Raw genomic sequence first — 132682 nt, forward strand, 5'->3', positions numbered from 1 at the left:
TGACCTCCAGCAGTCATGCCACTGGTGCCGATGCCTCATGCAATCCCTCCTACGGGGCTGAACAGACATGTTTCTGGAAATGACGTCTTGGGTTTCACTCTGGTTGAACTTCAAATTAACTAAGTCACCAGGGATAGTAGCCCTGAGTTTCTCCCACCCGTCTCCTCCACACCTACACCATCAGCTGGCACTTTAGGAGGAGCCAGGCTCCCCATTAAAACCAAAATGGTATTGGTAGGTGCAGGTATGTGTGTGTGGGGCTATCTCACATAATTCCTGCCTACACTAGGCGGTCTTATCAGGCTTGCCACTTTCCTAAGCAGTTGGGCTTGCCCAGTTGTAATAACAAAAGTAAATAAATACATTTTAATGATCCGCTGCTGGTAATTAACAACGCTGAAAAACAGATGTCTCCCTGAAGAGCTCAGCTAAGGCAGCTTGATTGCATAAGCTGGCCCATTATGTGGATATGAGTTGATTATTAAAAGAAAACATTTAGCAAATGCAGAACAGGATATTCATCTGCTCTTACATAATGGTAATGAGAGGGCGATTGAACTGAAGCAGTGATACAGCCTCCCAGCCCGCACCGAGCACCGAGTGAAGTGGATTTATGGCCTCCGATGTGAAATGGGCCTCCTTGTGTTTTTTTCCAAGAGGAGGAGAGATCTTTCAAGAGATAATAAATAAAATAGACTCTGGTTGCTTTAACATGAAGCAAGAGGAGTCCTCCGGATTAGTTTGGATTAGTCTGTTGCTAGTGGCAGGGAGGTTTGGCGCTCGGCCATTTATTCACCTAGAGTACGTACAGCTAATTGGAAAAGCACCTGTGATGAGATGTAGCTCACCACCTGCACTTTGCTGAAATAAAATAAGCCTACATAATTGACTACATTACCTATTAATGTTATGAAATCACCCCCAGGCATTTTTTTTATTATTATTATCATCATCATCATCATCATCTCCTCCCGCCCCCTCCCCCTCTCCTTCCCCAAGCTTTTATGAATCAAACTTTTGTCTCCTGCTTTTTCCATGGAAGCCCCAGGATTGAGCCACTGGGGCTGCTCTGACTGACTGGCTTCAGGAAAGCAAGAAAATTGATCCTTCTTGTTAGGGAGAAGAAACAGCTTGATGTTTACCTGCTTGTTCTGATGGGACACAGTCCTTCCTGGTCATTTTTTTCCCCAAAAAAGTCCAATGGGACTCTTCTGACTACCATATGTGGCTGTTGGGATAACCCAGAGCAGGCTAATAATGATTTTTAAAAAAAATCCCCAACTCTTCTTGTTGACTTTGTTGTTGGCCATGGCAAACTACACAAAGTGAACTTTGTCCAGGAGATGTTTGGAGCTTGGTGTGGTTGGTTTGGAAATGGGTGGGCTCCCTGCCTTGTAGCAACCTCATTTGAAAATACACTGGTCACATCATCCCTTGCTGGAAGACTTTGTGCTATGAACTGTAAAGACTAGGTGCAACAGATGGTGACAGGTAGGTGGCATCAGGGACTTGCATGCTCAGGACATTGCTCATCCAAGCCAGACAATAACCTCTTGCTACATAACTGCTAGGGGAACAGAGACTGGTGGAGAAGAGCCATAGGAAATTAGGTTGGACTCAATGATCTCAAAGGTCTTTAGCAGCCTAGTGATTCTGTGAAATTCCTCCTGTTTTAGCTTCTCCAACCCTCCTGGCAACTTTGCTGCAGATTTGAACCACGTTCAAATCAAACCATCCCTGTGTGGCTCAAAAAAGAAACAACCCAACAGTTGAAGAGTTTCAGGGCATTTCCTTGGCTTTTGTACTTCCTGATCAGAAAGAAACCCTAAGCTCCTGCTGGCAGAGACACCATGCCAAAAGGTAGGCCTTGACTTCTGAAATGAGCAGCAGAACTGGGAATAAAACCCAGGAGCCAAGCTTGTTCCCAAGTTAACCAAAGTCTAACTAATCCAATTCCTAAACCTTCATCCTCAGCATCAACAGCTGGGGATGCTGTGGGTTTCAGCATGAACAAGCAAACCCAGTTTTTCTTTGCCATTTCAAATCATGGGGGGAAAGTGCACAATGATTGTGCCCAGCTTATAATTACTGCTGCTCTGTACTGATAATTACTGATGTGACTGCACCGACGATCGCGTTCCTTCTGGATTCAACCACCTTGTTTTAAACTACCTGTGTGCCAAAAAATAATCAGGGTCAGTGGGAGGGCAGGTTAAGCCCTCTTAGATAGTGAAAGAGCAGGAGACAAAGAAGCCTCTTGCCCATGGCAGGAGGGCTAAGGGCAGCAAGGCTGGTGAGTGAGGGAGGATGCAGAGGTTTCAGAAGAGACTTGAGCTCTTCCGAGCGCTGAGCTTGCTGAAGTGGCCTCATTGGGTGTCCATGCAAGGAAATCTGCCAAAAATTTTCTTCTCTTGCATTAGAAAAACCCCCAGTTTTCTGCACCTGAACTATTTATAAACAGGTCTTCCATGAACACTGAACTTGGGTCACTATTCTCCCATGGGATGTGATCATACAGAGCCCCACCAGTTGACTCCTTGTTTGGGCCAAAGAAGTAACCTTAGTCTGGCTGTTCAAGGCTGTGTATGCAATGTGCTGGGTCTCAGCAAACCTTCAAGATCAGGCTACGCTCCAAAACCCTCCTAATTCGAGGAAGAATTTGCAGAGAGAAATACTAAAGCCTGGCCTGAGGGCTGGGGGTGAAAGCCAGAGCTGCGCTGGCCGTGCAAAGCAAGAGGGTGTTGGGACTTGAGAATCCTGTTGAGTGGTGGAGGGAGCCAGCTACAAAGTGCCAGTCAATCCCCAGGCTGCACGTGTTGTAAGCCATCCCTTTTCACTTCTCTCAGAAGTTTGGGAGCTGTTTAGACCTACTGGTTAAGTTCAAACCCCTCTTCAAGGGACCCAGCTGTGATTTCTCATCAGGGCATCCTTTCCATCCCATTCCTGCATGGGGATTATCTCCAGTGGGGATGAGGCTCCCAATCCACCAGGCACCTGGATAAAAGAAATCTTGCCACATACCCTGAGAGGCCCTAATGGGTGAGGGCCCCTCCAGAGATGACACGTGCTTGGGTGCGCTTGCTGGAGGCCTGTATGGGCTTGCTGTTCGCTTCTGTCTCGTTACCAGGCTCTGCTGTGATGGCCCAGGCTTGGCTCTGCTGCTGGGAGGAACATTCCACCAGCCATGGAACTTGGAGGACCCCTTGTCCCTGTGAGCACACACCAGCCTGGAGCTGCATGAAAACATGTGCTGCTTCTCCTCGTGTCCCTCTGAGTTTGCATTTTGAGGACTCTACCTAGATACACCACGCAGGGACATCAAAGGGATCCATCAAAGCATCTGCCTTGCCCAGCTAATCCCATCCCAGGTGCTCATCCAGCTCCCCTGGACCTTGTCTCCAGGAGGCTGAGAGGCTGTAAGCTCAGGTTTTGCAAAACATCACGTAGGTGACAGGGAAATCCCAGTGCTCCCAGAGCAAGAGCTTTGGTGTCCTCTGCAAACCCAGCTAAAAAACTCACTTGGCTACAGCAGCCACTTCCCTTCCCAGCCTCTCTGCTTGTTCTAAACTGTTTACTGTGGTTTTTGCACTGATTTCCAGTCAAAGCAGGAAACAATTGTTCTGTCTGAGTGTCCTTGCTCTGAATGCCAGGGAAGTGTGTGTGTGGAGATGAGGGAAATGAGGTGCATCTCCCAAGAACACTGACCTGTCATGTGCCATGAACTCAGCACAAGGTCCTCAGCACAGCTCTGTAGAAGACACCAGTGCTACCTCAAGGTCCATCCATGCACCCAGGGCTGAATATTCACTAACTCCAGCCCTTGATATTATTACAATAGAGTGTTTTATCTTTTTTCTTCCTGAGGCTCCTAAGTATTTTCACTCTTATTATTTTAATTGACCCCTGAGAAAAGAGCAGTATGAAAACAAGAGCTCAGCTCACCAAAGTTATTACCCTGCTGTGCGCAATGAGTGATTAATGCTATAGATAGAGATATGTATAAACTCCTCTTTTTTCTGCAAAGGCAGCAGTTCAATAAATAATTAATGTTTCTCAATCCTGTAGCTATTTCTCCTGCTATAAAAAAAAAAAATTAATTGGTTTTCCATCATCTGTTTCCCTCTGACCTGGAGGTATCTGGCACGGCGTTCGTGCCCCTGCTTAAACACGCTCCTTGTAGTCTTTCTCATGGCCATGGTACAGAATCTGGGGGATAAACAAACTAATCAGAGAAATTAGAGGCACCTCCAGGAAGACTTCGTCATCTCACCACTTTGCGCTTATGCAGCATCCATCCGTCTGGGAATAATTAAGCCTCTCAACCCCTGGTGAGGTAAATGCTGTGCTGGTTGGTGTGTAGACTGGTAAATAGAGTCACAGAGAGGTTACACAGTTTGCTCCAGACCACACAGTAAGGTGGTAGAGGCCACATTGCCTCTGAGATGGGCTAAAAATTCAGCGAGGGATGCAAAAGGGGCTGTAGCTCACCCACCTCCTCCAAGGAAGGACTGGGTGGGCATTCAAGTGAAAAGCCTTGGAAACACCATGTGCAGACTCAGGTAAAAGGCTGATCTTAGTCCCTGGCTTAGAAAAGAACCCCCCTTTCAACCTGAAGCCTATTTGTGCTTCACATTTGCAGCCCATAGCTGCTTAATTCTTCCACCCTTAACCCTGGTATTAGAGCAACCATACCCCTGCCCTGGTGATACCACATCCATTGCTAGTGAGAAGCACTTTCAGGAAGGTAAAATTTGCTTAAGAATAAGCACATTTAAGATAAATGTTTAGAGAAAAAGGTGTTTTGTAGGAAGAAAAGGCTCTCACTCTCTGCCAACTTCTTGCAATGTCCCAGGGCTACCCTGGCCCCAGCTTGCTCCCCAAAGCATTTCTGGTCCCTGCTCTTTTGGAAATGCTACCATCCTTTTGATTCTCTCTATCCTCCAACTTTCACCCTTTTTGCCCCTTGCTTTGCAGGTTGATGAGGGAAATGGGAAGCCCTTAAAGCTTCTCAGCAGCATCTCTGACAACCCTCAAGTGCTTGCTGCAGGGTGACTTTGAGACATCCTGTTTTCTACCAGCTTATTTTTTACCTCTTGGCCATGTGCAGATGCTGAGCATCCCGTTCACCAGGAGAGGATGTGGCATTCCTAAACCATCCCCCAGCGCTCCTGCCTCTCTCACAACAGCAATGCTTTGCCTGAAGCTTCTGTCTTCCCTTTGGGCGTGTGGTTGAGGAGAGCAGCTCGCTGCAGCAAGGAGCTACTGCCCCCTTTTTCGTCTTTAAAAACATGGAACTGCAGAGACGATGGAATAGCTGGTAAGCTTGGAAACATGAGTTTTTTGCACCTCATAGTATCCTGGCTGGTTTCTGTGGACTACAAGGAGTTAAGCTTTTAGGGTCTGATATCTCCTGTGGTGGTAGCCATGGGTGGTGCCATTGCTTTGGGAGTGTTGGAGAGCTGAAAAGCAGCATGAAAGCTGCTGTTTCAGGCCCCTGTGGTCTTGCATCAACTGATGCTGCTGTTTTGTGGGGGAGACCAGAGGAGCAAGATTGCTCCCCTGCCTGGGCTGAGGACAGCAGCTTGCTTCACTATGATGGAGGGGGGTTCAGTGGTTGGTTGTGCACAGGTTGTGCTGGAAAGAGTTAAGTGAGGGGGAAACAAGAGCCAGTTCAGCCTAGGGGAGCTAGCAAGTGCAAGCATTTTCCTAATATGAGGCTTTGTTTAATTACATCTGATGAAGGCTGCAGTGGGAGCCATCACTGCCATTGCGTTTTCTGGAGCAAATTCTTTCCCTTTGATTCGTAATCTGCTGACATCCCCACCAGCCAATCTTGTACAAAGAGCCCCCCAGGCTGTAAAATGAAATGGAAAATGTGGGCTCACATGGCACTGATACAGTCTGAGCCCAAAGGGCATGATGGGGAAGGCCAGGAGGTTACAAGGTAAAGATTCCTGCTCCAAACTCTCTCTGCACATGTCCAGACGGAGCCCAACCCTTCCAGATGTCTAGAGATGAGGTTGCAAAGTCCGAGAGGCTTGATGCAGTCCCAGCATCCCCCACCCAGCAGTGAGGCCAGCAGCCAGTAAAGATGCACCATGCACTGATCCTGCACCAAACCTGTGCCAGCCTCTGTACTCCCCTGACCCTAAAGTGGAGTTTCCTCTTGAATCACAGAGTCACAGAACCGTAAGGGTTGGGAGGGACCTCCAGAGCTCATGGGGTCCAACCCCCTGCCAAAGCAGGGTCCCTAGGACAGGGCACACAGGTCGGTGTCCAGACGGGGCTGGAATCTCTCCAGAGAAGGAGACTCCACACCCCCTGGGCAGCCTGTCCCAGGGCTCCCTCACCCTCACTGGGAAGAAGTTCTTCCCCATGTTGGTGTGGAACTCCCTGTGCTCCAACTTGAGCCCATCGCCCCTTGTCCTGTCCCCACAGACACTGAGCAGAGGCTGCCCATGGCCCCCTGTGTCCCACCCTTCAGATCTTTATACCCATTGATCAGATCCCCTCTCAGGCTGCTTCTCTCCAGGCTGAACAGCCCCAGCTCACTCAGCCTTTCCTTGTAAGAGAGATACTCCAGTACTTTAATCACTTTCGTTGTCCTTCACTGGACTCTCTCCAGGAAAGAGCTCTGTAAAGCTGCACCGGGGAGGCTGAGGCTGGTTCAGAGCACAGAAGTGGTAATAGAAGCATCCATCACATAGGATGCAGTCAAGCACAGTCCTCATCCTGTAAAAGTAATGTCTTAGGGGGGTGCATGGTCTTTTTCAGGGCAAAGAGGGTGAGAGCAGTCACAGCCACTGGGGACCCGAGATGGCAACCTGGTCTCGATCATGCCTGGAGGTTGGTGTCCCTGCCTGTGGCAGGGTGGTTGGAGCTCTGTGACCCTTGGGGTCCCTTCCAACCCAGACCAGTCTGGGATTCTATGGGTCACTCTTCAGACAGTGCAGAAGCAGGCATTTGAACCAGTAGGTTACAAACAACATAGTTACTTGTGCCACCAGTTTATAGCTATTTCTTGGCCAAAAGAAGTGAGCCAAGCTTAATGCTTTGAAAGCAGAAGTGCATGGATTATTATTATTATTTCCTGTGTGCATCAACCTCACCAAACTGCAAGTGGCTTTGCAACCCACCGTGCAGTAAGTGGTTAATATATTGGTTTTATAGCCAGTAGCAAATGAAATCACAGAATCATAGGATCACAGACTGGTCTGGGTTGGAAGGGACTCCAAGGATCAGAGAGTTCCAACCCCCCCTGCCACAGGCAGGGCCACCAACCTCCAGGCCTGGATAAATCATCACCTAGACCAGATTCTGCTATTAATTCCTACCTAAGCCAATAACTTGGGGTTCATTTATAATACCACCTTTGAAGAGGAGAAAGTCTTGTCTGGGAAAGTGGCAAAAAATACCTCGTGCTACATGAACTCTTGATCCAGTGGTTAATTATTTTATCTCCTACCACTCACTCACATCTTACTGCTAATCCTCCTTCATTTTGTGTCCTCAAGAGATTCAAGAGTGTGATCCTGCAGCACATGCTGCAGAGGCAGCAGCATTTCCCAGTAGGAGATGAGAGATCACAACATCATTCCCCATGGGAAACCAGGTCTAGGAGTCTTCACCGAGACTCAGACTTCACAGACTCATCCCAGACATATTTATATATTAATACCCAGCAGATGTGACATACACTAGGATAAATAACTGCATTTATACATTACTCATCCTTTGCCTTTGGAATTTTTCTTCTTTTATTGCTGTTCTACAATAGCAGTTCTAGCACTTAGAGTAGTAACAGTAAAACTAGAGCATTTGCCTAATTACATCTCAATGTAATTATTCTTCATGGCTCCATTCTAATGAGCCCTTCAGGTTGTTACAGATGATGATGAACTGGCTGTAGAGGTGTTATCTGCTCTTCACCTGAATAAGAGGTATTCAAAGCAGAGACCAGGAGGGCCCTTGAAAGGGCGCAGCCTCCTTCTTTCTGCCTTGCACACCAAACAATCCAGATTGTGAAATGCCTGTTGGAGAGGCAGATAAAAAAATTAAACAGCCACAGGGCACCCAGGTTGGTGGATGGCTTCCAGAAACATTAGGTCATAGATTAATTTTTATTTCTTTTTTCCCCCCCTCTCTCCCAAAATACACTCTGGCACTTTGCCAGCAATTATCAAAAGTCACTTTTTATAGCAGCACAGTTCTCCAGATTCTCTCCCATTGGCTTTGCTCTCATCTGATTTCAAAGCCTTTATTTATTTATTTTGCATTAAGGTGGAATGAGGCAGGAACTCAAATTTCCCTCCAAATCATAGGATCACAGAATGGTCTGAGTTGGAAGGGACCCCAAGGATCGTGGAGTTCCAATGCCCCTGCCACAGCATAAACCAAAACCAACCACCCCTGAGGTCAGTATGTTTCTCCCAGAACAAATTGGTCCCGTTGGAAGTAGGGCAGAGTCCTTGCTATGTGTGCTTGGCCTGTGCTGTCACCTCTACCACTTAGGACTTGGTTTTTGTTGATGTCCCACAGGCTAAAGAGCAAGTGGGGAGAAACCTGCCCCTTCTCATTTAAATAATCACTCCCATGGAAAAGCAGAGACCTGATTCATGGTCGTAGCACAAGCTGGTGTAACTCACCCATAGCACATCACCACACTGAGCAAAATTCTACCACAGATGCAGAGCAATGACAGTACTTTCAGATAGTGGGGATAAAGTGCTGCCTGGGCCAGGAGCTGGTCTTGCTGTGCTTTCTGATGCATCTTCAGTCTGGAAAGTGGGAGAAGTGCAGTGGTTTAACAAGGGCCATAGCAGTAAGAGTGAGAATTCGGGGGTAAACCATCAATAACTGATTCGCTGATTATGTCAGGGAGTGCAGTCTGCCTTGGGTAGCACTGCAGGCTCAACAATCTGGTCTCGGTGTGTGGGAGCAGCAATCTCATCTTCTGGCTGCTCATAAAGCATCCCATCCCTAATGGGTGCAATGCAAATGGCAGGGTGACCTCATTCATCTCGAATATGGAATGAAGTTTACAGACCAAACACATGGCTCCATGTCAGTTATTTAGGTCATTTGGTTTGAGAACTCCTTCTAAAGTCAAGTGAAGATCTAGTGGCAGAGTGAATGTAACCAATCTTAATCCTGGCTCTTACTTCTAGGCAGCACTCCTGCTGCATTACCCTACATTTGTGCCCTGGGGGCTGAGAGACAATGGGATCCTGGGGGGCATCAAGAGGAGTGTGGCCAGCAGGTCACAGGAGGGGATCCTCCCCCTCTGCTCTGCCCTGGTCAGGCCCCACCTGGAGCATTGTGTCCAGTTCTGGGCTCCCTGGGATAAACCAGCCAGGGATCTCCTGGAGAGAGTCCAGAGGAGGCTACGAAGGGGATGAAGGGCCTGGAGCATCTCCCCTGTGAGGAAAGGCTGAGGGAGCTGGGGCTGTTCAGCCTGGAGAGAAGCAGCCTGAGAGGGGATCTGATCAATGGGTATAAAGATCTGAAGGGTGGGACACAGGGGGACATGGGCAGCCTCTGCTCAGTGTCTGTGGGGACAGGACAAGGGGCAATGGGCTCAAGTTGGAGCACAGGGAGTTCCTCACCAATCTGGGGAAGAACTTTTACCCAGTGAGGGTGAGGGAGCCCTGGGACAGGCTGCCCAGGGGGTGTGGAGTCTCCTTCTCTGGAGAGATTCCAGCGCAGTCTGGACACCGCCCTGTGTGCCCTGTCCTAGGGACCCTGCTTTGGCAGGGGGTTGGACCCCAGGAGCTCTGGAGGTCCCTTCCAACCCCTACGGTTCTGTGATTCTGTTTCCTAAATACAGCCTGACCCCCTTCATTCCTTACTCATCCTCCTGAGAGTGAAGAGAGGCTATTTCCCTACGTCAATTAGACATTTTTACAGGGCTTTAATCATTCCTTCCTCTCTGCCCTCCCTTTTCTCAACTGAGCAGCCCTGTCTTACTCTTCCCTTGGATGTGATGTTTTCTAGACTGCTCATCAAGCCTGCTGCTTACTCTGTTGCATAAAACAGATGGGTGATTGTCCTCAATCCCCAAACTGAAATTCCTTTAAATTAAAGTAGATAATTGAAGCTTGTTGGATCAATATCAGGCGATGATCTAATACATCGACTGGAGAGCTCTGTCTGAGCAGTAGTAATGGGTTAGTCATCGATACGTGCCCAAATGACTGGGCACCTGTGGCCAGATTCAACCTGGGCTTACAACATCCACACCCAGGTCCTCTCCATCCATAATTGGAGCTCTGAGTCTGCACGAGGTTGCCCAGTGATGGGGAATGAACAAAACCCCATCAAATCCCCATGGCTTGGACTGGAGACCCAGTCATGGAGAAATTATGCCCTTGTGTCATCCAGCATGGAGACTGGCACAGGGGGATAAGCCATAAAAGCTGTGGGTTCTCCCATGTCTTCTATAGGGCTTAGCCTTTAAAAGCTTTTGTTACCCCTCCAGGCAGCTGCTGAAGAACCACTGCTGTTGTCAAAGATGATCAAGGTGGTTTGAATTACCTCCTCTCTGTCTGGTATCTACAAAGAGAGACTAAGTGGGATGAATCCAGGTATCAGTAAGTGCCATGGGATTTGGGTGTGCTTTCCTACCCAGTGAAAATCTACCCCCAAAGTCCCTGCTGCTTCCATCCTTAGCCCAGGCTGGGTTAAGTTCATTAAGCACCTTTCCAGAAAAGCACTGCATGTTTAAAACATCAAATCCAGGAGCTCACAAGCCACAGGGTATCTTCTGCCACCTTAAGTAGATGGTGAGACATGGGAATCTGAACATCACCCAAATAGCCTGAGATATATCTTATAGAGTGACGTGGATTTAAAAGGAGGAGAAGAGGGGGAAAAAAAAATATATTAGCACACAAAATATTAAGTCATTCATATTTTCTGCAATTAATTTATCTGTCATCAATAGCCTCATAAACTATTTGACTCTCTGACAGCTTGGAAAGAGAAGATGCCAACTTTTCCTGCAGGTGTGCATCTGGCTGGGGAGACATCAGCAATTGTACGTGCAGGGAGGGAGGATGATAGGAGGGAGACAGAGGGGTTGTGAAATAGGATGGGAGGGAAAGGGTTGGCAAAAATGCTGGCTAGCTGCATTTGTCCTCCTTAGAGATGGGAAGAAAGGTTTGCAAAGCCTTCAAGCAACGCTCCCAAGAGTAGGTTGAGAGCCCCTTTTACTGCACAACTTTATTGATCTGGCTTCAGGCAACGAACACATAGAAGAGCCCAGGGCTCACAGAAATGGTTCAGCACATTTCCTATATTCAGCCTGATATTTAAATGAGGTACCCAGGGCCAGATATCAGGTGCTTACACGCTGGTGTGATCGTAAATCCTACTGATTTCATTAGGATGTAGTTACCTTTATGGGTTTTGCATATTTGCTCCTCAGAGCTTCTCCCTTGGCACTCCTACTCCATGCTGAGCCTGTGTAACCACCAGGGACTACAAGGAGACAGAACTGATGGGTCCTGGTAAAGTTCAAGGAGGGGTGGGCAGCAGGGGTGTTCTAAAAGCCAGGCAAGGTCACGAATTAACCCCCCTATCTCCTACCAGGATGGAAACATGAAATAATCCCAGGATACTGGCTGGTTTAGCAGATCTCAAGGGTTTTCTCTGAGCCAGGGCAACATGGCTTGGAGGGGACAGGAGATGCATGACTAGGGAGTAGATCTGAGCATGGCTGGTGGGTCTTGATGGTCTCAAGTACCTTCAGGTGAAACTCCTCTGTGGCAGCACCTATTAAAATGTGAGTCAGCCTCAGCCTGCCTTTCCTACTAATGGGGTCAGCTTGCCAGGGCAAGGTGAATTGAGAGAAACAGATAGAGAGGCAGTTGTACCTGACTTGGATGAAAACTACCCAACAAGGTGATGGAGAAGTCCCCTGGGGAGCCAGGGGCTGGAAAGGGGGGGGACCCAAGATTGCAGGGATTCAGCTCCTTTCCCCACCTCTGTGTCTGCATTTGCTGCTTGGAATTTGGATTTAGTTTGGGGGGGGGGGGGGGGGGGGCATTTCCAGGTCTCAGTAAGTTTGAAAGTACTTGGAAAAGTAGTTCAGTGGGATGTCTTGGGGCAAACATTTCTTGACATCCTTTTTTCCTTAGGTTGAAGTTCATTAATTACCTTTAATAATCAGAAAGGTTCTGATTCCCACACTGGGTTCATACAGCTCCCTCATCCCTACTAGGCAAACTGTGGGGTTGGGGCAATTTTGTTTGTCTGGTAATTTTGGCAGCATAAAGTTCCAGCTAAGCACCTGCTGATTTCTAATGTGTTTGTTTTTAAATTAAACTGGTGCCTGGATGAAGCTGATGCCCAAAAGGTTGAGGTGGTTTTGTGTTCAAACAGTAAAAAAAAAAACCTGTTCTCTGCTCACTTTGAGCTAAAAGGGAAAAAGCAAAGCCAGAGAAACAAATACCCTATGTGGAAAACTCCTGTTTTGAAAGCTCTGACAAGGGGAAAAGCAGGTCAGAAGGCTCAAAGGGCTAAGGAAAAAGTAGTACTGAGCAGAGTCCTCCCTACTGTTTTGGCTGTCTTAGGGGGAAGGTAAAAGCAAGGGATGCTACTGGGGTTTGGGTGCTGGGATGAGAAGGTGGGAAAAACCTGCAGTGAGAAAGCAAGAAATTAGGATTTGTGCTTGTTAAATAGTGAGGAGGCTTCATTTCCATGGAGCCTTGAGCAAAGCTGAGGAGGCTTTAAACTGAAAGATTTCACAGCATCACCAGGTTGACCTTTAAGATCATCAAGTCCAACCATCTCCATCCTGTGCTAAACCAGCTCCCTGAGCACCTCATCTCCCCTCTGTTAAACACACCCAGGGGTAGGGACTCAGCCCCCTCCCTGGGCAGCCTGGGCCAGGTCCTGATAACTCATATTTAAAGGGTATCAGCCAGCCCCAAAAGCTGGCTCTGCTCTGCAGGGATGTATTTGATGTTTTACCTATTGCAGACCTGGCTCCCCTGTGGAGCCTCATGTGTTCAGGGTGTTTACACCCTTCTGGGTCAGAGAAGAGTTGGGGAGGCAGTTGGTGGGTCAGACTCCTGAGCTCTTGAGTCCCAAAGTTGGGAGTCCCATCTGTGTCTCTCTTTGTCCCCAGGTGTGATGCCATCCCAGCTGCCACCGCAGCACATGGGGACATCTAACGGCCCTGTGCCACACTGCAGATGATGATACCAGCAGCCCACGACGTGCCTGAGCGGTGACCTGGAGCAGCCAGCCTTGCAGAGGAGCTCCAGCAGTGACTGCACCCTACAGCTGGCGTGTCCTGGGAGCTGCAGCCTGGCAGTGCAAACAAGGTGTGTGTCCCTGTGCCCTGTGCCAGCCGCAGTGACAGGCTCCCGGGCTGATGATGGGCTTGGCACCCATACACCCGCCTCGAAACTCCAGAGACAAACAGCTGCTGGGTTGCAGAGGGCTCCAGATAACAACCCCTGGTAGAGGTTGCCTCTTTGTTGGGATTTTTAATGGGTGTCTCGCTCCAGCTCGTGCAATAGGTGGTAGGTTAAAAGGGAGATTTAGCGATGCCCATGGTGGGACTGGAGGTGAATCCCTGGATGCTGTGGGCAAAACCCAGGTGAGATTGGGTCTGGGTGAACCTGGTGAGGTTCAGCACTGCCAAGTGTCAGGTGTTGCACTTGGGCTGGAGGAATCCCAGCCATAGATACAGCCTGGGAGAAGAGCTCCTGGAGAGCAGCCCTGCTGAGAAGGACCTGGGTGTCAGGGTGGGTGAGGAACTTACCCTGAGCCAGCAGTGGCTCTGGCAGCTGGGAAGGGCGATGGGATCCTGGGCTCCATCAGCAGAGGGGTGGCAGCAGGGACAGGGAGGGGATTGTCCCTCTCTGCTCTGCCCTGGGGAGGCCCCAGCTGGAGTCCTGTGTCCAGAGCTGGGGCCCCAGGACAAGAAAGATGTGGGACTGGTGGAGAGGGGTCAGAGGAGCCACAGAGGGGATCAGAGGGCTGGAGCAGCTCCCCTACGGAGAGAGGCTGAGGGAGCTGGGCTGGCTCAGCCTGGAGAAGAGAAGGCTGTGGGGGGACCTCATTGCAGCCTCCCAGTCCCTGAAGGGAGCTTATAAGCAGGAGGGGAATCAACTTTTTAATAGGATAGACAATGGTAGGACAAGGGGGGATGAATTAAAACTAAAGGAAGGAAGGTTTAGATTAGATATTAGGGGGAAGTTCTTTGCAGAGAGAGTGATGAGGGGCTGGAAGGGGCTGCCCAGAGAGGGGGTGGGTGCCCCATCCCTGGGGGTGTTCAAGGCCAGGTTGGCTGGGGCCCTGGGCAACCTTGTGTAGCTCCAGGCCTGGAGGTTGCTGTCCCTGCCTGTGGCAGGGGGTTGAAACTCTGTCATCCTTGGGGTCCCTTCCAACCCAGACTATTCTATGATTCTATGAATTGTAGAGGTTGGAAGGGACCTCAAGATACATGAGCATTTCCCATTGACCGCGGAAATCTGCAGCCAACCCCTTCCTCATTCAGTTCACTCAGTTCCAGTATAGCATCCCACCCCCTGAAAAGGAATTAAATAAATTAAATTAAATTAAAATGGGGAAGACAGAGGAAAAGTGAAGAGCCAGTGCCTGGAATGTCACTCCTTGGATAGGGAAACGTCTCGGACGTGCCGCTGGCGTGTTGCTGCAGACAGCTTAAGCCGAGAGAAAATTCTTTGGCAGTGACATCAATTCAGCAGTAAGTAATGCGTTTTCTAGGGCTGAGATTCAATTGAAGGTCTCTCCAGTGAGTGGAATGATTGAATGGTACTTAAAAAGAAAAAAGAAAAAAAAGAAGGAGGAAAAATAAAGAAGCCAACAGATGAGACTCCTTTTGTTAAGCCCTCAGCAGCCCGTAAGTTAAAAGGGTTCTCTCCCCTCTCTCCCCCTTTTTTTTCCCCACTTGAACTCTGGTTTATGTACTGAAGTCTGCTAGAACTGCCTTGAGCTTGGCTTCCCTTAGAAATCTCCCCACACCATCCACCAAGCCTAGAGGTTGACAATAATCCTTGTAGATATGGGGTGACTCACCCAAGGCTTTGAGGATCTGTGGTTTCTCCATGCTCACCCCTTTTTGCCTACAGGCAAAGGACCCAGCAGAAACCACAGATTCACTGAATGCCAGGAAAGAAGAGCAAGAAAAGGGCAATTTTGTGCTGTACATCCATGAGAAATACAGCAAACTGTGCTCCTTTTAGCAGTCAGGGGTTTATAACCTCCCTAAAGCAGAACCTGCCCCCAGACCAGTGGGTTTAATAACCCCCAGCAAATCATCATGGGTTTTTTTTCCCCCCTTCAAAATAAAGCAGAAATAACTAGAAGTTGCCATGATTTTACTCACTGCCTATGGATTGAAAGCCAGCCTGGGTAATGCTCTGGTGAAAAAGGCAGTAAGGAATAGTTTTGTACCAGCTTAAAAGTTGATTTTCTCTCTGAGTGACTGGAGTTAGGCAAAACCCATCCCTAAAGGTTTCATTGCTGGTGATGCAGCTGCAGGGATTGCCAAAGACATGCTCAATAGAGGACTAGTTTTCTAAAAATAGCCATTAGATCATTAACTCTGTCTCTCTCTTGATCCAAATGAAGTCTGAGGACAGATCTGTGAAGGGAAGCAGGGTGCCAATGGGCTTAACTTTTTCCACCAGCTCTGTCCTCTCATCTCCTGTAGACCAGGGCTGGGAGGACACCAGCTTGTTGACATCCCCAGATCTCCATCTTCAAACATGGTGTGGTTTAGGCTAAGGCACCATTTAACACATGGGTGGGGATGGGGAGAACCTAAACTTGGGCTGTTTGGAGTTCAGTACATGTATATGAGTTTGGCGTTGGGTTTGCAGGGTCTGCTGTGCATGGGCAACCAGAGTTTGCCTTGAAACTGAGATGTTTAATCAAAGTTGGTTGTCTTGACCCTGCAGAGAAGGGAGAGAGTGTTCAAGCCAGCAGCTCATCCTAGCTCTGACCCAGACATCCAGTCTCTCTGGCCAGGCTGAGCTCATCCCTGGTGTTGCCTACTGGGTTTGACTCCTCTGTGGGTGTCTGTAGATGGATTGAGATGGTTCTAAGGTGCTCTGCAGGTGGATCGAGATGGTTCTGAGGGGCTCTCCAGGTATTTTGATAGGGGGTACAGTGGGTGCTGGAGGCTTTCCCTGAGCATGGCCAAATCCCCACTGTCACCTCAGTGTCACTTGACTTTTGAATGCTGTGCACCCTGGGTACCAAAGGCTCCTGACCTTGCAAATAATGCCAGAAAATGCTGTAATCTGTGTCTAAGTGAGAGATGATGGACTTGCAGGGACTGATTTGGAGGCTGGGTGGCCTTTGGAGAGGGGAGGTACAAGGCACTGGGCGTGATCCTTCAGTTTGAGGAGCACTCTGTGGGACAAGACATAGAAGCAGTTTCTACAGCTGAGCTGCAACCCACTCCTGAGGCATCTTATCTTCATCTCTAATTGTATCTGCTCACATGCAACCAAAAGGCAGGGGGTTGAGATCAGATCTGCTTTGACCTGGGCAAAGCAGCAGTTGGGTGTAGAGGGCTTGTTTCGGGTGTTTGTGCCATAGCAGAGGGAAAAGGGTCTGCCATGTGAAGTGCCTGCAAGATAAAGCACATCCCAGCTCCATACTGTGGCTCAGCTTTGTTTCACACATCATTTTTGCCTTGCTGGTGACTGCTGTGGAGTTAAAACCCCCAAATTGGAAATGCTGGAGGGGAAAAAAGTTACACTACTACTACTACTGCCAGGATTAGGTCAAAATTAAATAGGAAAAGCCTATTTAGACATCAACTGCCACTAAATAATTCCCCTCTCTACCATGGACCCCATTTTTCTGTCCTGTGCTTCAGCAACTAAATCTTTTGGGTTTGTGGAACAGTTTGGAGGAGAAAAAGAAGTGGGTGAAGGGAGAAAAAGTTGCTCAAAAAGTAAGCCAAAGGCTCCAACATGTGTTGTTGGCTGGTTGAATTCAAGATGAGGGGGTTTAGCCTTCCCGTGGGAGCTCCCTTTCACAGCTCTCCCCTAATCCTCTGGAAATCGCCTGTTCCCTCCAGCTGTTGGTTCCCCCCCCCCCCAGATAAACTATTTGTTCAATTATTCTTGGCCGGGACGGCGCGGGCTGCCTCAAAGGCTGCCAGCTCCATCCCTCGGCCCACTTCAATCGGCCTTTGGAGGAACACCCCCTCTCCCCCCTTCCCCAGCCTATTTGAAGCCTCCCAGCCTATTTGAAGCCTCCCATCCTCCTCACAAGACCATCTTACGTTCCTACCCCCGCGTCCCCCCTTTCATCTTACCACCGCAGCCCCGCGCGCGCGGCCCGGCGATGCCGCGGTGCGGCTGCAGGGGCGGGGTTGGGAAGGCGGCTCCGATGTCGGGGCGGCCTGGGTGAGAAAATAATTACAAATGAAAGAGAGATTAGCAGAAGCTGCTGCAACAAATGCTGCTGAAATGGTTTCTGGAGCGCCGGCGGTCCCTTCTAACGGGAGAAGTCAGCTGCAGCTGCCATCCCTATGGCGATGAGGAGAAACATGGGGCCCGCTGGGACCAGGCCGTGAAAGCCTGAGACCAGACAAGCCACGGCTCAGGGGGGATGAGATGATGGACCGGGGCAGCTTTGTGTCATACAAATGGACTGGTAATTAACACAATCTTCTTTTTTTTCCACATTTGTCTGCCCCCACCGCCCCCCCAGTCTGTTTTTTTTTTGCAGAAGCATTCAAACCCATCTAATAAATGGCTCACAGCTGCTGAAAGATGGGTCTTGCCTGGCGCTGGGAATCGCTCTTGGGGTCACCTCCTGAGGGGTCTGGGCCTTTGGCCTCTCTGAGACAAACCAAAAGGGTTTGTCCTCAAAGCCCTGCTGCAGTTTGCCAAACCTCCTCCCGTTTAACTAAGAGGTCAGAACAGCATGTTGTGGTTATCCAGGTATCTGTGTTGTACAGGACGTGTGGGAAAACCCTTGATGGAGGTGACAAGGGACCTTAATTGGTTGATTTTTCATAGAAGGAGGAGGCATGGCTTTTGGGAAGTTGCTCCAACTGGGTGCAAGGCTGAAAGCATCCCAAACATCTGAGGAAAGGCTGAGTGAGCTGGGGCTGTTCAGCCTGGAGAGAAGAAGACTGAGGGGGGATCTTATTAATGTTTATAAAGATCTTAAGTATGGGATGCAGGGGAAATGGGCAGCCTCTTCTCAGTGTCTGTGGGGACAGGACAAGGGGTGATGGCCTCAAGTTGGAGCACAGGGAGTTCCACACCAATCTGGGGAAGAACATTTCCCCAGTGAGGGTGAGGGAGCCCTGGGACAGGCTGCCCAGGGGGTGTGGAGTCTCCTTCTCTGGAGAGATTCCAGCCCCATCTGGACACCGCCCTGTGAGCCCTGTCCTAGGGACCCTGCTTTGGCAGGGGGTTGGACCCCATGAGCTCTGGAGGTCCCTTCCAACCCCTGTGATTCTGTCTGTGCATGGCTTGGCCTGGCTGGGTGGGTTTATCTGATGGAGCTGAGGTGTGAGATGGGTGGGCAAGAGAGGGGGTGATGAAATACCACTCTTGTTAGTCACACTTTCCTTAATTCACGTGGTGGTGGTGGTGGAGCAGTCTCAGTCCTCATGTGTAACCCCTGCATCATGCAGGCATGAGGTGGGTGGTGAATGAGAGCTGTGAAAAGTGGCCCAATTGGTCAGCATTCTTCTTGTTTATTTTTTTTCTCAAAACAAAGCAAAATCAAAGTTCAGGACTAACTGGGGTGCAGTATTTCTGGGAATGACAGGAAAGTGGCCCTGCCTGTGGCAGAGGGGTTGGAACTTTATAATCCTTGGGGTCCCTTCCAACCCAGACCATTCTATGATTCTATGAAAGTGCTATTTGGAAGAACAAGAAGCATGTGGATGAGAGGGTCTATGAGATATTAGTCTTTTCATCTCCTGGGGTGGTTGACTCAGGTGGTAAATTCATCCCAGTGGCCAAGGACCACATAGGAGACCAAGAAGGCCACTGGGATGGTTACACAATCCTTGGAAATGTAGCTGTGGGAAGCATGCAGGCAGCATTCTTCAGTATCTTGTGGAGAAATGAGGCAAAATAAAGCAGAGATTCTGGAAGAGTTGCCCCAGCTGAGCATCCCCTTGTCACCAGGCTCAGCAGTAGGTGACCATCAGGAGGAAGGGCAGTCCTGCTCTCTTGTAGGCAGAGCAAGAGTACAAGCAAGAGGCCAAGATGAAGACAGCATTCTTGTCTTCTCCTGGCCATCCAGCCTCACACCAACCAAAGGGAATGAGTGGTTGGGTTTTGCTTTGGGCTGGCAAGCACTGTTAATGCTTTAATCACCAGCTCTTACACTACAGACAGCATGAACCGTATTGTCTTTGGGCCTGGAGCTATGGGGAAGCCCTGCCTTGATGACCAAGGGATGGTTGAAGCTTGGTAGTCCCATGGGATGAGGAGATGTGCTGCTTTTTCCCTCCAGACTCTGAGTTTTACGCCGGTGAGAGGAGATACTGATGTGTTGCTGTCACAACTGGTGTGGGATGAGGAGGAGAGCTGTGGTGAGATGTGCCTCCCCTTGGGTCATGTCTCTGCCTGCAGCCATCCAGGGCTTGCAGCTCCTGAGCAGAGGCACTGCAGAATCCCTCTGCTTTGGGATTTTCCCCCCAATTTCACAAGTCAAATGGGATGTGCAACCTCCCCACGCCTGCATCCCTCTCCCAACCTCCCTCTTATCTTCCCCGCCTCTCACCCACCCTCCCTCCATCACCCTCAAGGTCCCTTCCAGCTGCTCCCTGCATCTCCCAAACCCCAGCAATTGCTTTTGAAACACCATGTCAAAACACCATTAGCTTGGCCCTGGCCAGCCTGGCTCCCTTCCCCAGCTGAAAGGATGAGGACAGGCTGGCGCTGAGGCATCCCGCCTGGTACTTTGAAGCACCCGCCCGCGCTCGGTGGGGACAGCTGGGCCATGCCACAATCCCCTCAGCCCTTTGGGCTAAGCCATGTGTTTTAAAATAGTCCATTCTCCCTCCCTTCCTCCCCTCCTCCCCCTCCCTTTCCTGCCTTCCCCTACTCAATGGTGACAACTGCACAATTATTTTAGATGCTGTTTACGGACCAGCGGCGTAACCGGAGCCTGTGGATGGTGAGGAGGAATGGGAGGTGGATGGGTGAAGGGGGCTTGGTGGGGGGAGCCCCTACATGGGGTTTTGTCTTAATTAGCAGACCCCTTGTTTCTCACAGGGGTGGCTAAGGGTGCTGGAAAAAGTCATCTCTACAGGCCAAAGCTGCAGCACCAGAGATTGGTGTCTGAAACCCAGGACTTTGCCTTGATCCTCTTTTTAGGGCTGGTTTGAAGCCCTTGGTAGATGTTTTAGGGCTCAGGCAAAGGCAATGTTTCCTCCTCACTGGAAAAGCGATGCTGCTTGGTGGGTGGGGATGGAAACAGCTCTGGGTAATACTTTGCCTTGTGCCTCAGTTTCCCCACTGGGAAACCAGGTGGGTGATGTCCAGTACAATGCCAGAAGAGGAGGGGAAGGGACCAGGATGGAGGGTGTTCTTAAAACCAGTGCTGCAGCCCAGCTGCTGCAAAGCCCCTTTAGCAGAGAGAGGGCTCTGACAAAGTGACACAAAGAAGCACTTTGCTGGCAGTGTGGGGTTGGCTGGGAGCTGGGCTCTGCTTGTGGAAAGCTGCTCCCAAAAGCAGGTCCCCCAGGCCTGCGCCATTGCACCCCTATCAAAGGAGGTGTAGGGCTGATGGGCTGGGACCAAGAGGATGGGGTTTGACAACACCCAGTGCAGAGTCCTGCATCTGGGACAGAACAACCCCCAGCAGCTACAGGCTGAGGGCAGAGTGGCTGGAGAGCTGTCAGGCAGAGAAGGACCTGGGGGTGTTGGGTGGCTGCGACTGAACATGAGCCAGCAGTGTGCCCGGGGGGCCAGGAAGGCCAAGGGCATCCTGGCTTGTGTCAGCCCCAGCGTGGCCAGCAGGCCCAGGGAGGGGATTGTGCCCCTGTGCTGGACACTGGGGAGGCTGCAGCTGGAGTGCTGGGTCCAGTTGTGGGCTCCTCAGCATCAGAAGGACATGGAGGTCCTGGAGCGTGTCCAGAGAAGGGCAACCAGGCTGGGGAAGGGGCTGGAGGGCAAATCCTCTGAGGAGCGGCTGAGGGAGCTGGGGGTGTTGAGCCTGGAGAAGAGGAGGCTGAGGGGAGCCCTTCTCCCCACCTCCCCTGCCCTGCCAGGGGGGTGCAGAGAGGTGGGCGCTGGTCTCTCCAGCCAGGGGCCAGGAGCTGGGACAAGGGGCAATGGGCTCAAGCTGCGCCAGGGCAGGGTCAGAGCAGCTGTGAGGAGAGAATTCTTCCCTGGCAGAGTTGTCAGGGCCTGGCCCAGGCTGCCCAGGGAGGGGGCTGAGTCCCTGCCCCTGGGTGTGTTTAACAGAGGGGAGATGAGGTGCTCAGGGAGCTGCTTTAGCACAGAACAGGAATGGTTGGACTTGATGAGCTTGAAGGTCTTTTCCAAACCTGTGATGCTGGGATTCTGTGTGACCTTTCTGTGAGCCCTCAGCACCCCCTAGTGTTCCCTCATATATCCCGGGGTTCATTTCTGCCCACCCCAGGTGCATCTGGCCACATCACATTGCTACCAGTCCCCAAGACAGGGACAGCAGCAACATCCTACAACCCTTCTCCACATAGACCCTCCCTAATTGCTGCTTCTCTTCACCCATTTAACAACACGAATCCCTTGTTTAAACACCCAAACAGTGACAGCTGCTCCCCAAAATCAACCCAGCACCCACTTTGTGGCATCCTCAAACCCAGCATCCTCCTTCCAAACCTCAGCATCCTCCTTCCAAACCTCAGCATCCTCCTTCCAAACCCAGCATCCTCCTTCATGGGGATGGATTTTGTCACCCGATGTTGCTTCTGCAAAGCTTGGGGAGATGCTGGTTTGTAGCCCATCATATTTCTACTGGATAAGGTAAATAAATATTGGATTTGGGGGTTATTCTTGTCCCTGGGTATGCTTTTTGATGAAAGGCAACTTCTAGGATTGATTGGGATGGTGAATAGTAGGAGAAATGAGAAGTGTTTGCTCAGGTAAGAGAGATGGAGCTGAAGTGCTGGGGAGGAGGGCAAAACTATAGCTGATGATAAATACAGGGGAGAAGAAAATGCAAATGTCAGTGTGAATGATGCTTCCCAAACCTAATTTAATAAGTGATGAGTTCAGTGTTAACGTGTCCAGGTGATGAACTAATCTTCCCCCTCTCTCTCTCTCCAGATGAAACTCCCCACCTCGCCTGCTCCTGCCCATCCCTGGCAGCTTCTTGTCCCCACTGTGGGACCAAGACATTGCTTCCAGCTCCGGATATTGAAGATCATCGAATCCCCCCCCCAAAAAATACCATGGTTTTATAATAAGTGAGATGGGTACGAACAGCAAGTGCTGGGGAGGTGACATTCCTCCCTCTGCCACCGAGATGTGCCCTTGCTCCACTCACAGCTTGAAGGCGGGCGGGGGGGATGCTTTAGGGAGGGGGAAAGTTGGTTTTGGAGAGGTTTCTTTGGCTGTGAAGTGGGGGAAGTTGTTTTTTTGGAGGGTTTTTGTATGGTTTTGGGGGGTTTTTAGGCTGCGCCCTTCCTCTGCCTGCACCAAATCCCTAGGGGGAAAAAAAAGACCATTTATTCAGTGAAGTGCCACAGTTGTGCAAAGGAGGAGCAGCTTGGCCATAAAAAAGGGGCTTTTCAGGATTTAATTGTGCTTGTCTCACGGGATGTGGTAGTAAGGGCAGCCTGTACCTCTCCTGGCCAGGCTGTGCGGGTGTCACCCCCTCTCCTGGCCAGGCTGTGCGGGTGTCACCCCCTCTCCTGGCCAGGCTGTGCGGGTGTCACCCCCTCTCCTGGCCAGGCTGTGCAGGTGTCACCCCCTCTCTGATGCAGGGACAGAGGTGCTTTCACAGAGCACTTTCTCTGCCCCCTGCTCTTTTCATTTCTTGGCTCTGCATCCCCAGGTATTTCTATTTTCCACCCCCCATTAACATTTCCCACCGAGGTTTGCCCACTTTGCAATAGGATCTCTTTAACCTTTAGCCTTCCCCAGCTTTCCTTGTGCCTCCTTCCCTGTCGCTTTTCCCTGTTTCCTTGCTCTCTGCCTCTTCTTCCTCTTACATTTCCCTTATCCAGCTCCACAGTTTTCTTCTTAACGATCTCCTGTCCCTTAGTGATGCATCTGCCCTGTCCACACGCTCTGCAGTGCTGGCATCCCGCTGGGACTGGTGCAGTTTGAATCACCCTGTGGCTGAGCTTTCCCTGCTTTTCTTTAATTCCAGTCCCCTCTCACCTCTTTTTACCCAGCTGGGGTCTCAGATCTGTTCATGGGGGGGAAGGGGGAGCTGTGATAGATATCATTTGGGGCCCTAGACAACCTTGTGTAGCTCCAGGCCTGGAGGCTGGTGGTTCTGCCTGTGGCAGGGGGGTTGGAGCTCTGTGATCCTTGGGGTCCCTTCCAACCCAGACCATCCTATGATTCCATGATCATAGAAACTTTGAGGTTTGGGAGTATATTTTTCTTTGCTTGTGTCTGCTTCCTTTTCCAAGAGATGCCTTTTCAGTCTGGCTGTGCACCTCCTGGCAAACCCCTTCCTAGACATCTTTGTGAGGGAACTGGGTGTTTGCAGTAATTAGGTGACATTTTGAGCAGAGTTTAAGCAGAGTCCTTCACCATCACCTTTGCAAATTCCCAGTTTGCACCTCCCCAGGGGCTCTTTTCACTCCCCATCACACCCTGTGTGGGGATGAAATCTGCCCATGGTGAGGAGTAAATGGTGCTGATGGTACTTTGGAGGCAACTGCAGGTCTCTGCCCCTTCCCCTGTTTCAAAGTACTTCAGCATCACTGTAAGTCTGGGTTACAGGCAAAGGGTGAGCACTCAGCTGATAGGAGGATGCTTTGAAGGGATCCTTCCCTGGGTCCCAGGAAGGCTGATGGGACAGAGCTGCTCGTTGTTGTATCTGTAGGAGGTGGCTTGTTTCAAAAAAGGGAGGATGTAGGCATGCAAGCACTGCCACAGAATCCCAGCATCACCAGGTTGGAAAAGCCCTTTAAGATCATCAAGTCCCCTCCTGTTCCTCTGCTCCCTTCAGGGACTGGGAGGCTGCAATGAGGTCCCCCCACAGCCTTCTCTTCTCCAGGCTGAGCCAGCCCAGCTCCCTCAGCCTCTCTCCGTAGGGGAGCTGCTCCAGCCCTCTGATCCCCTCCGGGGCTCCTCTGACCCCTCTCCACCAGTCCCACATCTTTCTTGTCCTGGGGCCCCAGCTCTGGACACAGGACTCCAGCTGGGGCCTCCCCAGGGCAGAGCAGAGAGGGACAATCCCCTCCCTGTCCCTGCTGCCACCCCTCTGCTGATGGAGCCCAGTCCTGTCGCTGCCATCACTGAGCAGAGCCTGGCTCTGGCCTCCTGACTCTCCCTTTACATATTGATGGACATTCATGAGGTCACCCCTCAGTCTGCTCTTCTCCAGGCTGAAGAGGCCCAGCTCCCTCAGCCTCTCCTCACAAGGAAGGGGTTCCACTCCCTCCATCACCTTGGTGTCCCTGTGCTGGGCTCTTCCAAGGAGTTCTGTGTCCTTCCTGACCTGAGGGGCCCAGAACTGGCCACGATATTCCAGGTGGGGTCTCACCAGGGCAGAGCAGAAGGACCTCTCTTGAGCTACTAACCATCCCCCTTCTAACACACCCCAGGATGCCATCAGCCTTCTTAAACACAGGAGCACAGAGCTGGTCATGGTCACCCTGCTGTCCCCCAGGACCCCCAGGTCCCTCTCCCCTACGCTGCTCTGCAACAGGCCAGTCCCCAACCTATACCAGTACCCAGGGTTGTTCTTCCCCAGATGCCAGACCCTCCCCTTGCCCTTGTCCAATCTCATAACACTTCTCCCCACCCAACTCTCCAGCCTGTCTAAGTCTTGCTGAATGGCAGCAAAAAGCTGCTCTTCGGGACTCAAGCCCCCCCCCTTTTTTTTTTGGCAGGGTGAGCAGTGCAGCATGGTGACCAGGACTCCCATCCCCAGCAGCAGCCAAGTGTCCAAGGCTGGTGAAGAGCCAAAAATCTGAGCACAGGTTAGATGAGTTACAGTCTCTAGGTGTGCTTCCAAGGCCACTTAAGGAACTGTGAGTGTTTTAAGGGGTGGCTGAGCTAAGGAGACAGAGCTGTAAATTAGAGGTGACTTTGGGGTTTGGGGTGGGTGTTTTTGGAAGTGGTTGCACCTAGAAATGAGAAGTTTTGCTGAGGTTGGATTCTATTCAACCCCCAGCTCAGGAACTGGGCTTTACTACAACAAATACACAGACAGAGGTTATTTGTTTCCTTCATAGTAAGATCCACCCCCCCACATCCACCCTGTGGTTTCCTTCTGCAAATGTTTGATGGTGCAAATTTCCTGGTAGCCAAGAAACACCTACGTGACACAGCAGAGCAGGGGCAAATTCCTATTCCAATTTCCATTCCAGAGTCAGGTTGAGCTGAAGGTTTTTAGTTAAACTCAGCCCTCTGAGGTGAGAGGAGCTGTGGGATTTGTGTTCCAGGGCTCAAAACTCCACCACCAATGCCCATTCTTTTTTGCACGGTGTTTTTGGGGCTTCAGTTGTGTTTTTTGACAACCCCCTTGGATAGTCATGAAATAATTTAACTAGAGACAAGAAATACCCACAGCTTGGCTTTTTGGGAAATTGGCATCACCCCACCTGGAAAAAGAAATCCCCAACCCCATAGTTTGAGCATCCAACCCAACCAGTGATAAAATTGGTGGTGAGAGGGTGCCTTGCAGGGTGCTCCCTCCCTCACCTTCACCTCCCCATCTGAGCAGTGAGGAAGGATGAATTAATGGGTAATTAGTTTTACAAGAAGTCGCTTGTTTAAGCAACAATGTGGGACAATTATGATTGTCATGATAATAATAATAGTAGTAGTAATAATAATCATGATAATAATAAAGAAGACGACAAAGAAGATGAAGGAGAAGACGAAGACAAAGAAGATGAGGAGAAGGAGGAGAAAAAGGAGGAGGAGAAGGAGAAGAAGGAGCAGAAGAAGAAGAGGGAAAAGAGGAAGAGGAGGAAGAGGAAGAGGAAGAAGAGGAGGAAGAGGAGAAAGAAGAGGGGGAAGAAGAGAAAGAAGAGGGGGAAGAAGAGAAAGAAGAGGGGGAAGAAGAGAAGAAAGAAGAGGGGGAAGAAGAGAAAGAAGAGGGGGAAGAAGAGAAAGAAGAGGGGGAAGAAGAGAAGAAAGAAGAGGGGGAAGAAGAGAAAGAAGAGGGGGAAGAAGAGAAAGAAGAGGGGGAAGAAGAGAAAGAAGAGGGGGAAGAAGAGAAAGAAGAGGGGGAAGAAGAGAAAGAAGAGGGGGAAGAAGAGAAAGAAGAGGGGGAAGAAGAGAAAGAAGAGGGGGAAGAAGAGAAAGAAGAGGGGGAAGAAGAGAAAGAAGAGGGGGAAGAAGAGAAAGAAGAGGGGGAAGAAGAGAAAGAAGAGGGGGAAGAAGAGAAAGAAGAGGGGGAAGAAGAGAAAGAAGAGGGGGAAGAAGAGAAAGAAGAGGGGGAAGAAGAGAAAGAAGAGGGGGAAGAAGAGAAAGAAGAGGGGGAAGAAGAGAAGAAAGAAGAGGGGGAAGAAGAGAAAGAAGAGGGGGAAGAAGAGAAAGAAGAGGGGGAAGAAGAGAAAGAAGAGGGGGAAGAAGAGAAGAAAGAAGAGGGGGAAGAAGAGAAAGAAGAGGGGGAAGAAGAGAAAGAAGAGGGGGAAGAAGAGAAGAAAGAAGAGGGGGAAGAAGAGAAGAAAGAAGAGGGGGAAGAAGAGAAGAAAGAAGAGGGGGAAGAAGAGAAAGAAGAGGGGGAAGAAGAGAAGAAAGAAGAGGGGGAAGAAGAGAAAGAAGAGGGGGAAGAAGAGAAAGAAGAGGGGGAAGAAGAGAAAGAAGAGGGGGAAGAAGAGAAAGAAGAGGGGGAAGAAGAGAAAGAAGAGGGGGAAGAAGAGAAGAAAGAAGAGGGGGAAGAAGAGAAAGAAGAGGGGGAAGAAGAGAAGAAAGAAGAGGGGGAAGAAGAGAAAGAAGAGGGGGAAGAAGAGAAAGAAGAGGGGGAAGAAGAGAAAGAAGAGGGGGAAGAAGAGAAAGAAGAGGGGGAAGAAGAGAAAGAAGAGGGGGAAGAAGAGAAGAAAGAAGAGGGGGAAGAAGAGAAAGAAGAGGGGGAAGAAGAGAAGAAAGAAGAGGGGGAAGAAGAGAAAGAAGAGGGGGAAGAAGAGAAAGAAGAGGGGGAAGAAGAGAAGAAAGAAGAGGGGGAAGAAGAGAAGAAAGAAGAGGGGGAAGAAGAGAAAGAAGAGGGGGAAGAAGAGAAAGAAGAGGGGGAAGAAGAGAAGAAAGAAGAGGGGGAAGAAGAGAAGAAAGAAGAGGGGGAAGAAGAGAAAGAAGAGGGGGAAGAAGAGAAAGAAGAGGGGGAAGAAGAGGAGGAGATAGAGGAAGAGGTAGATGGGGGACAGCCAGACAGTGCTTCTACCTGTAAACTCATTTATAAAAGGGGGTGGATATATTTAAACCATTAACCTTTGGGTTTCCTACTGCAGATGCCCCGTGGCAGGTGTAGCTGCTCTCTGAGGTGTAAGTACCTGTGCAGCTCTGTGCAATGAGTCAAACCCAGGGCTAGTGCACCAAAGGCTCTGCCAGTGCTCCTCTTACAAACAGCAGTAATAACACTTACCTCCCTCCCAGGGGTGTCGTAGGGGTTAATTATTTAACATTTGTAAAGCACTTGCAGGGCTGGAGATGAAAGTGGAAGGTATTATTAAGAATAAACTACATTTTATAGGAGGCCTGATCAGAAAATTGAGTTTGGAGTTGAAATATGGGTTGTGAGCCAGGATCCCTGGAGGAGCATCCATCACAACCTGGGAAGCAATGGAAAATGAAGCACTTCAAAGAAATTAAGCCATTCTACAGTGTTTTGTGGTTGGGGTTGTGCTGAGGGGTGCAGGGAACTGGGGTGGGGAGGGGGGGGTGATGCCCCAAGCAGCTCATCCCCATCCCCACACGGGGTGGGTGATGGGGGAGTCTGAGAGAGGTAAATTGAAGCATTGCAAAGAAATGTGAGAGAATAAAAGGGGGGGAAAAGAGGGGGGGGAGCCTTGAATCAGCCAGTTTTTCAAGTCAGGATGTCTTGGATGAGTTTGGGAGGGGGGAGAAAACCCCAAGTTTCCTTGCAGACACCAGATGTGCCCAGAGGTGGGAAGTTTAGGTGTCATTGTTCCCTTCCAGCTGGGGTTTTGGGGGCACTGGGGGTCTGGCAGGGAGGAGGCAGGTGAGCAGGCAGGGAGCAGGCAGGGAGCAGGCAGGTGCCGCAGGCAGGAAGGAGCCCGGGGCCGCAGGCAGGGGAGGAGCACGACTCACCTGGGCGCAGGTGCGGCAGCGGGATCAGCGGGGCAGGGATCAGGTAAGGCTCTGCTGCCCGGGGCTGGTGTGAGGAGGGGGGGTTTGTGTTGGGAACCAAGGGTCTCAGTCACCCTTGAGCTGTGGGATTTGACCCCCCCCTTCCCTCCCCCCCACCCTGTAACTGGGAGGGAATGGGAGCCCACCTGCCTGCTCTTGGGGTGGGTAGCAATGGGGGGGGACAGGACACCACCCCTAAATTTGGCACCCAAAGCACTGTAAGGAGAGAGCAGAGGGGTTGGGGGAGGTGAGCCCAAATCTGCTCCTCTTGGGAAAGAAAACTGGAAGGGGGGGGAATGGGAAAGAGGGGGGAGGAAAGAGGTGGGGGGGGATGGAGCAGAGGGGAGGGCTCTGCTCTCCTCCACTCCTGGGGTGTCCCAGCACCTCGGGGTCCTGGTGGGATGGAGCAGAGAAGGGTTTGCTGCTGCTGCTGCTGCCCGTGCCAGGCTGGGCTGTGGCCGTGGGACGTGATGGGGCAGCCCAGCAGGCAGGGAACAACCTTCTCCAAGGAGGAAGTTGAAAAAGAAACACAGTATATGGGGCCTGAATGCTGGCAGAGGCAGGATGGGGGCAGCCCCCAGGGCAAGGGGTCCCCGTGTCCCCCCTTCCCCAACACCCTGACCCCCCCCACCTCCCCACTGGGCTGCCTGCCAGAAGCCCTCACCAGCTCCCAGCCAAAATGCAATGCAAAAGCTCTGCCCAGCAGCACCACCCCATCCTGCTGCGTGCACCCAACCAGAAACTCCTTCCCCACCCTCTTCTCCGAGCAGAATTGCCCAAAAAAACCCTCTTTTAGTACCTAAAACCCTGCAGATTAGGAGGAAAACTGGGGTCTGGGGGACTGCTATGCCTGAAGGAGGCTGCCTCCCTTAGCTGGGCGCTGCTGGGGAAGGATTCCTTCCTTCTTTCCCTCCTCCTCCTCCTCCCAGCTTGGTTAATTAAACTGAATATTGGCAGTGCAGGGTGTGATTGCCAAGGCACAGGGCGCTCACAGAGGTGTGTGTCAGGCAGCCCAGCTATCTAACACACCTTGTGGTGCTCAGCAGGCTTAGTTTTGTGTGTTCAAGGTGAATAACTGGGCGTCTCTGGGATTTATTGTGATGGGAATGGTTTCTTTAGCTGCTTGGCTTGCAGAGTTTTCCTTGAAGTGACGTTGAAGGCAGCTGGGAGGAGTATTTCACACCGTGTGGCTTAATTTTTAGGACAATGGGAAAACACCAGTTCTTTTGCAGCCTTGCTGGTGGGTTTGAGGCACTGTTTGGGGTGAGGTAATAGGGGTTGGGGGAGTCAGGGCTATTCCATCATCACACATCTCTGGAGAAGCAGTTTGGTGTGAGTCCCATGGCAGCCATCACCTTTAGAAAGCACTTGTAATCTCTCAGGCATCACGTGGAGAAGAAGAAAAATGCCTTTTAGGATGGTAAGGAGCGTTTCCCAAACTAGATCATTTTTGAAAGTCAGACCTCCTTGCCTTAAACCCACAAATAAACAAATGCAGGTTGTGAAGAGAAGCAAAAGGGTGAGAAAGTGCCTGCTCTGACCTCCTGTAATTAAGATGGCTTTGACTAATTTGGTTTATTTCTCCAGAGACTCAGAGCTGTGTCTTGTTGCTTTCCCTGGCAGTGGGGCTCAGGGCAGGGGGTAAGGATGGACACTCCAAAGCAGGGACTGAGAAAACAGGAGAGGAGAGGTGGTAGCAGCTAGAGAGCAATTCGACCTCTCCATCACTGGCTTTTCAGGCTCTTTTCTGATTGCATCTATTAAATAGACCTGGGGTCCAGCACCTCAAATTTGAAGGTTTCATCCCAGTTTGAACTTCCACGTTGAATTTTCCCATTGCAGGGGGGGGAGAGGGGGGCAGGAGGGGGGGAGCTTTGATTCTGAATTAGCTTGGTCTGTCTCACCCATCTCTCAGCAGCCGCTGTACAGGCTCCTGCTGCACCTGATGGTCCCTCAGATATTCCCCAGCAATTGAGCCTAATAGGTTCCAATGATGATGGTACTTTTTAACCTAAGATTAAAACCCCTTAAGGGCCCTTTAGAGGCAGAAAAGTTGCTTTCCCTGGTCTGGCAGCCACAGCCCAGCTCAGGAGTGTTAGTAACAAATAACATGCTTGCTCGGTGTCGCCGTTAGCGCTCCCCGGTGCGGATGGGGGAAGAGAGGGAAGGGAAACCAATGGTAATGGGATGAAATGGTTCAGAGTGGGGTTTTAGTCTGACATAAATGCGTTGGGGATCCAGCTCCTAGGGGAGCTAATGGAAGTGCTGCTATGATCTGCAGACAAATAAGGTGGTGTGGGTAGTGGAGTGAGGCTGTGCGGGCAGGCAGCGGGCAGCAGGCGAGCTTGTGTCTCGAGGGGATGGAGCTTGTGTCTGGGGGTGATGGAGCTTGTGTCTGGAGGGGATGGAGCTTGTGTCTGGAGGTGATGGAGCTTGTGTCTGGAGGGGATGGAGCTTGTGTCTGGAGGGGATGGAGCTTGTGTCTGCAGGTGATGGAGCTTGTGTCTGGAGGGGATGGAGCTTGTGTCTGGAGGGGATGGAGCTTGTGTCTGGAGGGGATGGAGCTTGTGTCTGCGGGTGATGGAGCTTGTGACTGGAGGGGATGGAGCTTGTGTCTGGAGGGGATGGAGCTTGTGTCTGGAGGGGATGGAGCTTGTGTTTGGAGGTGATGCCCCTCCTGACATCTCTTGGGTGGCTCCTCTGCCGTCTTTCTGTCCACAGAGGCAGTTACCTCACCTCCAGGTCTTCTCCTCTGAACACCCTGTTGATGGAGCACAAGGGCTGTGGAGTTCTGTGGTATTCAGAGGGAGGTGGATGCAGCTTTGGCCGAAGCACCTCAGCTGCTGTCGGTCTGTAGGTCTGGGTTTAACGCTCACCTGCAGCCTCAGATTCAGCACAAGGAGACCCAAACCACCTCGAGAGGGCTGGAATCAGATACCCACCTCCATGTCATTCCCCAGCTCAGCCTGAGCTCAGCCTTTTCCTTTTTTGCCCTTTATTTTCAGTGAGCCAAGACATTTCTCTTCCTCCCTGAGTCAACCTTTCCCCAGGGACCATCTCTGCCACCCGCAGACACTCTGGGAGCCGGGCAGCAGGTCCCACACTGAGCAAACCAGGGCTGGTGTGTCTCTGTGATTTGCAGAGGTCAGAGGGCAAAATTAATTGCAGAGGTGCTGCCTGTGAGCTGTTTCCATCCACGAACTTCAGACTGTCATTTCCAAGCTGGGGGATAGGGAAGGGATGTCCTGACTGAGCCATTATCGATGCACTCATGAAACCTTTACAAAAACAATCTCAGTAAGGCAGATGAGACCTTTGGAAAACTCAAAGGGCCTGGGGTTTTGGAGAAAAGAGATTATCTCTGGTAGGGCCAGAGGAGGAGGAGAAAGCCTATCAGGATCCTCACCATCCTCCCTACTGCTCCCGACGCCTCTCTGGGTGGATGAGTGGCTGGGTGCATTAGCTACAAACCAAGAAGCAGCCAGCTCCTTTGGGAGGTGATAAGAGCAGATGAAACAGTAAATCATTAAGCCAGCACAGCACATGGTGTTGTAATAAACAGGGGGCAAAGTGCATTAATTACCAGCCAGCAGGGACGTGGGTGCGTTATCAACGTGCAGGGTAGATGCTGAGAGAACGGGGCAGGGTCATGCTTTGCAGGGATGCCCTGTAGTGGTGATGGTTGCTGCCAAGCCCATCATCAGCTGGACGTTCAGCTTTTTCTTACCCCTAATGTGGGAAAAAGTCTTGCTGCCTTTGGAGCCATAGGGATAAAGAACAGAGAACTCTTTGCTCCAGGGCATTCGCAGTTGAAAGCTTAATTGTTTTGGGTTTGGGTTTGTTTTCCCCTGTGCTTGCCTTCTGCCTGTTTGCAGAGGAGGAAGAGAAGCAGGAGAAATAGTTTTGCTGGTCATGCGTCTCAGATAAGCCACCCTGCTTCCTGCTAGTGAGCAATTGGGCAGGTACAGGCAGCAGCAACCCCAAAACAGTCCCCATCACCCTGCCAAGCTCAGGGAAGCGCTACGAGGTGGATGTGCTGGCCAGCCAGGGTGTGTGGACTCCACTGAAGTGACCTTTAACTTCCCCCCACTGTGCTTGATCAGTGTCTCCTCCAGGCCATCCTGTTCCAACTGCATCCATCCGTGTGGGAAACCCTCAGCTCCCATTGAATGTCTGCTTGGGAAACCTGGCTGCTGGAGCTGGGTCATGGAGATCCCTCTTGGGCTGTATATTGCTGGGGTAGCATATCGTTGTGGCATTGGTGGGGCTGCAGTACTCTTGTGGTGGTGTCACACAATGTGTAAGGTTGGAAGGGACCTTTAAAGGTCATTTAGTCCCACCCCCTGCAGTGAGCAGGGACATCTTCACTAGAGCAGGTCGCTCAGAGCCCCATCCAGCCTGACCTTGAATGTCTCCAGGGATGGGGCCTCCACCACCTCTCTGGGCACCCTGTGCCAGTGACCCAACACCCTCAGAGGGAAGAGCTTTTTCCTAATACCCAACCTGAAACTCCCCTTTTCCAGTTTAAAACCAACCCCTCATTCTACTGCTACATGCCCTCAGGAGGAGTTCTTCCAGCATCAGGTTAGCTCTGCCTTCAGTTATAACCCTGAATGTTACACCATCCCACACATGCAATGGCATTTTCTGCTCACCCAGAAAAAACTGATTTTCAGCCATCTCCCAGCTCAGGTAGCTGCTCCCTTGCTCCCAGGGATACATGTGGATGCTCTGATTCCTGGGTTGCCTGTTTCAAAGTATTAAAGGGACTATTGTGTTAACCCACTGGGCTGTGCTAGCGTGGCTGGTGAACGGCATCTGGCTTTGATTTCGTGCTTTGATTTTGTGTTTAATTACCCAGTGCACCCACTGTCGATAAACCTCTCCTTTTAAGTTGTGAAATAAGGCAGAGCCTTGCTGTGCTGCCTACAGCCACCAGCAAAGGCAAGTAAGGTTTCTGTGCACAGCTGGTCCATCCTCAGGTGAAACCTCCTCCTAAATCACAGAATCCCAGCATCACCAGGCTGGAAAAGCCCTTTAAGATCATTGAGTCCAACTGTTCCTGTCCTGTGCTAAAGCAGCTCCCTGAGCACCTCATCTCCCCTCTGTTAAACACACCCAGGGGCAGGGACTCAGCCCCCTCCCTGGGCAGCCTGGGCCAGGCCCTGACAACTCTGCCAGGGAAGAATTCTCTCCTCACAGCTGCTCTGACCCTGCCCTGGCGCAGCTTGAGCCCATTGCCCCTTGTCCCATCTCCTGGCCCCTGGCTGAAGAGACCAGCGCCCACCTCTCTGCACCCTCCTGGCAGGGCAGGGGAGGTGGGGAGAAGGGCTCCCCTCAGCCTCCTCTTCTCCAGGCTCAACACCCCCAGCTCCCTCAGCCACTCCTCAGAGGATTTGCCCTCCAGCCCCTTCCCCAGCCTGGTTGCCCTTCTCTGGACTCACTCCAGGACCTCCATGTCCTTCTGATGCTGGGGAGCCCAGAACTGGACCCAGCACTCGAGGTGTTTGCAGGAAATCTGTTTGCAGGAGATCCTGGGTTTTTGGAGGAGGCAGAACCAGCAGGGTGGCGTTGGCAATGTTTGCTTCCCTTGGGGGGCTGGGTTAGCTGGTTTGGTTAAACCAGTCCAGATCAGGCAGGTTGGTTAGAAGTAGGTCTGATCTAATCATCTGTTGGATTTTCCTGCTCCGGGATAGCTGCCTCCAGGAGATGGGATGTGAACACAGCTCCAGGGGCATGGACTTAGCAGGGCAAAACAAGGTGTCCCCAGGACAAACTGACCTGCAATCAGCTCTTAACAAAGCCAAACCATCCGCTCTCCTCTCTCCAAGGCTGGCAGCAGCGAGCCATGTTCAACCTCATGCCCAAATGATCCCCTCTGCAAAAGGCAGGCAACAGCAAAGCAAGAGCTTTTTAAAAAACAAATAATAAAAGAATAGATCCATAGAAGCTGGGGAAGGCTGTTCAAGCATAACCAGGTCATGGGGGTTTGGGATGGGGTGGTCAGGTCCACTGCCAAACTAGCGCCTTGCTAAGTGGATGCAGAGCTGGTTTATGCCCAGCGTTAAGCTCAGCTCAGTGGGGAGAGGAGTGTTACTAAACAGAGGGGGAAGGCCCAGGTGCCAGCAGCAGAGGGTTTTGCTATCAATTAAAACCATTCCTAATTGACCAACCCACCACAACAGCCCTGCAGTCACGCCAAGGCAGGCCCCTGAACATATGCTGGAGCCCACATCAAAGAGCTGATCGTTTCTCCAGCTAATTAAGCAAAGCCAGCAAATGGCAAACAGGAGCAGGCTGGGTTTTAATTGCTGTAATTCTCCTAGGAAATGGGTCCTGCAGCTCTCCTATGAATGGGGTGTGTGTGTGTGTGTGTGTGTGTGTGTGTGTGTGTGTGTGCTCCTGTGAAGGGGCACAGGGACTCAAGCAGCTCAGCTGGGACCCCCGGGCTCTGCGTGGTGCAAATCCCAGTTTAGTGATGCTCTGCAGTGAGCAGAAGGGGTGGGAGGATGCAGTGATGCAGGGAGCAGCTTGTTTTCTTTGCCCAGAACCAAAAATGGTTTGTTTTCAGTAGGTTTTGGGGATATTTTTGAAGCCATTTTTTTTTTTACAGAATGCTTTGGCTTTGCAAAATAGGTGTGGGGTAGATTCCCCCCTTCCCACCCCACCCCCCCCCCCCCCCCCCCCCTCTGTGGGCTGAAAAATTTCCAGGCATATAAAAAATTTTGGACTTAGTGAACAACACTTCTGGGGCTGTTCAAGGAGCTAAGGAAACCCACTGGTGTTTACCCCCAGGTATCTTCTCTCCTGTCTGGTCCCAAATAGTTCACCTTGCCCTAGTCCACAGTGGATGTTCTTGCTTGAACCTGGGATAGATCCTGGGGGATGCAAAGTTCAGGCTGGAATGTGTCAGAGATTGCAGCAGAGATTGGGGCCTCTGCTAAACTGGTCTGAGCTCCAACTTTTTTTGACATTTCCTAATCTTGAAGCAAAGACCTCAGAGAGATCTCACATGTTCCCACCTTTCACCCCTGGAGGGTTTCCCAGCACTCCATCCTATTCCCATTTACCTTTTCCAGTCCTTGAAATGCTGAGGGAATAAAACCCCCATTTTTTCCAGTGTTACATCAAATAACTGCTGAAAGTTGTGTAATGACATTGTTTTCTTTTGCCTTGTAGTCAAGAGGAGGTGGTCAGGATGGCAAACTTCAAGGGTCACGCCCTTCCAGGCAGTTTCTTTCTGCTCTTTGGGCTCTGGTGGTCTGTGAAATACCCACTGCAGTACCTCAGCCAGAATGCAAATAAGAAATCCCACAGGATTTACTGCTTCCAGCGTGTGGATGCCATCGAAGGGGGAATCAAGATCATCTTTGCTGTCATAGGTAAGGATTATATTTTACTAGCCATGCTGGTCACTTCCCAACCTATAGTGATGACAGTCCTGGAGCCCTTCCTCCAGAGACACTGGTCTAGAGGTGGATGTGTTCATCTTGTCTTGATCTTCAGTAGAGGTCGATGTGAAAGGACCAAGTCTCCTACCTCTGCCCAAAGCTGAGCTGCCATGAAGGCTGGCAGGCCTGAGTTTTGTACCCATCCCTGTCTCCCTAATGCAGAACTGTCACCTCCTGCTTCAGGAACTGAATATGACTGTGACTGAACACGAGCCAGCAGTGTGCCTGGGGGGGGCAGGAAGGCCAAGGGCATCCTGGCTTGTGTCAGCCCCAGCGTGGGCAGCAGGCCCAGGGAGGGGATTGTGCCCCTGTGCTGGGCACTGGGGAGGCTGCAGCTGGAGTGCTGGGTCCAGTTCTGGGCTCCTCAGCATCAGAAGGACATGGAGGTCCTGGAGCGTGTCCAGAGAAGGGCAACCAGGCTGGGGAAGGGGCTGGAGGGCAAATCCTCTGAGGAGAGGCTGAGGGAGCTGGGGGTGTTGAGCCTGGAGAAGAGGAGGCTGAGGGGAGCCCTTCTCCCCACCTCCCCTGCCCTGCCAGGAGGGTGCAGAGAGGTGGGCGCTGGTCTCTTCAGCCAGGGGCCAGGAGCTGGGACAAGGGGCAATGGGCTCAAGCTGCGCCAGGGCAGGGTCAGAGCAGCTGTGAGGAGAGAATTCTTCCCTGGCAGAGTTGTCAGGGCCTGGCCCAGGCTGCCCAGGGAGGGGGCTGAGTCCCTGCCCCTGGGTGTGTTTAACAGAGGGGAGATGAGGTGCTCAGGGAGCTGGTTTAGCACAGGATGGGAATGGTTGGATTCGATGATCTTAAAGGGCTTTTCCAGCCTGGTGATCCTGGGATTCTGTGAACCCTCCCACCACAATGAGTAGCATAATCCATCATTGCATACAGACCATCAGAAGCAGCAAGCTCTTGTGTGTCTGTGCAGGGATGCTGGCAGAGCAGTTCGTCCCGGATGGGCCACACTTGTACCTCTACAGTGGGGAGAACCGTGACTGGGTGAAGCTGATGAACTGGCAACACACCACCATGTACCTCTTCTACGGCCTCTCTGGGGTGGTGGATGTCTTCACCTACATCTCCCAGGTGGTGCCACGGGGTCTGGATCGCCTTATGCTGTCCTTGGCTGTGTTCGTTGAAGGTCAGTAGAAGGCAGTGCTGATGCTGGGGGGATGCTGGGGGGGTGTGGCTCAGAGAAGGACCAAAATTTGCCAGGCTGAGATATTGCTCTGGACACCCCTGAAGGCAGGACGTGTTGTAGGTGACACATTGTGGAAGGGCAGCCTGTAGCAAACGGGGAACACGGGTCCTGGTTTGGGATTGCTGGGGTGCCGGCGGTACAGAGCAGCAGGCTGAGCTCCCTCCTTATGATAAATGGCTGGTGGATGCAGCATTTATCTTACATCTAGAGAGCTGTCCACATGCCCTTCATCCCATCCCCACCCTGAGAGCCGTTAGGAGCACTGCAGGCATCGTCACCCTCATTTGCTTGCCCTGCACGTGGCAGATCCAAGTGACTTATTCTGGCTTCAGCATGTCACAAATGCTGTTTTGTCCTGCAAGTCATAAGCCAGGATTTCAGACTCCTCTTGGACAGGCAGAGAAAAGCCACTAGGAAATGAAGGTCTTGCTCATATAGAAGACCTCTTCATGAAGGCACATGTCATGTTAGTTTCCCTTCCCTGATCCCAGTGGTCTTTGAGGCAGCAGCTCCACGGGTGCAGTTTGGGGTGTAAGAAAAGGAACTCTACCATTTCCAGCTCCTAAGAAAACTGTGGGGTTTAGCAGTGGAAAAGCAGGACATGACATGAACCTGGATATGAGGGGAAGGTGACCTGAAGAGGAGACAGCACCCTCATGGCAAGAAATTCACCTTTCTGTGGTCTTCAGGGACCATTCCCTCCGGCACCATCCCTCCCAGATGGTGGGATGCTGGGACACCTGGAGGGATGCTGTGATGTGGAGTCCCTTATTTTTATGGTGACCTGTCTCAATTCCCTGGCCAGGCAGGCAATTTACTCTACATGGTTGGTGGTGTTGATGCTCCTCTAAGTGTGGTACATATTTTGGCAGGTTGTCTCTTTTATTACCACGTCCTTCACCGCCCGATGCTGGATCAGCATATCCACTCCCTGCTGCTCATCGCCATCTTTTCAGGAGCCTGCAGCACCATGCTGGAGGTTTTCCTCCGTGACAACATTGTCCTGGAGATGTTCAGAGCCGGTGTCACCATCGTCCAGGGGACATGGTTCTGGCAGGTCAGTTCTGCTGAGTTCCAAGGTGGGAGAGCAGTGGGAAAAGAGGGAAAGAAGCCGTAAGTCACCAATCAATCGTGTATCTCTGAAGGATCATCTTGCCAGGCTTGCCTCATGAATAGATCATAAGCCAGAGTGAAAATTTACTTCTCTCAGGTCATCTCTGATGGCTGCTCCTGCTCAAACAACCCCTTGGTCTTGGCTTGTTGCTTCTCTGGGGGGAACAGAGAGAGTGATGCTGGCGCGGTGAGCGAGCAACATTTGACGGTATCTAACAACCAAGTACTAATTGCTTAATGTGTCTAATGCACCCTGCAGCACTCCCTCTGGTTCAGTGGGAAGATGCAAACCCCACCAAGCAATAAAATGCCTGAGTAAAAATACAGCCAGGGCTTCGGGAGAGGCTGGGGATGCAAAGAAATCAGCTGGAAATAACCACTCCCCAAACCAGGCTGCTGGAAAGCAGGGTGAGCTCTCCTCCTCTTCCTCAGCCCCAGGTCTGCTGTGCTAACTCAGCTTATTTAGAGGTTGAGTTTGTGAAAAACCCACTAAATTTGGGTTTTTTTTTAAAGGATGGCTAGGTGTCCATGATGTGGAGGGACTGTTGTGTCTGGACATCGTGCAGCAAGGCTGGACTTCACTTGCTCAGCAAACCCCACTCTCCTGGGCAGGGCTGAAGACCCTCAGTCACCACGTGGGTGGTGGTGATGACTGTGATGGGGTGCTGGAGGTTCCCCCCCATCCCTCCCCCCTGCCCAAGGTAATAAATTGTTTGTTCCACCAGATTGGGGTCGTGCTGTTCCAGCCCTGGGGAGGTCCGATGTGGGATGAGAAGGACCACAACAACATCATGTTCCTCACCATGTGTTTCTTCTGGCACTGGGCAGCCGCTGTGGCCGTCCTGGCTATAAACTACACTCTGACTTACTGGTAAGGCTGGGGTGTGAATTTTGGGGCAGAAAGGGATGGGGATGTCTGAAGCAAGATGGAGATGTACTCCAGCCCATCCCATCCCAGAGTACAAAGTCGTGGCTGAATAAGCAGCCCCTGACCTCTGCAAGTCTGAGGGCAGGGCGACAAGCACACACCTTATCTGTTGAGTTCACAGAATGCAAAACAGTGTCAGCAAGAGGCAAGGGCCTTGAAGGTGACAAGTCAAACAACCCAGCACCCACAGCTCCTCCAGCAACTCACACTGGGGTTGTTTTTAACTCTGCATCAGGTGGAGGGAAGTCAAATTTTAATTTGATCATTACCAGCCCCCCCTGACACATTGCCCCCTCCCTTGCAAGGGTGTCAAAGCTGTTCACAGTCACTGAGTTAGTAGAGGCACCACAGCACTGATTACTAAGACATCGATGGTCCCTGACATGGCTTTTCCAAGGAGGCAGGAAGGGGCTGCTCCCCAAGGTTCAGGGTTTTGCTAACAGTGATTTATTCTGATTTTACTCCTCATGTGTTCCAGCTGCATCCAGAGGTTCAGGAGAACCAGCGGGGAGCCCTACATCGGGCTTGGGCTGCGGCAGCAGAAGTGTGACATGAGCTCCCAAGCCGCCTTCTTAAACGGCTCTGATGAAGAGTGAAGAGGGTGCAATCTCCTTCCCCAGCTTCATGAGGAACCTGTTTTGTAGAACAGAAGAAGAAGAAGAAGAAAAAAGAAATAAATCTAGTGGAATATTTATGTTTTGGAAGAACAGAGGGGTTGCCACCGCTCTGCTGCTGGGCAGCACGGGTGGTCCCTGCCCCCTGTGTGTCCCTGAGCATCCTTGTTTCCCACAAAGAGCACTGTTTGCAGGGATTATTTGTTTTTAAGCAACAAAACAAAGTGCAGGAACCCAACATGATGAGATGGTTTCATCTGATGGGTCCCCCTGTGTGTTTCCATAGCGATGGAGGGCATCCTTTGGCCAGCTGACTTTTCCAAGCGCCTGGAGGCTTTGACCTGCTGGGATTGAAGTCAGGGAAACCTCTGGGTTGTTTCAAACCAAGGCATCATCCCAAGGAGGAAGAGTAAAAGGGCATTGAGCGTGGGATTATGTCCAATTTGCACCATCACAGCTTGATTGAGCACAATGCAAATTTTCTTCCCGAAGCTTTGGACTAAGGAGGGGTTTTGTTAATGGTTTTCATGTTCACTTAAAAGGCTGAAAGAGTGAATAAATCTGAAATAAAAATCCTCCCTGAGCCGATATCCTTACATTTAAGTCTGATAAATTATAGAGTGTGTAATAACAGCTTAGACAAATCCATCCCTCAGACCTGTAAAGCCTGAAGGGCTGTGAGATACATGGCTAAGCAGCAGGGATTCGTAAAACAGCACCGTTTTCCTCACAAATAACCCCCTCAGCTTGGAAAGCAGGAAGAAACAGGCACATGTTTGGGTTTTAGCCTGCCTTTGCCAGCTAATTTCTAGCAAAAAGTGATTTGAAATGCCAATGTACTACTAGTGAGTGTGGGGATTATGCAAACACACACCCCCCAAATGTAAAATAAGCACCAGCACAGGCTGAATTGCAGGTGTTTGTGTCTCAAACCCTGGGGCTGGAAGGATGCTCTCTACACCAGAGTCTTCTCACTGCTGGGTAGCAGAGGGATGGGGTGGTGGTGGTGGGGTGGTGGTGGACGGTGGCTGGTTTTCAGGCTTATACTCAGGGCTGAATGGAGAAGCAGCTGCTGGCAGGGCTGAGTGTTTGTGACCGTGTGCTGGCACCCAGGGCTGGCAAAATCATCTTCTAGCACCCTTTCCCTCCTGCAAAGAGCCTGGTGGGGACTAAGTAGGCTACAGCCTGGGGTTTATTGCTTCTGAACAATGCTATAAAGAGTAGCAACCCCCCCTGGACACCAGTTTTCCTGTATTTCCACTGTCTCAGTGGGCGCTGGGGGGGTTGCAGAGATTGAAAAGCAAAAAAAAAGGCCCTTTGCAGGGTGCTCCGAAGTTATTTTCCTTGAGAAAACAAACCCAACATCCCTGTTCCCAGGAAAGAGCCACACGAGGGCAGCACCAGGTGGCAAAGCTGGTGCTGGATGCGCAGGAACATGGCTCCAAGCCGGCTGAGGTTGCGGTCACCTTGTAGCCACCCTCTTCCTCCTCCTCCTCCCAACCCCCAAAAGTCAGAGGTTATTTCCACCCGAGGGCTCACGAATTAAAAGATGACCTTGGTTTCTAAAAGCAACCCTTGCTTTGAAGGTGGGAGAGGGTTTATATCCTTCTTCCCAGCTCTCCCCGCTGCCCTCCATCAAGTTGTCATCTCCTTGCTGCCCAAGGTTTTCTTTGTCCCTTGTCACTACGTGGCCACAAAACACTGCTCCCCTCTGTGGCACCGGGTGTCTGGAGTAGTTTGTCTGCCTCATTAACTCCCTGGTCGTACAAACATCCCAGGACTGGCGGTACAGCGCTCGCTAATTTGTTTTCCAACTCTGGAGCACATTCCTTCTCAAGGTATGAAGGTCAGTGAAGGAGGAGAGGCACAGCCTGCGATTAAGTGAGAAAATACAGGTGGTGTTCACTTCTGGAGGTGAATTAAGGATTTATTTCTTATTTTTTTTTTAGCTGGAAAACATGTTTGTAAATAGCTTAGGTGCCCAAATGAGAGCACGAAGGTTAGTGGGTGGTCCAGGGATGGCACAGAGCGACCCTCACATTTCTTTCTTACCTGGTAGATGCACCAGGACAGTCCTAAAGAGAGTCTTGCTTTTCTCAACAACCAGTTGTCCTGGGACACATTTGTCACCATATAAACTGAGTTCATAGAACCATAGACTGGTCTGGGTTGGAAGGGACCCCAAGGGTCACAGAGCTCCAACCCCCTGCCACAGGCAGGGACACCAACCTCCAGGCCTGGAGCTACACAAGGTTGCCCAGGGCCCCAGCCAACCTGGCCTTGAACACCCCCAGGGATGGGGCACCCACCCCCTCTCTGGGCAGCCTCTTCCAGCCCCTCACCACTCTCTCTGCAAAGAACTTCCCCCTAATCTCTCCTCTCCCCCTTCCCTCCTCCAGCTTCACTCCAGCCCCCTTGTCCTGCCAGTCTCTGCCCTTGAACAAGCTGATTCCCCTCCTGTTCCTCTGCTCCCTTATCAGCTCCTGTCTCCACACCGACCCACTGACCGTGTAGCTGGAGGGGACTGGGGATATATTTGTAACTGGCTGTAAAAGGACTGTGCTGCCCCAGGTGATGTCTAGGGGTGGTTCTTGCCTTGTGTAACTGCAGCCTGATGTTGTTGTTCAAAGGTGGGGGCTGTCAGTGTTCCTGAAATAAGTGACCTGCCCATCCGGGGCAGGAAGGAGCTGCAGATCCTCCCGATGGGAATATTTAACCTCCTCTTCATGAGGGAACCTGGACAACACACCCCAAGATCTTGGCAGCTGGCTTTTCCTCCAGCTAGAAGGATGAGTCCTCCACCAAGAGCCCTATCCACAAGCCACTGGAGATAACATCTACCACTGCCACCCTGCACGGCCACGTTTATGTAAGGCTGAAACCATGGTGTAGGCAGCAGAACAAGCCCCACCAATGCTTACACCACCTGCTTCACCTCCTCTGTTGCCTGTTTATGAAAGCCAGTGTTAGCATTTGTCATAATAATAATAATAATAATACTAATAATACTTTGCACTTCCCCAACAACCATCCATCTGCAGCGCTCGAGCTGCTGGCAAACCTTTAATTAGATTGTGCCTCCCACCACCCCCAGGAAGTAGGCAAACATTATCACATTTTTTCATTAGCACTGAGCCTGATGAGGAACCTTCAGGGAGAGGATGCTGCAGTTACAGCTGAAGGAAAAAAAAAAAGGGGTGGGGGGGAGAATAAAAAAACCCCCAGATAAAATAAAATGTAGTGGAGGGTTTAGTTTGAGGAGATTAGAGGGGCTGGAGTGGGTCAGACACAGATCTGCCTCCCCTTGGGAGGAAGAGGAGGGCGGGTGTGTGCTGGTACAATCCCATAATACTCCCCCATGCCTTGACAGTTTGCTGCTAAGGAGCTGTAATGGAGTTGTGTCTGCTCATCCCCACAGTGATTTTAGCACTCTGTGATCTGGGGGGCAGATCTGGGGTGGGCATGTGAACTCAGCCATCCTTTCTCTGGGCACCCTGTCCTCCTGCTGTCCTTCCCAACCACTCACCCCAGTTCCATCCTCCCTTTTATCCCAGTGATGGTTTAACAGCCTGGAAAACCCCTTTCCTCAACCATTTCATGCACCTACAGCTATTTTTTTGCTGCCTGATGGGCAGGTCCTTTAACACCAGAAATCCCCTTTGTGGGCTTCACTCTCTGCTGGCCCTTTAAGCTCCATGGACAAAGGCACCTTCAGATACCTTTCAGCTGGGCTGAGTTTCCTCCCATTTCCCCCAGCTGCTGCCCTCCCAGCTCTTCTTTTCCCACTGTCTGTGAGGACTTAATGCCTGCTTAGGAAGCAGGTTTGTGCTAGGCTGCCTTTTGGGGTAAAGCTTTGGAGAACTGGGGGCAGAGTGGACTGCAGGAAGGAAACCTGAGCTGCAGAGAGGTCTCTGGTAGCGTCACTGTTCTTTTTCCAGCAAGAAAGGTATGTTTTGGGGTTTGTTTTTCCCCCCACTGTGTTATTTTTAGGGGTAGGTTTGTAAGGAAGAGCTTTTGTGGGGGTTGTGTTTCTCACCATAGGCTCACAGAAGGCTTTGGGCTGGAAGGGACCTCAAAGCCCATCTAGTTCCCAATCCCTGCCATGGGCAGGGACACCCCCACCAGCCCAGGTTGCTCAAGGCCTCATCCAGCCTGGCCTTGAACGCCTCAAGGGATGGGGCTTCCTCAGCCTCTCTGGGCACCCTGTGCCAGGGCCTCCCCACCCTCAGAGTGCAGAACTCCTTCCTAACGTCTCGTTCAGCTTGAAGCCATCACCCCTTGGCCTGTCCCTGCCCTGCCTGGTGACAGCCCCTCTCCCATGTCCCTGTAGGACCCCTTTCAGCATGGGTAGGCCGCAGTGAGGTCCCCCTTGGAACCTTCTCTTCTCCAGGCTGAACCAGCCCATCTCTCAGCCTGGCTTCACAGGAGAGGTGCTCCTTGGCCCTGCTTTGGCTTACTGTGGTAGCAAGCTCTTGAAGCTGTACTTTGAGTGAGAAGCTGTGTTTATGGAAGCCTCCCTGCAGCTGTGGGTCGTAGCTCCCTTTTCCTTGGCCCTCTGCAAGGTGTTGTGCTCCCTGAGCAGCGCTGGAGGTGAGCAACGATGGGTGTACAGCATGGCTACCTGCCAACACCACCACCAGCTTCTTGTTTTCCTTCCTTCCTCCTGCTTGCTACCACTGATAGAGAGATAATGAGTATAAAAGAGCTCCTGGCTATGGCTTGGTGGCTTTTATGGCTGTGCTGGAGAACAGCCCATCACCTGGGGGAGGCTGGTTTGCTTCTGGGCTGTTCCAGCCTTGGGGTTGCCCTTGGGCACTGGTTCATGTGTGTGGGTTTTGTCAAGTCTTGGGCATGGCTTATCCTGCATCCCCACTGGGGTTTTTTTTGGTTGCACAAGGAGTTACATGGATATGGTTGCAACCTGGAGTGGGCTGAGGGTGTTGTTAGTGGTCCTCAGGTCCTCCTGAGCAGCACTGAGTGTTTCTGCATCGCTGAGTTTGTGCTCTGGAGGGAGATGGGTGCAGTGGGGTGGCCCATGGTGTTTATTTGCCTTGAGGCATTCCCTTTGCTCATCTGTGCAACCGGTGAGGTGCTAAGGCTGGGTGTGCAACCATCAGTGTGGTGTGCAGCTTGTCAGCACCAGCTTGGGGCTGTGGGTGCTTAGAATTGGGCAGCATCGAGTGTTGGGTAGGTGAAAAGGAGTGGAAACAGGCTGCTGTGTCCTGCCAAGTCATTGTCTGAGGGGAAAGACGGCTGTCATCATCCTCCTCCTCCTCCTCCTGGCTGCTGTGGGCCAGGAGATGGAGCTTACAAAGACTCTGTCCTGGGTTGGGAGTTCCAGGTGGGTTTTGTAAGGCCAGACACCCCCCTAAAAGGGTTATCATGTACCTGACCACCCAGTTCAGAATCTCTGGAGCTTTTCCAGCAGAGCCCAGCCATATCAGGTGATGCTGCAGCCTTGTCTTCTCTTGGCTCCTTCCCCAGTCATCCAAAAAACCCTGACCCCATCACTGACTGTATGGGGTTGCCATGGGAATGGAGTTGGCTGCTCCTCCTGATTTTGGGGGCAAACTCCAGGAGAATTGTTTTTTAGTTGGGTTGTTGGTTTGGTTGTTGGTTTGGGGTTGGTTTTTTTTCTTACAGTAGCAGACATGAGGTGTCCCAGGTTGTGAAAGCTGGTTGACTCAGAGCACTTTGAACTGGCCTGCAGGTTGTTCAGCTCTAAACATCCTGTCTGAGGGCCACCTCCCCGTGGTGGCTTCTCCCTTTATCTGAGTAATATCCGCTCCTTGCTGCCACATCTGGAGAGGGAGAAGGACAGGCAGGAGCTGCAGGTAAACTCTCCTTACCTATAGAGAGAATGCAACGATGAGCAGCTGTGTGTGGGGTGGACATGGCTGCTTGAGCTTGGGAAGAAGGGATGTGGGGAGTGTCCACCTCTGCAAGGCTAAGGTTTAGCATGATGACAGGCTGGAGGGAGTGCTGCTCATGGAGATAGTCCTCCAGCAGGCTGTGGCTTCAGCTCTTCTTGGGGTTGGGGGGGGTTTATTGGGTTTTGGAAGTGCATGGTGGCAGAGGATTTCCAGGAGGAGAGTGGGCTTGTGCCTCTTCTGTTGGGTGAAGGCTGTTGGCAGGAGAGAGATGTGTGTGGTTAGTAATGATGGAGGGGGATCCACAAAGAGAAGACCCTCCAATGTCAGGGCTGAGCTTGCCCTGTGTGTTCAGGCTGGCTGCTCTCCCTGCTAGGCTGATGGTCGCACCCATGGGTGCTTGTAGGGGATACTCACACATCCCCATGGACAGCATCCTCCCAGCAGCATCAGTCCCCCTGCATCAGCAGGAACAAGTCCCCACAACGGGGCCAAAACCATCGATGGTGACAGGACCTGGAGCTCTGACAGCTCCTGGGGGAGAGCCTGGAAACTGGGCAGAGATGCTGTCCTTCCTGAGCTGAGCCTGGGGAGGCTGTGAGCAGTCAGCATGAGGCACAGTAAGCAGAGCTGGCAGCTCCAGTATGGTTATTAAGTGAAGACATCACAGCCTGGAAGCTGCAGAGGGAGAAGGGCAGCTCAGGTAATACCTTCTGACTGCAGCCATATTTCAAGTCCTCCAACAGACAAAGCAGCTTGCAGGGAAAAGAAATGACCCAGGTGCTTCTCTTCCCCAACTGCAGCTCACTTGGAGCTCCATCAGCTTCTGTGTGAGCATGGACTCAAATGCCAGGATTGGGGTTAGCCAGGGGGGTGAGAGGTATCAAGTTTGGGCTCACTGAGGGGCTGTGTGGATGGTGGGGTGGGGGGGTGGTGGTGGTGGGGGAGTTGTTTTGCTGTGCCTTAAAGATGTGAGCTGTGCAAGTGGAGCGTTGCTTGGAAACATGTTGGGTTTCTCTAGGAAATAGTGGCTGGTTTATAAAAGGAGGGGGTGGGGTGTGTTTTTTTGAGTGGGCTATTTCTGAGCTTCTGCTGGAGGGTGGGTTTGGGACGTGGCTGCTGAGTGAGAGATGCCCCATGAGAATGTGGTGGCTGCTGAAGAGCTGTGCCTGGGTGGTGGGAAGCAAAGGGGACCTGTGATGGCTCCCAGAAACCTAGCTGTGGTGTTGGGCTGTGGAGGGGTTACAAAGCAAAAGGGTCCTCAACACCAGAAAGAAGAGTGAAGCTACTGGGCTGTGGAGAAGGATTGTTCAAGTAGGAGATCCCAGCTCTGTTTCAGAGTGCTGGGGGTTGCTGCTGGCAACTAAAACAAAGGGGGGATGTTGGATGGATGGGGGGATTCAAGCTGGATGCTGGTGTGGCCCAGAGTAGCAGCTGAAGTTGCAGGTGGGATCAGTCAGTTGTTATTTCTGATGCCTGGGCACTGGGATGTCTCTCCTCTCCTCCTCTCCTCTAATTAATCATGTCAAATTAACCCTCCTGCTACATATCTTGCTGGGGGTGTGCTGCTGACTCCAGCTTCAGGCTGTTGCCCTTGTAGTCACAGTCCTTGTAGGACAATGGTAAAATTTGATTACATATTGTGTAATTGTGTGCTGCTTAAATGTGCTTTAATGGGGTTTGTTCTTCATCACTGCAGTATGTAGATGCCTGTGCAAGGAAGATAGGTGCCCTGGGTTGCATGCCCAGGCTATAATCAAGAGGGACATAGGTCTTCCTGGGGCATGAGCCATCTTGCCCTAATGTAGGCATCCCAAGTAGAGCAGAAAGCCAGAAGGCTCCTGGGATGGGATGGGATGGGATGGGATGGGATGGGATGGGATGGGATGGGGTGTTCCTCACCTACCTTAAAGGCTGTTTGGCAACTTCCCTCTGGAAAGGAAACCTTAACGTGGTGTAAAGAGTTTTGAGCCTTCCCCAGATTACCCATGTCCCAGAGATGATGTTAGTCTCTGCATCCAAACACTCTGCTTGCCTGCACAGGGCTGAGCCAGTTTGACCACCTCCAGCTCCAAACCTGACTGGGGATGTCTCCAGGAGCTCTCCCTCACCTCAGGCACTGGCCACACCACATCCTCCCCTTATTTTGCAGCACCTAATTACTTTCTAGTGTGGGAGGACTCGAACAACGTGCTGGGGTTGTTCCTCCAGCCTCTGCAATTTGCTCTGGTATTTATAAACACGGTGAGGATGTGATTTGGGAGGCAAGGGCTGGTCGGCGTGGCAGCTGCAGGGCGAGTGACGCTGCTTCCCCTGCACATCCCAGCTGCAGGAGGGTAGCAGAAAGCCAGTCCAGAGGGAAAGAGGGAGACCACCTCGGCTGGTAGGTGCACACCAACATGTGGAAGAACTTCTACACAGTGAGGGAGCCCTGGGACAGGCTGCCCAGGGGGTGTGGAGTCTCCTTCTCTGGAGAGATTCCAGCCCCATCTGGACGCCAACCTGTGTGACCTGTCCTAGGGACCCTGCTTTGGCAGGGGGTTGGACCCCATGAGCTCTGGAGGTCCCTCCCAACCCCTGTGATTCTGTGAGAGGTCTTGCTGGAGGGAACAAGACCACCTCGAGGTACTATCAGCAGCTCATTACTACAAGCATTTGGATCCCTCCTTATTCCCTTTTGTGCTTTTTATCAACACTTTGAGGATGGGCTTAGATACTTCTCAGGATATAACTTCACACATGGCAGTCGGTTCCCCTGCTGTCCCTCTCCTCTCCATCCTTGCTGGTATTCAGTGACAGTCATGCCTTGTTCTTGGACTCTTCCTAGTGGAGATGAAATCCTTCTTGTGTCAAATCTCCACTTGTGTGTGGCACAGAGGATGTGTGGAAGGAGCAGGAGGCTCCTTTTGGAAATGATCATGACTCCTGGGTTGTCTCCTCCTCCCGTAGCACAGCTGGGAGGGCCCAGCAAAGCTTTGGCTGGATGGAGCTACTGAACACACAGGTTGGATTCATGCCTTTGTAGTTGCCTAGTTTGGAGGGAGTTTTTCCAGGGAAATAATTGTCATGTTGCTTTTTATTAGCAAAAACTTTATGGAATATAGAGTCACAGAATCACAGGGGTTGGAAGGGACCTTGAGGGATCACCAGGTCCAACCCCCTGCCAAAGCAGGGTCCCTAGGACAGAGCACACAGGTCGGTGTCCAGACGGGGCTGGAATCTCTCCAGAGAAGGAGACTCCACACCCCCTGGGCAGCCTGTCCCAGGGCTCCCTCACCCTCACTGGGGAAAAGTTGTTCTGCATGTTGTTGTGGAACTTCCTGTGCTCCAACTTGCAGCCACCACCCCTTGTCCTGTCCCCACAGACACTGAGAAGAGGCTGCCCATTCCCCCCTGCATCCCATACTGCAGATATTTATAAACATTAATAAGGTCCCCCCTTAGTCTTCTTTTCTCCAGGCTGAACAGCCCCAGCTCACTCAGCCTTTCCTCACAGGGGAGATGCTCCAGCATAGCTGCTGCCCTTCCTCAATCACTAAGGTGTTATGGAGTCCTGATGATTGCTTGTGTGAGACCACACATGGTCACAGCTTCTCCGTGGTGACGCCCCATCTCTGGCACTGTGTGTGCTGCTGACAGCAGAGCTGTGCACACCCGCTCTGTCAGGACGTGTCTCCCCTGGGATGCCCTCAGAGATATCAAGGGCTGACTTTGGGTTGGTCCCCAGGCACTGTCTGCCCTTTACAGGTCCAGCAAGCGAGCCCAATGGCAACGAGTTTCCTCGGCAGCGCCCTCCGGGGCACCTTCTTCTTCACCTTTGGTCTCTGGTGGTCTGTGCGATACCCCCTGAAGTACCTCCGGCAGAAAGCCACCGCCGACAGCCCGCCGAGCCCTGGGGTCCGTCGGGCAGAGGTCTTTGAAGGGGCACTCAAAGCTTTCTTTGCTCTTGCAGGTAAGAGATGCTGATAAGTCTCTGCCCCAGCATCTACTGGTCCTGCCGCCATGTTCTGCTGCCAGACTGGAGCTGTTTGCAGTGGGAAATGGCTGTGAGTGGGTGTGGGAGGGCTTGGGGACATGCTTGTGGTGTGCTCTGTGATGGGATCTTGTTTCCACTCCTCTGGGCAAACACTGCTTCACCATTGCAAAGATGAGTGTCCTGTGAGCTTGTCCTTTCCCCTGTGTGAAAGGAGGAGTGTGACCTCTCTGCTTTCTGCCCAGGGATATTGGTCGAGCAGTTTATTCCTGCTGGCCCCCACCTGCAGCTGTACAGCCCCAAGACACACAGCTGGACAGACCTCACCCCCTGGCACTACACCACCATGTACCTCTTCTTCCTCCTCTCCGGCATCGTGGACGTCGTCTCGCACTCCCCGCTCAAGCTGCCGCTCGGCTTAGACCGGCTCTCGCTGGCCATGGCTCTCTTCATCGAAGGTGAATCCTACAAGAGTCCTGGGCAGGACCCATTGGGAGGGTCACTAATGTCAGCAGCCCAAAATCCCTGGGCTCTTTGGAGGCTGGCGTGCCAGCAGGCAGAGCTGGAGGTGTGCAGGTGTGCAAGAGCACTGTCTGTGTGTTGACATCACCCTGTTCCTCTTGAGAGATGAATCCAGACGTGGCTGGATGCTCCTGGTGCACAGGGGATGTGCAGGGGATGCACCCCAGAGAGGTGTGTGTGCTGCTGCTTCTCACAAACAGCTGGCTTGCTGTGGAGTCGCTAAAAGGGGTTGTCCCTCCACCTTGGTTGGATGCACAGAAGGTCAAACCCTAAGATAAAGCTCATCTTCTGAGCTGGAGGTCCCTGTGGCTGCTCTTCTCTTGACAGCCCTACACTCCTTGCTGTGTGTGGAGATCCCCACAGCTATCCTGAGGGCAAAGCAGACCGTGGTGCTGGGGGCTGCATGGTCCTGCCAGACTGGTTTGGGTTGGGTTTTGTATTTTAAATACCAAATCCCAGAGCATCCTTTCCTAATTCAGTGTGAATCTTGGCAGGTTTGCTCTTCTGTTTCCATGGCTACAGCGATGCTGCGCTGGACCAACACCTCTATTCCCTGCTGGCCATGGCTATCTTTGCTGGAGCCCTCTGTGTCCTCCTAGAGGTGTTCCTCCGAGACCACATCATCCTGGAGACCTTAAGGACCAGCCTCTTCCTTCTCCAGGGCTCTTGGCTTTGGCAGGTCAGTGCCCATCCAGCATCTGTTGGAGTTCAACTGGTTGGAGTATGGTGGGGAGAAATGAGGCTCAGTACCAGGGTTACAACCTGTGGAGAGATGCACAGGCAACGTAGGCAGCACAGCCAAACCAGTGTGCCAAACAAGACATGGGAAGCCACAGGCATGGGGGTTGTTCTCTTCTTTAGGTCCATTTCTTCCTCTCTTTGTTCCAAGTAACTGGAAATGTCTGGAAACTCCTGTGTGATCCCCCAGCTTTGGGTGGTCTGGGTCTGGGGAGAAAGGCACAGCCTGGTGATATAGCCTTTGGGTTGGCAGCTCTTTCTGGAGGTGCTGGGTGGTGCTGTGAGTCCCAAGGCTTGTCCACAGAGCATCCCCTGTCCTTCCAAAAAGCCACCCCTCTGTCAGTCCAGGGAGACAGGGATGCTTGGGGGTGCTGAGGGCAGTGGTGCGGGCGTTGCCCAGGATTACTGTGCCATCAGCTGCAGCAGCGTGGCTGAAATCAGCATGAGGTAAGAGGAGGGATGTCCTAAAGCCTGACCTGTGCTGATGCCTGACATATCTCATCCAATCTGTGCCCAGATTGGGTTTGTGCTGTCCCCTCCATGGGGAGGACCAGGCTGGGATCCCACCGATCGCAGCAACTTCCCGTTCCTCACCATGTGCTTCTGCTGGCACTACGCGGGTGCCCTCGCCGTCCTGGCAGCAAACTCTGCTGCATCTCACTGGTATGTGGGGGAGAGGGCTCGGAGGGGAGGGTGGGGGCTGGCACCCTGCATGAGCTGGGATGACCAGGAGCAATACTCAGACCAGATGCTCCCCTTGGGAAACCCACCTGCCAGATAAGAGAAGTGGGTGTCCCTGCATTTCCAAGCACGGGCTAGTCCGTGGCTTGGCCAGAAAGGATGGGCTTGGTGCCACTGTGGAGCAGACGGTCCTTAGCAGCCTTCTCAAGGTGGCTGGGGTGAGCTGGTGAACACCTGACCCTGTCACTGTCTCTCCTTGCAGCTGCAACAAGTCCTGCCAGCTGAAATTCGGGGACATCGACGTGGAGCTGGACTGCGGGGTGTGCGCCCGCAGAGGCAACAAGCGCTCCGGCGGTGCCTTGCTGCCCGAGAGCCCCTCGGATGACAAATGAGGTCACAGCAGGCATGGAAACTTCTTCCCTGCTGCCATAGAAGCTCTTGAGATGAGTGTTTTTTATGATTAGTCTGGATAAACCACGCCGGCACTTGATGGAGGAGCATCGGAAGTGGGAGGCAGGACCCCGAAGGGGGAGCGCGGCAGGAGCTGCGAAGCCTTTCCTGCATCCTCATGAACCAGCCTCATCCAGGAGGGAGTCCTTCGTTTTCTGCAGGACTGGTTTGCTGGCAGTGGCCAACTGGTGTGGCCAGTTGGCTCTTGGGCTATTTGCTGCTTGGGCAAAGGCAGTGTTCAAAGCTCCTGGTGGCTGTCGCTCGCTCTGGTGCTAGAGGAGGAGGGGGGTGTTTTGTACAAAGCTCGATGTGCACGGAGGATACGTGGTCACCAATAAAGTACTTTGATGAACCACCTTGATGGATCTCTTGAATGGGATGGCTGGAGGTTGAAGGCCTGTTAAAGGTGATGTTTTGGAGGGTAGATGAAATCTTGGAGGGATGGGGCTGCATGTGCCTTAACGTGCCTGGAGAAAGGGCTGGGTGACCAGCAGGTGGAAAGGGTGGGGGTTCCCCTGTCAGCACTGGTACATAGCTGCTCTCCTGCTTGTTTTGAAGCAGAGAGGGTGAGTTAGGTAGGTGAGGCAGCCTGTTTGTAATGGATTTTGGCATGCCTGGGAGAGTGTGTGGTTGCTGGGCAGGGTTCAGCCTGGAGACAGACCCTTGAAATAAGACAACAGCATGTTGGATGGATTCTCCCAGTGAGTTTGGGAACTGTGCTTTGCAGCCATCTCAGCACAGGTAGGGCTTTTCTTTTCAACCAACAGCTTTGTACCCTCCCTGGAGCTGGACCCTACCATGAAGAGGCAGAAATGCAACCTGGTGTCTGCTCGGTGCTTGTTGTCCAGCTGGGTGAAGGAGAAGCTTCAGGAGACCAGCTGGCAAGGTGTGTCTAGAAGAGCTGAAGGGCTCTGAATGCCAGTCCATCAAATGAATGTATTTCTTGCCTGTTAACTCAAGCTATTTCAATAACAACAAGCAAGGTGCCAGGAAGTTGGGTATAAATCATAGAATCCCTGACTGGTCTGGGTTGGAAGGGACCTCAAGGGTCACAGAGCTCCAACCCCCCAGCCAGAGGCAGGGACACCAACCTCCAGGCCTGGAGCTACACAAGGGTGCCCAGCATTTGCATTTGGGCTTCCCTTTTCTAGGATCTGGGTTAGATTGAAGGTGCTGGGAAGAAATACCTAGAGTGGGACATTGATACATCCATTGATCCTGTATCAAAATTGGGAATGGCTTTTATTAGCTACTGCATGGACAAAACCCCCTCATTCCCTGAATTTGGCCAAAGGTGCTACCTGGACACGCTGGGGCACAGCTCAGGAGCTGAACTACAGCTTGTGCTCCAGCAGCATCACCTAAAGAGAAAGCTTTAACCTCAAAATCTGTGGTTATGGTGAAAGCAGTTTAGCTTAGCTTTAAATTAGAATCCTCATCTTAGATTGTGGAGAGTTCTACCCATGGCTGAGCCTGTGTAAAGCTGGAAGTTCTGGGGGTTGGGTGAGATTTTACTCAGTTGCTGCCATTGTCCTGCTTGAAATTAATGCTGTGGCAAAACCTTTTGGTTACAGAAGCCCTTGGAAGATGCACCCCAGGAAGAGGAGAGGGCCTGAAATTGTCTTTGAGCCAGGGATCCACTGAAGAAAGGAATAAAGAAGATCAGATGGTGGCTTTAATCATTGATTGAAGGAAGAGAGTTCCTGGCCATGTCTACACCCCTCCACTGTTCAAGCTGGCTGATGTTCTCTCCAACATACAGGTAAACTGTAGATTTAAATGGCAAAGATGTTCTTTACAGCTCAAGCCACATCTGTAGCAGTTTGCTTAATTAACTAATGGATTAATTATCACTCCATTCATGCTATGCAGAAACTAGTTTATATTTTGGATGAGGGTTAAAGATGACTGGGAGCTAAATGCATGGTTGGTTTTTGGCTTGGGGGAAGGAGGGTGGATGTGGATGAAGGCATACACCAGGCTGGAAGTGCCCACCTCCTCTCAGGCTGTTCAAGTAGAATCACCTAACAGCAATAAACTCTAAAGTAGAAGTTAAATTTTACTTTATTTTTACTTAAAAAAAACCCTAAAGTAAAAGGTAAACTTAAAAATAATCAATAAAACAAACAATAAAAACCCAACCAACTGCCCCCCAATCCCAAACACACCTGAGAGGTTCCTGCCTGACATTTGGTACCATAGGAAATAAAAATTGTGGGGGGTGTCCCCCGAGTTTATACAATTAAAACAAACAATAGTAGAGACAGCCTTGGCTAGGCATTCTTACTCAGCTCTACCCAGATCAAAATGAGCAGCCCCTCCAGTCCCCTCCCTCTCTTAGAATCAGAGAACCACAGACTGGTCTGGGTTGGGAGGGACCCCAAGGGTCGCAGAGCTCCAACCCCCTGCCACAGGCAGGGCCACCAACCTCCAGGCCTGGAGCTACACAAGGTTGCCCAGGGCCCCAGCCAACCTGGCCTTGAACACCCCCAGGGATGGGGCACCCACTCCCTCTCTGGGCAGCCCCTTCCAGCCCCTCACCACTCTCTCTGCAAAGAACTTCCCCCTAATCTCTCCTCTCCCCCTTCCCTCCTCCAGCTTCACTCCAGCCCCCTTGTCCTGCCATTATCTATCCTTTAAAAAAGTTGATTCCCCTCTTCTTCCAAGTCAGCCAAGTTGTTGGTCAGGAAAGCCATCAGAAGTGCTCTGCTCAAGCTTCTCTCTCTCTTTCTCAGGTACAGTCCCCTATCCCCAGCTGCTGCTGCTGTGGTCTATCAGCAGGAGAGAACACTTGAACATCACCCACCCTTGGAGACCAAAACTGAGTCACCTCCACTAAGGTGTGGGGCTTGTGGGAAACTCCAGTGGTCTCTTATTTCTTAAACTCAAGCAGCTCATCCTCAAAACTCAATGGCTCCACTCTTCCAGCTTCTCTCATCTGCAGCTAAGAGTTCTTGAGTCATCATCTTGAAGGGTGCCCCATGGCACCGCACAGCAACACCCTCAGTGATGCTCCTGGCAGTCACCCTTCCAAGCAAGGAGACAGCAGCAAGAAAATAACCCTCCAAAGAGCAGAAGAAGGCACAAAGCACCCAGTGTTGTTACAAAAGGGATTATTGCATTGAGCTGGGATCAAACCAAGGCTGTCCCAGTGCCTTGCTCCAAGCTTGTCTTGCCAGCAAGTGGTGTAACAAGGATGTAAGCTGTGGCTTTGAGCACTGGTGTGGCAGGGAGCTGCCTGCCTGATGGAGACTCATGCTCATCCCTGCTTCTTGACAAGAAAGGACTCGAAGCCTGCAGAGCAGATTATCCCCCTACACAATGCAGAGAGTGCAAGAAGTGGCATGCAGGACCCTCCCCTCTGGTTTGGCATTGCAAGGACCGTGAGCCCAGGAGGAGAGCTGCCCCCATAGAGGAAACCAGGAGGCAATTTTCCTGCCACCCACTGTGAAGACCCAGGAGGAATTCACCTCAAAAGACTTCATAGGATAATTCACAGTCACAGAACCATAGAGGTTTGGAAGGGACCCCCAGAGCTCATGGGGTCCAGCCCCCTGCCAAAGCAGGGTCCCTAGGACAGGGCACACAGGGCGGTGTCCAGACAGGGCTGGAATCTCTCCAGAGAAGGAGACTCCACACCCCCTGGGCAGCCTGTCCCAGGGCTCCCTCACCCTCACTGGGAAGAAGTTCTTGGGTTTTTGTGCCCCAAACCCCAGGGTTTGTGGGAGCAGCTGCAGGAAAAGGCAGCATCATGTGTGACCCCATCTGACTTCAGAGTCGGGCATGATGCCCTCCAGAAGTCCCTTCCAACCTACCTTTCTCCTGAGCCTGCACCAGCTGCTGGGTTATTCCCTGCCAAGCCCTGCTGAAGATAACAATTACTCACCTCATGTTTGCTTACATGGTGCCAGCTCTGAGAGAGGCTTTGCTCTGTTCCTGTGCTGGTCTCTGCTTTGTAAACTGGGGGCCCTGGTAAACAAGGAGAGAAACCACAGAGGCCACGGTGTGGAGGCACATCCTGGAGGCACCAAGCCCAGCTCCAGGGAGCCACATTGGAATGGTTGAGGCTGGGTACCTGCCTCCCAGCAGCTCCTCAGCGAGTGCAGCCAAGGAGAGTCAATCCCTGCAGGTATTTCCTCTGAAGCAACTGTGCTTTCAGGTAAAAAAAATTATATATATTCACTCTGGCACCATCCAAGGGACCAGAATTTTCCTGGTCAGTGCTAGACAGATCCTGTCATCAGCCTGTGGAATCTCCTGTAACTGCCCAGCCTCCTCCATGGCTATCTCCTCCCCAGAAATTGAGGAGACACAACTTGGCTCATGGGGCACAGTGGTCATGGCCACCTGGCAAGCCCACCAGGTTCAATACCTGGACCTTCCAAGGCACCAGAGACACCTCTCAGCAGCGTTCTAGCTGTGTGGGGATCACAGGAGTCATGTTGGCTGGCAGGGTAAGTCAGGTTCCTTTCAGGCTCGTGGTGCACTGCTGCTTCTCTTCCAGGAAACACATCTTCCACTTCTTCCAATGGGAGAAAAACCCCACAGCTCCTGGTAAAACCAATGGCAGGCCCCCATCTCAGAAGCTGGCAGCCTCAGGGGTATGGGTATGGAGTTGGAGATGGTCTGTGGGGCTGTTTGTACCTCCACAGATGTACGTAAGGGGCAGGTGAGGAGGAGGAGGGAGGCTCATGGGTTACTTCTCAATGCAGCTGCACTCCTGTGTGGAAGCATGGTGAGGAGCTCTGGGTCCTGGGCCAGGACCTTCTACCAGTTTCTGCCTGCAGGGTGACCTCCAGCCCACCTCAGAGGAAGGATTTGGACCTCACGTTGCCATGGAGACCAGAAGAACTTAGAGGATGCTAGGAGAAAAATCCCCAGGTAAAACCTTCTCTCTCCCATCTGGGGATCAAAGGGACCATCTGGGGAAGCCCAAAGTGTTGCAAACAAACCCACCCGAGTCGCTGCCTTCTCCAACACACACATAGAGCTGAGCTGGAGGGACCCACAGCCCCAGCCCTTCCCCTCACCCACCACTCCCCAGCTCAGAGAACCTTTGGGCTGCTGTTTGGAGGCTGCTGTGATTTGCCCAGCCTGCAGCTCGCTCTACAACCAGCTCAGGTTTATTCCAGGCTACGTTAAACCATCCTGGCAGACAGCGCTGCGAGCTGCCAGGCCAGAGGTTAAGTGCTCCTGCAGCAAAGCACAGGCTCCCCATGGGTCACTGGGAAAAGGGGGAGGGAAAAAAGCATGAGTTTTGCTAAGAGGCTCCTTCCTGCAGCATCACTTATGCCTGTGGTGACGCCTCTGCCACATGCTGCACACGGCAAAGGGTGAATTTGGGGAGAGGCACCCAAGTGCTGCTGGGCAAGGGATGGGTTAAGGGTTCCCCTATGCTGGAGAAAGAGCTTGTAAACCCACTGAGTCTTTCACCCTGTACCATGCTGGCCAGGTGCCTCATGCACAGTCCCATTGAGACCACGAGCTGCTTTCTTTGCAGGGGCTGAGAGATGGTGGCAGCACCTGGCAGGTGGGACATGGGGTCAGCGTGGCCAAGAGCATTACAGCAACTCCAATGGTGAGTGTGTCAGTGCTCCTTTCCAGCAGCCAAAAGGCTTTTTGGGTGTTCCAAAACTTCTCCAACGGCAGCACCCAGCTCCTTGCTTTCCCTACCTGGCTCTTCTCCACCCAGCTTGTGAGTTCCCTGTTACACCATCCCATGAAGCTGGGCTTTCTCCTGGCTGGTCGCTCTCTGCCCATCACACTGATGTCACATCCCAAGTGGCAACCACACCAGAGACCCACGTGGAGAGATCCCCATGTGATGCCACCAGGCTGGAGCTGGACAAAAGGCTGTAGGACTGAGAGATCTGCAGCAGGTAACACCAACCCCCCCACCCCATGCTGCACCCACCTAGCGCTGTGCCCAGACAGTTCTGATGTGCGACCCCACCAGCTTCACAGGGTGGAAGGAGACAAGCCTGGCCTTCATGTGGCATTCCCAGCTGTGACACCTCCTCCTCCTCTTCTCCCACAGCCTTTTTCCTGAGCAGAGTCCTACACTGCTCCTCGTTATCAGCCCTTTGTTTCAGCTGGGCTCAGGCTTAGCAAACCTTCAGGGCGCTGTGGTCAAAATCCATCTGAAAGAGTCGAGTCCCAGGAGCTCAGCAGCTCAGCCAAAGCCTGTAACCAACAGGCTGTGATTCCAGCCTGACACATTTATTCTGTAGGACTAATAGAATTTATCAAAGGATGAAAATAAAATCTAATATCCAAATTTGATTCTGGAATTCAATCGGCTGCCTCTGTAATTCGTTTCTCTTTCAGGTCACCCTACCTGAGGGTGGTGGGTTCAAGGAACACCAGGTTTGCTCTGGCATCATTTAAAGGAAATTTGCAGTTAAAAATATCAAACCTCTTGCCCAAGTAGCTGTGACAAGCCAACAGACGGCGTTTTTCTAGGACAGCATCTGTTCTTTTCTTGCAGGCTCTGAATAATTCAGCCAGGAGATGGAAGTTCCAGTGAAACCAAAGAGCCCATGTTTCAGAAGCAGGACACATGGTTGGTTCCTATCCCAAAGCACTCAGCCTTCATGTTCCTTCCTACCTCCTCACCCAGTTTGTTCCCACCCCTTGGGATCAACATCTCCCAGCCCTCTAAATGCCACCACCTCTTTGGTCACACTGGAGAGGAGGAATTTGTCTTTGAGGTCACATTTCAAAGAAGGAAGACAGAAAGGAGGTAACATCCAATGTCAACTGTCATTTGCCAATTCCTGCCCAGGACTCTTGATGTTTTCCAAGTATTTTTAGATCTGGCCACCCACAAAAGGAACCATGGAGGAAACCACATTCTGGAGAGATTCCAGCCCCATCTGGACACTGACCTGTGTGACCTGTCCTAGGGACCCTGCTTTGGCAGGGGGTTGGACCCCATGAGCTCTGGAGGTCCCTTCCAACCCCTGTGATTCTCTGATTCCAGATGACAAACAGCAGTCACAGTTCTAACTGACCTGTGCTCCAGCATCTACCAGCTGTGGGATGCTATTCAGGATCCCTGGCACTGGTTTAACTCCCTACAAAGGTCAGCAGCATCTGGATGCACCACAAAAAACTCCAGGCATGGTTGACATACTCAATACCAGCATGTTCCTTCTTGCTGAAGGTGGCATGGAAGGGTCCTGGTGGGAGGAAAGGGAATTTGAGCGAGCCCATGAACAAAGAGAAGCAGCCAGCTGGAAGTTAAAGTGTTTATTGATGTGTTTAAACTTTGTACATTCCCCACAGACCACACTAAGGAGTTTGCAGGTAAATCTGTGCATAGTGGGAAGAGACACGGAAGGGATGGATGGGGAGGGGGGGGGGGGATGGGGAGGGGCAGGGAGGGAAGGGGGAGGAAGGAAGGAAGGAAAAAAAAAAATAAAAGTCACAGGAAAAATAGAAAAAATACACCACAGGTTACCAGAACCTCCAGATTTAAAAAAGCTGTGAGCATTAACACCAACTATACAAGCGTTACAAAGACATGATGGTGAGTGGAACCATGCCCCTTGGTTTGTTCTTGGCAGGACCTGTGCAGCCAATTTCCCCTACAGCAGGCAGAATCCCTTTTCCCAGCTTACCCCTCTCTTTACAACCCCAGTTAAGGTGGTTTAACCCCAGTTAGAGCCAGCTGGGTGTAACTCAGCTCCACAGGGCCTGGGATATGGTGGTGATTTGGCCTTCTAGGGCACAGGCTGTGCCCACAGCCTGATGTCACCCAAGAGGAGACGTGAAGGCTCCAAACCCCACGTCCCTCTGCTGCTTAGGCAGGAGAGCTGGGGGAAGTTAGAAAGTAGTAGCAAGAGGAGGGTGGAGGGGGCAATGGGGGGGGGCTGTTAATGCCAGGTGAGTACTGAAGGAAACTGGTTTGGACCGGAGGATTCAAATCCAACACCGGGAACTTCCGACTCTAGAGCAGAACTGAATCTGGAAGGGGAATGTGCAGACCCCAGTATGCACAAACCATGCTCTACCCTTCCACTAGAGTAACTATAAACAGAGATGCTAGAAGCCTTTTAACTCCTTGCCTCCAGGGAGTCTGGATTCCTAGAGCCCAAGCTGCTAGGCAGCGGGGTGCACACACCACTGGCATATGAGGATGGGGTTTGGTTGGATTTTTTTTTTCCTTTTTCTTTTTTTTTTGCTTTTTTTTCTCATTATAAGGATTTTTTTGTTGTTTTTAGTTACCATTCCCAATTGCTTCCTTGCTTAGGCTGTCATAATTCCTATCCCTAAATTAATCTCTTTGCAACTCCCAGTGAAATTCACTTTAAAAATAATTAAAATTAGAAAAAAAAAACAAACAAAAAAACCCCCAAACCAAGAAAATAAAAGAACACTGCTTTATATATAAAAGCCAAAAATGACTCAAATGCCCCAACTTGTCTCCTTTTTACAAGGTGGGCTGGTAGAAATGACCCTCACTATACAGGTGGGCTATCAAGAAATAAAAATCCACATTTCCCATTTTTTTATATATATATATAGAGCTTGTAGCAGACAATGGTGCAACAGAACCTGTGTTTTTTCAGATTATTTAAAAAAAAACAACCAAGAAAACTACATCTCAGTCAAATATCTGCAATAGATCTGGTGGGTTTTTTTCCCATTTAAGGAGATTTATATATCATATTGTTATATTATCATTTCTTCACCCATTTAAAAGAATGGAAATTGCAACTCTACAGTAGTAATTATAGTCTTAATGATCCAGGAGTTCTGAATGTAAGATGAAGTCCTCTCAAAGCAACTGTTGGTCAGTAGTCGATCCAAAACGCTTGGACCCCTTTGGCCCTTCTGCCCTGCTCCTCTCCTGGGTCAGGGCTGTTGTATCTTCATCTCTTTTTATATCTGCATCTGCTCCAGGTATTTGTAAGTGGGGTTCTCATAGCCATGGTTTTGCATCTTGCTCAGATGCCGCTCTTCTGGGGTAAGCATGGGGTCGACCTTTAGAAAGACAGGATGGTTACTGGTCAAAGAGGTACTTGCAGGACAGACAGACATCGTGGGGAGAAGTAAATGTGGGGAAAATAGAGTTAAGCCACAAAAAATTATATATATTTGCTAAATGAGAGCTGAGGAGTGAAGGTCTCCTGCCTGCCCATGCTCCTTGGGGGATGTTCTCCGCTGTTTTCTCTGTTGATATGAAATTTGGGCCCTGCTCCTCTCATTCTAGGGGTCATTATGATTTCACACAGCAGTTGGGCAAAGGGGAAATGCAGGTCCCTCCAGCCTCCTGTAAGCTGTCATGAGAAATGGGCATGTTGGGAGTGGGAGGAGGAAGCAGCACTTCTCAGCACTCAGCTGGTCACACTGTCAATCACAGAATCCCAGACTGGTCTGGGTTGGGAGGGACCCCAAGGGTCACAGAGCTCCAACCCCCTGCCACAGGCAGGGACACCAACCTCCAGGCCTCCAGCTACACAAGGTTGCCCAGGGCCCCAGCCAACCTGGCCTTGAACAGCCCCAGGGACGGGGCACCCACCCCCTCTCTGGGCAGCCCCTTCCAGCCCCTCACCACTCTCTCTGTACATAGTGGTTATGTTTAGCTGGGAGGACAGATTGCTCCAGCTGGACTGACTTACTCCCCTGCTAAAGACACCGCCTGGAAAGCTCATTTACAGCTAAATCCTACCAGAGCCATGCAGAGAAGCTTAATTAATTCCTCACAATAATCAGGTATGACTGTGGGGTGACAGGTCCCAGCACAGCCCCCAGTGACCGGTTCCTGTGCACTAATGCCTGAGCCATGAAGATATCAGCACCTACAGAGTTAAGTCCCACCTAGCAAGGAGCAGAGCGTGGATGCCTTGGCAGCTGCTGCCATCCTCACCCCCCTACACACAACATGTGATTCAATGCTGGCTATTTTCATCCTCCCTTACAGAGCAGGAGTTGTTTCTCACCTCCACAATTCCATGGCTGATGGTGCCGTACTGCCTCTTCCTCAGCATCACCAAGCTGATGACTATAACAGTAGCTATGGCAACAGCAATCACCAACAGACCAATCAGGGCACTGCTGCTGAAACTGAAGTCATCCCGAAGGGAGTTGTCATTATCCTGGAGGGAAGAAAACAAGGGGGTGGGTAGAGGAAGAGCCATGGTGGGGGGGAATGTGCTGCTCACTGCAAACCTAGAAGGTGGCCACCAGTAAGGTCTTCAACCATCTGTGGGGTTCAAGACATGACTGATCACACTAGAGCATGGAAATATTTCACCAACAGGAAAAGGAACACACAGTTGTTCCCCCAGTTGGGCATTCTGGTCACCCACACCACTCCCCTATCCCAGTTTATAGTGACAAAGTCAGGTTACGCTGAGCGCTCAGCATCTTCCCGCAGCGACGCTGGACCACATCCCAGTCCACATGACCTCCCATCAGAGCAGCCTCTATGGAACCCATGCCCAGGCATCCAGTAACACACAAAGGGCTGAAATCAGGCTTGAGGAATCTCCTCAGCAGCCACGTACGTACCGGCTCGTCCACCAGCCCCCCGACGCGCTCCGCGTTGAATATCATCTCCTTCACGTCAAGGGTTTCATCGATGACCTGAAAGCAGCCACAGGGGTGTGTTATGAACAGAGCCACACCACACAGGGGGAGAGAAGGGACATCAAGGCTGACAAGAGAGCTTGACTGAACGCTAGCAAAGGCTCAGAACCATGTACTACCTTTCCCCTGCTCTCAACAGATAGTTCTCCAACTGTTGAAGCCACCCAAGGTAGCGCTGCAACCGACCAGACGACCTCAAAGTAGAGGCCCAAGTGGAAAATGAAGAGCTTGTCTTGGACCCAGCGTGCCCACAGCACCACATCTCACCCACAGCTTCAAAGGTTTTGGAAAGAAACTCTCCACAATCCACTCTTCCCTCTTTTTTTAAGCTCAGGGAACTGAGGTGACCTAGGGAATTCTTAACCCTGTCAACAGAGCCAAGCCCCAGCAGGCTGCTCATCTTCAGAAGGCAGCGAGGCATTCCTTGCTGTGGAAGGAGAACAGATGGCAGACACTCCAGCAACAAGCCACCAGGCTGAAGTGAAGGGCCTGTGAAAGGTTCTCTGCTTGGGAAATGAGGGCATGTAGCAGTAGGATGAGGGGTGATGGTTTTAAACTGGAAAAGGGGAGATTTAGGTGGGGTATCAGGAAAAAGTTCTTCCCTCTGAGGGTGGTGGGTCACTGGCACAGGGTGTCCAGAGAGGTGGTGGAGGCCCCATCCCTGGAGACATTCAAGGTCAGGCTGGATGGGGCTCTGAGCAATCTGCTGTAGTGAAGATGTCCCTGCTCACTGCAGGGGGTGGGACTAAATTACCTCTAAAGGTCCCTTCCAACCTGACCCATTCTATGATTCTATGAAGGCAGTTCCCAAACCTGACGCTTCCCCAGCTCGGACTGCCAGAGATCTAGATCCTTCCTCCTTCCCTCAGCCTCCCACCCTTCTGATGCTAATCAGTATTAAGAGCCTACAAGAGACAGAAAACCCACTCCCCCACACCATCTGGATAAGGAATCCACTGACATTCCATGAGCAGGAAGGAAACATGGAAACACGCCACCGCTGTTAATTAGCGCCCAAGGGCGGGTTTAGCTTTACAGACCAAAGGCCTGGGGCTCACCACGTTCTCATCCACTTTCTTCTTGCTGTTAATCACTTTCTCTTCAGCACCAATCAGCCCATCCAACTCGGTCATGCCAGAACCTGCACCAAGAGAGGGAAAGCAAGGACCATTAGCCAGCCCATGGAGGCTTGGAGGAAGGGTCCCCTACCTCTGCAGAGCTGCGTGTTTAACCGCGCTGGACCGCTGATTATTAATCCCTCTTCATGCTGTTGTGTCAGACAGGGAGCTTGTAAGCTACACTACAGCAAGGAGTGATTTGGGGAGTGGGGTGGGGAGCTGTTAATGAGGGGAAATGAGGTGGCAATGAGTGGAGCAGACAAAACCAGATGCAAGTGTAAATCCAGCACCGCCGGGCTGTTTGTTAAGCGCTGCCGTGAGGAGGTCCGAGGTAACAGGAATTGTGAGTCCCCCCCCCCCTGCTGCAGATGGCACCCTGGGTCACCCACCACCTTCTCTGTGACCCCCCATGAGGGGATGCAGGAGGCTGCTCCCCTCTCAGGGACCGTTTTCAGCTGCAGGGTCAGCATCACCCTCTCTTTGGAAATGAAACACATCAGCGAGCGCCTCAGGAATGAGAATCTCAAGGTCACCCAGCAGAGCTCTGCAATGAGCTGCTGTCCCAGAGCTGGCATGGGCCCAGAAACAATAAATCCCAGGGCAAGGGAGGAGCAAAGAACTCCACCAGCCTTTGTAGCAGAGCATCACTCACCCGTTTCTAGGCTGAAACTAGCACAGGCTCAAGAGAAGAGCATCAATTAACACAAGGAGCCTGCTCTGCATAAGCTCTTCTGATCTGAAGTGTTTATAAATAGATTGGATCAATAATTTCAGCAGAGCCTGATGCAAGACACCTGGACCTAACCTATCAATGGCAGGTCAGGAGAGCACTAGTTTGCCATCACCCCTAGGGACAACCTCACATCCTTCACAACACCTCCACAACACCAAAGCAGGGGTGGGGACAGCAAAGCCTCCAACCCACAAAGCAGGGTCTGCTCCTCTCCAACAAGGAGCACGAGGCAAAGGAAGTATTACTACACCACTCCTCACAGTAGCTGGTGACTGCATACACCTCTCCACAAGCTGCTGAGCTTGCAGGTTGCCCAGGACATTATGTCGGCCGCTGCTGAAGTTGTCAGCACGCTCTCTGATGAGATGCAAGGAAAGGCTGGCTGGCTCTGAGGCAAGTTTTTTTACAGTGACAAGCTTTTACTGCCTGAAAAATGCCAAGGAAAGGAATGATTCACTCCAGCTCCTCCCAAAAGAAGCATCTCTGGGTTTTCAGCACATCCCCTTTCCCTGCATGGTCCTTTGGAGATGCTAATGGCATTCTAAGCACGGCCAAGGCTGCCAGCCTGACTTCTCCTGGCTGTAGAAGCAGGTCATGCTGTTGCAAAAGTCAGTGGTTGGGATTTTCTGGAGAGACTGGCCACAGAAGAGTTTGTAGAGATCTCCTGTGTCAGCTCTTGGCCTATGGCTGCTTTATCAGACTCTCAGGAGCCAACACAGCATCATCTCCAGGGCTGGTTCAGCCACTGTACCAAATAACAGAGCTCCAAGGCACAGTTTAGATTCTCTACTTCCCATGGCAAAACAACCCAACCCCTCCACATATGAGCACCCCTGGCTGTCCTCATGAAGTTCCATGAAAAGGGAAGAGGGAGCAGGACACAATCTCCATCCCCAACTCTTCCCTCTACCCAAGCAGGAAGATGACTGGCCTACACTTCTCTCCCAGCTGACACCCAAAGGAAACTAGAGGCCACACTGACTCTCTCCAGGCAGGCAAGTACACTGAACTGGCTGTACAACATCCCATGGGAGGGATGAAGGTGATGTAAATCTGTAGCAAAACACTGATAATGAGAAGAGTTTCAAGCTATCAGGTCTTCACCACGTCACAAAGCTGTCTGGATTCCTGTCATCAGCAGGGTCCTGTGGTCTCCTCTGCCATTCCACACAACCTCCTTGGACCTGAAGGCAGCCTAAACCTCTGGCTTTGCTCCCCTCAATGCCTTTCACTGCTCTGCCAGAGCATTTTAAAGCAGCAGCCTTCTGTTTCTACTCCAGGAGCTGGATCCATGGTGGTGGATCAGCCAGGCCTGCTCTCTTACCCTGCTGCTAACAAGGGAGTTCAATTAACACTGGTATTTCCACGCTGCCCTTACAGCCTGGGCACTGCAAAGGGGTGTTTTGAGAAGCACCCAACATGAGTGCACGTGAAGATGATGTGAAGTGCTGGGGGCAGACTGCTGGGTCTGTGCTTCTTGAGAGCAAAGCAGCTAATCCAGGAGCTCTGAAACACCTCAGAGCCCACCAGAGAGGAACACACAGGAGCAGCTAGATGCTCAGACTACTTGTTTCTTTTACTCTAAGCCTAAACAAGCAAAATCCAAAGTTACCCATCTAAATGAGAGCAGGGAAATGAAAGTAAAGGTGGGTATGGAACTAAAATGAAGCTATCAAACACACTGAGAAGGTAGGAGAGTGATCAAAAGCACTGTGAGGGAGCAGCTTAGAACCAACCTTTTTTCATTGGATGGTACAAATCCGGCTGGGGATCTAGCAGGAGGGAAAACAGAAACAAAAATAGCAGAGAAAGGAGATTAAGAGAGAAAAAGAAAAAAAGGTTTGCGCATGATTTCTGACTCAGACCCTGGGAAAAGCTTTTAGGCTACAGCTTTCTGTAAGCTCAGGCCTCTGGCTCAAGCAATTTTAAAAATAAATAGGCACAGGCCAGCTGTCAACACCCAAGGATACCAAAAAGAATTTAAAAAAATTAAAAAAAAAAAGATAGACACATTATTTCCAAAAGAAAATGAAAAGGGAACAGAAATTCCTGCAAGCCTTCAGCTGGTCACAGCACAAAGATGTAATGTTAGAGACTGAAAATTAATAGTAGAGTAAAACCTTAATGCTGCCTTAAAGAGAGGAAACAGTTTCACAAAGGGAAGAACTGGAGAATCTAGAGAGCAGCTCCGTGCAAGTTACTAGCAGCACGGCCTCTTTGCAAGGGGTAGAGTCTGAGGGGTACTACCAGGGTGAGGGCTTTACTCTTACATCACCCAAAGGGATGGAGTTTTCTGTGCCACCAGCAAAGACAAAGCACTGGGGGCATGTAAAGGCAGTGAAACCCTGTTTCCAGTTGCACATACCTTCAGTTTCAGGCAAGGCTGGGAAGGTTTTCACCTGGAAAGGACGGAAAGGTTTGCCCTCCATGGGGATTTCTTCACTCTCCTCAGAGCTCACTCTGACATCCACCTGGGATTCCGAAATGGAGGATGTGAACTGATCCATGTCTGCACGTTGCTCCTGAAGCAGCTCATCTGAAAGGAAGGAGGAGGAAATAGTACACTAGCTGCGTGAAGCCTGGCAGGGACAGAAAGGGCAGATGGCTTGAACCTAGCTGAGGCAGGGCTGCCAGGTTATCTTATCTCACAGGCTCTGAAGTCTCATCTGGAATTCTGGAATTCTCACTGCAGGGGCTGGCTAGAAACACATACAAATAAGGGCCAAGGGGGTTGATGCAGCAAGAGGTTTTGGCAAGGTAGGCTTAGACTCCTCTAAAGCAGGAAAGCATCTGCTTATATTTATGGATCTTTTTCATCTCCCTTTGAGAGACAGCTTTGCTGTTCTCCACACTGTTGACTTTCCAGGCCCCAAACAGCCTGTGAAAGTTCTTAGGAACAGGCTGTGGTGCAAGAACTGGAGAATCTCTGTCCTGTGGCACCTCAGCCTGAGCCCAAGTGCTTGTTGCTGACGGCTTCCCCTGCAAGGGGCTAGGAGTCCTCCCCTTGGTGTAAAAGCTCGTAGCCTCCCACTGTGGCAGAAGAGCTGGCACACAGAGACACTCACCTATCTCATCCTGGATTTCTTCAGCCACATATGGCACCTTGTAGAGCAGAGACAGGCTTTGATTCATCCGCTCCTCGATCACATGGAGATGTGTCATCACCTGCAAGCGTACGAGAGCGCGTTGGAGCAGGCAAAGACTGTCAAGGCACCTGGTGGGCACCAGCACGTCACTTGTTCAAGAAAATACCTGCTACTGGTGGATCTGCCATGCCAGACAATAAAACAGGACATGGGGCCATCTAATTATTAATTTATTTAATTTATTTCCCCTGTGAGGAAAGGCTGAGTGAGCTGGGGCTGTTCAGCCTGGAGAGAAGCAGCCTGAGAGGGGATCTAAGCAATGGGTCTAGAGATCTGAAGGGTGGGATGCAGGGGGACATGGGCAGCCTCTGCTCAGTGTCTGTGAGGACAGGACAAGGGGTGATAGGCTCAAGTTGGAGCACAGGGAGTTCCCCACCAATCTGGAGAAGAACTTCTTCCCAGTGAGGGTGAGGGAGCCGTGGGACAGGCTGCCCAGGGGGTGTGGAGTCTCCTTCTCTGGAGAGATTCCAGCCCCATCTGGACACCGACCTGTGTGCCCTGTCCTAGGGACCCTGCTTTGGCAGGGGGTTGGACCTGATGATCTCTGGAAGTCCCTTCCAATCCCTGTGATTCACCCAACTGTCTGGCTGATGGTAGCCCACCTTACACTTTGCTGTTCACACACGGTGCTCTCAGTCTTTGGGGAAAGGGTTGGGGGGAAGGAGGGATTCAGCTGACTCTTGCTGTACCCAGCTCTGTACCTGGAAACCCTGAAGCTGGTATTTCCCCTTTGGTCATAATTCATTTCCCACAGCAGCTCCAAGCAAGTGCTTTATTAAACAGATTATCATTCCTGACTCCCAGAAGAGATACAGGCAAAGGGAGCAGGCAATGGCATTCATTAGCCCTGGTTTCAGAGTGAAGGTGCCTTTTGGAACAACAGCAGCATCGTGTCTGTCTTACACCCACTCACTGCAACCACATTCTCCTGCCACCTGAGAAACAAGCACAAGCTGTACCCAGCCTCACACAGCTCCTCCCCAGCACGTTCAGTTCAGTGGTGAAGTGAAGCCTGACCTGAAGATGGTGCTGCATAATCAGGGATCACCCAGGGAAACATTTATACAGATGGGCAAACGTTGGGGGAAAAAAAAGCTTAAGGAGTCAAATGGACCCGTTTTAGAGCCTGATGTGTGCCTGACCTTTGAGAGCAAGGATGAAAGCAATTTAATTTTACATGTGGCAGGTTGTCAATCAAGGGAATCGATTGAGGAACTTAAAGTGCATCTGAAAAGTAAAGGGATGGAAATTGAACTGTGCCACCCCCATCCCTCGCATGTCGATTTGTTGACACTGCAGCCTTCAGAATGAATTAAGGACTGGTTAGGTTTTAGCTTAAGAATACAGTTCACACACTCCCTCTTGGGCTTTGGCAGCATCAGAACAAAGGGTCAGGGTGGACTGTGCTTGATGCTGAGCTGTCTCTGAAAACCCCACCACAGGTTCCGCATGGCGAGCCAGACGTCAGCTTGTAAACACCACAATTGCAACCTGCCTGTCCAAGGATGCACAGCTCTGCAAGGACCATGGCATCAGCAGCAGACAGCCCCAGAGACAAGACCTGAAGGCACACTGCTAACATCCAGACACAGTCTGAAACCCACAGGACTGGGTACCTCCCAAGTGTGAGGTTGGCTTCTCAAAAACAAATCACTGCGACACCACTCCACACCCTCCCAGAGGTGACAGCGACAGCCTGTGCTCTCTGTGTCACTCTAAAACCCTGAGGCTTCCATCTACTGGTGATGCAGCCAAGCAACTGAGCATCTGGGGATGCTCCCAGCACCTATTTCTTTCCCTTATCAGCACTGGATGTGCCCCACCATGTCATCTCCTCGTAGCTCTCCAGTCTTTTGGGCTCCTGCATCACTTCTGTGTGTTACAGAACTCAGAGACATTTCAAAGCAGCAGACTGGTACAAACACAGGTTACAGCAGAGTCACAGAATCACAGGGGTTGGGAGGGACCCCCAGAGCTCATGGGGTCCAACCCCCCTTCCCAAGCAGGGTCCCTAGGACAGGGCACACAGGTCGGTGTCCAGACGGGGCTGGAATCTCTCCAGAGGAGACTCCACAGCCCCTGGGCAGCCTGTCCCAGGGCTCCCTCACCCTCACTGGGAAGAAGTTCTTCCCCACATTGGTGGGGAACTCCCTGTGCTCCAACTTGAGGCCATCGCCCCTTGTCCTGTCCCCACAGACACTGAGCAGAGGCTGCCCATGTCCCCCTGTGTCCCACCCTTCAGAGTGCCCAGAGAGGCTGTGGAAGCCCCTGGATCCCTGGAGGTGTTCAAGGCCAGGCTGGATGGGGCTTTGGGCAACCTGGTCTGGTGAGGGTGTCCCTGCCCATGGCAGGGGGGTGGGACTAGATGGGCTTTGAGGTCCTTTCCAACCCAAAGCATTAGATCTATGCTTGTGAGTACAGAGTTAGAACCACACAGGCAGCGTGCCTGGTGATGGACAGTTTGCAGGCAGGATGGGACATCTCTGCACAAGTAGGAGAAGCAAATCAGAGACAGCTGGGCCTGGGCAACCACACCTTGCTTGATAGACAGGTTCTCATACCTGAGACTTCATCTGTGCAGCCTTTTCAGGGTCGACTGCCAGGACATGCTGGTAGTGGCGGATGGTGTGCAGCCGGTCCTTGTTCTCAGCACGGACGTAGCGCTTCAGAGCTTGCAGGATGCGGTGGGGCTGCAGGATTTGAGGAGGGGAAGAGTTCACATCCATTTGATCCAAATAACAATTCACAGATGAGACACAGCACTTCAGACACCAGCCTGCTTTTGGGACTGGATGGACCAGTCACTCATGTTACCCTCAGAGATCTTTTCTTTTGAAATTAAAGTCTGCCTGACTCAAAGCACTGTGCTATAGGAGCACTAAATAAAGCACAGATGGGAAGGGGAGTGAGTCAATTAGGAAACCCACTGCTATGTCTCCAGCATAAACCACTATGATCACAGAATCACAAGGTTGGAAGAGACCTTTGAAGATCATCAAGTCCAACCATTCCTGTCCTGTGCTAAAGCAGCTCCCTGAGCACCTCATCTCCCCTCTGTTAAACACACCCAGGGGCAGGGACTCAGCCCCCTCCCTGGGCAGCCTGGGCCAGGCCCTGACAACTCTGCTTTACTGGGAACCCCTTTACAGGTCACAGGCAGCCTTCCCACCTCCCACCTTACCCTCCTGGCAAAATAAGCAGCTGAGGAACTCACCCGGGGCGGGTCAGCCTGCAAGGCAGCCAGGTAGTTCTCCAGAGCAATGCGCCGGCGATCGTTCAGCATGGCTTCCACTCGAGCCAGGTGGGTTTCCACTAGCTGCTGCTTCTCACTCGCTGCCTCTTTCTCCAGAGATTTAACCATTGCCTGGAAGTGCTGGAACAAAGAAATGAACCTGTAAGAAATCTGTCAGGGTCACCTACTGTCTCCAGAGAAGGAGACTCCACACCCCCTGGGCAGCCTGTCCCAGGGCTTCCTCACCCTCACTGGGAAGAAGTTCTTCCCCAGATTGGTGGGGAACTCCCTGTGCTCCAACTTGAGCCCATCACCCCTTGTCCTGTCCCCACAGACACTGAGCAGAGGCTGCCCATGTCCCCCTGTGTCCCACCCTTCAGATCTTTATACCCATTGATCAGATCCCCTCTCAGGCTGCTTCTCTCCAGGCTGAACAGCCCCAGCTCACTCAGCCTTTCCTCACAGGGGAGATGCTCCAGGCCCTTCATCCCCTCGTAGCCTCCTCTGGACTCTCTCCAGGAGATCCCTGGCTGGTTTATCCCAGGGAGCCCAGAACTGGACACAATGCTCCAGGTGGGGCCTGACCAGGGCAGAGCAGAGGGGGAGGATCCCCTCTTGTGACCTGCTGCCCACACTCCTCTTGATGCCCCCAGGATCCCATTGTCTCTCTCAGCCCTCAGGGCACACTGCTGGCTCATGGCCAGCCCTCATCAGATGTTGATCAGATTTCATAGAGGCAAATCCAACAGTGACCATCTGCCTTCCAAACTCCCTTCAGAGCCCATTTCAAAGGGCTGAAGAGGACACGTGGTCTTGCAGGTGAAGATCAGGATGAAGTTGGGAGATGCAGGGAGTACTGAACCACTGACACCGTATTAACTCTTTCCCTGCAGGAGGGAAACAGGATGGATCCCTTCACCTGACAGCCATGAATCCAGATTCACAGGAGTTCACAAAGGCACCACAGAGGGGATTTTTCATCCACACACCCCCACATCCACTCTCTATATATCCTATTAGAAAGGTGACAACCCACAGCTCCAAAGGAGCCAGGAAAGCCCATTAAGTGTTGTTTCAACAGAGACCATGGAAAACTGGTTTGGACTTAAGAGTGGCTTAAAAAATGAAGTAGAAAGAAAACTCTGGGCCAGGATAAAACACAAAGTGGGTTTAAAAGCTCAGGCACTTGGTTGTATATTGGTCTGAGGGAACTTCATACAGTTGTCACTGCTGAAGAGCCCGTCCCTACCAATCCCATCCTGAGAATATCCCCGATTAACTTCACAGTCTAACTGAACTCCCCTCATCAGGCAGAAGATTGGCATTTTGGCAGCAAACCAGGTTTATCTGCTGTCTAAGTGATTTCCACTAAGTCTGCTTGAACAGGAAACCCATGTCCAGACAGTCGAGCCAATGCCAAGCACTGGTTAGCACAAAACAGGCCAAAGGTCTGCAGTTACAATTTGGCTCTGCTGTCACTATGCTTGAGGGGTGAGACAGCTTCCTCCTCCTGGGCTTAGGATAGGACCTGACAGGGTATCAGATCATCTTCAGCTTTAGGAACAAAGCATGCAATTCAACTGCTTCTCCTCTGAACAGCAGCTGTTGACAGAACAGGAAAGCTGTTCTTCCGACCTTGGCATGTATTGGTCTCAAATATCAGCATCTCTCCTTCAGTTTATGGAGAAGACAAAGGCCAAGCACCTGTAACCTTCCTCTCTAGGTCCTTTGCCTCTTACCTGAATGAGAGTCTGTCTTTCTGCCTTGGGGAGATTTATGGCCTGGTGTTCTGCTTCCTCCCATTCCTTTTTCACCTGGACAAGAAAAGGACAGAATACAGCAATAAAGCACAAACTTTCATCTGATGTTTGCCACCTTATTTGCCTTCCCAGGCAGATCCTTGCACAGCCTGCCAAGGATTTTTAAGGCACAACAGAGCTGCTACAGGGTTTACAGCTAGCACTTAAGCCCTCTGAGCAGCAAGCCAAGTGTCCCCAGTGATTCCTCCCACCCAACACTCTAAAGAAGTGAAAAACTAACTGCCCTAGTGTGGTCATATTGTAAGAAACACACACAAGGCTGGTGGTCAGAAAGGAAGACAGTTCACCATCAAAGAATCCCAGAATCACAAGGATGGAAAAGACCTTTAAGATCATCAAGTCCAACCGTTCCTGTCCTGTGCTAAACCAGCTCCCTGAGCACCTCATCTCCCCTCTGTTAAACACACCCAGGGGCAGGGACTCAGCCCCTCCCTGGGCAGCCTGGGCCAGGCCCTGACAACTCTGCCAGGGAAGAATTCTCTCCTGACAGCTGCTCTGACCCTGCCCTGGCGCAGCTTGAGCCCATTGCCCCTTGTCCCAGCTCCTGGCCCCTGGCTGGAGAGACCAGCGCCCACCTCTCTGCACCCTCCTGGCAGGGCAGGGGAGGTGGGGAGAAGGGCTCCCCTCAGCCTCCTCTTCTCCAGGCTCAACACCCCCAGCTCCCTCAGCCGCTCCTCAGAGCATTTGCCCTCCAGCCCCTTCCCCAGCCTGATTGCCCTTCTCTGGACATGCTCCAGGACCTCCATGTCCTTCTGATGCTGAGGAGCCCAGAACTGGACCCAGCACTCCAGCTGCAGCCTCCCCAGTGCCCAGCACAGGGGCACAATCCCCTCCCTGGGCCTGCTGGCCACGCTGGGGCTGACACAAGCCAGGATGCCCTTGGCCTTCCTGGCCCCCCGGGCACACTGCTGGCTCGTGTTCAGTCACAGTCACCCAACACCCCCAGGTCCTTCTCTGCCTGACAGCTCTCCAGCCACTCTCCCCCAAGCCTGTAGCACTGCACGGGGTTGCTGTATCCCAACTGCCCCCCAAAACAGGGATGGGCAGCAGCTATGCAGAGACTGAAGCTGGCTGCTCACCCGGTCCATGCGGTTGTGGTGTCTGACCTCCAGCTGCTCCTTCGCCTTCTGGAAGCGGGCGTGTTCGTTGTCATCAGCAGGGGTCTCAAAGTACACATCCACATCGTCAGTGGGCACTGCCAGGGGAGGGTCAGTGTTAAGCAGAGCTTTGGAAAACCCCGATCCTGGCTTGCAAAGGACAGGTAGGGAGAGGAAACCTCCACCCCTGCGGGATGAACAACCCGACAGGCTGAGTTTACTGCCCCACCACCTACCCAGGAGGCTGTCTGGGTATCTTTAAGCTGCCAATTTCCCACCCAACATCAGTGATGTTACATCACCCCCACGCCACGGCGGCCATGCGCTGCGGCACCCAGCCCCTGCTCGGCTTCCTCATTAGCGCCGAGGGGAGCGTGATTCAGCTCCAGCAGCAGAACCACTGGGACTGCAGAATCAAGAGCTTGTTTTTCTCCTCCCTTTCCCATTGGCTTTGGATAGTTGCAGTGATGTTTTGGTGCATTAGCTGGTCGCTGACATGCTGGCTCCAGACATTGTTAATACGATTAAGGAGCTTGACAATAAATCTGTGCAGAACACTGCCCAGGATTTTACACTTCAAACCTACCTTCCCTTACCAGATGCACCATGCAGGACTAACAGGCAATGATATTAGACAAGACAGCAACAGATGGAGGCTCAGTGTGACACAGTGACTTGTCCAATAAACTGGACAAGCCTGTATCTTTTTTAAGACACCCAAATCCAACGAAGGGAGAAATAAAAAATTCAGACCTGACAATTTTAAGCAGCTGCAAAATCTGCAACAGGGCTGGGGAGAGGGGAAATTGTGGGGGCAAGGGTGGGCTTGGCAGTCCCAACCACTGCAGCTCAGGAAATGCTGAACTGAGTTTCTGTGCTAGAGTTTTAGCAACCTGCTACACCACTCAGACACACACAGGTCTATGGGGTTGGATAGGATCCACTCCAGGGTACTGAAGGAGCTGGTGGAAGTGCTCCCCAGGCCACTCTCCATCATTTATAACCCATCCTGATAAACCAGGGACCTCTGTTAACTGGAGGTTAGTAAATGTGGCGCCCACCTACAAGCACCCTCCGTCACTGCCCTTTAGCAGTGGGAGGGCAGAAAGGGAAAGTCAAGACAACCTTCTAAGTGCTTTAGTAATATCTAGGTGGAAAAAACCTCCAAGGTGTCATGGGAAGTGAGTGTGCTTCAGAACAAAACAGCAATGTAGGTGCAACACAGCGTTACTGCTCATAACAGCTCTCTGCTGGCATTTCCCAACCAGGCTTGGCCACAGAGAACTCTCTCTTTTTTTTTTTTTTTAATTTCCCAGCCCCAAATTGCTCCAAAACAGAACCAACTTTTGCACAAAAAGCTCCTGCCATCCTCATCTTTTCTTCCAGCCCTTCAGTTAGCTCAGCCCAATGTAAAGCACTCGCACGAAGCCCATTCTGTAAACAGGATTATGGCTGCGTATTCAGAGCGCCAAGCCCCAGATAACACAAAAAGCCTTTCAAAAGGCTTTAATGGGAGCTGAAGTGGAAGTGCTGGAGTTCAACAATAAGATTAATAAGGAGGTTAAAATGTTTTTGGTAGTTTTAGCATCTGACATAAAAGCTGGCTGAAATCAGGGCCAAAAAACCCCTCAAGCTCTCAACAACTGCAGGGATTGAGTCACGATTCATATTTCAAACTGAGCTGGAAGTGGAAATGTGAGTTCTACACTGCTCCACTGATATCTTCCCAACATACAACAGCAAGGAAACGCCTACTACCAGGAGAACAGCTAGGAGCAGCCTACTTTTCAGGACCGACCAGTCAAGCATGGTAACAGGACTGGGGAAAGCAAGTGCTTCCTTCCATGTCTTTGGAAGCAAAAAATCCTGTTACCCAAACAGAGAAGCTCTGTGTTTCCACAAGAGGTTAGAGGTGGTCCCAGGTCCCTGCTATGGATCTGGAACCCCCCCCAAAACTGAGCCCTTGGTGAGAGCTGCAAGCCAACAGTGAGCACAGACAGCATATGTGGCGAGGAGCTTCCACCACCCAGGAAGGGTCAAGCCCAAAGACCTAGAGAAGCAGAGACAAGAGGAGACCCGCTGCGGAAGGACAGACAGAACCGCTGCAGACACCAGAGCCAAAGGGGTGAGCTACACATGGATCCTCTCTTGGCCTAGGCAAGGAGGAGGAGACACCAAACGCCAGACAGACAGTGGCTAGCTGCAAAGGGGCCAGAGGGAGGCAGGACTTACTCATCTTTTTACACACAGCCATACAATACTCCTCTGACTCAAAATTGTTCCTGTTGCCTCCGCAGCCTCCATATATAAAGCGAATGCACTTTCTCTTGTTAGGGTCGAAGTACCAACGAGGCATCACAGCCCGGCAGGGCCCTGTCATGGCCTCCTGGGAGCAGACAGCTGTGTGGAGATGGGTTAGAAGGTGAGCTAGTGAGGAGCACAGGCCTTGCCAAGCGACTTCACACGGAGCGGCGGTGGCTCTAGTCTGCGCCTTCTTCTGGGGCACCAGCCTCAGGGATTTCTGCTTAGCTAGAGGCTCAAAGCAAGCATCTATTTTGCTGATACCATGGGGTTAAGCCTGGGGTGGCCCAGCAGCAGAGCCCTGCTACATAAAACCAACACAATGGGAAGAAAACCCCATTAGGGCTGCTTAAAGAAGTCAAAGATCATAGCACCATAGAATGGCATGGGTTGGAAGGGACCCCCAAGGGTCATACAGTTCCAACCCCCCTGGCACAGGCAGGGACACCAACCTCCAGGCCTGGAGCTACACAAGGTTGCCCAGGGCCCCAGCCAACCTGGCCTTGAACACCCCCAGGGATGGGGCATCCACCACCATTCTGGGCAGCCCCTTCCAGCCCCTCACCACTCTCTCTGCAAAGAACTTCCCCCTAATCTCTCCTCTCACCCTTCCCTCCTTCAGCTTCACTCCAGCCCCCTTGTCCTGCCAGTCTCTGCCCTTGAACAAGCTGATTCCCCTCCTGTTCCTCTGCTCCCTTCAGGGTCTGGAAGGCCGCAATGAGGTCCCCCCACAGCCTTCTCTTCTCCAGGCTGACCCAGCCCAGCTCTCTCAGCCTCTCTCCATAGGGGAGGTGCTCCAGCCCTCTGATCATCTTCGTGGCTCCTCTGAACCCTCTCCAACAACAGATGTCCCATTCTGCTGCACTCTGCCTGGACAGATGCTTGGCATCTCAAAGGCAAGGTATAAGACCAAGCAAAAAGGCAGGCTAAGCAACAGGAACACGATCTCCACAGCAATCCCAGACACTGAATTTTTAAGTCTGGGATCATCTACGGGCTAAACACTGAAAGGCCAGCTAGCCACAGCACGTGGACTGCTTCCCAGCGAGCGGGCGGTGTAAGCAGCGGGGTTACTCTGAGCCAAGAGAACAGGTACAGCCTCTAAATTAGCAACTGCTCACTGTACTTTGGGGAGGGGGGGTAAAAAACAAAACCCCTAGAGTGTGTACCTCCAAAACAGACCCCTCCATGCATATCACTCTGATTCTGTTTCAACACCTGCAGATCCCCAACGGTCCCAAGACATGTGTGAGCTCAGCCTTGTTCCAGCAAGGAAAATTATCTGCAGCACGCTGGCGTTTTCCCAAAAAAAGATGGGGAGAACTGCTGGCAGTGATTCAGTGATCTGTAGCTAATTGAATTTCATTCCCTCTCCCCTCCTCCTGCCTCCGCAGGCGCTTCCACACGGCAAGTCCAGAACGTCGCAGAACGCCGAGGCCCCGCGCCATCAGCAGATGCCCTCTGTAACAGCACCTACCACTTAACAAAGGCAACCACAAGTATAGTATATCTTACTACTGCAGGAAGTAGTATATCTTACTCATATCATAAAAATAGGCTGGTTGCACTGGCTGATTTTCTTCTGTGGCAGAGGAGGGGGGATGTGGAGGCTGTTAAGGCAGCACCCAGTATCTTCCTCACCCTTAAACAGCCACCTCTGCAGAGCACGGCCTTCAGCTCACAGCTTCCTTTATGTAAATGGGTATAAAACACCAAATCCATGTGACCACCCAAAAAGTAAGATTTTTAAATGCCCCAAATGCCCCTGAGTTTTCCCCAAATCAGCCTAGGCAGGTGCAGTTTACTGACTCAACACCCCACCTTCGTGGAGGTGCGCGTTCGCCGTGCCAACCACTGGGCTTTCTGCCAGCAGCACTGCTGTTTATCTGGAAGCATATGGCCCACGCTCTAGAGAGTTAATTTCCCCACTTGAAACACAAGCATCATCAGCTTGCCTCTGTTTGCTAACTTAGCTGGCAAATAAAACTTCCAAGTGGCAGCTATCGACTAGATCGAAACCCCATCACCGACTGGAAGCCAACAAGAATGCTCTCATGGAAGCAAAAGGTCTGAGAGTTGAGGGTGTCTTACATTTCATATCACTGCTGACTTCCTTTTCAGAAGCAGCCTTGTCGTTGCTGGGCTCTGTGGGGGTCTCCTCGTTGTAATCACCAGCTTTGTAGTTATTGTAATAGTAGTCACGGTCTTCCACGACGTCATCCTCTTCTTCCCCTTCGTCTTCTTCATCCTCATCTTCCTCCACAGCTGCTCCTGTGAAGTCTTCTACACCTGCCTCTGTGGGGAATTCACTGAAGGGATAATGGTTAAGTTAGGGGGTAGAGTTAAGGCTCATCACTCGTTTTGCTGCCAGCCTGTGATGCACCAGAACAACGATTCTCTTGTCACCCGTTCTAAAAACACAAGAGATGGGAAAAGCAACCATACTGACCACTGACCAGCCCATCAACCACAGCATCGGGGTTTCCCTCTCTACAGGCAGCTCTGCTAGTGCAGGAAGAGCATTTCACAGAGTCACAGAGCTGTAGGGGTTGGGAGGGACCTCCAGAGCTCATGGGGTCCAAACCCCTGCCAAAGCAGGGTCCCTAGGACAGGGCACACAGGGCGGTGTCCAGATGGGGCTGGAATCTCTCCAGAGAAGGAGACTCCACACCCCCTGGGCAGCCTGTCCCAGGGCTCCCTCACCCTCACTGGGGAAAAGTGCTTCCCCAGATTGGTGTGGAACTCCCTGTGCTCCAACTTGAGGCCATCGCCCCTTGTCCTGTCCCCTCCCCTCAGACACTGAGCAGAGGCTGCCCATGTCCCCCTGTGTCCCACCCTTCAGATCTTTATACCCATTGATCAGATCCCCTCTCAGGCTGCTTCTCTCCAGGCTGAACAGCCCCAGCTCCCTCAGCCTTTCCTCACAGGGGAGATGCTCCAGGCCCTTCAGCCCCTTCGTAGCCTCCTCTGGACTCTCTCCAGGAGATCCCTGGCTGGTTTATCCCAGGGAGCCCAGAACTGGACACAATGCTCCAGGTGGGGCCTGACCAGGGCAGAGCAGAGGGGGAGGATCCCCTCCTGTGACCTGCTGCCCACACTCCTCCTGATGCCCCCAGGATCCCATTGTCCTTCTTGGCCCCGGGGCACACTGCTGGCTCATGGCCACCCTGTCACCCACCAGCACCCCCAGGTCCTTCTCCACAGAGCTCCTCTCCAGCATGGCTCTGGCTTAGGGGAGTTTCCTTGCGTTTCCTCATCAGCATCTTTTCAGTAAGCCAAAGCCTGCTGTCAGGGAAAGTACCTACTGGAGGAATCAGACCAGCTTTTTGACTGTCTGAGGTTGAAGTGAGGGGGGCTGTGAAGCTTCTCCAGTAACAGGAGCACTGCAAAGTCATTTCTCCTGCTGCAAGGCTTTTTCAGGCACAGGACACTCCCCTGGGGAATTCCAAAGCACAGAACTCCTCCTCTCAGTCCTCACCACAAGGGAGCTGCTGGGCCAAACGTTCCCAAACAGTGACTTTCACATACAGAGCTGATTAGTGTCAACACCAGTAGGAACCCTACCTTTTGTAGACATCATAGTCTTCATCCTCATCCTCTTCCTCTTTGGACAGAGCCTCATCCACAACCTTGGTCTGAGGGCAACATACATACTCCGTGCCATGGAACTGGTCTACTCCACAGGGCAGCAGCATTCCATAACTGTGCAGGATCATCCCTTCTGTCAGGCAGGCCTGAAAGAGGAGCCCATTTCCATCACCTCAGCATCATGCTCTTGCTTTGGGTACCCCTAAAGTTCCCCTACCACAGATCCAAAGGGTGTCACCAACAGGCTAAACCTTAGAGCAAAAAAAAAAGAGAGACAACCACATCCATTCGACCCAACACGTGAAATCAAAGCAAAATGGGTTTGAAACTTGTAGCTTCAGCCAAAGCCCCAGAAAAGGCCCAGAATTCAGAGCCACGTGGCACTACCTGGTGTCAAACACACCCCAGGTCCTCCACAACTGCTGGTTCCTCAGCCTGGCTGAGCCCAGGAAACACAGCCAGGCTTTCTGTGCCAACTCAAGGGAGAGTGTGCTGCAAAGAAACACGAGTGCTGTTTGCTTTTCAGGGCTGGGCATCTCATGAGACTTTATCTATTAAACACCAATAACTGCTCAAACTGGCTTTGGGTCAGGATTATATCACTGTGCTCTTGATAGGGGAAAAAAAAAAGGAACTAATCAGTCAGATAACTCTAGAAAAAAGCCAAATGCAAAGTGTGATTAGATGTTATGTCTATATACTTCTCTTAAGCTAAGGAAATACTCAGCTTTGTGGTGCCCCAGCAAAGAATGAAGTAAGAAAGGCTTTATTATGTGCAGCAGAAGCCTTCTGTGCTTTGCTTTGTTACAGCACAAATGGAAACTGAGCCAAGTATTTCTGGAAAAGTTCTCCAGCTATGTTGAAAGCAAGCAATTTTTAAATTTGCTGGGTTGTTAACAAGTTTATCTTCAATTAAAAGGTGATTCCTCTAGCAGGATTTTACTTAGAGGGGGGTTTGCTGCTGGGATTTTAAAGAAACATGATGTTTAACTGGTGCATCCTTAACCTCATCCCTGCTGGCACCACCACAGCTCCTCAGCCCATCGCTCTGTTGACAAAATGGAAGGTGCACACACGTTGTCAGGGTCTGGTTTTTATTACACCCAGTTCCAAGGAGCATGCAGAGAATTCACAACACATTTGCTGGTCAGATTAAAAACAAAACCACAAAAAAAAAAAAAAAACCCAAACAACAAACCATCCAGCTCACCCCCACCCCCATGGGCTAGATTTATTCTGAGAAGATAATCCACCTCTTATGTAAAAGCTCCACTAATCAGTCAGAGCAACACTCAGCTTGTCCCCAGGCCAGCACTGCAAAGCAAATCCCCAGCAGCAGCAGGTACATTTACGCAAAGCAAAATAGGGAAAATCCTGGGACTGCTGAGGCTCAATCTCTGCCTGGGAAAGGATGAGCCACTGGTTAAAGGAACAGCCCTGAGATCCCATTTCATTTCTGAGTTCTGTCCTAGAGCAGGGTCCTGGGCAAGCTACTGAGTAGAGCCCTTCATGAGTGAAGAGTAACTCTGTGACCTACACGGGGCAGGGGGTTAAATCATAGAATCCCAGACTGGTCTGGGTTGGAAGGGACCCCAAGGGTCACAGAGCTCCAAGCCCCCTGCCACAGGCAGGGACACCAACCTCCAGGCCTGGAGCTACACAAGGTTGCCCAGGGCCCCATCCAACCTGGCCTTGGACACCCCCAGGGATGGGGCACCCACCCCCTCTCTGGGCAGCCCCTTCCAGCCCCTCACCACTCTCTCTGCAAAGAACTTCCCCCTAATCTCTCCTCTCCCCCTTCCCTCCTCCAGCTTCACTCCAGCCCCCTTGCCCTGCCAGTCTCTGCCCTTGAACAAGCTGATTCTCCTCCTGTTCCTCTGCTCCCTTCAGGGACAGGAAGGCTGCAATGAGGTCCTCTCACAATCTTCTCTTCTCTAATCACTTAATTACTTATAAGTTTTAATACTTTTCCCCCCATTGTTCCCTGCTTCAGTCCACGGACCCCAACATGGGAATAACAGCCCCCGAGATGACCACCATTACTCTCCAATACCATGAGCATCTGAGTGGATGGATCCAGAATAAATACTCCTGCTGAGCAGCTCGATTACCTCTTTTGCCACAGTGTGCCAGTGCTGGTGGCTCTCACACACATCCATCCGCTCCTTATGGAAGAACCGGCATTTCTCCGGAACCAGCAGGACGTCGCTTACAAACTCCCCCACTGGAAAACAAGAAACAGCCACAGTTCACACACAGCAAAGTTCACAGTGGGAGTTAATCACAGAATCCCAGACTGGTCTGGGTTGGAAGGGTCACAGAGTTACAACCCCCCTGTCACAGGCAGGGACACCAACCTGCAGGCCTGGAGCTACACAAGGTTGCCCAGGGCCTACTGATTAACTTGGCTGAGGCCTAACTGCTCCATGGAGCCTGTCTGGACACCGCCCTGTGTGCCCTGTCCTAGGGACCCTGCTTTGGCAGGGGGTTGGACTCCATGAGCTCTTGAGGTCCCTCCCAACCCCTGTGATTCTGTGAAAGGGCCAGACACAGGACACAGAGGCAGCTTGGTATGGTTAGAGCTTTTTTATTTAAAAGCACCTGTGATTAAGTAGCTGTAAATACCAGATCCTTAACCCTGGTCCTTCATAACAACAACAAACTTAACTCTAACCTACTATTTATACTGAATTCTAGTTTACTCTTCTCCAGAGCATCTCCCTTTACTTTCAAATGACTGGGAGCGGCATTTATATCTGTGAGGCAGACAGACCTCAGCTTTGAGGAGAAAACCCCGTGGTTTGGGTTCCAGTGGCAGCCTGGGATAAGAACAGAAACCAGCACTCATGTAGTTCTGATCCTTATTTCCCATGTGTGGGTTCCAGCCTGAGCTGGGGTGGAAGCTCAGGCTGGATGGGTTTTCAGGCCAGCGAATGTATGTGCTCTGTAAAGCAGATGGATTCTCCCTTCTCTTGCTTTCCTCAAAAGCAAAAGCCTGGGTTGAGATGCTGCCAAAATGTCACCGTGGTGGATCCTTTAAAAGTTGGAAGGTCGTGGATTTGCTGATTCTCATTCTACTCTGGGTTTTGGGCTGGGTAGTTTTTTCTCTTTCCATCCCTTTCTGCTTTGGTTGGGACTGTCCCAGGCAAGGAACATACCGCAGCTGCTCCTGAATTAAACCATGTGGAGAGTTCTGGGCTCCCTGGGATAAAAAAGCCAGGGGTCTCCTGGAGAGAGTCCAGAGGAGGCTACCAAGGGGATGAAGGGCCTGGAGCAGGGACAGGGAGGGGATTGTCCCTCTCTGCTCTGCCCTGGGGAGGCCCCAGCTGGAGTCCTGTGTCCAGAGCTGGGGCCCCAGGACAAGAAAGGTGTGGGACTGGTGGAGAGGGGTCAGAGGAGCCCCGGAGGGGATCAGAGGGCTGGAGCAGCTCCCCTACGCAGAGAGGCTGAGGGAGCTGGGCTGGCTCAGCCTGGAGAAGAGAAGGCTGTGGGGGGACCTCATTGCAGCCTCCCAGTCCCTGAAGGGAGCGGAGGAACAGGAGGAGAATCGGCTTGTTCAAGGGCAGAGACTGGCAGGACAAGGGGGATGGAGTGAAGCTGGAGGAGGGAAGGGTGAGAGGAGAGATTAGGGGGAAGTTCTTTGCAGAGAGAGTGGTGAGGGGCTGGAAGGGGCTGCCCAGAGAGGGGGTGGGTGCCCCATCCCTGGGGGTGTCCAAGGCCAGGTTGGCTGGGGCCCTGGGCAGCCTTGTGTAGCTCCAGGCCTGGAGGTTGGTGTCCCTGCCTGTGGCAGGGGGGTTGAAGCTCTGTGATCCTTGGGGTTCCTTCCAACCCAGACCATCCTATGATTCTATTGTTGTCAGATATTGGAACAGGCTGCCCAGGCAGCCAGCCCTTAGAAAAACCCCTTTGGGGATCAATCAGAGCAGGGTAAGAGGTGTTTCCATGCCACCTAGCAGCCTCCTCAGAACTGTCAGCACTCTGTCTTTTCACACCTCACCAGGCTCAGCCCTGTTCCCATCATCCTATTGTTACCTTTATTTTACAGTTCAGTGAGAGTGCTAATGGGTTCTCCTCTTCATCCCCCACCCCCCCTTCACCTCTGAAATACAAAAGAGCTTTCATAGGTGGGGGAGGCAGGAGAAGGTTAACCAAGAGATGACAGCAAGATCCTACCTCAACAGACTGTGCATTCATGCAGGAATGGGAACAAAAAAAAACCCATAACATGGTTTGACTACAATCAGGAAGAATTCATACACACCCCAGAGAAACACATCATCTATTTACAGCAAGTGATCTGTGGGCTGGGAAAGACAGTGAAAAGCTATTTTATACACAGATGGACTGGCAGCTCAGCTGGGAAGAACCAGAGCTGCCTCCTGGGCAGGGCTGTACGTGGCAGGAACACTGTGAAAGACTCTAATTAAAAACTTCAGCAGATAGTTTAATGCTTATCAAATTTTAGGGCAGCATCACTAAAATCAGCTTATTTTTTCAGCTGGAGAATAGGCTTGGGGGTGGATTATTTCTAGAAGAGATGATTCCTTAGAAATCCAGAGATGCTGCTTTCATCCTTATTTCCATGAGAAGTTCTGGGTATAATCAGCCAGATTCTCAAACCTCCATTTCTACATCTACAGAGACAAACATCTTCCTCCCAGGACACATGCACAGCAAATTTTGGGGTTTATGAAGGACTTCACGATTGCCTAGCAGAAAATACTGCTTCCAGCTCTGCAGGTCTGTTTGCATCCTCTTCCCTCTAACCACAGGCTCACCTGAGATACAGACACAAATCCCACCAGATGCTCCCAGCAACTGGACTCTCCAACATGGCACAAGACTTGTGCTGAGACCAACAGGATGAGGTTTAACAAGGCCAAGTGCAGAGTGCTGCACATGGGACAGAACAACCCCCAGCAGCTACAGGCTGGGGGCAGAGTGGCTGGAGAGCTGTCAGGCAGAGAAGGACCTGGGGGTGTTGGGTGACTGCGGCTGAACAGGAGCCAGCAGTGTGCGCGGGGGGCCAGGAAGGCCAAGGGCATCCTGGCTGGTGTCAGCCCCAGCGTGGCCAGCAGGCCCAGGGAGGGGATTGTGCCCCTGTGCTGGGCACTGGGGAGGCTGCAGCTGGAGTGCTGGGTGCAGTTCTGGGCTCCTCAGCATCAGAAGGACAGGGAGGTCCTGGAGCGTGTCCAGAGAAGGGCAACCAGGCTGGGGAAGGGGCTGGAGGGCAAATCCTCTGAGGAGCGGCTGAGGGAGCTGGGGGTGTTGAGCCTGGAGAAGAGGAGGCTGAGGGGAGCCCTTCTCCCCACCTCCCCTGCCCTGCCAGGAGGGTGCAGAGAGGTGGGCGCTGGTCTCTTCAGCCAGGGGCCAGGAGCTGGGACAAGGGGCAATGGGCTCAAGCTGCGCCAGGGCAGGGTCAGAGCAGCTGTGAGGAGAGAATTCTTCCCTGGCAGAGTTGTCAGGGCCTGGCCCAGGCTGCCCAGGGAGGGGGCTGAGTCCCTGCCCCTGGGTGTGTTTAACAGAGGGGAGATGAGGTGCTCAGGGAGCTGGTTTAGCACAGGACAGGAATGGTTGGACTCCATGAGCTTAAAGGGCTTTTCCAGCCTGGTGATGCTGTGAACACACACAGCACCAGGCACAACTCAGGGGGCAAAACAAGCTAAACAAGATCCCTGATACAAGTGGGTGGAGAGATTTTGGAAAGCACCATGAGATCCATCAGGGTTTATCTCAGAGTTCAAAGCAGGGACATGGGATACAGCTGCAAGAAGCAGGGCTGCTTTGAAACAGCAAAGTTTAAATATAGTCACTGAAATAGAAGAGAGGTTTCTTGCCAAGACCAAGGCAGGAAGCCTGAACACACAGAACCTTTAAATCTCCAAGGCAACAAAATATGAAAGCTTCACCAAATGAGGATCAGAGTATTAAATCCCAGTGTCTTCGTGATGCTCAAAGACAACAGCCTTCAGGTTTTTATGGCAGTTGCAAGAGAGAACAGGGATTTATTTTTCATGCCAGGCACCATTATTCCACCACAGCTGCTCTCAAGCTGGTGGAGAAAGGCAGAGTTCCATCTTGTGGAAATAAAAATGCCCAAGCAGAAGCTGGACGTGGAAATGGCAACCTGATAGGAGAGAAACCTCATAGCTGACATTGTTCTCTGTGTGGAGGCATTTCTTTGTGCCTCCCCCAAGAACAGGGGGACATCACATCACATCATGAGCACCTCCCAAACCACACTCACCCAGGCACTTGTAGGGCACGACAATGTGAGCGTGGTCCTTGCACTGCTTCTTCCCTTTCTTGCACCAACTGTTGATGCTGACAGGTTGATTGGCTTCCACCACGTTTGTGATCTGAAGGTCTGGATACATCTGTTCAACAAGACACACAAGGATAGGTTTGTCTCTGGAAAGGACAAAGCAGCTCCTACCCAGAGGCAGTGAGGCTGATTGGCCACACAAAGCCAAGTTCAAAGCTGCCCATGGACTCATGTTCTCCTCTGGATCAAGCTCACAACAGCTGAAGGCATAAAAAAAGCTCCCATCTGTTTGGTCACACAGGGCATTTTGTCACCACTCTGTGGCAGGAGAAAGCCAGGTCAGGGCCTAGAGCCTTGCCCAGCACTAGGCTGGGGTGTTTGGCTCTGCATGGTAGCAGAGGAGCAGAATTTATCCTCCCTGTGCTGGCTGGTGCTGTGCTGGAAGAGAGCAATCTCCACCAAACAGGGTTTGGTGACATCTTCAGACTCTCCCATCACTTGCCAAGCCAAGATACACTTACCTCCTCAGGTTACCTTGTGCCTGCTCTATTTGTGATGCATTAATACCATCCCTAGGTCCTGGTTGAGTTCTCAAGTTCAGATGCCAACTTATATTTAGGCTTCAGCGACACGAACCAAACGCAGCCACAGTTCTATCAGCTCTGTAAATCAGTTTTAGATGTTTTCCAGTCCACACATGGTCTGCTTGTAGCACTTGGCCATTTAAAAAAAAAGCAGAACACTATTCCCTGTGGTATTTTATGTGCCTGTCAGCTCAGCAGAGCAATTAAAGGCACTTATGAAGGCCAATATGCAGCAGTCTATCTGGAGCACACCAAAAGGAGACTGCATTTTTGACAAGGAAGCACAAGGAGCCAAAAAAACACCATCAACATGTTGATGAAAGTATTTTTCTCCTGGTCTGGCTGCTCTGGATGTGTCCCCAAGAACAAGGCAGCCACCCTGTAATTATAGTCAGTGTCAGGCTCCATTCTGCATGGATGGAGCAGGTGCTGGTTGACCAGCTCAGATGTGGAAAGTGTGGAGAAACCCCTGGTACCTCTCTGACTCCCAGACAAAAGACCTTTTGGGGTAGTGGAAGCTGATCTACATCAGAATCACAGAATCATAGGGATCAGAAGGGACCTCCAGAGCTCATGGGGTCCAACCCCCTGCCAAAGCAGGGTCCCTAGGACAGGGCACACAGGGCGGTGTCCAGACAAGGCTGGAATCTCTCCAGAGAAGGAGACTCCACACCCCCTGGGCAGCCTGTCCCAGGGCTCCCTCACCCTCACTGGGAAGAAGTTCTTCCAACTTGAGGCCATCACCCCTTGTCCTGTCCCCACAGCCCAGTGAGGTCTCTCAGTGGATTTAGGTAGCTCCTAAATCCCACTTGCAGCATCCTCCCTGTCCTTCCTGGGCAGTAACACAGCCCAACAGTCCAGGGAACTCAGCTAATCAAACCAAATTAGTCTCCTACAGGGTTAATTTGGAAATTTGGTTCAGCTTAGGATGGGAATGGTTGGACTTGATGATCTTCAAAGGTCTCTTCCAACCTGGTGATTCTGTGAAATTGGGATCTGAATCCTTCACAGCAGTGAAGGTCACACAGAAAAACTCACCTCCTGGCAGTACTGGAGAATCTCTTCCTTTCTTCCTAAGCAGCTCTTGGTGCCTGGTTCCCACTTCCCAGTCTGGATGTTCACATGCATGTTCAGCTTCCCACAGAACATGGCGATTTGAGGCTCGGCCACGGCAAACCCTGTCCCAGCATTTGCTGCCAGCGCCTGCAAAGACAAACAAAGCAATCAACATACTTTTTGGGTTTATCTGATCCAAAGCAGAACAACTCAAAGAACCAGAAACCCCTCTGGCATCTTCTCAGAGAATTCCTGCTTAATCCTGGGATCAGCAGAACCTCACAAACCTCTTTTGTAACCGTTCTCCTTCAAGCTGGTGAGGTTTCACCAGCGAGGTGGTCACCACCTGCTATCTGAAGACAAATAACTAATCCTGGTGGCTTCTTCCTCTACCTGGGACTGTTGGAGAGGGGTCAGAGGAGCCACGGAGGGGATCAGAGGGCTGGAGCAGCTCCCCTGCAGAGAGAGGCTGAGGGAGCTGGGCTGGCTCAGCCTGGAGAAGAGAAGGCTGTGGGGAGACCTCATTGCAGCCTCCCAGTCCCTGAAGGGAGCAGAGGAACAGGAGGGGAATCAGCTTGTTCAAGGGCAGAGACTGGCAGGACAAGGGGGCTGGAGTGAAGCTGGAGGAGGGAAGGGTGAGAGGAGAGATTAGGGGGAAGTTCTTTGCAGAGAGAGTGGTGAGGGGCTGGAAGGGGCTGCCCAGAGAGGGGGTGGGTGCCCCATCCCTGGGGGTGTTCAAGGCCAGGTTGGAGGGGGCCCTGGGCAACCTTGTGTAGCTCCAGGCCTGGAGGTTGGTGTCCCTGCCTGTGGCAGGGGAGTTGGAGCTCTGTGACCCTTGGTGTCCCTTCCAACCCAGACCATCCTCTGATTCATTCCCTATCACCAGCATGTCCCCATGGGCTTATATCACTACATGTATCCTTAAAGCAGATAAAGCAGCACAAGATTTCAGCTGGATGGTCATCAGCTCTGAGGGGCTGGATAACAGGAAAACATTAACTCCATTATAATTAGCTCCTTTCTCCCCCTCCCCATTTCCAAGCAGAATCACTGCTTGGAGATAAGCTGTTTCAACACTCAGAGGAGCCGAGGGTTGTTCAGCACTGAACACAGGGGCTAGTGCTGGGGGCTAAGACCAACCTGAGACACAAGAGGATAAATTCACATTGTAGCTTCAGGAAGATTCCCCCCTGAGCTTTAATAACTCTTCAGCCACACATCACTTAAGAGAAACAAACAGTCTTACACCAGCAGTTTCTATTTACTCCAACCCTTTCTCCCAAGGAGAGCAAGTTTTGGCACAGATCAGAAAGTAACAGAACATTGACCTATATATGAGCTACCAGCATCCATGTCCCAGTAATAAAAACACTTCCAAGGTCGTATATACTTTCAAGTTTAGAGCAGGGATGTTTGTGGTACTCTCTGTCCTAACAGAGAGGAGACAGTTACACACTGTGGGGCAGAAGGACACACAGGTGCTTCCAGCAAGCATCCACTGACACCCCCTCAGCCAAACCCAGGCTCCTGCATTGCCTTCCTCCCCACTGTCCTGATTCAGAAGATCCCCCATCACTCTATAAACATGCAGCCACCTGAACTTGGTAGGAGGGTTGTTTTTAATCTCTCTCCAAGCAACCACCACTGTGGCCCCCAGTGCTGCTGGGAAGCCAGAATGAGACCTGACAGGTTAAAGGAACCAACTGCAACACAGCTCTGGTTTATGACAAGGCTACAAGTTTAACTCCAAGAGGCAAGCTCCATGCCAGAAAGAACAAGAAGAGACCCAAGATCACAGAGTCACAGAGCTGTAGGGGTGGGAAGGGACCCCCAGAGCTCATGGGGTCCAGCCCCCTGCCAAAGCAGGGTCCCTAGGACAGGGCACACAGGGCGGTGTCCAGATGGGGCTGGAATCTCTCCAGAGAAGGAGACTCCACACCCCCTGGGCAGCCTGTCCCAGGGCTCCCTCACCCTCACTGGGAAGAAGTTCTTCCCCACATTGGTGGGGAACTCCCTGTGCTCCAACTTGAGGCCATCGCCCCTTGTCCTGTCCCCACAGACACTGAGCAGAGGCTGCCCATGTCCCCCTGTGTCCCACCCTTCAGATCTTTATACCCATTGCTCAGATCCCCTCTCAGGCTGCTTCTCTCCAGGCTGAACAGCCCCAGTTCTTTCAGTCTATCCTCACAGGGCAGATCAAGTATGCAGCAAGTACAAGCCCCAGGAAGAAGAATCCAGGACATCAAAGGAGAATAAAGCCTACGTGTCAGGATGGGTTTGGAGATCATTAGCACCACCCATGCTGGAAACCTTGGGTTCTTCAAAGCAAACTTCACAAGTACGCAGCAAAACAAGGTAAAGTGCCTGAGCAGGAGGTGCAGAAACACCCATGGGTAATCCAGCCACAGCAGCTCCTGTTCAAACACATACCGACCTCCTGCAACCCTGGCCAGCCCCTATTTACATACTGATGTGAGCTCCGGGTTAGTTTTGCTCTGTCTCTCTCTCTCTTTCTCTGGCCTGACACCTCCATACTGTGGCAAAGGTATCATTCCTCCTCCTCCTCCTCCTCCTCCATGGATTGCTCAAATAGTTTGCATATCAGTTGAGTGCTGTTGCCCTAGCTACCAGAACAGGCTAAGCCCCAATTCACAGCTCAACAAACGACACTAATTACTTGCCTGATTTCATCACTTTTAATCAAAAGGGGGGAAAAAAAATAATAATAAAGAAAAAACTGTTCTTCAGTTGCAAAGTTAATGAACTTTGAGATACACCAGCTGAATCTTTAACCCCGTGACCTGAAAGAGAAGGTTTTTGAGTAATGGGCTTCAATTTTTCCCCCACTGACAATCCACTCCAGCTGCCAAACACATCACTCACTTCATTTAGTGTTGTCATCTCTGCCATGAGAGACCAGGGCCCTGAGAATTGCACAGCATCACCAGGCTGGAAAAGCCCTTTAAGCTCATCGAGTCCAACCGTTCCTGTCCTGTGCTAAAGCAGCTCCCTGAGCACCTCATCTCCCCTCTGTTAAACACACCCAGGGGCAGGGACTCAGCCCCCTCCCTGGGCAGCCTGGGCCAGGCCCTGACAACTCTGCCAGGGAAGAATTCTCTCCTCACAGCTGCTCTGACCCTGCCCTGGCGCAGCTTGAGCCCATTGCCCCTTGTCCCAGCTCCTGGCCCCTGGCTGGAGAGACCAGCGCCCACCTCTCTGCACCCTCCTGGCAGGGCAGGGGAGGTGGGGAGAAGGGCTCCCCTCAGCCTCCTCTTCTCCAGGCTCAACACCCCCAGCTCCCTCAGCCGCTCCTCAGAGGATTTGCCCTCCAGCCCCTTCCCCAGCCTGGTTGCCCTTCTCTGGACACGCTCCAGGACCTCCATGTCCTTCTGATGCTGAGGAGCCCAGAACTGGACCCAGCACTCCAGCTGCAGCCTCCCCAGTGCCCAGCACAGGGGCACAATCCCCTCCCTGGGCCTGCTGGCCACGCTGGGGCTGACACAAGCCAGGATGCCCTTGGCCTTCCTGGCCCCCCGGGCACACTGCTGGCTCGTGTTCAGCCACAGTCACCCAACACCCCCAGGTCCTTCTCTGCCTGACAGCTCTCCAGCCAGTCTCCCCCAAGCCTGTAGCTGCTGGGGGTTGTTCTGTCCCATGTGCAGCACTCTGCCCTTGGCCTGGTTAAACCTCATCCTGTTGGTCTCAGCCCATGGATCCAGCCTGTTCAGATCCCTCAGAAGAGCCTCCCTACCCTCAGGCAGATCATCCTAACAGCAGAAGCCAAACCTCCAACACTGTTACTGAAGTCACCTAACAAGAGGTTTTGGGACAAAGTTGCTGTTGCCCCCCACAATTGCCTCTGGGGTACCAAACATGGAAGTGTATTGCTCAGCCTGATGATGCCAGCCTCCAGTCAAGCATCATTTTGGAAAAGGGAACAACACATAAGCCAGCACAAAGCTTGGGATAAAGCCCTATCCTTCATTAAGCTCTTCAGTACACTTCAGAGAATTCCCCTGCTCCACATAGCAGAGGGATGACCAAACTGAGAGCATGGTTTTCTCTGGGAATTTCCCAGCCATAAATGGAAACAGCCAGCTCTTCTAGTGCTGGGGAGCATCTATTCCATCTCTCAAATAAGCAGGCTGGCAGCTCAGGGGGGGCAACCTACACATAACAGAAGGGAAGTCATCCAGTTGGGTACATCCTTGGTGAACATCAGTTTAGGAGCTACTATCCCATGAATGATATCTTTAACATAAGAGCAAGAAGAATATTCTTTGGGAAGAGACTGTTACATAAACTATGAGTTTCCTCGCTGGCAATCAGTTTTATGAGATGTTTCATGATAAATTCTGCTCTGCTTTTGGGTCTAATTGGATGATCCAGATTGCTTTCCAAGACCAAGGTAGCATTTGATTCCATAAACACGTAAATCTCTGGCCAGTTAATGTCAGTTAAATTCCTCACCCTGTCACACAGTGCCTGATTTATGGTCCTGAAACACTGGAATTTGAACCCCTAAATCTTCTCCTTCTCTGATGGAAGCATCTCTGCCCAAGTATCCAGCCTTTTATTTACTACTGGCCTCTTCAGCTTGTGACAGAGGGCTTGATGGGTGAGCTGTACCCATCCAGATGCCTGGGCTCCATGCCCTGATCATAGAATCAGAGAATGGCATGGGTTGGAAGGGACCCCAAGGATCACAGAGCTCCAACCCCCCTGCCACAGGCAGGGACACCAACCTCCAGGCCTGGAGCTACACAAGGTTGCCCAGGGCCCCAGCCAACCTGGCCTTGAACACCCCCAGGGATGGGGCACCCACCCCCTCTCTGGGCAGCCCCTTCCAGCCCCTCACCACTCTCTCTGCAAAGAACTTCCCCCTCATCTCTCCTCTCACCCTTCCCTCCTCCAGCTTCACTCCATCCCCCTTTGTCCTGCCATTGTCTACTCTTTAACAAGCTGATTCCCCTCCTGTTTGTATGTGTGATAAAGCACCCTGCCTTTTCTTCCTGCAAGTATCCACCATCTCAAAGGAGGGATGGCAAGGCTAGAGAGATTATGGGCACAGCACACCACACTGCTGTGCTTTAGGAAGGATTTTTTCCTGAACTCAACTCATTTCTGCTCTCTACTATTCCTCTACTTCAATGCTGGGTACAACAACCTGTAGCAATTCCTATCTGGGCCCTGGGCAACCTTGTGTAGCTCCAGGCCTGGAGGTTGGTGGCCCTGCCTGTGGCAGGGGGGTTGGAGCTCTGTGACCCTTGGGGTCCCTTCCAACCCAGATCATCATCCTGTGATTCTATGGTTATTAAATCAGAATGCAGATGAAGCATAACCTGAGGGACTTCAGAACATGATGTTCAGCACAGTCCCTACGCAGTTTAACTACACTTCATGAAAGGAGGGAGGGGAAAAGAAACTAAAAAAAAACCCCAAACCCCAACCCCCTACATTGCCTATTTTTTTTTTTTCCTAAAAATACATTTTCTGGCCTGTCCAGAGAAGAGAACAGGTTCCAGCACCTCAACTCTGCTCCACATCTGTAGCTATCACGTGGGAACAGTCAGCTGCTCTGAAGTCCAGCTGCACGCCCCACATTACTGCTGTCTACACAGCTGAAGCTCCTGGGCACCTCTCCTTCCTTAAGGAGAGGCCAGCCCTTGGCAGAAGGCAGATTAAACAAAGAAACAAGAAAAAAAAGTCATCAGGAAGAGATGCTGCCATCACAAACTCTAACACAGAGATCCAATGGGAAGCATTAGGCTGGAGCTTTCAGGAGAACAGCTGGGTGGGGATTGTAGAGCTGAGCCTTGCCAGGTCTCACCACCCCACACAGCCCTTGCACCCCGTGTCCATCACAGTCAATCTCACCTGAGAATTCACAGTCACAACAAGCCAGAGCTCAGGAAACCAAGGCTACACTTCAAGAGAGAGGGAAGTCAGCCCAGGGACTCAGTGTGCAAGAACCTCTGAACAGAATAACTTCGAATTCACCTCAGTTTGGGATTTTATAACTTGTAATCACAAGCAAGAGCTTCCAATCCCCCATCCAAACAGTGCTTCAGGCTTTGTTTCCTCAGCTTCCCTTCCTGCCTTTATTCAGCAGTGAGGTGGCCTGAGCCCAGGAAGGCTAATGAATGCCTGACACAGCAGGCAGTAAATCTACAGACCAGCAGCTCATCCCAGCTTTATTGCTTTATTTTTTTAATTTTTTTTTTTTAAATTGCTGATAATTACAATAATGCAGGTGGGCAGGGGGCCAAGGCAGGAAGAATTATTGTCCTCAGGCAGATCTGGTGTGAGCTGATAATACCAGCCCCGTGTTTGCTTTTGAATTTCCATGGCAGAAATCTCAGTGAAGCAGCTTTTGGCTTGAGTTGGGCTTGTTGGAACAGGCAGAGTTCTCATCCTGCTCGTCCTTCAGTGACTTCTTGCCATAGAGGATCCTGCACCGGCAGAGAAGCAGCGTGGGAGCTCTGGGGCTCTCCCTGGGGTGGGGTTTGGAGTTAAATCCCTGCTGTTCACAGCTAACCTGCTGCCTCAAGCACTAGGAAGTTCAAGAGACAAGCTATGGGCTTTCCTGTGTGCCAACAGGCAACGTCAGAGTTACAAAGAGCAAAACAGCACTGGAGCCTGAATCACAGAAGCACGAGGTTGGAAGAGACCTTTAAGATCAGAGAATCAGAGGATGGTCTGGGTTGGAAGGGATCCCAAGCATCACAGAGCTCCAACCCCCTGCCACAGGCAGGGACACCAACCTCCAGGCCTGGAGCTACACAAGGTTGCCCAGGGCCCCAGCCAACCTGGCCTTGAACACCCCCAGGGATGGGGCACCCACCCCCTCTCTGGGCAGCCCCTTCCAGCCCCTCACCACTCTCTCTGCAAAGAACTTCCCCCTAATCTCTCCTCTCACCCTTCCCTCCTCCAGCTTCACTCCAGCCCCCTTGTCCTGCCAGTCTCTGCCCTTGAACAAGCTGATTCCCCTCCTGTTCCTCTGCTCCCTTCAGGGACTGGGAGGCTGCAATGAGGTCCCCCCACAGCCTTCTCTTCTCCAGGCTGAGCCAGCCCAGCTCCCTCAGCCTCTCTCCGTAGGGGAGCTGCTCCAGCCCTCTGATCCCCTCCGGGGCTCCTCTGACCCCTCTCCACCAGTCCCACATCTTTCTTGTCCTGGGGCCCCAGCTCTGGACACAGGACTCCAGCTGGGGCCTCCCCAGGGCAGAGCAGAGAGGGACAATCCCCTCCCTGTCCCTGCTGCCACCCCTCTGCTGATGGAGCCCAGGATGCCACTGACCTTCAGAGCTGCAAGATCGATTCCAACCATTCCCATCCTATGCTAAACCCTAAACCCTCCCCTACTGCTCTGCCCTCGAAGAAAATGGGAGCGTCTGGTACCTCTGACTCAGGGACAGCCTTTTTTTTTTGCCCCTGTAATTTGCTCTAAGGAGATAGGAAATTGTTTTCCCTCTCCTCCTCTAGTTTATCACGTTCCATAAACCAAGCCTACGTGAGTCACTGCTCTGATAATCTCCCTGTCAGACATTCACACTCACAAGCTGCTCCAGGCTGATAGGGAAAGCAGGGCTGCAGGCAGTGCTGGTGTGTAGTTAAGTCTTGGGAAGCAGGGATCAAATTCAGTAAAAACCACTATCCAAGTCCAGCCTTGGCTTCCTGAAGTTGTTTGTGCAAGATGGTGGTTGCCTCTGGCATCCTCTTTTCTACTGCTGGAGAGACAGAGTCCAGCAGGACCCAGCTGGAACATTCCCTGAGTGTTACCTTAGCCAGAGCAGAGTCCTTTACACCAGATGAAGTGACAGACCTCCAGCTCCCACAGCTCCCACATAACAGCCACCACTGGAAGAGCCTACCACAAAAGCCACCCAGAGAATCCAAGGCTGAGAGAAGAGGTCTGCAGTGCTCTGGTGCCACTAGTAAGCCTTACAGGGAGGTCCAGAGCAGCAGGGCTGCCTTCCCCCCCTCACAGGGACATGGGGACTGGGTTTCACATCCCATGGCTGTGGCTGTGCTCTGGGCAGCTTCCTTCCCCTTCTCAGCAGAGCACAGTGACAGGGCCCTTCTCCACAGAGCCATTCTGCATCCCAGCACATGGACACCAGACCCAGCCACAGCTGGGCTAAACTACAGCCTCAAGTCAAGTGACTGGGCTAAGGTCTCTGTCAGGGGGCTCAGCTGGGTTTAACCCTCAACCCCTCACCGCTCCAATCCATGTTGTCATTCTGCCTCATGTGCAAAGCTAATTAATGCTCCCCCATGTAATTATTTGGGCACCTGATCCATGGAGACTCAAGACACCTTGTTAGCCAGCCAGCAAATGGAAACATCAGCATGAGTTAACCTGTCCTCATATGCTAAATCATCCACTGAAACCCTGATGAAGGGATTGTGAGTGTTCCCTCAGTAAATCTGGAGATAATACCAAGCTGGGAGGAAGTGTTGATCTGCTTGAGGGTAGGGAGGCTCTTCTGAGGGATCTGAACAGGTTGGATCCATGGGCTGAGACCAACGGGATAAGGTTTAACAAGGCCAAGTGCAGAGTGCTGCACATGGGACAGAACAACCCCCAGCAGCTACAGGCTGGGGGGAGCCCTTCTCCCCACCTCCCCTGCCCTGCCAGGAGGGTGCAGAGAGGTGGGCGCTGGTCTCTGCAGCCAGGGGCCAGGAGCTGGGACAAGGGGCAATGGGCTCAAGCTGCGCCAGGGCAGGGTCAGAGCAGCTGTGAGGAGAGAATTCTTCCCTGGCAGAGTTGTCAGGGCCTGGCCCAGGCTGCCCAGGGAGGGGGCTGAGTCCCTGCCCCTGGGTGTGTTTAACAGAGGGGAGATGAGGTGCTCAGGGAGCCGCTTTAGCACAGGACAGGAATGGTTGGACTCAATGATCTTAAAGGGCTTTTCCAACCTGGATGCTGGGATTCTGAAGACAATGTCCACAGGATAATTTCACCTCCCTGGACAATCAGGAGCTACATAACACAACCTAAGCAACGTGTCTATGATATCATGGCATTTCACTCCTCTTCAGAAAAACCTCTACCTCTCCCTCCAGGTCTGACATTGGTTATAGAGCTGTTGGGATGCACCACCACTGGTCCTGGGGAAAGGTTGCACTGCTGCCAGCACACACACGGGTCAGTCCAGAGCTGTGCTAGTCTGCAAGTACCATCCCCACGTGCTTCAATAATGAGTCCTTTCCATCTCAAGGCACTCCAGCTACACCTGAGTTCACAAATATAAATGTCCACAGTTACCAGGCTACAGGCATCCCATAATACCCAGAAACGTAGATTTATGAAATCTTTCATCACCTCAAAACAATTTGTTCCAAGCAGAAATAACGTCTGAATTAAAACCCATCCGGGAGTCACACACACATGGACATCTCACCCCTGACTCCTGAGGGGACAGGAGTGACACGGGTAATTCATTAACACTGATGACACAGAGCTGGGAGGAGTGGCTGACACACAGGACACAGACCTGGCCAGGCTGGAGAGCTGGGCAGGGAGAGACCAGGTGGGGTTTAACAGAAGCAAGTGGAGAGTCTGGCACCTGGGAAGGAATAACTGCTGGAATCAGGACAGGCTGGGGGGGAGCTGCTGGAGAGGAGCTCTGTGGAGAAGGACCTGGGGGTGCTGGTGGGTGACAGGGTGGCCATGAGCCAGCAGTGTGCCCCGGGGCCAAGAAGGACAATGGGATCCTGGGGGCAGCAAGAGGAGTGTGGGCAGCAGGTCACAGGAGGGGATCCTCCCCCTCTGCTCTGCCCTGGTCAGGCCCCACCTGGAGCATTGTGTCCAGTTCTGGGCTCCCTGGGATAAACCAGCCAGGGATCTCCTGGAGAGAGTCCAGAGGAGGCTACGAAGGGGATGAAGGGCCTGGGGCATCTCCCCTGTGAGGAAAGGCTGAGTAAGCTGGGGCTGCTCAGTCTTGAGAAGAGAAGACTAAGAGGGGGATCTTATAAAGATCTGAAAGGTGGGACACAGGGGGACATGGGCCGCCCCTTCTCAGTGTCTGTGGAGACAGGACAAGGGGCAATGGCTGCAAATTAGGGCACAGGGAGTTCTGCACCAACATGCAGAAGAACTTTCAGGTCCCTTCCAACCCCTACGACTCTGTGATTCACACCAGGCAGGCAAAGCCCCAACCTTTACCAGCTCTTTGAAGTGGTTCAGCATCCCAAGAAGGAACAAAAAAAAACCCCAAACCACTATGAAACACACCCTAAAACCAGCCTATTTCTTTTAGAGGTGGCATGAAGCTCCCAGAGAGCGTCAGCAAACCCCCTGCAGTGCTGAGCCCAGTGCAGGAACCTTGTGGTTCCTCAGCCTCACCACCCATCTGACCGCTCCAGATAACAAAGGGCCGCACGCATGGCGATAGGGAGCAGGAACACAGTCTGTAAGGCAGTTTGGCTTCCAGCCCTCATGAGCTCATGTTCCCCTCCCTTTAGAGATGCTGTTCAGCTGGGTGATTTGTGGGCATGGGCTGCAAGTGTTTGGGAACGTGATCAAACACTCATCAGGAATGATTACAGCCCATAATTAGGCTGCACACCGGCTTCCCTATGATGAAATGATTCAATGGGCATCACTAACTCTGCTCGAGCTCTGTGGGCCATGCTGATCATTTAGAAACACAGAATGGGCTGGAAGAGACCCCAGGGATCACACAGTTCCAACCCCCCTGCCACAGGCAGGGCCACCAACCTCCAGCCCTGGAGCTACACAAGGTTGCCCAGGGCTTCCCATCCCTAAAGTCACAGTTTGATAGGGGTGGGGGAAAGCACAAAACCCAAGAAATGAATCAGTAATTATTCCTTCCAAACAGTCCAAATGACATTTCCAACCTGGAATCAGAGAATCACAGGGGTTGGGAGGGACCTCCAGAGCTCTTGGGTCCAGCCCCCTGCCAAAGCAGGGTCCCTAGGACAGGGCACACAGGGCGGTGTCCAGACAGGGCTGGAATCTCTCCAGAGAAGGAGACTCCACACCCCCTGGGCAGCCTGTCCCAGGGCTCCCTCACCCTCACTGGGGAAAAGTTCTTCCCCACATTGGTGTGGAACTCCCTGTGCTCCAGGAAGCACCCCAAAAGGTCTGAGCAGGGTCCCAGAGAGCAAAAGACCTCAGGAAAGACTTAGTGGAATGCAATTTTTTCACTCTTTCAAAGCAACCCTGACTAATTTAGTAGCATTTTATTGCAAAAGCATTCATTTATCAGCCAGGTTTTCACAGTCACAGCACCATACCAGAGCTGGGCTAGCATGCCCAACTCTAATGGATATATTAAACACTTGCTTTAAGGGAAGCAACAGATCTCTACTTAGAATAACTGCTTAATGCTATTAGAAAATTAAGTGGTAATTTATAGCACAGACCCAAGCTGGCTGGGCTGAGATCCCCTTCATTGATTTTGCCCAACCAGAGAAGTAAAACTAGTTCAACAGAAGCTGGCCTGGAGCTTGAAATATTTCCCATTTAACCTGTTCTCTGCATCACACAACCACATCTGATTTCACACGCTGAACTGTCCAGGTCCTTGGGCTGCGTCACATCCCAGGGCAGAGAGAGTGGTGAGGGGCTGGAAGGGGCTGCCCAGAGAGGGGGTGGGTGCCCCATCCCTGGGGGTGTTCAGGACCAGGTTGGATGGGGCCCTGGGCAACCTTGTGTAGCTCCAGGCCTGGAGGTTGGTGTCCCTGCCTGTGGCAGGGGGGTTGGAGCTCTGTGACCCTTGGGGTCCCTTCCCAACAGGTTGCACAGGTCCAGGCAGGGCTGGAAGATCTCCAGAGAAGGAGACTCCACACCTCCCTGAGCTCCAACTTGAGCCCATCACCCCTTGTCCTGTCCCCACAGACACTGAGCAGAGGCTGCCCATGGCCCCCTGTGTCCCACCCTTCAGATCTTTAGACCCATTGATCAGATCCCCTCTCAGGCTGCTTCTCTCCAGGCTGAACAGCCCCAGCTCACTCAGCCTTTCCTCACAGGGGAGATGCTCCAGGCCCTTCATCCCCTTTGTAGCCTCCTCTGGACTCTCTCCAGGAGATCCCTGGCTGGTTTATCCCAGGGAGCCCAGAACTGGACACAATGCTCCAGGTGGGGCCTGGCCAGGGCAGAGCAGAGGGGGAGGATCCTCTCCTTTCACAGAGAAGCATTTTTTTGCCTGCTCAGATGCTGTTATTCAATGCAATACCCACAGAAGCAAGAGAGAGAGAAAGAGAGAGAGATGGTGAGCCATCACAAGCAAGTTTGGCTTTCCTTGACTCTACAAGCAGATACAGACAGCAGTGGAAACGCTTGACTTGCCCTGTAAACCCCATCACCAGGCCTGGGCCCGAGGAGAGATTGATCTGTGCATTGATGCTCTGTGCCACTCTCCATTTTCCTACCCACGGGCTGAGCAGTTCCAACAGCACTCACTGAAAGTCAAAGGAGGGAGAGTTCTAACCCTGGGGAGCAGTGGGTTTGTTTTTCACTGCTTGACTGGCCCAATAAGGTGTTTTTTTAACCCAGAAACACAGCTCTGGAGTCATCCTGGTTGTAAATATTAAGCAGGCAAATCACTGCTGTGTGTCAGCACTAAGGAAGATACTCAGATGCCTCCAATCATTAACAGAACTTGAAAAAGCCACTTTTGAAACCACAGCTTGATGATGCAATAACAGGAGGCAGATAGAAACAGATCTCAGTCTCACAGCCACGTTTTGGACATCTTCATAGAACAAAAAACCAACCCCAAAACCTCCCAAACCAGAACACTGAGCCCAAAGGAGCTCTTTACCAACCATCTTAGTTATACCTGAGGAATACTGCACTCAGTAACACCAGTTCTGGGAGGAAAACAGGTTTAGTAACAGGCACAAAACAAACTCCTGTGTGTCAGGGCTGCCTGGCAGTTCTAAAGCCTGGACAGCAAAGAAAATGGTCTGACTATCCAGTGGCATGATGCTGTTGGGGGGTGTATTTTTGGCATTACACCTGTCAAGAAAAGGGATGTACATACCAGCCCAGAGAGGCAGGAACAAGCAGCACAATAATAAGCAGAGTCCATTGCTTTGGGGCCTCTCCACGTGCCCAAAGTTAGTTCTCACAGGTTGGAAAAGACCTTTAAGATCACTGAGTCCAACCATTCCCATCCTAAGCTGAACCAGCTCCCTGAGCACCTCATCTCCCCTCTGTTAAACACACCCAGGGGCAGGGACTCAGCCCCCTCCCTGGGCAGCATCTTCTTAAAATATATAGATGAGTAACTGTGTAAGGAGCAATGTGTCTCAAAGTCAGCACGGGGGGAACAGCTGCTCAAAGTTTAGCTACAAACAGCCCATCTCAGACTCTTTACCTTTGCTGCCAGCTGGAGCTAAATGCCTCCTCTGCCCTCAGTTATATGATCAAAATAAATTTAAACATTAGAGGCTACTAAATAAAACACCAGAATGGTAGGAGTAAAGCCCTCAGCCACTCACATCATGGGGAGGAGGAACAACAGAGCTTTTTGTAACAATCTTCCTGAGATGGTGAGAGGGGGAAAAAAAATCAGACTGAACCCAAGGACAATGAGACAAAGGAACCATCCCTGCTGCTGCCCTGTCCTCTTACACAGCAGCACTCCTCACTTCTCTTCCACACTAGAGGTGAACCTTGCAGCCCAAAGTTTAGTGGGTATCTTCATCACCCTCCCTCTGGAGGAGCCCCTTGAGCTGTTTGCACAGGCACAACTAAGAGGTACAACACCAGCCAGTGCTCTCAAAATACATCTGCCCTGGTGCAGCTTGAGGCCATTTCCCCTTGTCCCCTTGCTCCCTCCCTGGGCAGCCTGGGCCAGGTCCTGACAACTCTGCCAGGGAAGAATTCTCTCCTCACAGCTGCTCTGACCCTGCCCTGGCGCAGCTTGAGCCCATTGCCCCTTGTCCCATCTCCTGGCCCTCGGCTGAAGAGACCATCACCCACCTCTCTACAGCCCCAAAGGGCGCTCAAGGCACTCAAGCCTCAGGGCACTAGAGATTCAAACACAGGCAGCAGAGAGAAGCTCTTGGGATTCAGCTTTAAGTTCTTAGTTCCAAACTCAAATGCACCTTGTGCAGGCAGTGCAGAGAGCAAAGAGGCTGCTCACAACACCCTGAAGAGCTTCAGGAGGAGGAGAGGGACCCCAGCCCCTCAGCCAGCCGCAGCCGCTGCAGGGAGCCAGCAGCCCAACATGACACTGCGTCAGGGCTGGGCTCTGGCAGGCCATCCATCTCCCCCCTTTGTTACTGGGAAATTGCTTCCCAGAAAGTGGCTGTTGCCCTCAGCAGAAGATCCCCAAACTGCCTGGCTTTGTTGCAGAGCAAGTGTTGATGCAATTTGAACAAGGCAGCATTTATCAGGAGCGACGGGGGCAGGAACACTTCCCCCCCCCCCCTGGTTTTTAAAGCCTCCAGAGAGCCTTTTCCTGCTGTGACACAGTGATCTGTCCCAAGCTCAAGCTTTGTGCATCCCCAGGACCCAAACTTTATCCCTTGAGTCCCACTGAGGACTCACTTGGCCTCTTCAGGGGGTCTGGCTCTTGCCCAGGTAAGCCCCTGGCACCGTGTACTCTGACACACCAATACAGCACAAACACAAAGTCCCAGCTTTCTGCCCAGCTACCAGGTAAAGAAACCAACCCACTCCACAGCTATATCCACCACTTGGTGTTTCCAGAGCTGAAGCTAAGATGCTCTGCTTAAAGCCTCTGGAAATGGAAGCAGATACGTGAAACCCTGCACCTCAAACCACTTAGGAACATTTAACCACTCCTCAGAGGATTTGCCCTCCAGCCCCTTCCCCAGCCTGGTTGCCCTTCTCTGGACACGCTCCAGGACCTCCCTGTCCTTCTGATGCTGAGGAGCCCAGAACTGGACCCAGCACTCCAGCTGCAGCCTCCCCAGTGCCCAGCACAGGGGCACAATCCCCTCCCTGGGCCTGCTGGCCACGCTGGGGCTGACACAAGCCAGGATGCCCTTGGCCTCCCTGGCCCCCCGGGCACACTGCTGGCTCGTGTTCAGTCACAGTTACCCAACACCCCCAGGTCCTTCTCTGCCTGACAGCTCTCCAGCCAGTCTCCCCCCAGCCTGTAGCTGCTGGGGGTTGTTCTGTCCCATGTGCAGCACTCTGCCCTTGGCCTTGTTAAACCTCATCCCATTGGTCTAGCCCATCAGTCCAGCCTGTTCAGATCCCTCAGAAGAGCCCCCCTACCCTCTTCATAGAATCACAGAATCCCAGACTGGTCTGGGTTGGAAGGGACCCCAAGGGTCACAGAGCTCCAACCCCCTGCCACAGGCAGGGCCACCAACCTCCAGGCCTGGAGCTACACAAGGTTGCCCAGGGCCCCAGCCAACCTGGCCTTGAACACCCCCAGGGATGGGGCACCCACCCCCTCTCTGGGCAGCCCCTTCCAGCCCCCCACCACTCTCTCTGTAAAAAAACCTCCCCCTAATATCTAATTTAAGTGTGTGTGTGTAGAAACCAACCCAACATCAAATTCCATTTCTCCAGCAAGGGCTTTGATAAATTATGCAAAGAGAGAGTCCCCATTCAGCTGCTGCTCTACTCACTGGGAACTCCAACCACGGGGGTTGAAGCAACGTTTTGCAGTTAATCTTTTGAGAGGAATGCTTAGCAGATGAAAGCAAAGCTGCCCCCTCTCTGTTTCAGGCCACAATTACTGTAAGGCTACCAGGGTAAGGACTCAACCAGCGTTGGGTATCAGTGCATTACACCAATTCACACTGATACCTCTAGGTCCAGTTTTGGCAAGTCACTAGTCCCAAGTATGATGGGGCCCTGGGCAACCTTGTGTAGCTCCAGGCCTGGAGGTTGGTGTCCCTGCCTGTGGCAGGGGGGTTGGAGCTCTGTGACCCTTGGGGTCCCTTCCAACCCAGACCATTCTATGATTCTATCAACAGGAAAAGATTAAACACTGATAAAAACCAACCCCAAACCAACCCTACTATTTAGCTCAGACCTCGCAACGCGTCATCTCGAGCCCAAAGCCACCAGCAGAACCTGGTGATTAAAAGCTTTCTGCTGGAGGTTGCCATAAGTCTAAGCAGAGAGCAGCTTCTGTCATCAACACACAATCCAAATCCTCTTGAAATCTAACCTGAGTGCATCATGCCTGTTGTAACAGATGGTATAGGCATCATTTTTGTTGCTGTCACTTCACTCTACGCAATGACATCATAACTAGCAGGATTCATCAACCCAAAATCCACACCAAAAGGGACAAAGCCTTTTTGGCAGGGAGCTGGAGCTAAAAATAACGTCAGAGCCTTTAGAGAAAAGCCCCAAGACCAAAAATGCAAGTGCTTGGCTTCTGGTTTAAGCATCTCAGTACTGAAGTTAGAGTAGGGGAACTCCTGGAAAATACCCAGCAGTTCACCTCTGATTCATCTCTGACAACACCATCAGATGATGGGTTTTGAGGTCTCCTCACCCAGCACCGTTGTGCTTTAAGGGAGCAGACTGAAGAACCTGACCACAGGAGCCACGTGAGAAAATACAACCCACGAAGAAACAACCCCAAATGACTGAGCGACACCTCAGACATGTCAAAGTAAAACCCAAAGCCCCAAATGTTTGTGGGAAGAAGACAACAAGATCTAAGCAAGGTCGGTGAACTTTCAAAGTTCAATGCTGGGTCTATTTAAGCATGAAGTCATCAGTAAAATGATGACAATTAGTTACTCCTAAACAAGAGCTCTACCTAGTAACAACCTAGTACAGTACAGAGGAGCCATGGCCCAGCCATCTCTGTGTGTGGGTGTGTTTGTCCTTGACCTGAATCAAAATCTAGTTTGGACTGTTGTGATTTGGTTAGAGAGCAGTTGGCTGCATGGAATTACTTAAATGCATCCCTGTCACAGAGCCAAAGCCCAGGATCCAAGCACAGTTACACCAGCCACGCTGCCACCACCACGTATCAGTCACGCCATGAGTAGTCGAGGTGAACCCGTAACGCCACCGATGACTCAGGGCCTCACCCCAGAGCTAAGGCACGTGTAGCTTTGCTGAGACAACTGGGAAAGAAGAGTCAGCTCCCACTTTCTGTAGCTTTAGGGGTGTTTTTCTTCAGGCCACGTCTCATTTGTGCTGGAATTTTAAGCCCTTCGCGTTGGGCAGCTTGAAAAGCTGGAGCGCAAAGTCAGGGTTTCATAATGATTTTCAGTTAGTCTCAAAACACAGCAAAGCCAGCTGAGCCAAGCAATTATTGATTCTGTCTCCTCTATAAACTCTAAAGCTCAGGCACTGGATGGAATTTAACAACTTCAGAGCCTGCTTCATAAAGGGCTCGTCTAGCCACAGCGACCTGCCGCACCGCCCGGCCACGCAGGGAATCCCAGCAGCTGAGATAAGCAGGGAAATTTCCAAGGGCTTCAGAAGAGGAACCCCCTTCCCCCAGGAAGCACTCACAAAGAAGATTCAGTTAAGCTCTGTAGCCAGGCCACCCTTTAGCAGGCTTGGGAAGGAGGACTTGGTCCAACCAATGGCTAAAAGATGTTCCTGGGAGGTGTAACACCATCATCTTCAGAGAAGATCTGTAGGGAGGGGGAAAATAAACACCTCAAGGGAAGCCAGCCCTTATCTTTGGCAGAGTTTGGCCAGGAGAGATCAAGTCTTAATCTCTAGAACAGATGAAAAATACATACATAAATGTTCAGGGACCAGGTCTGCCTGTAAGAGGAGACAAAAAGCCTTTCTAGGCCATGCCCTGGCCATCGGTCCTCTCTTGCAGCTGGGAAGGGCGATGGGATCCTGGGCTCCATCAGCAGAGGGGTGGCAGCAGGGACAGGGAGGGGATTGTCCCTCTCTGCTCTGCCCTGGGGAGGCCCCAGCTGGAGTCCTGTGTCCAGAGCTGGGGCCCCAGGACAAGAAAGATGTGGGACTGGTGGAGAGGGGTCAGAGGAGCCACGGAGGGGATCAGAGGGCTGGAGCAGCTCCCCTACAGAGAGAGGCTGAGGGAGCTGGGCTGGCTCAGCCTGGAGAAGAGAAGGCTGTGGGGGGACCTCATTGCAGCCTCCCAGTCCCTGAAGGGAGCAGAGGAACAGGAGGGGAATCAGCTTGTTCGAGGGCAGAGACTGGCAGGACAAGGGGGCTGGAGTGAAGCTGGAGGAGGGAAGGGGGAGAGGAGAGATTAGGGGGAAGTTCTTTGCAGAGAGAGTGGTGAGGGGCTGGAAGGGGCTGCCCAGAGAGGGGGTGGGTGCCCCATCCCTGGGGGTGTTCAAGGCCAGGTTGGCTGGGGCCCTGGGCAACCTTGTGTAGCTCCAGGCCTGGAGGTTGGTGTCCCTGCCTGTGGCAGGGGGTTGGAGCTCTGGGACCCTTGGGGTCCCTTCCAACCCAGACCATCCCAGGGTTCTATGAGGGGCTGGTGGTAAGCAGCTCAGCAGCGCCCAGTTCTGAGAGGTGGACACCTGGTGACATAAAGCCAAGCAGTGTTTTGCTTTGCTGCTGGGTATATGAGTTTATTGCCACTTGCAGGACACTGAGTATTTCAATCTGTTCATCTCAAGGTGCAACTGTAGCACCTTTACACACACTTGTAAGAGCTGAGGTTCAGCAGTTCAAACATCAACCCCATCAGACAGCGGAGCAGGAGTGGGATCTTCTTGACCAGTTAAAAGTCATACTATAAGGTGAATGTGACTTCACCTACTCCTCTCCAACTCCTGTCTTATCACAGGAGGCAGTAGAGCTTAAATTGCAGTCAGAAATATGTATTTCACTCCAACTGAGGAGGCAGATGGGGGCAAAGGTAGTAAATGTAGTGCTGAACAAGATTAAAAATTAAAACCAAAGCGCTATCCACAGCTGAGATCTCCATGTGGGATACATCCCCCCTGTATGGCTGCAAGGGTTCAGATAGTAAAACAAATGCCAATCTACCATGAAGAAATTACTCTAAAGAAAGCCCAAGCCAAGCTCTCTCTGCCAAAACACCCATTTCCCTGTGTGACGCCTCTGTGAGGAAGGGCTGCTTTGTTCCTCTCCCCTGCAGCATCCCACCTGGAGCACAGCCTGCTCTACTCCTAGTAACATGCCTGGGTTACTTTTTGGTCTGCTGGGTCCTGTGAGGAACCACCAGCCCTCCCAAGCCAGCAGGAAGAAGTTAAGCCTGGTGTTCTCCTCAATCCAGGATTAAAAGCAGCACAACAATTTACTCTGCTCACAGCTTCCCTCTTACTGCTTTTATTAGTGCTTGAGGACATGGGCTAGGCATGGACCAGGCAGGGTTACAGAATCACCAGGTTGGAAAAGCCCTTTAAGCTCATCAAGTCCAACCATTCCTGTCCTGTGCTAAACCAGCTCCCTGAGCACCTCATCTCCCCTCTGTTAAACACACCCAGGGGCAGGGACTCAGCCCCCTCCCTGGGCAGCCTGGGCCAGGCCCTGACAACTCTGCCAGGGAAGAATTCTCTCCTCACAGCTGCTCTGACCCTGCCCTGGCGCAGCTTGAGCCCACTGCCCCTTGTCCCAGCTCCTGGCCCCTGGCTGAAGAGACCAGCGCCCACCTCTCTGCACCCTCCTGGCAGGGCAGGGGAGGTGGGGAGAAGGGCTCCCCTCAGCCTCCTCTTCTCCAGGCTCAACACCCCCAGCTCCCTCAGCCGCTCCTCAGAGGATTTGCCCTCCAGCCCCTTCCCCAGCCTGGTTGCCCTTCTCTGGACACGCTCCAGGACCTCCATGTCCTTCTGATGCTGAGGAGCCCAGAACTGGACCCAGCACTCCAGCTGCAGCCTCCCCAGTGCCAAGTATGAGCTTGGACTCTGTGATCTTAAAGGTCTGTTCCAACCTAAGTGATCCCATGGTTCTGTACCTCACACTAGTAAGCACACAATAACCATACATCCACAGGTACGTGGGAGTTACACCGAGACTGCACAACGCTGTCAATCCGCTCCCACAAACCTCAAACCTATCAGTGCTCACAGCTAAAAGGCTGAAAATGGAAATACTGCAGTGGAGAGCACAGAACTCCTACAAAGCACCTTAAGGGCTCCATTTAAGGTCGAGGGTAAGGGAAAACCAGGGATAGGCTTTGCAATTTGCCAGCGAGAAGCTTGCTGCTGGGCAGAGAAAGCAAAACATCCCTGGTACAGGGGCAGGGAATGGTTTGGGGAGAAAAAAGGGGGCAATCTCACAAACACAAAGCTACAGTTCTGAAGCAGGAGCCTCACCAGGAGGGTCTCTAAGCTGCTCCAAGTACCTGAAGCACTCCAATTAAGAGCTGGCATTGTCTTAAATTAACATCTCGTTTCAGAGGTGCTGACTGCATGACTGAAAGTCAAAGGCACAAGAGTGAGCATTAGAGGGGTGACATCAATTTGGAAAACCTAAGTAGTTCATGGGAAGAGCCTAAAAAGCAAAAACATGGAAGCAGAGGTAAAGGCTTTGCTGTTCTAGTGAGAAAGATGTAGTTGGGGATGGCACATTCCTCTCGTGTCTCCAACAGAGGAACAAGGTTATGGTTTAAGTGCATTTGGAGGAGCAGATGCTGCAGTCAAAATAACTTCTGTTTACAAGAGTGAGCCCACACGCCTCCAAAATACACATAAACACAGGGGAAAAAGCAAAGGCAGCACTTATACAAACAACACCTGAAGAGAAGGCTAAACAGCACAGAGAGCAGGGTGGCACCAATCCTTCCTCACACCGTGAGGTGCTGGAGGAGCAGCAGCAGCGTGTCATTACACTACAGCTCCCATCCAGCTCAGAACATCAAATAACCCTCAGCAACGCAGCAAACACATTACCAACATCAAAAAAACCCCCACCCATTAATCCCTGGCAGAGGCATCAATGCCTAAATAACATAAATCTTCCAGGGGAGGTGCAAGGAGAGCTGAAGGCCTTCTCCAAGGAGCAGAGCTTACCTCAGCGCGGCACTCTCCAGAGCCACCCAGCAAGATCAGATCTGCCTTATTTCCTTCTACATCCCCTTCCTTCAGAGGGGATTTCGTTGAGGTTTAGAAGAGGCACAGCATATAACCACGTTCCCATGAAGGTTTAGAAGAGGCACAGCACATGACCACGTCCACATGAAGGTTTCTTTTCCCAGTGCTTCACCGGGAAGTGAAGTTTCGGGAACCGAAAGCAACCCAAAGGCCACAGGCACGAGCTTGGAATTTTACTGAGCTGTTTCTGCTCAGGATTTTCAGCGCAGAAGTGGAAATTTCCCCTAGGTGGAGTTCTTTGTTCGATGCAGCAGGCAATTAGAAGTCCCCAAGGTCTGCAGAAACCGCACAAGGCCGGTATTTCTGTCGGCGATACAATTTAACGCAGCACCAGAAGAAAATAACCAGGTGAAAACACCCCATTTCTGCCCTAAAAACACACCAGCTGGGGTTTTGACCCCCCACACACACACCCTCCAAAGGCTGGTAATTTGAAGCAGGCAGGTTAATGGATGTGAGCAGTTGAGAGAGCTTTGGGGAAAAACCCACCCCTCCACGCAAAGCAAACGCGATTACCAACGAGCAGCATCGAGCCTGCGTCGCCTGGGATTCGATTATAGAAAAAGGCCAAGTGATAAAAAAGAAACTTTGCATCTTTAAAGGCCTTGAGGGCACGTCAGGAGCAGGTTATCATTGAATATACATGGAATTAGAATGGATTTATTTTTCCAGTTGGGATCGGTGTCATAGAATCAGAGAATCCCAGACTGGTCTGGGTTGGGAGGGACCCCAAGGGTCACAGAGCTCCAACCCCCTGCCACAGGCAGGGACACCAACCTCCAGCCCTGGAGCTACACAAGGTTGCCCAGGGCCCCAGCCAACCTGGCCTGGAACACCCCCAGGGATGGGGCACCCACCCCCTCTCTGGGCAGCCCCTTCCAGCCCCTCACCACTCTCTCTGCAAAGAACTTCCCCCTCATCTCTCCTCTCCCCCTTCCCTCCTCCAGCTTCACTCCAGCCCCCTTGTCCTGCCAGTCTCTGCCCTTGAACAAGCTGATTCCCCTCCTGTTCCTCTGCTCCCTTCAGGGACTGGGAGGCTGCAATGAGGTCCCTCCACAATTGTGTCCTGTTTGGAGTTTGGGGGGGGGCTTCACAAGCAAAACGCAGCAGCTGCTGGAGCAGACACAGCCCTTGGACACGTACTGTGGAAAGAGAAACACCCACTGCTGGGGATGGATGGCTTCTGGAAGCTCTTGTGTTCAGATCCATTTGGAAAGGAGACCCTCAAAGGTTATCTGCCAGCAAGCCAGGGCTGCCCAAAAGGGAGCAGGGCGCTTGGGAACGCCCTAGCCAAAGGTTCCCATACCAATAATGTGTATAAAAAGGAATTAATATAATAAATAAACCCACCACTCCCCTTCCTCTGTGCAGGAAAGAAAGAAAAACAAATTGTGGTCGATAAGAAGATTACTGGGTGTTCTGGGGACAGGGACTGGGAGCTGAGATAATGAAGGGAAAGAAAATCCACCTAATGGGCCCGTGCCAATCCAACTCAACTAATAACTGCAGACATGGCTACGTATTTTCCTTAACTCAGAACCCCTTCAAACGTCATCTCTGTTGCTCCCTCTTCTCCTCCTCCCCCCCCCAATTATAAAAATAAATCAATCTCCTGCATATTTTTAATCACATTACCTGGAATGGCTCAGTAACCATCACAGTACAAAAGCAAGGAACCACTTCCTTGCCTTGAAAATAGATCTGGCAGCAAGAAAGGCTCCAGAGCTGCAGCTCCCCCCCCCCCCCCACCATGCTGCCACCCAGGCCCAGACAAGCCAAGGGGAGAGGATGCAGCAAAACCAAGAATTACAATGCCTGAGTTCTGCTGCTGGACAAGACAGAAGGGGCTCCCAGGCCAGCCCACCACATGACTGTGACCCCACACTAGCACCGACTGGTGCTGGTGGAGACAACAGGAGCGCTGGGAACACACAGGCTGTCAAACCAACCCCAGCACGAGGCACTGGGAAAGAGCAGCTTCACTGCAGGAGCAGTTTCATTTTAATCCTTTTTCTAAGAGGTCAACACCCCCATTCTCCAGGGTTACCCCCTCCTGGAGCGCCGAGGTCTGATGCTGCCAAACCCTTTGCCACCCCACACCCTCCCCCCCCTCTTCCTAGTGCCAACTCCAGGTTCTGCTTCATCAGATAGACACACAAGGCTTAGGGATGAAATTCCAGCTGGGATTTGCTTTCCAATGTAGCATTTCATAAGCAGCAGGTTCCAGAAGGGACGTGCATAGCAGCCGGATCCATCTCGGATGTGACAGAGGAAGTGACCTACAGCTGGAGGAGTTTCCAAGCAGGTGGAAGAGATCTGATGTAGCACAGCCACTGCAGAGCAGCCAGGACAGTCCCCCACCACCCAGGCAATGCCAAGTAACCTGATCCTGGCCTTCACAAGGCTCCCTCTGTGCAGCCCCAGAGCCTTAAGTTCCCTCTCCTGCAAGATAACCTCCACGCACGTTCTTTCCCAAAGGTGAAGATGATCCCCACGTCCCATTGATTTACTGAAGTTTAACTGGAAGGACTGGCCCAAAGTAGGTGGAAAACTCTCCCTGAACAGCAGCTGAATAAGCAGAAGTCATTGCCTAGGCCAACTCTGCATGGCATATCATAGAATCATAGGGGTTGGAAGGGACCTCCAGAGCTCATGGGGTCCAACCCCCTGCCAAAGCAGGGTCCCTAGGACAGGTCAGCATCCAGACAGGGCTGGAATCTCTCCAGAGAAGGAGACTCCACACCCCTCTGGGCAGCTTATTCCAGTGAATATATTAAATATATATTAAACAATACTCAAGAACCATGTTTATTGCCAGTAGTTACCACCAGCTCCGGGTCTTTGCGTCGCGTGGAGGTGGCTGTTCTGCTTAGCCAAGCTCATTAAACCTTACTGCACCCTGCCAAACCAAGCCCTTCACAGGTAGCCCGTTCCTCAGCCATCCCTGAACAGCCCAGAACTCATACCAGGTGGCCGTGGCCACCCTGCATTTCCCAGCGCCACTGGGGTGTAGATTATTAAGCTCCAGGCTCAGCACGTACCCTGCACTGTTGTTTTCCCCTTTCACTTCGATAAACAGGTTAGAGCACAAAGTTTTTCAAGGGAAAAGCCTTCTTTTCCCAAGCCACCTTGCCCTTTGGATAACACAAAGCTTGTATTTTTAGGGATACAGTTACAATTTCCCCCCCTCTCCCTCCTCCCCCAATTGATTTCATACATCAAGATAGGAGCATGTATATATTATCCTTAGGGATTAAGTTAGAATCCTCCCCCTCCCCCACTTTCATAGATCCAGATAGACACATATATATTATTTTTAGGGATAAAATTAGAATTTCCCCCCCCCAATTGCTTTCATATGTTGGGATAGGAGTATATATACTGCATGTGTGCATAGAGAGACACACATGGGGATATACACAGATGTGAACTGCGGCATCTAAGGCAGCATTATATTTAAGCTCATCTTAAGCATCCCCCCCCGAATGGAAACAGATCCAACCCGAAGCTTTATTCGGGATGTGTCCGGTGGGGAGGAACCAAGCGGGCTCCTTTGGCCCAGGCTTTTTCCCTAGGAAACTGCCCTCTAATACCCTGCTAAGCTTCTAGACCAATCTGGAGCTCGGGGCCCTTGTTACCGTGCCAAGAATGCAGAGGTCACTCCTCCAGGAAAATAAATAAACCCAAACCCACCCGACACCCCCCCCCCCCCAACCCTCCCACGAGCATCCCAGCGAGACGGGAGCTGTTAAACCCCGCGGGCCCTGCCCGGGGCAGCGATGCGGCCCGAGCGCTTCCCCCGCAACAAGAGCAAACGCGCCGCCGCCGCCGCCTCCCCCTCGCTGCCCCGGGAAGGTCCCTGCGGGAGCCTGGCCGAGCTCCAGGCCCTTCCAGGCGAGCGGAGACACCTTCAACCCGCAACCGCAGCCCGGCTGCGGGCCCAGCCCGGCCGAGAGGGCACCCGCACCGCCTCCCGACACACACACACACCCCCCCACCCCACCCCACCGCCCGTAACTCGCCGCCTCGGGGCTGGGGGGGAAGGGAGCGCCGCGGGGAGACGGAGACAGCGTCCGAGCTCGGCCCCTCCGCCCACCCCGCCCGCCCCCGCCGCCTGAGGAGAGGAGAGGAGCGGCGGAGCGGAGCGCCCCCCCCCCCCCCCCCCCCAAACGGCCGCCCCCCGGCCCCTGCCCACCTCGATGTAGCCGGCGAGGGTGACCGCGGGGCCGGCCAGCCCCAGGAGGAGCAGGAGCGGGAAGCGCAGCGCGGGACCCATCGCCGCCGCCTCCACCAGCGTCCTCACCCGACGCCGCCCAAGCGCTACTGCGGCCTCAGCGCCCCCCGCGGCGGCGCGTCGGGAACCGCCTCGCGAGGCCCCGCCCCCGACCCGCCGGCTCGCCCAATCGAATGGAAGCGGAGAGCTGACGTCCTTCAGCCCCCGGAGAGAAGCCAATCGCCGCGCAGCACGGGGAGGCGGTCCCGCCCCCGGGTGAGTAAGGGTGTCTGGGCGAGCGGGCCACGCCCCCTTTCCCCGCTAACAGCCAATAGGAAGATGCGCGGGGCACGATGCCCCGCCCACGGTGGGGTCGAGCTTCTTCCCGCCGGGAAATGGCGGCCAGGGCTGAGCGCTGAGGCGGCGGGGAGGCCCCGGGAGAATTCCCGGTCTTTTTATAGCTTACGATAGAGTTACCTGCCCAGGGTAAACTCCTCACAGCGGGGAGGCTGAAGGGCGGCGGCCCCCTGCGGCCACAGAGCCGGGAAAGATCAAATCCAACCGTCCCTGTCCTGTGCTGAACCAGCTCCCTGAGCACCTCATCTCCCCTCTGTTAAACACACCCAGGGGCAGGGACTCAGCCCCCTCCCTGGGCAGCCTGGGCCAGGCCCTGACAACTCTGCCAGGGAAGAATTCTCTCCTCACAGCTGCTCTGACCCTGCCCTGGCGCAGCTTGAGCCCATTGCCCCTTGTCGCAGCTCCTGGCCCCTGGCTGAAGAGACCAGCGCCCACCTCTCTGCACCCTCCTGGCAGGGCAGGGCAGGTGGGGAGAAGGGCTCCCCTCAGCCTCCTCTTCTCCAGGCTCAGCACCCCCAGCTCCCTCAGCCGCTCCTCAGAGGATTTGCCCTCCAGCCCCTTCCCCAGCCTGGTTGCCCTTCTCTGGACACGCTCCAGGACCTCCATGTCCTTCTGATGCTGAGGAGCCCAGAACTGGACCCAGCACTCCAGCTGCAGCCTCCCCAGTGCCCAGCACAGGGGCACAATCCCCTCCCTGGGCCTGCTGGCCACGCTGGGGCTGACACAAGCCAGGATGCCCTTGGCCTTCCTGGCCCCCCGGGCTCACTGCTGGCTCGTGTTCAGTCGCAGCCACCCAACACCCCCAGGTCCTTCTCTGCCTGACAGCTCTCCAGCTGCTCTGCCCCCGGAGCGTGGTTTGCTGAGGAAGTGAACAAGAAATGAGGCAACTGGTGAGGCAACAAGGGGGTTCCCCCCTCTGAGAAGACAGCTGTCTTTACACGTCCCAGATTTCTCACAGCCCTTGACCCATGGTGCTGGCACCACACTCTGAGCTCTTATTTCTCATTAAACCCAACACAATTGTGCTTGTTCACAGTGTCATTTATTTCCCCCCCTCTCCTTAAAATAGAGCTATGGAATAGTAATCATAGGTTGTTTCATCCCACCACCACTGCCAAGGGTGGGTGCTCACTGGGTACAACAGGGAGCAGACAGCACAGCAGAGCCTCTGTAAACTTCAATTAAACAATAGTTTTTTACCCCTGTGACATCATCAGCACTGTCACCACCACCACCACCTCCACTTCATGCACCACTTGCTTCCAGTTTTCATCAGGGCAGATGTCGTGCCACAGCTGGTGCCCCTATTTCAGGCTGTATGGCTGGCTTGAAAAACCAATCACGCCAGATTTGCATTGAGGCTGCTGCCATTCCACCCCATGGCTTAAAACAAGGCATCTTTTCAAAAAAGCCTTTGTATAAAACGTCACAGAACTATAAAACATCTCCATTCTTCATTTCCATACTCTTTAGCATCTCTTACAAGCGCTGCTTCCTGAAACAGTCGAAGGGAATCTTGCTGAAGCATTGCATGTGGGGGTAACTCTGTACCACAGATCAATAAGCAGCCTGGTTTTAATTAAAACAGCTGACTGGTCCACCAGTCACTTATTACAGTCTCTTTTCAGAGTAGTTGAAAACCCTTAAATCTCCTTTTACTGCAGTCCTCTGGCATATATAATTTTCTTTTCAACGTGGCCAAACTCAGGCAGAAAAAGGACTGAACAGGTTCTTTTTGGAAATGGATAGATTTTAATGTAAATATGTCATTGTGCAGTATGAATACATGAGTATAGAACAAGACAGCCCAGCTTATGCTTTCCCCTTTTACTGAAAAAAGGGGCTGTTTTTCTTTCTCCCCAGGGCAAAACATACATGCTCTTTATAAATCTTTATATAGCAGCTTTCATTTGAGATTGAATATACATCATTTAAAGCACTACAGAAATTAATACACTTTTAATACTTAATAATGACATAGTCCTTGGTGAGAAATGATGTTTGCAACCCCTCTGTGTGCTAATGCAACATAAAAGGGCTTGGTAATTTGGGGTATGGGAAAACTTGAGGTTTTGGGGCACAGCTGAAACCGAAGTAAACCTCTGGAATGAAACCTCTTGAAATCAATTCACAAATGTCTCAGTACAGAGGGATGCAAAGTTTGAGGGTCTTCATGAGAGGCTGGGTTCCTGCAGCCCTGCTGTGCCAGTGGCAGAGCAACAGCAGAAGCTGAATACAGCCAAACCTACCCAGGTATAATGATTTAGGGTAGGTCAGTGGCTGTAAGCACTGTCCCCCACATCCACAGGTATGATGTAGCAGATACTTGATTCACTCTGGAGTGTTTCACTGAGACATCCTTGATGGCAGCAGTGCTGTTCCTTTGTCCAGAAAGCCATTTCCATCTGGGGATTTTCAGGGAAGTCTCACAAGGTACAGCTGGAGCTGCCTTCTCACCTCCACTAACAAAGCCTTCTGCTAGTACTAACTGCAGGTAGACCAGCATGTAAGAACTAAACTCCTGCCAGAAGGCTGCAACACAGCATATCCTGCTTCCCAAGCAGGACCATCACAGCATCACCAGGTTGGAAACGACCTTTAAGATCATCAAGTCCAACCATTCCCATCGTAAGCTGAACCAGCTCCCTGAGCACCTCATCTCCCCTCTGTTAAACACACCCAGGGGCAGGGACTCAGCCCCCTCCCTGGGCAGCCTGGGCCAGGCCCTGACAACTCTGCCAGGGAAGAATTCTCTCCTCACAGCTGCTCTGACCCTGCCCTGGCGCAGCTTGAGCCCATTGCCCCTTGTCCCATCTCCTGTCCCCACCTCTCTCAGTGTTGGAGAATCACCTACCAGACCTTTCCTGTCCTTAACCCTGTGGGTAGATGGCAGGCTACATTTCCCTCCCAAAATCCTGTTGAAATGCTTGGTCCCAAGGCTTTTAGCACCCTTCTCCCAGCACATCCATGCTAAATCCCTCAGAGGACCTCTGCCTCTCCTTTGGCTGTTACTGTTTATTCTGTAAGAAAAGGTCTCAGGTGAATGTCTCTGCTTCACAACCAGGTAAACAGAAAAAAGCATTTATGATTGTAGAAATGTGCCCTGAAAGGGTAATATTAAGCTCTTAATCAAAAGGGCAAACTGGAGCTGGCAGGGAATGCATCTGGTCCCATTAAAGTGGCTGGGAGCAGCAACTTCCAGTTAACTCAGGGGTTGAGATCCTGCCAGTACCCAGAGAGCAAGTTCACAGGAGTGAGGGAGCCTGACTATTCTCACCCTTCTCTTTCAACTCCAGGAATTACAGCACAAAACTAACTTTAGCATCCACAAGCAAGGTCAGGCAGCTCAATTAAAAATCATGATTCAAGATGTAAACAGCAGAGCACGTAATTTGTATGAGTTCTACACTGTGTACATCAGAGGGGCTGCAGAGGCAGAGCCAGGAGCCTTGCTTTTGGGAGGCAAAACCCAAACTGAATTGAGAACTACAGCACAGGGTGGACCTGAGTAAACAGAGCTCCTTTTCCCAGCACAATCCAGCCACCCCAAGAGTTAACAGGCACAACTCACAGGCCATGAGACATTTAGGACAAGACCAGGCTGTATGAGGGGCACAGAGCAACACCAAACTTCTACTAGTCAATTAAAACTTGACCCAAGGTGCATCAGTGCCTTTTGGAAGTAAAAGTCCTCCAAAACCCATAAATAAGATCAGAGTTGCCAACCTGCTCCAGATTTGGGCAGCTAGGGCTGGCTGCAACACATCTTTGTGGAAGGCTGCAGTCTGGGAGCCCCAGCTTCCACCTGCACTCAATGTGTTCATTGCAAACAGGGTGCAGAAAGCCCAGCAGGACAGAGAGGAGGGAAACCACTGAAGAAACTGGGCTTAAGATAGGAGGTATAGACAGAGGGGGAAGGTGTTCCATAGGAAGAGGGGGACAGGAAAGCTGCAGACACCTTCAAGGCCTTGAGACATCATGCAAAGCAGACAGGAGTTAAAGAAGTGGTTTCTATGGGAATATGATGACTTCTAGGGAAGTGAAAGGATGGAGAATAAACCAGAGCACACATACTGCAAGTGGAGTGGTACCTTAGAAACAGGGAGAGAAGGAGGAATCAGAGGCGTGAGGGAAAACAGCACAGAGTGTGACAGAGAGGTGACACAGTAAGTTGTGGTGGATGACAAGCCTCACTGTTTCTACTCAAAGCCACCTTTAAAAAGGCTTGGCAGGGAAGGGAGGAAAGTCTACCCTTTATTGTACCAATGAATCCTCAGCTCTTGACAGCCATTTTCCTACTGCCTCATGCCCAAAGCATTCCCATTCATCTGGCCTTCACTGGGTGCAGGTATTCTGAGGGTTCTCTACAGTGGGAATTTAAACAGCAGCTTGTGCTTTGTTAATCCCTGCACCTGGGAAGGAATAACCACTTGTGTCAGGACAGGCTGGGGGTGACATGCTGGGGAGGAGCTCTGTGGAGAAGGACCTGGGGGTGCTGGTGGGTGACAGGGTGGCCATGAGCCAGCAGTGTGCCCCGGGGCCAAGAAGGACAATGGGATCCTGGGGGCATCAAGAGGAGTGTGGGCAGCAGGTGACAGGAGGGGATCCTCCCCCTCTGCTCTGCCCTGGTCAGGCCCCACCTGGAGCATTGTGTCCAGTTCTGGGCTCCCTGGGATAAACCAGCCAGGGATCTCCTGGAGAGAGTCCAGAGGAGGCTACGAAGGGGATGAAGGGCCTGGAGCATCTCCCCTGTGAGGAAAGGCTGAGGGAGCTGGGGCTGTTCAGCCTGGAGAGAAGCAGCCTGAGAGGGGATCTGATCAATGGGTATAAAGATCTGAAGGGTGGGACACAGGGGGACATGGGCAGCCTCTGCTCAGTGTCTGTGGGGACAGGACAAGGGGTGATGGGCTCAAGTTGGAGCACAGGGAGTTCCCACCAATCTGGGGAAGAACTTCTTCCCAGTGAGGGTGAGGGAGCCCTGGGACAGGCTGCCCAGGGGGTGTGGAGTCTCCTTCTCTGGAGAGATTCCAGCCCTGTCTGGACACCGCCCTGTGTGCCCTGTCCTAGGCACCCTGCTTTGGCCGGGGGTTGGACCCCAGGAGCTCTTAAGGTTACCACAACTAGAGCGTGGCCCCTGAAGGCACACGCTGCTCCTTCAGTACTCTGCATCAGAGGCTCAGCATCCATAACATGTGCTCTGCCATCTCTTCATTTTCTACATGAGGGGCAAAGCCAATGATCCCAGTGAGTTTTCTTGGACAATGTGGTTTTCTGAAGAGGAAGACAAAAGCAGTGCCTGAAAGGGACAAGCAATCCTTTTTGGAACGGATTTGCACATCCAAAGGATCCTCTCTCCAGGAATGGAAGCTTACTCCATTGAATTCTCAGAGGTATGAGCACACACTCAGATTTTAGATCCCACATCCAAAACCAGAAGCAAGCCTAACCACCTTCCTCAATAATAGCTTTCTGAATCTACAAACCAGGTATTTAGGCTGCTGATTTGCTCTCTCCAGAGGGATACAAGGCTTTGGGCACTGGCAGTATCTCCAGGCAAAAGGAGTGGGACCTGCAGCAAACACTTAAGCTGACACAGGGAACTCAAAGGCAGGGGTTCAGAAGGGTGACAGATAAAGGTGTAGCCAAGGCACTGGGGGAAGAGGAAGGAGAGGCTGCATAGCATTTGGTAAGCTCTCACTCTCATGCATTGTACCTTCTTCATACAGCAGGCTGAAGGCATCCTGTCATCTCTCTGGACAGCTGTGGAGACAGAAACATTGTTTATCTGAAGAAGTGGTCCTGCCATCCTCAGAGACCATTGATGGCAGCCAAGGCATCCCAGCTGAGAGAAGCCATGAGAGCTCAAAGACAACAGACACCCCATCATTAAAACAAAGCCCAACCACTGAGCACATCTCCCACAGATGCTGGCTCATGACAACACTGAGATTTCTCCTGTTGTCCCCCCAAGGACCATTCTTTCTTCCCCCTCATCTGCTTGCTGGTCTCACCCAGACAGTCTCATTTCAGCAGTGTGAAAGGTCACTCAGTTTATAGCAGTCTTTGAAAGATGAAGATTCAAATCTGTTCTAATTAGCTGCACTTCCACATAAGTCCATATTATTGCAGCTTCCATATTCCATCTGAATGTGTCCCACAAGTGTGTGTCAAATATTAGAGTCCAATGATTAATGGTATCACACATAGAAGAAGGATTAAGCATTGAGGCAGAGGAGTTGCTTGAGAGGAATGAATTATGAGTGAAAAGAAGTTAAAATTATTTTTCTCCTGTACAAGCATCCTGGCTTGTGTCAGCCCCAGCGTGGCCAGCAGGCCCAGGGAGGGGATTGTGCCCCTGGGCTGGGTACTGGGGAGGCTGCAGCTGGAGTGCTGGGTCCAGTTCTGGGCTCCTCAGCATCAGAAGGACATGGAGGTCCTGGAGCGTGTCCAGAGAAGGGCAACCAGGCTGGGGAAGGGGCTGGAGGGCAAATCCTCTGAGGAGCGGCTGAGGGAGCTGGGGGTGTTGAGCCTGGAGAAGAGGAGGCTGAGGGGAGCCCTTCTCCCCACCTCCCCTGCCCTGCCAGGAGGGTGCAGAGAGGTGGGCGCTGGTCTCTCCAGCCAGGGGCCAGGAGCTGGGACAAGGGGCAGTGGGCTCAAGCTGCGCCAGGGCAGGGTCAGAGCAGCTGTGAGGAGAGAATTCTGCCCTGGCAGAGTTGTCAGGGCCTGGCCCAGGCTGCCCAGGGAGGGGGCTGAGTCCCTGCCCCTGGGTGTGTTTAACAGAGGGGAGATGAGGTGCTCAGGGAGCTGGTTTAGCACAGGACAGGAACGGTTGGACTTGAGTTTAAAGGGCTTTTCCCACCTTGTGATGCTGTGTAAGAAGAACCTGAAAACAAGAATGGCAAGCAAGAGATCTGATCTGTGATGGAATTCTTCATTTGGTATCCACTGGTGGACTAAAGGCCAAATCACCTTGAATAGCACAGCAATGAACAACACCCAATATAAACAGCTCAGCACCCATCCTGCTGAGTAAACACAGACTCATTTGTAGCAGCTTGGACTAAGGGTGCAATTCAGCCACAAAAAAATCCACCCCTCCTTCAGCAATCAGCTGTGACTCAGTGCCAGTTACGTCAGGCAGCACAGAATAACCTGTGCTAACATGTTCTTTCACTGCACACTCAAGTTGCTTTTTATTCCCACCCCCCATCGCTGGCCTGGGCCGTTATTCAGTCAAGGTGTGTTAGGAAGTGACTTATGACACAGCTACAGATAAGGGATTTCAACATGTCTAGGAGACACAGCACATACAGCAAAGCTTACTCAGTGCCAGCTGGTGCTTTCCATCACCTGCATGACACACTTCAAGGCCTTTTTTCCTCCTCATGCACTTAAAGGCAAATTAACTCCACCAAAACCCACCTCCTTACTTTAAGTTGGTATCAGCACAGGCAGCTGCAGCTCACATGACTGTTTAAACACAAAGGCACATTTCCTGTTACAATCATAGAATCCCAGACTGGTCTGGGTTGGAAGGGACCCCAAGGGTCACAGAGCTCCAACCCCCTGCCACAGGCAGGGACACCAACCTCCAGGCCTGGAGCTACACAAGGTTGCCCAGGGCCCCATCCAACCTGGCCTGGAACACCCCCAGGGATGGGGCACCCACCCCCTCTCTGGGCAGCCCCTTCCAGCCCCTCACCACTCTCTCTGCAAAGAACTTCCCCCTAATCTCTCCTCTCCCCCTTCCCTCCTCCAGCTTCACTCCAGCCCCCTTGTCCTGCCAGTCTCTGCCCTTGAACAAGCTGATTCCCCTCCTGTTCCTCTGCTCCCTTCAGGGACTGGAAGGCTGCAATGAGGTCCCCCCACAGCCTTCTCTTCTCCAGGCTGAGCCAGCCCAGCTCCCTCAGCCTCTCTCCGTAGGGGAGCTGCTCCAGCCCTCTGATCCCCTCCGGGGCTCCTCTGACCCCTCTCCACCAGCCCCACATCTTTCTTGTCCTGGGGCCCCAGCTCTGGACACAGGACTCCAGCTGGGGCCTCCCCAGGGCAGAGCAGAGAGGGACAATCCCCTCCCTGGCCCTGCTGCCACCCCTCTGCTGATGGAGCCCAGGATCCCATCGCCCTTCCCAGCTGCCAGAGCCACTGCTGGCTCAGGGGAAGTTCCTCACCCACCCTGACACCCAGGTCCTTCTCAGCAGGGCTACAATCATCATTAGAAGCCTCCTGGCTCCCAACCACCCAGCCATTCTTTTGGCATCAACACCCCATTAGTTATTTGAGTTTTATCAAACACACCCCCTGCAAACAAGGGAGCCACACACAAGGTACCACAGGGACCTGCAGCCTCACCTGCTGTTGCCCATCCCCAGACCACACTTTGGGAAGGGACCCCAAAGGTCTGATGAAGACCAGGCTGTTTATCAGCACCAGTTTGGGTGAAGTCAGTGGGATTTGGGAATTCCCTGGGGCAGGTGTAGAGGGAAATCTGAAGTGCCCCAAATAAAGGGCTCTTTAGTACTACTTATTTATCAGCTCATTTAAAGGAATGACTTCATATTCTGAACTGGGTTTCTATAGGTTGTGAAACACAGGTCTTGGGAGGACCACAAGAAAATGGAGTCACTTTCAAGCTCCTAAGGCAGCAAGAAGTTGGGTATAGGTTCTCCTGGTGATAAGAAATGAAGGAATACATGTATTTGAAGTCTCTTTCAGTTGAGCAAAGGCATACAGCAAGACACAGCCAAAAGGAACTGGGACATCTGAGTAGAAGATGAATCCCAATGTCTCCAAGGGAAGGAGTGGACTGCCTACAACTTCCACCAGCAAACCCATGGCCTGAGGGGGAGAACAGCCCCCTCAGTTCCTCTCCTGAATCATTTTTGCAGCAGATGAGTCAAACCCAGAGAGACCTTGGTTTTAAGACAACCCACCCCGCTTCTCCTGGAACTTTCCAGCTCTCTTTTCCCTTGTCTTGCTGAGTTCTGAAATCAGAGTGGCCCTTCTTGTTTCCCAACCTGTTTGCTATGATTTCCCACACACAAAAGAGCCACCAGCCACCCCTGTTTACCAAAGGTCAAAGGTGTGTGTGTATCCTCCCCCCCAAAACCAAAGCCACCAGTTTGCAGGAGATCTTTGCACCTGTACCAGAGTATTCTGCATTTTATGAAGCAAGTTACAAGGCTTTAGCCAAGTCCAGGTTTTCCTGCCTCATCCCAGTCACTTGGTTGACTCCCTAAGGTCCCTTCTGAGCCATAGCTCATTGGCTAAGTTATATAAAAGGAGCCTTAAGTAGAGCACTACTGAGGTTTTGAGTTTTCCCTTTAAAATGCAAATGGTTGGGAGTTAATTCCCTTTTGGGATTTAAGAGCTGAATTTGAAATGGGAAATGATGAGACAAAAATATCCTTCAGAAAGCATTGCAGTAGGAGCAGGGAAACATTCACCACATGAATACAGATCCTTCTGGTCAGCCAGACATCTTCATTAAGCTGCATTTCAATAGTTTCCCTCAAAAAGGCTTTTGGCTAAGTTTTTCTTCACCACAGTACCTGGTGCAGTCTCATGGGCTACATGGAGGGCAAAGTTTGACCAGGTTTTCTAGTTAAGATCTCATGTATCAGCACATTTAAATATACTGATATCACCTGCTTTTCTGCTGAAGAGACTAACAAGACCTTTTCCATACTGCCTGAATATACAGAGGACAACAGACCTGCTTGCCAGCTCCTTTATTGACTGGGATGGCTAAAAAGCCATCAGAAGAAACAGAGGTTGGTGGCCCTGCCTGTAGCAGGGGGGTTGGAACTGTATGAGCCTTGGGGTCCCTTCTAACCCAGCCCATCCTATGATTCTATGAAGAAACACCTGAATGGCCAAGGCTTTACACCAATACTCACCCACCAAGTTCCACAGGGAACATCTTCCACCTCATTTTCTTCTTAGAGGAGCCACGGAGGGGATCAGAGGGCTGGAGCAGCTCCCCTACGGAGAGAGGCTGAGGGAGCTGGGCTGGCTCAGCCTGGAGAAGAGAAGGCTGTGGGGGGACCTCACTGCAGCCTCCCAGTCCCTGAAGGGAGCAGAGGAACAGGAGGGGAATCAGCTTGTTCAAGGGCAGAGACTGGCAGGACAAGGGGGATGGAGTGAAGCTGGAGGAGGGAAGGGGGAGAGGAGAGGAGAGATTAGGGGGAAGTTCTTTGCAGAGAGAGTGGTGAGGGGCTGGAAGGGGCTGCCCAGAAAGGGGGTGGGTGCCCCATCCCTGGGGGTGTTCAAGGCCAGGTTGGCTGGGGCCCTGGGCAACCTTGTGTAGCTCCAGGCCTGGAGGTTGGTGTCCCTGCCTGTGGCAGGGGGGTTGGAGCTCTGTGATCCTTGGGGTCCCTCCCAACCCAGACCACCCTATGGTTCTAGGATTCCTCAAAATTACCAGTTTCCTTCTCAGGGAGAGAGTAAAAGCATAAACAATCATGTCCTTCAATCTATTCACACAAACACATAACATACACCTAAGACCATGCAGACACACCCCTACAACCTCACAGGGACCTGGGGGGGGGCATGGAGAGCTCTAACCTGTCCTTAAACCACAGAGCACTCCACCCCTTGCATGACCAGGCCTTAAGTAATTCAGCTGGATTCCTTGTATTTGTTCCGTCTTCTGGAAAATATACCTTTACATAACCCTTCAAAAGAATTCATTTCCATGCCCATGGACACCAGCACAAACATACACACCAGCCTCCCTAAACCTTATACCAGCAAAGGATGGAACTCTGTCATCATGATATCAAACCCACCGATCAAGTGTCTAAAAGGGAACAGCAGAGTCTCCAGCCTGTGTTTAGAAGGGCCTAACCCTGTGATCTCCTTTAGGAACTAGAAATTATTTGGATACACTTGCTGTATCCCAGCATCACCAGGTTGGAAAAGCCCTTTAAGCTCATCAAGTCCAACCATTCCCATCCTGTGCTAAACCAGCTCCCTGAGCACCTCATCTCCCCTCTGTTAAGCACACCCAGGGGCAGGGACTCAGCCCCCTCCCTGGGCAGCCTGGGCCAGGCCCTGACAACTCTGCCAGGGAAGAATTCTCTCCTCACAGCTGCTCTGACCCTGCCCTGGCGCAGCTTGAGCCCATTGCCCCTTGTCCCAGCTCCTGGCCCCTGGCTGAAGAGACCAGCGCCCACCTCTCTGCACCCTCCTGGCAGGGCAGGGCAGGTGGGGAGAAGGGCTCCCCTCAGCCTCCTCTTCTCCAGGCTCAACACCCCCAGCTCCCTCAGCCGCTCCTCAGAGGATTTGCCCTCCAGCCCCTTCCCCAGCCTGGTTGCCCTTCTCTGGACACGCTCCAGGACCTCCATGTCCTTCTGATGCTGAGGAGCCCAGAACTGGACCCAGCACTCCAGCTGCAGCCTCCCCAGTGCCCAGCACAGGGGGAAATTGCTCTGTAGCCAGAGCAAGTGCAGAAGGTGAAACAGGAGCAGACCCCAAGCCTGGTTTCCCCTCAGCCAATGATCCAGCATCAACAGCAGCAGCTCAGCATGGGCATATGGGTGGATCGCTCAGCAGGTTCACCCATTAAATACCTGCAGCATCACAAAACCTGAGAAACAACAAGTTACACAAGTCTCATTTCAAGTTTTTCCCATTCACAAGAGTTAGAATATCGTAAATATTCAAGCTGAATCCTTTTTGCCCTTCTTTTGTTCCCGTTTTCTGCAAATCACACGCTGTCCAAGTTCTCTGCCCTCTGTTCTCTCTTTTTTTGTGTGTTACAGGCTGATTTCTATCAAGCCCAGATCTAAAAGTCCCCAAACAACCAACAAAGAATGTATTTCACTACGTTAAATTTGAGAAGCCACAATAAGGGCTGTGGTAGAATACTGTGATATCACTCACAAAGGACTATTACTTCATTGTGAGGGAAAGCAGCATCTGGCACAGGGCAGGAAATAATTCACCAAAAAACACCCACATCCTACAAGCCAAGTGATGCAAAATAGGAACCAAAGGAGTTTACAGCTGCATAAGTTGGTCTCTTGGTTAAAGCTTCTTGCAGTATGGAAACATTTCTCTCAAAGCAAGGACAGAAAGGACACCACAGACCTTTAAGTCCTTTTTCCTCCTTCGCCTCAAACACTTGCCAACAGCTCTTCAACAATCGTGTGATTCACTATTATTCCACCCCAAGAGGAGCCTGTGCCCTGCACAGCAGAGGGCCCTTCCATTCATTTTTATGTCCCATTTAGATTATCAACCAGCATGTCACCAGTTACAGAAAACCTGGTGAGAGACACCAAGAGGAGATAAACCCCCAGCAGGTGGTACAGAGATCCTGAGGTGTCTTTTAATCTGAACTACACCTTTAAGGTGGAGTGGGGGTTTTTTTTGCTGTGTCATATTAAAAGAAACAGTATTTTGTTAATTAATTCAGCCTTATCAGACTGATCCAAGAAGTAGAATCATAGACTGGTCTGGGTTGGGAGGGACCCCAGAGATCACACAGTTCCAACCCCTCTGCCACAAGCAGGGCCACCAACCTCCAGGCCTGGAGCTACAAGCTGTTCATCTCAGGTGCAGTCCTGTCCTTTGTCTTCCTAAGTACCCCAGCAACTTTGTAAATAAGCTTTAAGATCCTTACCATGGTGGCAACAAACATTTCAGTGTAAAAATCAACTACTGCCTGGATGAGGCTGCAACTGGCAAGTCCTTCATTCAAATGACTCCCAATTTGCTTGAAGAAACACTCATCACTCTGCTTTTCATATTCAGCCAAATTCACTAAGGATCAGATTTCAGAGTGTTTTGAAGAATCAGGGGTCAAATTCTGGCCTGAGCCCGGATTCTAGCTGAGCCCCCACTGCAGTGTACTGAAGAAAGTCTTCCTGAACTGAGTCATAGAATCACAGGGGTTGGGAGGGACCTCCAGAGCTCATGGGGTCCAACCCCCTGCCAAAGCAGGGTCCCTAGGACAGGGCACACAGGGCGGTGTCCAGACAGGGCTGGAATCTCTCCAGAGAAGGAGACTCCACACCCCCTGGGCAGCCTGTCCCAGGGCTCCCTCACCCTCACTGGGAAGAAGTTCTTCCCCATGTATTGCTGTGGAACTCCCTGTGCTCCAACTTGAGCCCATCGCCCCTTGTCCTGTCCCCACAGACACTGAGCAGAGGCTGCCCATGTCCCCCTGTGTCCCACCCTTCAGATCTTTATACCCATTGATCAGATCCCCTCTCAGGCTGCTTCTCTCCAGGCTGAACAGCCCCAGCTCCCTCAGCCTTTCCTCACAGGGGAGATGCTCCAGGCCCTTCATCCCCTTCGCAGCCTCCTCTGGACTCTCTCCAGGAGATCCCTGGCTGGTTTATCCCAGGGAGCCCAGAACTGGACACAATGCTCCAGGTGGGGCCTGACCAGGGCAGAGCAGAGGGGGAGGATCCCCTCCTGTGACCTGCTGCCCACACTCCTCTTGCTGCCCCCAGGATCCCATTGTCCTTCTTGGCCCCGGGGCACACTGCTGGCTCATGGCCACCCTGTCACCCACCAGCACCCCCAGGTCCTTCTCCACAGAGCTCCTCCCCAGCAAGGTCCCACCAGCCTGTACTGATTCCAGCAGTTCTTTCTTTCCATTTTAGAGCACCAGGAAATAATACTAATTCTACCCTGACAGCACAACTTGTGAAACAAATCTCTTTCCAGAGGAGTCCCTGCAAAATTAAGGCAGAGCAAACCTGACCTGACACAGGACACAAGAGCACTCTCAGCTGGAACTGCAGCAAATATTTTGTTGTGAACTGCCACCTCATGCTCAGGCAAGCAAATCCTGAATTTTTCCACTGTGTGCAGGCTGAGGTTACATGAGTTCAAAGCAAGAACCATTCTGTAATAACAGAGAAATGCCAAGTGTGGTCATAACTGTGGTTGAAAGAATACTCTCACCTTACCAGGTAAATGCAGGGCTTTGAAGAAAACACTTCTGTTTTGGGTCAAGCTGGCCAGGTGCTTGGGCACACCTGGAATACAGAACAGTTGGGTGCACCTGAATAACATCACATGAGCTTTGACAATGCAGAGAATCCCCTGCAAGAAAATAAAAGGGAGGGGAAAAAAAGTGTAAGAGAGATTAGCTGAGAATAATTGGGCTGTGTTCTGTTCCCAGAGACTTCAGGGAAGGAAACTGCCATGTTATTTCTTCATTGCCTACAGTGCCCACATCCCAGCAGCAAACCTGCCAGAATTCCCTACTCTGAGCAGGGTTTCCATGTTTTTCCTGTCTGTCTGGCCACAGAAGTTGTTCATTTGGAGCCATCTGCACCAGGGCAGAGCTGCAGCTTCAATCTCAATACCTGCCTGATGACACCAGGTTCTTTTGGGCAGCTTTAGAGCTAAGGCAGCACTGAGCTCCCTGACAAGCCTCAGCACCTGCTCTATGTTTACCCCATTTGATACCTACTGTTCTCCCAAGACATTTGTTTTCAAGGGCATTCAGGTACCTCTCTATAGCACAGAGGAATAGACTTACCTCTCAAAACATCCCCTCCTTAAACTCATCAGTCACTAAGGTCAGCCTTTCTCTTCCATCAAGACAGCTACCCTCTAGAAGGACACATCCCTCTGCAAAAAGACCTCTGGAGCCCAGAAGCAACCACTAAATCAGAGCCCCACACTGCTGGGGGTACCTACTCCCAGGGCTCTTGCTGGAGGAGCAACTAACTCAAACAAGTCATCATAACCAGCAGGACCAGAGGCTCTGAGAGCACCACAGCCCTGCTTGCAGGAGGAGGTTGCTTGGCTTGTGCTGCTGCAGAAACCCCATGAGCCAAGGAGAAAGTTCCAGAAGCATTTGCCTTTTTACAAGTGCAACTCCCCCATTGACAGGATAGAAGGTTAAGGAAAAGCTTAGGAGTAACATAAAGGCTCCAGCCTTGAGAGGGGAAAGCAAACATAGAGCCTCCCTCAGCAGCTAGGCCCCCAAGGCCTACCACAAGCAGAGAGCCTAACCCAAACCCCCCACAGCCTAAAACCAGAGCCATTGCTAAGCTAGAGCTTCACACACCCCACATCAGCCAGCCCAACAGCCCAGCTTAGGCCCTGGGGCCACTAATAAATCTCCCTGGCCCTGAGCAGCTTCACCTGTGGCCTCCACCCCCAGGCCCAAGAGCTCTATATAAACCGAACCCTGGCACCCTGCTCTTTGCTTGCATGCACCTGGAGCAGCACTGTGTTGTGGGGTAAGGATAATTGTGGTCACTTGCATAGCTTGAACTTCACTTCTCAGGCTGTTCTTGGCCCTGTCTTACTGCTAGAGAGCAGGCAGGGGGCTACTGGCTTTTGTCTGATCCTCCTTGTCCTTCCCCAGGCTGCCCTGTGACCTACAAATGTAATTCCTGTCTGGACCTCAGACTTGCTTCATCCTTTTGAACTTGCCTGCTGACCTGGATTCTTAAATAACCCAGACTACTTTCTCTGGATGACCTTTATGTATGTGCTAGAAGGTGAGTTAGTAGTTGGTGAGTACTTTCACAAGCTTGGCCCCCTAAACTTGTAGATGAAAGCAGGAGGCTACCCAGGGGAAACTTTCTATCCTTAACAACCTGCAAAGAACATTGTATTTCAGAAAATAGCTCATACAAGATGAAAGCTGCTTTTTGAAAGCCTTGTTGTCCCTGGTAAAGAAGTTAGTAAGGTAGACAAAGGACAAGGAGTCTCTTATATAGGAGAAAATGAATGAAAGGTGGCTTGCTTAGCCTAATGATATAAGCTTCAGGAGAGGCTGTGACTGCTGCCTATAAAAGCATCAGGAGAGTGAGCACCAGGGAAAAAATTCCCTATTTAAACTAACCAAAAAAGTTGGTGCAAGAACCAGTAAGTAGAAATGGGCCTTGGGGTGGGGAGCACTTGTCTTCAGTGGCCTCTCTGGCCTCTTGTTCAAGGCTGCAAGAACAAAAGTGTGAGGTTTTCTGCTGTGCAGGCTTGAGATGGAGGGGTCTGGGAGGCTTAGACCCCTCCTGCCAATGCTTACATCAATGAGAAGGTCAGATTGCTTCACTTCTGAGTTCTGGGGAGGGGAGCAGCCTGACCCTCAGACAGATATAAATCTCTTTATTTTTATACCTGTTAAAAATAATACTGAGTTTGTTCAGGTGGGGGGGGGGGGGGTATTTTTGCTGTTCACCAAACTGCAGCAACGTGCCTCTCAATGGGATGATGTCATGAGGGAAAAAAACCCAACTAAGCAAGAAGAGCAGGAAGAGGCACATGAGAAGCTTTCCTGGAGGTCTGAGGGGAGATGAAGGGTTGGTGAGCAGTTCAAGGGAGAAGTGGTCCAGGCAAAGACTTGTGATGGGTTTTGCCAGGCAAAGGGAATGGAGAGGTGTGTGTGAACAAGTGAAAGAGATCTGGGGGGAGGCAGCAGTAAACTTTTCCACCTGAAATGAAGGTGAAAAAGGCCCTTGTCAGGAGGATGTCAGTACACACCCTTCTGTGTGGGAGACAGTGCTTTGGTCTGGAAAAAATCAGCCTTGGAGTGGCCACAGGGAAGAGACAAAACAGGCACAACAGGACACATGCAGCAGAGGCTGTGCTGAAGCAGCAGGATACAGATGAGATGCTCCAGAGATGGAGATAGGGATCTGATGACCCAGGAGCTGGGGAGGGGAAGGAGGAGTCAATGGAGGGTTGCAGCTCTGTTCCAGACAGTGTAGGGAAATGATTTTATGGAGCTTATGTGGAGCATCTCTGAAGATTAGAGAGAAATAAATGAACATAGTCTGAATGCTTGGCTGTCACTGCCAGCATGCAGCTATTGGAAAAACAAAAGCCTGTGCTGGAGCACCAGAAACAACACATGAGATGTGGGAAATACAATAGGCATGACATCAGAATCCAGCTACTGCAGGAGATGAATCAGGCTGGCATGCTGCTTCTGCATCTGGGGGCTTGGTGCAGCCACGGTGTTACTTGGGCTTTCTGGGCTGAGGGGTGTGTGTGTGGGAACCAAACCAAACCTACCTCTGGAATAACTTTCAGACCAGGAGTTGTGTAGGAGGAAAAGGGCAGCCCTGAGGTTCTGCTTTCTGCCTGCTTGGGACACCTGTGTGAAAGCTTGAGTCAGGCTTTCCAAATGTCAGGGATGCTCTTGGAAACACCCAATAAAAATATGATGCTGGAAACACTTTAGTTGTCTTAAAGTAATCCCTAAAGCTGTTAAGACTTATGGGAAATAAAGCAGCTTGCTTTGGTCTTGGGTATTTCCTTGTGGTATTTGTTAATCACAATGTTTCAGGGTGGTTTAACAAAATTGAAACTGTTTTTTATAGGCTGGAGGAATAAACTGACCCTATAGCTTCCATAATTGAACTGCTCAGAGGAGTCAAGCACTGTTGTGGAGGTAAAAAACCCCAAACCTGAGCTTTTCCTCATTGGGTAACTAACTTAACTGCCTTAAATATTAAAATTCTTCCTTGCCTACCAACTTAGGGTGAAGTTACTGTGCACAGCCAGAACATTGGCATCTTTTTTTAATACTGATTGCTTAGGGACAGGTCAGTACAACAGGGCCTGACCTCAACATACCCCTGAAAGCAGACCAGGTATAAAGACAGATCCATCAGCAGAGGGGGGGCAGCAGGGCCAGGGAGGGGATTGTCCCTCTCTGCTCTGCCCTGGGGAGGCCCCAGCTGGAGTCCTGTGTCCAGAGCTGGGGCCCCAGGACAAGAAAGATGTGGGACTGGTGGAGAGGGGTCAGAGGAGCCACGGAGGGGATCAGAGGGCTGGAGCAGCTCCCCTATGGAGAGAGGCTGAAGGAGCTGGGCTGGCTCAGCCTGGAGAAGAGAAGGCTGTGGGGGGACCTCATTGCAGCCTCCCAGTCCCTGAAGGGAGCAGAGGAACAGGAGGGGAATCAGCTTGTTCAAGGGCAGAGACTGGCAGGACAAGGGGGCTGGAGTGAAGCTGGAGGAGGGAAGGGTGAGAGGAGAGATTAGGGGGAAGTTCTTTGCAGAGAGAGTGGTGAGGGGCTGGAAGGGGCTGCCCAGAGAGGGGGTGGGTGCCCCATCCCTGGAGGTGTCCAAGGCCAGGTTGGCTGGGGCCCTGGGCAACCTTGTGTAGCTCCAGGCCTGGAGGTTGGTGTCCCTGCCTGTGGCAGGGGGGTTGGAGCTCTGTGACCCTTGGGGTGCCACAGCCTTCTCTTCTCCAGGCTGCCCCAGCCCAGCTCCCTCATCCCCTCTCGATAGGGGAGCAGCTCCAGGCTCTGCTCACCCCACCGGGCAGTGTTTTCCCACACAGACACCTCCTGCAGAAGATCAGCTCCGTCCAGCAGCCATCGTGGCCTCCTCCGTGCTGGTGTTCGGGGCTTGGGAGCGTGTGTAACGTGGGGGAACCGGGACAGAACATCCCAGCAGCGGAGAGGCCGGGCCGGGCCGGGCGGGGCCCCGCGGGGCGCTGCCTCCCGCGGCACTCGCAGCCCGGCCGCGCTGACCGAGGCGCGGGGCTGGCTTGGGGCGCCAGGTACCCGCCCTGCCAGCGCTGCCGGGCTCAGCTGGTTACCGTGCGGGCACAGGGAGCAGGACCCTCCCCCCCCTCCCCCAGCCCCGCCGTGTAAATGGGGGGAGGGGGGAATCCCGCCCCCCCCCCCCCAATAAATCACTGCACGTCACACGGAGGCCGCCCCCCCCCCCCGCTCCGGCTCTTCGCGGCCAGCAGAGGGCGCCCCGTCCCCGCCCTCCCAGCAGGGGGCGCTGCTCGCGGCCCCCCCCCCTCACCTCTCCTTCCCCCCCCTCCACCCCAGTAAGGGCGGAGCAGCCGCGATAAGAGTCGCGCTGTGATTGGAGGCAAAGCCCGTGGAGGAACGGAGAAGGCATGAGAGCGGCGCTCTGATTGGTTGCCGGCATCCGAGTGGGGGGAGTAAAGACCCGGGCAGGGGTCGTGTCCCCCCCTCCCCTGCCCTCCCCGTAGATTGGGGGGCCGTGTCCCCCATCCCCCCTCGCCCCCCCCTGCTCCTCGGACTCCTGACCTAGCCGCCTTCGAGCCTTTTCTCGAGGACTTTTGTGTCCTATCTTCGCGGGCGGAGCCGTCCCGGCCAATCAGCGCGCGGCGCCGCGGCCTGTTGCCAGGCAGATTATGGTAATGAGGCCCGGGCGGCCGCCCCCCCTCCCGCTCTGCAGCTACCATTGTGAGGTGAGGACAGGTGGGGGGTTTGGGGCCGCGGCGGGGCCGGCGGCGGCGGCCGGGACGCGGCACCCGCACGGGACCCCCTCAGGTAACGCGATGGGACGGTCCGGGAGGGAACCCCGCTCCGGGGGCGCCGCGGGGACCCGCCGGGGGTTTTGGACTTGTTGTTTTAGTCGCACCCAAGATGGCGCCCGGAGCTGGCGGCTCCTTAGCGCCGGGGCCGGGATAAACCGTTGGCTCCCGCGAGTGGGGGGGGGCGGGAAGCAGGGCGCAGTCATTCCCTTCCCCCCCTTCCTCCGCGGGAGAGGTACAGTCCGCTTCCCCCCCCCACCCCTCCCCGCCCCAGCCGGGATCCCCCACCCGCCCCGGACAGAGGGAGAAGGGGCTGCCCCCACCCCGGTGTCCCGTTTCCCCCCTTGGATGGTACAGTCCGGACCCCGGCACCACGGTGGCGGCGGTGGGGGGGTGGGG

General features: G+C 52.0%; 2 protein-coding genes across 4 annotated transcripts; one reads left to right on the top strand and one right to left on the bottom strand.

The window, feature by feature from the left end:
• Window positions 1–35649: 35649 nt before the first annotated feature.
• On the top strand, window positions 35650–51925 carry TMEM45B (transmembrane protein 45B; the record flags this gene model as incomplete). The annotated part of the gene is made up of 11 exons (XM_084274937.1): window positions 35650–35833; window positions 36822–37034; window positions 37967–38151; window positions 38933–39078; window positions 39614–39727; window positions 48569–48623; window positions 49367–49571; window positions 49838–50050; window positions 50609–50793; window positions 51370–51515; window positions 51796–51925. 11 exons carry the CDS (start codon window positions 35650–35652, stop codon window positions 51923–51925), a joined length of 1776 nt encoding a protein of 591 aa, XP_084131063.1.
• A 7294-nt stretch (window positions 51926–59219) lies between these two features.
• Window positions 59220–112792, bottom strand: APLP2 (amyloid beta precursor like protein 2). 3 transcript variants are annotated; one of them, XM_084275075.1, is made up of 18 exons: window positions 112688–112792; window positions 87502–87666; window positions 85862–85991; window positions 81726–81838; window positions 79591–79760; window positions 78118–78335; window positions 75958–76125; window positions 73708–73823; window positions 72548–72622; window positions 70791–70949; window positions 70138–70266; window positions 67496–67595; window positions 66796–66966; window positions 66167–66202; window positions 63638–63720; window positions 62502–62576; window positions 61931–62086; window positions 59220–60971 (listed from the first exon to the last, which is right to left on the bottom strand). In XM_084275075.1, the coding sequence occupies exons 1-18, from the start codon at window positions 112766–112768 to the stop codon at window positions 60870–60872; spliced, it is 2247 nt and encodes a 748-aa protein (XP_084131201.1). In that variant the 5' UTR covers window positions 112769–112792; the 3' UTR covers window positions 59220–60869. The 3 variants fall into 3 exon arrangements, with proteins under 3 accessions (XP_084131201.1, XP_084131202.1, XP_084131203.1); XM_084275076.1 differs by lacking the exon at window positions 75958–76125; XM_084275077.1 differs by lacking the exons at window positions 59220–60971; window positions 61931–62086 and adding an exon at window positions 62115–62193.
• Window positions 112793–132682: the final 19890 nt, after the last annotated feature.

The sequence above is a fragment of the Gallinula chloropus genome (assembly GCF_964237585.1).
Source record: "Gallinula chloropus genome assembly, chromosome: 24".
Taxonomy (NCBI): Eukaryota; Metazoa; Chordata; class Aves; order Gruiformes; family Rallidae; genus Gallinula; species Gallinula chloropus.

Coding starts and splice junctions, on each gene's coding strand:
- APLP2 (XM_084275075.1), bottom strand. CDS start 112,768: ATGGGTCCCGCGCTGCGCTTCCCGCTCCTGCTCCTCCTGGGGCTGGCC. Junction 76,126..78,117: donor AGTCAGCAGTGATATGAAAT/GTAAGACACCCT, acceptor ATCTCCACACAG/CTGTCTGCTCCCAGGAGGCC. Junction 66,203..66,795: donor AGCCTTGCCTGAAACTGAAG/GTATGTGCAACT, acceptor CCCTCCTGCTAG/ATCCCCAGCCGGATTTGTAC.